Here is a 144,179-nt window from a genome sequence, read left to right as displayed (position 1 = left end):
TGTAATAACAGCTAGTTGGCCATGAAGATGGTTGTTTGACGGGTATTCATACCCATGAGCGCCCATAAGTAAACATGCTGTACATATTCTAGACGTAATTTTTTGGTGGGAAAAGTGTTCTTCAGTAGTGTGAAAAAAGGCTTTCTAGTGAATTTGTACACAACTTCGTGTACTTGAGAAAGAGAATCCCAACCTCACGCAATCAACAAAGCGTAAGAGATGGAGCCCAACAAGAAATTGATAGGGCCATTATTTTAGAGAGTTGCCAATCAAACAAGGGGATGACTGGGTTGGAAAGGACTCCTTGTGTCCATATCTATACACTTGGTGAAAACTTTCATAAATGGAACTGAATTTGTCTACCTTCATGTGATGGAAGGCAAGAGTGATGACCCCTCAAGAACAATGCACGAAAAAAACATATTTTTCAACCAATCAAAATAAGGGCAACTCTTAAATCTACAATTTTGCTTTCAAAATATGTTGGTTTTATAGTTAAAAAAATATGAAAAATCATTCCTTAAAATAAGGGTTTCTTAAAATCTCAGTCAGTTTTTCTTAATTTTGGTTGGTACAAATACACTAGAATGTTGTTTTTTTCGAGCACTACTCAAGAACACTTTTCCCACCAAGTTTCGTTGAAGGAAAACATGAATTTGCATTCCTTTCCATGGTGGTGCATTTGAGGAGAGGCTCTAACTCTTGGTCTCTTTGCATAGGTTGCGAGGGATTAGGGATATAGCTCTTGCTCTTTGCTTGGTTCAGGCCATGGTCTCCTATGATAATGAAGAAAAAAAAGGTTAAGCAAGGTTCTCTTATAAAGAAGAATAAGGCCTTTTTACATTTAGACACTTATTAAAAGCATTTAAAAAAACCTAAAAAGAAACTCATAAAAGATCTTATTGTAAAGCTAGATAACTTCCATTAGACATGGGCTTATCATTGCTTTAAAACTAGATATCTTTCATAGTTTGCAGTTGCAAAAATTAACTTTTAAAACATAGAGTATATAATTGGATTGTCATTTTATCCATTTTTATCCTTGGCACCCCATTCTTGTATGCCAAGATGCATGCCTTTTATGACATATTTTGCTCTTCCACTTAGCATTGCTTCTTGGCATATATTCTTTGTGTGAAGCTTTGGTAAGTATTAAAGATTGTGTCAGAAGGTTGGGATTTTATCTTGATGGGTTATTAACTCATTCCAGAGATCCATCTTGTTTTTGTTTGCTTTCGTGTCATGTTGCTTAGAAATATTTTAGCTTTTACTCCACTCATGGTGGAAATGTGCATCGTACTTGAGTCTAAGTTGGATAAGTTAGGGCTATTGAGAAGTTATAGTTTATACATAGTGATATTTGTGGTTCCATAAGGATACCATTGATGGGGGGGTATCTCTTCTTTGTGAATTTTATTAATGACTACTCTATGCACATGGATGTATCTGTTGAAAGCAAAGTCAGGTTTTTACATGCTTTAGACACTTTGTTTCTATGGTTGAAAATATAAAGTAGACACCCTTCATATAGATTGAGGGGAGAGTATATCAAAGGAGTTTCATGTATATATGGTTGAAAGAGGCATAAAACATCAATGCATAGTACCTTATGCACCTCAGCAAAATGGTGTGGCTAAGAGGAAGAACATCTCTTATGGAGATGGCATGTTGCATGGTTAAAGGTCAAGATTTACCTCATGTTTTTTGGTTAGAGATAGTTATGTGTACCACTTATGTGCTAAACAGATTCTCGATCACTAAGGCCTTGCAGACAATTATAAAACTTGAAATGGGAGGAATCTCTGTGTTTTTTTAATTGTCTTGCTTATGCTCTTGTGCTTGAGAAACAATGTAATAAGTTAGATAGTAAGATGTATTTTGTAGGATACGACTCAGAAAGCAAAGAATATAGACTCTACCACCCAACCATAAAGCGGATTTTAGTGTAAGTAATATATAAAGTGGTCAGCACAATGAACAAGGATTTGTAACTGAAGATGAGGTGCAAGAAATTGTAGAGAATGATATACATGACTTAATGTGGGCTATGCGTCGAACACCTCTAAACAACAAGGTCACCTACCAAGGATACTTAGGTGGCTAGGATAGTAAGTGTAAGAAAAGCATTTAAAACTACGGGTAAGGTGTTTTAGCTCCATCTTTCTATGGTATGAGAGAGTGGTTAGGGGATCGGAGGTATCAATTCATGTGTTCTTACAACAATAGTGTGGATCACACATGGAGAGTATGTAATACTATTTGTCACAATCACCTGCAAGAGACCCAGTTGTATGGCTAGTTGGACGAGATACAAACCTTAAGGTAATGTGGATGAGATTTGAATGTTAGAGACCAAAGGATTTGTGTTGCAAAAGGGATTACACCAAGAAGCAAATGATATAGTCCATCGGTCAACAAAGTATAGAAGTGGCATATCGGATATGGCAAGTAAGAGAATAGATTCAATAATTTTGAATATAGTTACTGTCTTCGAGCATTTTGTCATTAAGGCCAGACAGATGGAAGTGTTTGTAATTGTTAAGACTGAGAAATCACTACTACATAGTGAAAAATACAGGGTGACTATGCGAAAGAATCCATCATGCACATGTCCGGATTTTCAAATTAGGGTTGGGGTTGGTAGATACGCATGCAAGCACCTATATTTCATATATTTACGTATTTTTGGGTTAGATGCGAACCATAATATGTTTATACATCAATCCATCCTAAGAAAGGAGGACATAATCATAATGTTTAGCAGTAGAGCGAACAATCTGAAAAGAAGATCTAAGTTGATAATAACAATATTAATGAGAAGATTATTTTTTGAGAATATATGTTTTCTCATAGATTTACATAAGAAAGACTTGCATAGCATTAAACTCACATAAAATAATACAATATCCTTGATTTTGCTAATATATAATGTCCTTGATATCATGGTTCTAGCAAATCTCTATGCAGATATATATACTTTTCGTTTTTTTATCTTTATTAGGACGATCGATATGGTTGTATTATAATGCTTCAAATAGAAATGATATTTTTTTTTTGTTAATGTCAATGATTGGAATAGTTTTTCTTAAATATAGCATTTATCCATGCAATTACTTTTCTAACTTTAGGAATTATTTATGCAAATCACTTTTTGCATGGATAATTCAATTACTTTTCTAACTTTAGGAATTATCCATGCAAACCACTTTTTGCTTTTAGCATGCTCTATCTATATATATGACTCCTTGGCTCTTACTCTAACCCTTACTCCTATCTCTCATTGTCTCTCTCTCTCTCATTATCATTCTCTTCCTCCTTATTTATCCTTCTTACCTTTTCTTTCTCTCTCACTCATCATTCTCAAAGGGGAGAGAGAGAGAGAGAGAGAGAGAGAGAGAGAGAGAGAGAGAGAGAGAGAGAGAGAGAGAGAGAGAGAGAGAGAGAGAGAGAGGGTGGGAAAGGGAGAAAGAGTGAGAGAGAGGAAAGGAGAGATAATGCATAGGAAGGGTGGGAGAGGGAGAGGGCAAGAAAGGAGAGAGGGAAGAGGAAAGAGGGTGGGAGAGGGAGAGGGAGAGGGAGAGAGATATAGAGAGGTATTTAGAGGGAGAGGGAGAGGGAGAGAGGTATAGAGAGGGAAGAAGGTGGGAGAGAGAGAGAGAGAGAGAGAGAGAGAGAGAGAGAGAGAGAGAAAAGGGAGGAGCAAAGTGGGCTGGGCTGAGAGGTGGTGGTGGAGGTAGTTGGAGGATCATGGTCTGGTTGCCAGTATATGTAATGAAGAGAAATCCGTTTCCTCTGAGGAAGCATAGAAAAATGATAAGGATGTAGGCCATGCAGGATATGACTCAATCCTAATTTTGTAGAACCTTTATAAGCATTCATTTGCTCCACATATGACTACTGGGGGGATTGTAGAAAGATAGAAGTGTATCAAAGATATCTTGTAAGCATACATTTTGTTGTTTTTTTTGGCATAAATCATGGGTTGAATTGAGTTCTCAATAAAGATAACATCTTTACTCTTACAACTGATATATAACAGTTATAACAGTTGTAAAGAAGTTAACATATTTTAGAAGTTATACAAGACCATAGTGTACCTTGGATCATATACATGTGCAACCATTGTTGTCCATTCTTACACACGCATGACATGATTAAAATAAACCCAAGAATTTTTTAAACCATCGTCTCCTGTTTGACGTATACGGTTCATTGAGTCTAAACCTAATGCGGCCCTAGTTGACATTTTAAATACGTACCGACTCATCCAAAGCTTGGCTAGGAAAACGACTACCATGGAAGAACTCAAAAGTGAATTATCTCTTCAAATCTAGAATACTAGACTCTGCACATGCCCTGTATTGTTGATTCTAGAAGCACGTACCATCCTTTTAAATCTACAAGAGAATGGGAAAACTTAACAACTTATTTAAAATCATGTTAAGAAGTGCAATCATGTAATTAAAATGTATATGGAGTTAAACTTATCTTTGACATTGAATCAGGGGATGCATGTATTCCAATAATTATGACAACTCCATGTTGCTAATATTTGATCCATCCTCTTGTCCAAGTATTCTTATCTTTTGTAATGCTTTCCTTGATGTGACTCTTTTTGCACCTCATGCAAATGTTTCCCTTGATGTATCCTTAGCTTACTCATATGTAGGTCATCAAGCATACTATAGTGTCACACCTCATGCAAATGTTTCCCTTGATGTATCATCAGTCTACTCATATGTATCATACTATAGTGTCACACCTCATGCAAATGTTTCCCTTGATGTATCATCAGTGTACTCATATGTAGGTCATCAGGCATACAATAGTACACTATATCGTCACACATGCTTTTGCTTATAGGTTTGGTTCTATAGTAGAAACAAGCTAGAGAGCCATATCCATCCAATGTTAAGCCAAGCGAGGGAAGCTTTTGTGTGAGATTTCCTATTATTTAAAAAAATATCAATGTTTATTGAAATTGAACTAAGGTATAAAGCTTACCAATCCATGATGTTCTATTTAGTGCGTCGTTCATAGTTCTGCTTCCATAAGGTATACGTGCACTCAAACAAACCTTCACAAAAACTCTTTTAGACTACTTCGGGAAATATTACGTGACTCTCCACACAGGTTTCACTCAACAATTTCCATTGTGTGCTTTCTCCATTCCTTGCATTGGTGAGGATGAAGGATCATGTACCTTAGGTAACTCAAAAGCCACATTGCTATTAGAAATTTGTGGAATCTCTTTCATTTTTTCAATAAGTGTGCATGCTAATATCATTTTGCAAAGAACATTTGCATGAGATTCCTTAGATAGTAAGTATTTAACCACACTCTTAGAGTTAGAACAACCTCATGAGTTAAGGGATATATATATCGGTCACACATACTCAGAAGGAGTGTAAAGCTTAATATAATAATATAAGCTTTTAGAGGTTATACGTTTTAAAGCTTATAAGCTTTTATGAACTTTTCTAATAATAAGCTTTTTGAGCTTATAAAGCTTAGACATTAATCTTTTTTAAAAAAACAAGCTTCTTCACAGCTGTACGTGAACCCGTTGTGGTGACGATGGAGAGAAAACCACTGCGTTGCTGAATGATGAAAGGGAGAGGGATAAAAAATCTGCCTGTGCCTATTGCCAAAAGCCGCTTGTTTTTAATAATTAGAAGCAATTGATGACTTAGTGAAAAGAATTTTCTCAATAAATTGAAGGAAATTAGAGAAAAATCTTGAGCCCTTGATTATGGATTTTGAGCAAGTATAGTGCTTAGTAATTGTGAAAATAGACCCTTGATCTCTTCAATGTGTTGATTGCATCCATACAATTGGATTATGATAAGGATTAAGATTCATGAAAGTGGTATTAGGAAGAAGAAGGGTGGTTTTGGGCTTCACAGAAGTGGTTTTTAAGGAAAAGTTGACAATCTCTCTATGCCCTTGATTCCAATCTTGGCTCAAAAATTTCCCATAAGCCTTCCAAGCTTTGTACAAGAGTCCTCAAGATTTTGTCTTCTTTATCCTTAGGATTTTTGTGAGCTTCTCCCTATTCTTTAAGTCCAAGTACCCATAGCTCTGATATTGTCAGGGATCTAAATTTCTAGGGAGATAGAATTCAAATAAATTTGTAAGAATTGATTTAAATTCAAACAATTCATCAAACATCACATGATCATGACCAAAATATTCAAAAACAAATAAAATACTTAGCTCACAAAGATTCGACTCCAAGATTAGGTGAAATCATCCCCCCTCGTGTGTATGGCCTAATTTTCCCCACATAGGAGTATTTACGAGATACTTTATTCCAATTTAGGCCATAGCCTCCAAAAATACAAAAGGGTGCTTTTCTTGCATGACACTTTCTTATCTTCAAAAATAGAGTGCCCATAAATTGAGGCTTGGGTTTAAAAAACATCACGCTTTACCAAATATTAAGGATCAAGTCTATGCTTGATAAACTATGGCTTTTACAAAATAAAAATGTGCACAAGCTAGCACATGTATATACAAAGCTTGTTTACAAAAATGGTGTGCCAAGTAATGAATTTGTGCGACTTCTCTTCAATCCTCGGAATCCTCAATAACCAACAATAAATTGGTGAAATAAATATTCCATAAGCATACAAACCATCATCACACACATGTTTGCTAGGCGTAAGTAACTCGGGAATCACCGCTACATACGAACCAATTGAAACAAACATTGGAGATCCCAAGCATACGCTAATATCCACCAAAGGTATTAATATTTATAATGGTATCACCCATGATATTAACATAATTTGGCATGACGCAAAGATAATCCAAGCGTCTCCAAATTATCTAAGAGGGTAGAATAATATTTTAAAGAGGGCTTAAAATATATTCCCATAACAGACAATGAGACCTCATGAAATTCTTGAAGAATTAATTAAACTCACATATAAATCAAGGTTTAAACCATAGACTTGAATCAAATCATGGGTGCAATCTCCCTCCTCATGCACGTAGCCCCCACTTTCATGATATGAGTATTTTTAGAATTGTAATTAATATATAGCCCAAGGAGCTATTAATAGTTGTGCATACAAAAAAGGCTTACTTTTTCACTTTTACAAAAATAGCTCAAACACTAGAGCTTGTGTACACACTAAGTGTAAATAACCAAAACTCTTCTAACATATGTACTAGAAATATAGCAATGCTACGCACAAGCGTGCATAAATAATTTGTACAATCATTTGGTGCATAGTCAACAAAATAATACGAAATAGTAATATTTCGAGATAATATAGACAAGATACTTCATGTGCGACACGCGTATTGCTCATCACCTATCTCATAAATGTAAACACATTAGTTGTTTCAATTAATTGCCTTCTCTATAGTTATCCCAATATGAAATGTTAATAGGCACAAACATAACATACGCTTACCACTTGTTTCACTACGATGAGAATACCATTATACATATCATCTAGCATGTCGTGAATTGTCACTTGTTACACTTCAATTAGCATAGTACACCACTTGTTACACTTCAATTAGCATGCCACATTAATTGCACAAACCACTTGCTACATTACAACCATGTGTAGTTTCCTAACGTAGTCCACTTGTTTTACTTTGACCATAATACAGTCATTAAGCATGACACTCCTTGTTACACCTCAACAACATACACCCAGTAAGCATGGTCTCAAGCTATACCAATAATATTAGGTAACTAGTATTTAATACGGGGTCACCCATGACACCAATTCACTAGGATGATACACTAGCGTCCTTGCATTCTCGTTCAGCTAAAGAGTGGACATTATGTATCATAGATACTCTTGTATGAGGTCTCTTGGCCATTTCTAGAGTCTGCAGGGTGGTGCCCTACTTTTACATTTTTATCTTCTTACTAAATTAAAAAAAAACGAAAGCTTATAATAATCACTTAGCAGTTTCATTTATGAAGCTAGATAATAGCTAGAGATGGTTTCACTAAAGTGATAGTGTGTAGAGACTAGGGTCAAAACCCAAGGCATACTCTTTACTCCATCTTAGTTTAGATTGAATTTAAACCAACCTTAATGTTACCCTTGTCTTAACTATATAAAAATTTGACTCGTCATCACTCACAACAATATTTCCTCACTACTTGATTAGTTGTTTACATTAAACTTAAATTTTAATTATTTCCAAAATAACATTTTACTCGCTATAACATGTTGACCACTCCTCCAACATTTCCAATGCCAACACACATCCAACATATAGCCTCAAGGCATCTTCATCGACATATTCCGAGGAAGGAATTTTCATTAGGAAGGCAGGTATGTTAACCCTTGTTTAGCGTCGAATCATCTTCACTACTTTTGGGGGCCACAAGTGCCAGAATATGCACAATTCACTTAAAAACTATGTATTGTATATTTTACGTGTGTGCTCATTGCTTGTTTATTAAAGGCACACCATGGCATTTTAGGTAAAGAGTACTATTTGTGGATTAGGTGTTACACAAGATAGAGTGGCCGAATGAGTCCTAGGACCTAATTTTAACCCTGGCCGTCTAAGAGTGTAAACCCTAGTAGCCACACAAGAGGCAAAATGTAACTCTCAAAACTTATTCTTTTATGCTAATAAAAAAGAGTGCTTTTCTTATGCTATTTCTATTGCTTGCTTGTTTGAGCTCTTATGTATGCCTGCTTTCTTGCATAAAAGAGAGTGAGTGAGAGAAATTAAGTGGTGAGAGGAGGGTCGAGCTTCCTTGGAGTGCAACGGCAGTAGCAATGGTGGAGTGGAGATTTCAAGTTTTACATAAGAGTTCTCTATGTCATCCATACAATAGACTAAGAATCTACCAAAACATATATAATTATCTTGAGCAAATACTAGTATCCATGGTTTATGATTTTAATATTGAACATATTAAATAGCCAATACTAATATCCCCCAAAGATAACATAGATATCAATATGTTTATTAGTACCACCAAGCCCCCACAACCACCACCCACATCTGAAGGAGATAGAGAGGGGGATAACTATACTTATCCCATTTATTGCCCTCTTACATCTAAGTTCCTCCTTCACACATGTCTCACCCCTAACAACATTGATGTCCAACCTACTAACTTAGAATCTTCTTCTCTTCACTTTGACTTTCCCTGAAGGAGTCACTGGAGCGAGGCCAAAATTAAGCCCTATCACAGAGGTAGCATCACCCTTACCCATTTCTTTACCAGCACATTATTCTCACAAAGATCTTTTGGAAGATTTACCTCTTGCATACTATGAAGATTTGATAAGGGTTGGAAATCCAATGTAGCACGACTGAAGATGTTTTTCAAATCATCTCTATACAAACGGTAGCTGCCTTGGGTATTGAGGTTGAGAACATGGGACCTCAGATTGAAGCCAAAGCTGCCTTTGTTGGTAAAGAGGTGCAGGTTACCCCGCTCATAGGGAAGTTGCGCATACATATCCAGGGCTACCTTGATAATGAACATTTCTTAGTTGCACCACTAAATGGATGTGATGTATTGTTGGGCAAGCCATGGCATCATAGGCTTGAGTCCTGCAAAGAGTACAAGACCAACATGATTTCTTTTATGCATAAAGGCCGCATGCATTTCATTGATGCTAGCAAAGAAGGGGATTCCATCCCACTTGTATCTCACATCCAAATTAATAAAGCAATGAAAAAAGACCTTCAACCCTACAACCCTAAAACACAAATGTTTCTAGAAGCATACACAACATATCCCCAAAAATATCCCTTAGGTCCAATATGAGCCATGATGCTGGAATGTGAGAGAATGTGGTGGTAAGCACAAAGCTCACTAATCTATAGTCGGGATATGATAGAGATACAAATGGTAACATTTATGATTGCTTATAGCTACAAACGATGGAAAAAGCATCATCCAGTACACACATAAGGGAGGGAGGCTTTTCAAAGATAGAGACAAATGATGGCAACCCTAGGATATAGGAATTTGGCATCCAATCAGAATGGATGAATGAGTTCTCTTAGCTATTCAAGAATGTGGGTAGATCTATAAATGGGCATCAACAACACTCAGAGTGGATTTATTATGCATGCTGATGAAAAGAAAAACTCCGGTAGAGTTTATTGTATAGAACAGGAAAAGGATTCACATGTGTGCTATAACTTTCTTGTATTTGAGCCAGCATGGTTTAGCATCATCTAGTACACAACAAAAGGGGGGGTACTCAAATATAGAGATAGATGATGGTAACCCTAGGATATAGGAATTTGGCATCCAATCGGAATGGAGGAACGAGTTCTTAGCTATTCAGAATGTGGGCAGATCTATGAATGGGTATCAACAACACTAAGAGTGGATCCATTATACATGCTGATGAAAAGAAAAACTCTGGTAGAGTTTATTGTATAGAACAAAAAAAGGATTCACATGTTTGCTATAACTTTCTTGTATTTAAGCTATAATGGTTTAATAATATAGAGAGAGCTAGAGGCAGTATCTCCTACTATGGATAAGAACATGGAGACGCAAGTCCAGTCGTGGTTGCACCTTGTAGATTTATGTAGCTGATCGTGGTTCTCCTCAACTAGAAAAAAGAAATGGTGGAGATAAATCTTTTGTTTTGACGAATAGGGGAACTGACAAGAGGAGTGCATCATGTACTACTATCATCGTCTTCATTGCTTACCGGACATATGCATGTGATATTTGAAGACATAATAGATACATCATTTTGGACCCTAAATACTTATTTCAAAAGGACATTATGTAAGCTGCAATCCGAAAGGAATCATTACAGATTTAAGCTTAGTGAGACTGAGCCTTTAGGCCATGAAAAAGGTAAGAGGATGGAAATTATATCAAGTAGGGGGCGATGTTAACCCATTTTGTGTTATAGTCCATTTCCATTCGAGCTTGAATGAGAGAGAGTTCTTGAAGCGGTAGAAACGGGAAATAACACTGAGCTACCCAATAGAGAAGTGTTTCTAGAGTTACATGAAGTTATCAAACAATGTTCATGACCCATGTGGTACATTGATTCCTAGTGACGTTTGTATGGTTGATGGGAGATGTATTTTGCTTTATCCGTGCACAGTCTATAGGGGATGGATAGTGATGGTTATCCCATTTACATGCATTGAGATGATGGTAGCAATGTGCAAGGTAAAGGGAGTTACAGTGGGACAATAGGTGGATCATGCCATATTCTCCTTTCCATTCCATAAGATACAAGGCTCAAATAAATATTGAAGTGTGCTCCATAATGCCACTATGAACTACCTCTACAAGTATGTGTATAAGGGTCTTGATAGAGCAACGATAAGGATGAATGATCATAATGGTGTAATGGATGAAGTTTGTAAATACTTTGATACACGGTATGTATCAGAGTGTCAAAGGTATGCTAGGGACAATCTATGAATATGATTTGCATGAGGAGAAGCCAGATATCTAGAGATTACAAGTTCATATGTTGTTGCATAATAAAGTGATGTTTCAAGACACTGATTGTTGAGATGTCAAGCTCAACATGAGCTGACACTCATGAGGCACTTGCATGCCCATTTGACATTTATATCACTGGCGGGTTTGATAGCTGGCACCAACATATGTTCGCCAGAGATTCTATAGCTAGACTACACCGATTAGTCACGTCTACCCACTCCTCTTAGCGTGTTCACATTATGGACCGCTTGTATATACTCTATTAAGTGTGTTAGTCACTTTATCTTCTTTGTAGATATCTTTTGTTGTGTGAAGAAGAAGAAGAATTTTCAGTCTCTCACCTTGTGTGCTCTCTTCTAGGGTTTGTGTGAGTGTGTGTGTGCTTACAAGAGCTCAAGCTCTCTTCTCCCCTGCGTCTTTTCATGCTATCAAAGCTTGGTTCATGATAAGGGCTGATCAACAAGCAAGAGAAGCATAGGAAGTGGTACGAGGGTAAGAGCTTCATCTACTCTTCCCCCTTTGTGTTGGCTACTACACCCTTGTCTCGGGAAGCTCTTCGTCGGGAGGCACCGGCAAACGAACTCCAATTGAGGAGCTTTCTTTGCAGGAGGAAAGCTACAAGGAAACTTTAAGGTCCTATTGGACAAAAATTTTCAAGCCGAAAACACATTTCGGGCACGTCTGGACCTTCGTTTTTCAGTTCGCAGCGTTCACAAGCACTGCGGGGTAAGTTTCGATTCTCTGCAGAACTCTATTTTTGGAACTGTAGGAAGGGTGATTGTTTGTGCAGATACTGTGTGTGCTGCAAAAAGGTCTCAAGTTGCCATTGGGTGTATGTATGCAAAGTAAGGTCACTGGTTGTGACAGTTTAGGTGCAGTATAGTACCGCTGCAGAGAGAATATAAGAGTTTGTGCAGGTCAAGCAAGAGTGCTGTTGTTTGCTAGTAAATTTGTGTTGTAGAAAAGATGTCAAATGATGGAATAAACCAGATTATTATCGAGAATCTTGACAAGAACAACTTCCATGCTTGGAGGTTTAGATTGACCAATTTCCTAATGGGAAAAGGTTACTGCCTGGGAATACATTGAAGGTGAACATGAGGAGGCATCGGAGATACTGGAGATTAATCCAATTGCTGCAGATACTGCAGATTAATCCAACTGCTCTACAGATACTTGAGATTAATCCAACTACTGCAGATATAAAAGAGTTCAAGGATTAGAATCAAGGAGCAAGGAAAGTCATGTATTAGCTTTCTATCAGCATACATGACACTATGATAAGGTATATACAGGATGCCAAGTCACCTAAGGATGCATGGAACACCTTAGTGAAGCTGTATGAAACAAACACCAAGGCACAAAAATTCAGTTGAAGAATGAGCTTCATACTATGGAGAAGAAGAATATGTCTATAAATGATTATGCTTTGAACATCAAGGGCATTGTGGAATCCGTTACATCAATTGGTGTTTCTGTTGATGATGATGATAAGGTGGAAGTGTGTCTGCGTGGTCTCGGGCCACAATACAAGGCGTTCAAGACGTCTATTCAGACTTGGGAGAACATTCCCAACTTCATAGATTTGGTGTCAATGCTAATCATTGAAGAGAAGAACTTGGGTAAAGATCAACAGTCTTTACAAAACAGAAACAGTTTAGAGCTGCAGGCCTTTTACACAAGTGTAGGTAGAGGACGAGGTAGAGGTCCTGGACATGGCCAAGGTGGTGGCCAGACAGGTAATCAGAATTATGGTCAGCAAGCATGTAGGATGGTAAAGTGAAGCACCTTGCAGATGTACTTCATGTTCTAAACATTACAAAGAATCTGAATTTTGTTGGCTAGATGATCGATCATGGTTTGCAGATTCGGTTTAACCCTGATGGGGATGCTATGTAGAAGACTTCAAAGATAAGTGCAGGTTGGTTGCAAAAGGCAACAGAGTGGGTAGAATGTTTACATTGAATAAAAATATGCCTGAAGTAAGTGCTGTTATGTTTGCAAATGGTTCATGAGTTGTTGCAGATACAAACATTTGGCATAAGAGAATCGGGCATGTCAATGTGCATAGGATGAAGTCTATGCAGACTAAACAAATTGTGATAGGACTGCTTAAGTTTAAAGTTGAAGGTATGCATAAAGTTTATGAAGCATGTCAATTTGGAAAGCAAACAAAACAGGTATTTCCACATGACAAAAATTTGAGTAGGAATGTGCTAGATGTAGTGCATGCATTCAGATGTATGGGATCCTCGAAGAGACTATGTCAATGGGTGGCTCTAGGTACCACGTAACATTCATTGAATTGTGGGTGTACGTCATGAAGGAGAAGAGTGAAGTGTTCACTCATTTTTAGAATTTCAGAGTTATGGCTGAAAAATAGACAAGAAAGCATATGAAGTGCCTAAGGTCAGATGGAGGGGGAGAATGCTTCTCCAATGAGTTCTCTGAATTCTTGCAAAAGAATGGCATTTATAGACAATTTACATGTAGATACACTCCGCAGCAAAATGGAGTTGAGGGGTTGAGAAGAGAGAAACATTGAGAAATTATAGAAAAGATCAATATTCACTAATTACCTTACAAATATCTTGATTCTTTGTTCACGGTAGAGGCCCCCAACCAATCAATTGGTTAAGTATGTTGATGGAGCCACTAATTGGGATTGAAGAAAGAGGGAAGCTCCAAAAACTAGTGAATTTTTAAATGAATTCACAGTTCTTGGCTTAGGTGGAGTAGAGTAACGATGCATAAACACTATATCTTTTTCAACAAGGGGGAGGCTTCTATTTATAGGAAAAATTGAGCTCCTAACCAAACAAACTGATTCTAGAATTTTCTAAATCAGTTTGGTCAATATTTGACCATTTTTAGGTCAGTTAAGCTAACTTTTTGGAACTAGACTTGAATGAGGAGAGATGAAATATCTCAATTTTTATGAGTTTAAAACTCATTCAAGCATGTGAAATATGCACCTCCTTTAAAGAACTCCTCTTCCTTACATATGTGTCATAATGGAATCATTTTAATATTGCTCATAGTTTTTTTTACTAATAATCCTTGTACATTTTCAACTCTTCATCTTATGTGAAATATGCACCTCCTTTAAAGAATTCCCCTTCCTTACATATGTCATATTTTTAATATTGCTCATAGTTTTTTACTAATAATCCTTGTACATTTTCAACTCTTCATCTTATGTGAAATATGCACCTCCTTTAAAGAATTCCCCTTCCTTACATATGTCATATTTTTAATATTGCTCATAGTTTTTTACTAATAAACCTTGTACATTTTCAACTCTTCATCTTATGTGAAATATGCACCTCCTTTAAAGAACTCCCCTTCCTTACATATGTCATATTTTTAATATTGCTCATAGTTTTTTACTAATAAACCTTGTACATTTTCAACTCTTCATCTTATGTGAGCATTTACTCATTTTTGGGTATCTTCTTTTATAAATTGGATTTATCTCCTCCCTACACATGGATTGATGCTATTGGCCCATAGGAACCTTAATTGGACCATAATCCAAATTTTTTTGAAAATCTAGATCCTTAGACTAAGGTCCTTTATACCCATTTCCAATTAATTCCAATTGCACATTGGAAAGTTCTTTTTGAATTTCTGTTTCAGGGGAACTTATTTTAATAAGATGAGATAATTTTCTATCCAAAAATATTAAAATTTTGAATATTATCTCTCTAGAATATTTTCTCTCTCTAGGTTAAAACAGTTAGAAACAAGTCTTTTATATTTCTGAAGAGGGATTGATTACAGGGGAAGATGCTAGACATCAAAAGGGGTTGGGGGAGGAATCTTACATTCTACCCCACTTAAAAAACGCGAGATGTCCTCATCTCGCAAACTGGGATAATTTCGCAAGATGCACGAATTATGAGACTTAGAGAAAAATTTAAATCAGGATTAACCACCAAGAAAAAGTCTCAAAGAGAGCAAGATTCAAGATAAGAACAAGATTTAAACTTTATTCATTCTCGGAACTTATACAGTAAAGATAGAAGAACTCTTTACACTTTCATAAGCCCGTCCATCATATGATCACAAAAGCAACACTCACAAGCTGCACATGTATAAGGTAACTCATCTATGGGAATAATTCTGTTGGTTATTGTTGCACCTATCTCAGTGGTATGAGGTGATCTAACAAAAGGACCTCTGAGAGGCAAGCCAAAAACGGGGTAAAGGCATATCTTCTCATGAGAAAGAAAACACGCCAGTAAGAAGACCCGCTTAGAAAACCCAAGATGCCTTGATCTCATGACGCAGTGGTATCGGGGACCCAAACCCAAAGCTTCAATAACCATGGCCAAGCGGACATTGTTACGAAAGTGCTGCTGACCCCAGGGTGTTACCCTAGTTATGTCTTGATAGGTCCGCCATTTTGTCTGCGCTACAGAAGTTCCCAAGTGAGGAAAAAGTGAGCGCTCATACTGTTCTATAAAATCTTTCTTCACAGACTCCCTTGCGTCTTGAAGGTGAGAAATCATCATGGATAAAACTAATTCTTGTTGCCAAGCCATGAAGGAGATTAAGAAAGAAAGAAGATCGATGGAAGTAAGATTACTGTGAATGACAAGTAAAAGTTACGACTTATATAAAGGAAGGAGCTAGCGTAACTTAGAAGCCAACGGTAACTTGCCACTGAAGTTTTACCGTCTTTCCATGATTTGGGTTTGGCACATTTTTCTATAGAAGGCATTCAAAACTTTGAGATGAGGAGATAAAAGAAGTTCGTAAGCTAAATCACCTACTTTCTTTGGTCCACAATATCTGGGAGATAACTTCTTATACTTCCCAAGAGATAAAGAACTTCTTTTGGGCCGTACTCGAGACCAAAACCTTGATATCCAAAACATCGATTCTCACTTCTGAATCCTTAAAACAGGTGGGACTCTTGAGAAGTATTCAGGAAAAAGGTTCTTCCTTTTTTAAACAGAATCTTTCTTTTATTTTAGAGAGAGAATAATTATAAGATCAGAAAGGGAGATTCTTACTCCTGTATACCTCTAAGGCTAGGGGAGGAATCTTACATTCTACCCCACTTAAAAGGTGCAAGATGTTCTCATCTCGCAAGTAGAGGACAACTCTTTTGCTTAAGATCCAATTTATTCTGGGGTTCCTTATATTCCGGTCAACCCAACAGAATATGAGGATAAATATCCCTTATATAGAACTCATCATTAAATAACAATTCATTCAGATCATATCATTCATATCTTTAACACGATAATGGTCCATTAGACCGAAAAATTTCCTTCTAAACATTCCTCCACGGAATTTAAGTTAAGCAAGTTCTCAATTTGTCATCCCTTAACTTGATCTACCGTCTCAAGTATTAACAGTAGCAATTTGACAGCACAATCCACTAATCTCATAGTGATTTGCTGAATCATTTTCATCATTTATCATTACAGGGACTCGTCCCAATCATCCACATTGTGGTTTCGCTCAGCTTATTACATTTCAACCCATTTTCAGGGATCATCATTTTTCAATCAGAATCCAAATCAATTCATCAGTTCCCAAACAGAATTAAAAATCATATCAACCACATTCAAAATCATCATCTGGATAGCATTAACGCTTATAATTTCAAGTCTTAGATTTACTCGTATATACTGTCGGTAAAGAGCTGCAGTTATACTCTCGGTATATACGGATAGTCATGATACTCGAAACTATAAGGTAAATACCATCATGTCTAGGTCTCAAGCAAGTCAGGATTCCATACAATTGCGGTACTTCCAATTGAAGACCCAATTACTAATTTACGAATTTCAATTTGAATTAACAATTTGTATGAATTATATCAAACAATTACAACCTTTTTGTGCGTCTTGATAAACTTTTGACATAATTGGCTCCTCAGTTGATCTTATTGGAGATCTATGACTTAAGTCTGATAAATAGATTTTTCTTTATCCGATCGTCCGTAAAAAAAACATTTGTATATTTATATACAAGTTGCAATAATTACATAGAGTGGCTCGGCTCCAAAATTCAAAATCTCCTCGAGAGACGCATAAGACGACGGTACTGGGCCATAGTCATGCCCTGTTACATAAGTTCTCTAACTGCGAAGGGAGTTATTATTTTCTCCTTAGGGATAAATCGACTAAGGAGTCTATAAATTCGACATAAAAGTCTGAAATTTCAAGGTGTCGAATGATATAGAATGACACCACGCACCATTTTCAGCTTTAACAGGATCATAGTCAATGAGAGATTCTGCCACAGCATTGTACGGCGGTTGCAATGGGCGTGGACATATTGCCCTGCAAACCACTTATGTTGTATTCTCTCCGCTGGGGTAGGAAAATATAAATCCGCAAAATGGCGTGTGAGTCTTGCTCGGCTTGTTTGAGTTGAAGCGGAAGAGATGAGATGCTCGAAGGCAAATGCAATCATATCTTGAGACTGGGTGAGGTCGGGAATACCAGATAAATGTGGAACTTCCATCTATAAAAACAATTTCTTTGATTAAAATTTCTTCATTAAAGAAGCTTACGGAATGAAAATACATTATGAAAATGCTGTTTCTGAATTCTTATTACCAATTTCAGATAAGAATTTAATTATCTTTATTAGCTTTCAAAACCTGCTCTGATACCAACTGTGAGATCCCAATCTCCACCATGCAACAGATTCGGGGTACTAGCAGCGGAAGTAGCACATCGTGCGCGGGTAGGGGTCTCACACTCGGGGCCTCGCCCACGGATATCCGGACAAGAGACTAATCCGTCGGTTTGTCCAAAATCGAAACCGGAAAAACTCCCTTTACCCGGAAAGCACGGGCGATTCCACCAGATAACTTTGTACTCTAACGTAGTCAAGATCATTACCGATCACGCTGATCCGACTGCACCTATAAAGATACTCGGTCGGATCAAGGAAGAAACTTGCACTTGGATCATTGGGATCAACGCTTTTTTCCCCATCAAGAGGCACAGCCGTTGATTCCTATCCATAGAACAATTACTATTCGGGATTTACTTTATCTATCGTAATAACAGAAATTAAAATCTCGATTTACGGATCCATCAGTCCAGCCTAACCCCATCCGATCCCATGGGTTAGCCAACCGCCCAACCACTGTAGTGATGGGATCCAATTTGGAATTTGGTTAGGTTTTGTCCCGGGTACCAAGGAAAAGAGTTCCAAAGGCCCCCTAGCCGGAAGTTCATGCAAACATAAAACTAGTCATACCACTTACACACCCAATATGAAATTGCCTTTTCTTAGCATCAACTAGCTTTAAAACAATCCTTTAATAAAACCATTATGTCACTGATGACAATCCTCAAAGTCTCTGGTTGAATCCTTATTTCCAGTCATTCTTTCATCGGTGTACTTATGGCATCATTGGCAACCAGAACGCTCACCACCTGTTCTCTCAGGGGCCTTTTCCATAGTTCCTAGCTCATAGTAACCGGCAATAATATTCATATAATAGAATGGAATCTCCGTGGAAGATCAGCAAGATCAACCCACAGATCCATATAAAAGAGCCATGGACTCATCTGTTGAGGACCAGCAAGGTCAATCAACCAGATCCATGCCCGGTTTCAGAAAACAACTCTTACTCCTTGTTCCAATATCTTCCATGACGCACGTGTGGGTATCTTCGGCGACCCAGAGCCCGAGCACCGTATGGTCAGCACCCTCTAGGATCCTTCGCAGGTGACCTAGCGCTTCACTCATAGGCCGCTTCCTTGGTCCCTCATCCACCGTACCGGAAGCTCACCATTTAAATCGAGCCGAGGCTGGTCAAGACCTCGATCGACCTTGCTACGCGAGACGTCCTCCATTGACTCTCCGTCAGCAGTTGCAACTTTATCAATTCAGTCTTCATGACCTTAATCCTCAAGACGGTCAAAATGCTTCTCCAGCATTCTTGACATAAAACAGTCATTTACAAACAGTCACAAATACAGTTTCTATAACGAACTCTTGTCTTTCCATATTATGCACTCTCGGACCACATTACTTATTCCACATTCCATTCAGTGTGTACTCGTTCTCATCCATTCACTCATATAGACTACATTATCTCACATACATCTTCATATTCATTATTCTACATACATATCCATGTTCGTACGTCCACATCATACATCCAATTTCACATTCATACATACGCATCTACATGCATACATCCACATCTACATTCATACATCCATACCTCCATTTCCACATCCACACATCCACATTCATATTCATACATCCACATTCACATGCATACATCCATTTTCACATCCTCATTCATACATCCACATTCACATACATACATCCACATCCGTATCTACATCCATACATCCACATCCACCTCTTCATTCACAATCACATCCATACATCCACATCTACATACATACATCCATTTTCACATCCTCATTCATACATACACATCCACATACATACATACACATCCGTATCTACATCCATACATCCGCATCCACATCCACATCAACATTCACATTCATACATATACATCTACATGTATACATCCACATCACATTCATACAACCATATTACACCCATTCTCGTCCTAACACATCCCATATACATCTTAACACATCCTAACTCATCTTAACACATTCTATCACATCTCATACACATCTTATCACATCTTTTTACATCTCATACACCTCTTATCACATCCTATCACTTTCCATACGCATCTTATCAAATCTTATCACATCTCATACACATCTTACCACATCTTTTTACATCTCATACACCTCTTATCACATCCTATCACTTTCCATACGCATCTTATCAATTCTTATCACATCTCATACACCTCTTATCACATCCTATTACTTTCCATACGCATCTTATCAATTCTTATCACATCTCATACACCTCTTATCACATCTTATCACATTTCATATCTTTAAAAAAAAAAAAGAGAATTCTTATATTTGATATAAGATTTCTCTACACATTTATTTATACATAAATTCCATTTAAGGAGACTAACACTTTCGAAATTAAAATCAATCTTTTATGCATCTTCTTATGCATAAATTTAATTTGGTAGGAAATTACACTTTTAGAATAAAAGAATTTCTGTTATGCATCTAAGTCAAGCATAAAATCCATTTATGAGGAAAATCACACTTTTAGTATAAAAAGAATATCTTTTATGCATACCTATATGCATGAAATCCAATATGATAAAAGTAACACTCTTACAATAAAATAATCAACTTTTATGCATACCTCTATGCATGAAATTCAATTATGATAAAAGTCACACTTTTATAATAAAATAATCAACTTTTATGCATACCTCTATGTATGAAATCCAATATGATAAAAGTAACACTTTTGATATAAAAAATTTTCCTTTATGCATACTTCTATGCATGAAAATTAAAAATGATAAAAGTAACACTTTTGATATAAAAATTTTCCTTTATGCATACTTCTATGCATGAAAATTAAAAATGATAAAAGTAACACTTTTGATATAAAAAATTTTCCTTTATGCATACTTCTATGCATGAAAATTAAAAATGATAAAAGTAACACTTTTGATATAAAAAATTTTCCTTTATGCATACTTCTATGCATGAAAATTAAAAATGATAAAAGTAACACTTTTGATATAAAAATTTTTCCTTTATGCATACTTCTATGCATAAAAATTAAAAATGATAAAAGTAACACTTTTGATATAAAAAATTTTCCTTTATGCATACTTCTATGCATGAAAATTAAAAATGATAAAAGTAACACTTTTTATATAAAAATTTATCCATTATGCATACTTCTATGCATGAAAATAAAAATGGTAAAAATAACACTTTTTATATAAAAATTTATCCATTATGCATACTTCTATGCATGAAAATAAAAATGGTAAAAATAACACTTTTGATATAAAAATTTATCAATTATGCATACTTCTATGCATGAAAATAAAAATGGTAAACATAATACTTTTTATATAGAAATTTATCCATTATGCATACTTCTATGCATGAAAATAAAAATGGTAAAGATAACACTTTTGATATAAAAATTTATCCATTATGCATACTTCTATGCATGAAAATAAAAATGGTAAACATAATACTTTTTATATAAAAATTTATCCATTATGCATACTTCTATGCATGAAAATAAAAATGGTAAAGATAACACTTTTGATATAAAAATTTATCCATTATGCATACTTCTATGCATGAAAATAAAAATGGTAAAAATAACACTTTTTATATAAAAATTTATCCATTATGCATACTTCTATGCATGAAAATAAAAATGGTAAAAATAACACTTTTGATCTAAAAACTTATCCTTTATGCATGATATTAAAATTTAATTTCTCCATGATTATAATAAAATTTTTTCAATTAATCTAGGATGATAATTCCTAGAATATGGTAGGAAGTCCTCTTTTTATGCTTTGAATGAAATTATTTTATGCATAATTTTTATAAAAATTTTGCCATAGCTCCGCTGCTATGACTGATAAATCTCAATTTTTTCTAAGGGATAATACTTATCATTAAGGAAATAATTAAAATGATCTCTAATTGGATTATTAATCTATAATGGATTGAATCATCAATATACATAAACTAAAAGCATAGAAAATAGCCATTAATTTGGCCTCAAGTATAGCTTAATCTTGGGTTAAGGAAAAGCTTTATGAAAAGCTTGATTTGGATTGAGAATGGGTCATGAGTATGACCATTTCTTGAGTGAGAGAGAGAAATTACATAAAAATCATTACAATTTAAACATAAATGGAAATTAACTTCAATAGCATTTATTAAATTATGTAACTCTTCACTACTATTCACCAATTAACTTCAATAGCATTTAAAAAACCATACCAATTAAGCTTCTCAAGCTTGAGAGGGGTTGAGAAGAGAGAAACATTGAGAAATTATAGAAAAGATCAATATTCACTAATTACCTTACAAATATCTTGATTCTTTGTTCACGGTAGAGGCCCCCAACCAATCAATTGGTTAAGTATGTTGATGGAGCCACTAATTGGGATTGAATAAAGAGGGAAGCTCCAAAAACTAGTGAATTTTTAAATGAATTCACAGTTCTTGGCTTAGGTGGAGTAGAGTAACGATGCATAAACACTATATCTTTTTCAACAAGGGGGAGGCTTCTATTTATAGGAAAAATTGAGCTCCTAACCAAACAAACTGATTCTAGAATTTTCTAAATCAGTTTGGTCAATATTTGACCATTTTTAGGTCAGTTAAGCTAACTTTTTGGAACTAGACTTGAATGAGGAGAGATGAAATATCTCAATTTTTATGAGTTTAAAACTCATTCAAGCATGTGAAATATGCACCTCCTTTAAAGAACTCCTCTTCCTTACATATGTGTCATAATGGAATCATTTTAATATTGCTCATAGTTTTTTTTACTAATAATCCTTGTACATTTTCAACTCTTCATCTTATGTGAAATATGCACCTCCTTTAAAGAATTCCCCTTCCTTACATATGTCATATTTTTAATATTGCTCATAGTTTTTTACTAATAATCCTTGTACATTTTCAACTCTTCATCTTATGTGAAATATGCACCTCCTTTAAAGAATTCCCCTTCCTTACATATGTCATATTTTTAATATTGCTCATAGTTTTTTACTAATAAACCTTGTACATTTTCAACTCTTCATCTTATGTGAAATATGAACCTCCTTTAAAGAACTCCCCTTCCTTACATATGTCATATTTTTAATATTGCTCATAGTTTTTTACTAATAAACCTTGTACATTTTCAACTCTTCATCTTATGTGAGCATTTACTCATTTTTGGGTATCTTTTTTTACAAATTGGATTTATCTCCTCCCTACACATGGATTGATGCTATTGGCCCATAGGAACCTTAATTGGACCATAATCCAAAATTTTTTGAAAATCTAGATCCTTAGACTAAGGTCCTTTATACCCATTTCCAATTAATTCCAATTGCACATTGGAAAGTTCTTTTTGAATTTCTGTTTCAGGGGAACTTATTTTAATAAGATGAGATAATTTTCTATCCAAAAATATTAAAATTTTGAATATTATCTCTCTAGAATATTTTCTCTCTCTAGGTTAAAACAGTTAGAAACAAGTCTTTTATATTTCTGAAGAGGGATTGATTACAGGGGAAGATGCTAGACATCAAAAGGGGTTGGGGGAGGAATCTTACATTCTACCCCACTTAAAAAACGCGAGATGTCCTCATCTCGCAAACTGGGATAATTTCGCAAGATGCACGAATTATGAGACTTAGAGAAAAATTTAAATCAGGATTAACCACCAAGAAAAAGTCTCAAAGAGAGCAAGATTCTAGATAAGAACAAGATTTAAACTTTATTCATTCTCGGAACTTATACAGTAAAGATAGAAGAACTCTTTACACTTCCATAAGCCCGTCCATCATATGATCACAAAAGCAACACTCACAAGCTGCGCATGTATAAGGTAACTCATCTATGGGAATAATTCTGTTGGTTATTGCTGCACCTATCTCAGTGGTATGAGGTGATCTAACAAAAGGACCTCTGAGAGGCAAGCCAAAAACGGGGTAAAGGCATATCTTCTCATGAGGAAGAAAACACGCCAGTAAGAAGACCCGCTCAGAAAACTGAAGATGCCTTGATCTCATGACGCAGTAGTATCGGGAACCCAAACCCAAAGCTTCAATAACCATGGCCAAGCGGACATTGTTACGAAAGTGCTGCTGACCCCAGGGTGTTACCCTAGTTATGTCTTGATAGGTCCGCCATTTTGTCTGCGCTACAGAAGTTCCCAAGTGAGGGAAAAGTGAGCGCTCATACTGTTCTATAAAATCTTTCTTCACAGACTCCCTTGCGTCTTGAAGGTGAGAAATCATCATGGATAAAACTAATTCTTGTTGCCAAGCCATGAAGGAGATTAAGAAAGAAAGAAGATCGATGGAAGTAAGATTACTGTGAATGACAAGTAAAAGTTACGACTTATATAAAGGAAGGAGCTAGCGTAACTTAGAAGCCAACGGTAACTTGCCACTGAAGTTTTACCGTCTTTCCATGATTTGGGTTTGGCACATTTTTCTATAGAAGGCATTCAAAACTTTGAGATGAGGAGATAAAAGAAGTTCGTAAGCTAAATCACCTACTTTCTTTGGTCCACAATATCTGGGAGATAACTTCTTATACTTCCCAAGAGATAAAGAACTTCTTTTGGGCCGTACTCGAGACCAAAACCTTGATATCCAAAACATCGATTCTCACTTCTGAATCCTTAAAACATGTGGGACTCTTGAGAAGTATTCAGGAAAAAGGTTCTTCCTTTTTTAAACAGAATCTTTCTTTTATTTTAGAGAGAGAATAATTATAAGATCAGAAAGGGAGATTCTTACTCCTGTATACCTCTAAGGCTAGGGGAGGAATCTTATATTCATAGTGTCTAAAGATGGGATTTCTCCTCCTGACCCTGCAAAGATCCAAGTAGTCTCGTAGATTGGTCAAAACCCAAGACGATAAAGGAAGTCAGAGGATTCCTAGGATTAACCAAATGGTATAGGATCTTTATACTCAGGTATGCTCAGATAGCATCCACTTTAACTAGAAGAGTACCTATTTCGGTGGACTGCAATGTGTCAGAGTGCCTTCGATAAGCTAAAGACAGCCTTAGTAACCAACCTTGTCCTTAAATTGCTAGATTTTACCAAACCTTTTGAAGTAGTTACTAATTCCAGTGGGTTTGCCTTAGGCGGTGCTCTTATGCAGGAAGGTCATGCAGTGGCCTATGAATCTTGAAAGCTCAGAACACAAGAGAGAAATTATGCCGTCCATGACTTGGAGTTACTCTCAGTAGTTTATGCTCTAAAGTTATGGAGACATTATCTTTTGTGACAGAGGTTCACCTTGATGACATATCATCAAAGTCTGAAGTGGATCTTCACCCAAAGGGATCTCAACATGCATCAAAGGAGATGGATGCAGACCCTGTAGGAATTCAATTTTGAAATCAAGTATCGGCCAAGGAAAGAAAATGTGGTGGCAGATGCACTCTCAGCACAAAAACCTCCTTGCTTGCAATTACAGTGGTGTCAAATCCATTAATCAGTGAAGTAAGAGAGAGAATCATGCAGGATAAAATTTTTACCCCTATTGCTACCCTTCTAATGCAAGAAAGCAAGACTCCTCAGGAAATGAGTCGAGTTATTGGGTACAAATTGGATGAAGGATGCATGTATTATAATAATTGGCTATGCATTCCCAATGATGAGGGAATAAAAGGAAGGATTCTGAGAGAAGCCGATGATAGCCTGATAGCTAGACATCCAGGGTTTATAAAAACCTATATGTCTCTGAAGAAAAGCTTCTTCTGGCCAGGACTCAAAAAGGATGTACTTGATCATGTGCGACAATGCTTAATGTGTCAGAGAATCAAGGCAGAGAGAGTCAAGATGCCAGGGAAATTGCAGCCTCTAGACATTCCACATATGAAGTGGGAATGTATCAGTATGGACTTTGTCACTCGATTACCTTCAGTGCAATCAGGTTACAACTCCATTTTTGTGGTAGTTGACAGACTAACCAAAGTTGCCCATCAGATCTCCAATAAGATCGTTTATCTTGTTTAAGAAATTATTTTTTGAACCTCTTAAGTCTTAGGATCTCGTTGACGAAATCAAAATAAAAATTTAATAATGTATCATTTTTGGCAGAATTATGAGGTGAGGGAACAGAACCATGACCGACAGCCAGATCCTCTCACTGATGAGGAAGAGCTTGACCCCGACGTTTGCAAGGCTCTTCACAGAACTTAGCCAAGACCCTTCAAAGGTGAAGGGGAGAGCTTGGGCGAGGCTGTGGAGAAGTGGGTTGAAGATATTTTGATGTCACCGGATACAATGAGAGGAGCAAAATGGCTCTCGCTAGGCTGAAGATTGTGGAAACAGCCAGGGTGGCATGGAGAAACCATTGCGATACCAACCATCTGGATAGGAATACCCAGTCCTAGAATGATCTCAAAGCCTATCTACGTAAGAGATTTTGTCCTCCCGGATTTTTATAGAAACTAAGATGAATGAATTCTTAGAGCTAAACCAGGGGAGCAAAACTATTGAAGAATATCACCACGCATTTGATCTTCTCCTCAAGTACTCACCACCACTAGATGAAGAGCAGCTTATGGCTAGCTTCATTTGGGGAATGAACAAACCTTCAGCCACCCTGGTCAAGAATGCGAAGCTAGTTTCCATGGCTGAAGCTGTAAAAATGGCAAAGGACTTCGCCAAATCCTTCATCAGTAAAGTCCCGCCAAAGCTAGCTCCCTCATCCTTCAAGAGATTCCTAACATCGAGAAGTTCTTCCAACCTTCCACCCTCTAAAGAGACACCAAGGTCCCAACCAGAATCTAGAGTCAGGAAGTTTCAGGAATGAACGAAGACCTTTTCCTCAAAGCTCTTTCTCAAAAACTCCGGCTCTTTCAAGAATGCAGAGGGAAGAGCTTCGAAGTGAGAACAGGTGCTCCAGATGTCATGGGTTTGGGCACCAGCTCAAGGATTTCCCATCTCCTTCTGTGGGCCAAGGAATCCAGGGTCCCAGAGTTTAGAGACAGACTCCTTTGTATTAGTCCAATCAGGGTCCCCCGCGCCAAAATCAGGGCAACCCTAGAAGAGTGCCAACTCAGCCTACAGCCTCCAATGAAAGAAGTCTCCAAACTCCCTCCCAGAATTGGGGTAACCAAAGAGAGAGAATTCCACCTCTCAGACTGAAACAGCTAGAGCCATCACTATAGTAGCTGAGGAAGTGGAGGAAGAAAAAGGACAGATCTATGCCGCAATTGAGCATCAGGGGAATAATCGTTAATTTTCAGTCCTCCAGACTCTAGCACAGTACCAAGGTAAGCAATTAAAGCTTTTGATTGATTCAGGTAGTACTCATTCTTTTATTTTCCCAGGATGTCTACGTAAGTTAGTCCTAAATCAGAAATCAGGGAAACCTATGCAAGTGGAATTGGCCAGTGGAAAGATTATTTTCACACCTTGAGACAAACCTTATTCAGTTTAGTCTAGATGGGAACGTAATAGAGTGCCAGTTTAAAGTCCTTCCCTTGGGAATCTATGATGGAATCCTTGGAATGGATTGGCTCCATAAGAATCATGCTGACATTCATTGTCACAATGGAACCATCTCTTTCCTTACCTTCACGGGATTAAAGTTCAAGGAACTGGAATTTTTGAAACCCCAGTGCTGCAATTAGTCAAGGCTTATAAATTGTTAAAAGGGCTCAGAAAGAGGCAAGCTATTTATGTCGTGATGAATCTGGTAGACATATAAAATGCAAGGCTAAAGAACCAGAGTGGTTAAGTGAGTAAGGAGATGTGTTCCCTGAAGAGCTGACTGAGATGCCTCCGTCTCGCGAAGTAGATTATGAGATCGAGTTAACCCCTGGAGCTCATCCACCAGTAGCCCAGCGCGTGCATACAAAATGCGAGTCTCCGAAGCGATACACCATCACTTAGTCCCCTCACTGTAGATAAATGACCCGCCCATAATCGTCACTACAATCAAAATATATTCTGATAGACTGAATAATAACATAATGAATAAAATAATGCTTCATCTTCATTAAAGAAATAATGCTTCATCTTCATTAAAGAAATAGATAATAACACAGATAAGAATTAGAGACATGAAAATCAGATAATCTAATCACTGCCATTCATCATCATCCACACCTTCTTCATACAAATTCATGTACAAATAACTTCTCATATCCAAGATAGTTTATGTGACATATCACATGATATGACCTATTCATATCTTTTAACATCCATGATTCACACACCCTTTCATATATTTGACTTAATTACTAATCAAATTAAGGTCTGCCAAGAATGCTTTTAACAATGAATAGAAGCTAAATTTCATAAAAATTAACAATAATCTATAAGATTAACATTTATCATTGTTGTTGGAAATCATTATCTTGCTCAAGAATTGCCAATAATAAATTGCCTAGATCACTTCAAATCACCAACAAGTTGTTTGCAATAATCTTGCACTACTTCCACCAAGATTCTATAATCTTTCTTTCTTGCATAAGTTTCACCAATATTCATAGTTTCTTGAAGTTTGTTATAATTTCCCTTAAAGACATACAATTTCTTGCAAGAAATGATAAATATTAGGAAAGATTTGATCAAGAATCACTCACTGATATTAAGTCTGCTCAGGATTTCATTTCTACACTTAATCTTTATAAACTTTATAATTTGTACCAAGACTTCTGTAGATTCCACTCTGTATAGAAATTCTACATAAATATGTCGTAATATAACTATAAACTACACAAATCATAAATCTAATCAAATCTACAACAATAGAACTATAATCTAGTCAAATCTACAAAATAGAAGTGCAATTTGTACACTTTTTTTGATGAACTTTACACCAAGATTTGCATAGTAACCACCAATATCTTGTAATCTGCCAAGAATCTAAAGAAATTAGGCAAATGTTGAAGAAAACTAGGGTTTATGAATAGATTTGATAAAAGGAATTACTAATCAAGGAAATTGTGTACTAAAATCAAAGCTTAGGATTTTTTTTAAATAGTGATTAGCATGTACTCTAAAATGATTAACACTAATCTCATTGCTAATGAGTTGCTAATGCACACAAATTAAGAAAGAAACAGCATTTTAGAAAGCTGTGTAGAATATAATCTGAAAATGATTAAGCCACATCCCCTAAATAAGGAATCTAAGCATCATTTTTTAGAACTGTGTAGAACATAAATCTGAAAATGATTATGCCCTAATCACTCCCCTAGACAAGGAATATAAGAAAAGCTCTGATACCACCACAAAAAAGGGATCTAGGTGCTGAGAATGATGGTTACACTCATTGGTTCGAGCATACACAACTTTCACTCATTATCATAGAGGTCACACGTGCTGCTCATGGACGTAGCCACCATGAAAGATTGGGCCATAAGCTCTAAGAAAGCTCAAGTGTATAATGATCAAAAGATAAAGTGTAATGGTCAAAAGATATCAAAAGGATACAAAGTATTTAGGCCATGTTCCTTTTATAGTCCCAAGGCTCATATGCCCTATACATCACATATGTAAATGCCCCTAAGCCCTTGCATAATACTAAAAGTCCTTCGTTACACTCACTTTTGGCCCAACAAATTTATATTCTTTATGGACCACTAGACATTGTTGTATCTTATCAACACGCCTTACATAATAGGATAATTTCATAATGGGTTGCTTTTACTTTTGAAATTTGACTTTACAGTCATTGTGAGAAAAGGATTGTGATTTAGCTAATTATATTGTTGGAAATACGGCCATGTCTGCTGGCGGAGTGAGTGAGTGGAAGGAGAGCTAGAGAGATTAAGCCATGGTGTGTGTGGAATCGGACATGGATATGAAAGAGAGAGAGAGAGAGAGAGAGAGAGAGAGAGAGAGAGAGAGAGAGAGAGAGAGAGAGAGAGAGAGAGAGAGAGAGAGAGAGAGAGAGAGAGAGAGATGCAATAGACACAAGGAAGCAAGACCTCCCATACTATGCTATTTTTGTAAAATAAGCAACCAACCTCCAACTCAAATCACAACACTATAGAGAGGAGACCTAGCCATTCAAACCTCGCGTGCCATGCTATTCCCTCAATCAAAGCTCAGATTATTATTTAGTCACCCCTCTTGGCTCTTAATTGGGATAATAATACATCTTTGACTTTTATAGCATCAAGGCATTATAATAACTCTAAAAAACATGCAAAATTTTTAGATTTTGGGGGACAACCAAAGCAGAGAACTCTTGACTCATACATAGATAAGATCTAGAAGTTGAGGAAAAACCCCCCTCGTTGATGCCAGTGAAGATAGGCATCTTTTTCTAGCAATGAATGCTTGGGTCTTCCTTTTAGGCTCATGGGCTAGGGCAAAGCACCCGAAAGTAGATGTGTTTGATGAAGAAGTTACTGTCGATGTAGGCACATATGCCTTGAGACATGCATTAATGTTGAAAGTTCTGATAGCTCCATAAAAAGAAGCATAGGATTTAGACCTTGTGGTGGTCGCACCGTCATAGGTTAAAGCACCTATTGGTGCAACCGATGCCTCCTCCTTGAAAAGAATCATAGGATTTAGACCTTGTGGTGGTCTTAACATCATACGTTAAAGACCTATTGGTTCAACCCATGCATCCTCCTTGTGAAGGAAGGAAAACACTGAAAGAAAGATTGATCTATTGAACATCTTACCGAAGAGTCATCTAACATAGTTAACGCACATGTTAATGAAGTAGATAAAGAAATTGTTGATGGAAAACACATATGTTGCCTTTGTATTGTAGATTAGTGTAGATATCGCTTGTTTATAATGACTTTAGAAGGCATCCATGTGTGAAAAACACATGGATAACGATTATGGTTGTAGGTTTATGTCATCTTGTGTAAGCATGGCAATGTCAATACTTAATGATGAGAAAAACACTGGATCATAGTATGGGAAACTTCATGGGGGAAAGAACACTAATATACGAAAAACAAATGCACAATACGGCTACAAAGTGGCTACATAAGCATGAGAAGGTGGCTACATGGGCTGATATAAACATCTAAGAAGAGGCGGCTATATGGGTCAGAAAACGCAACACATAAGGCGGCTGTATGGGCTACGTGTGAGCATCAATTTTGAAAATACATGGAAATGGGCGTGTGAGCTACTACATGAGGAGGTAAACATAGGTAGTGATGGCTAGTCAGGCAACCAAGAAAGTGCATAGCAAGGGGTGTAATAACATGGCAAGTAGAGAGAAGCTAAAATGCAAGCATGAAGGATAATATATGGCGGGTAATAGGTCCTAAAACACAACATATGTGAAGAGAGTTAAAAACACAACATAGGAAAGGGGTAGCTCATAAAGAGAAAAATGCACAGATGCTCATGAAAGGCTGCTAAAAAAGAAAGACATTAAAGAACAAAAACCTTAAAATGCAAAGGGGGAGAAGGCAAAGATTAGAATGGAGCCTAGCTTTGATACCATGTTGGAAACATGGCCAAGTCCAAGAGGGGTGGAAGGAGAGGTGGAAAGATCAAGCCCCATGGTGTGTGAAAGCATAGATCTATATGGAGAGAGGTGGAAAGATCAAGCCCCATGGTGTGTGAAAGCATAGATCTACATGGAGAGAGAGAGAGAGAGAGAGAGAGAGAGAGAGAGAGAGAGAGAGAGAGAGAGAGAGAGAGAGAGAGAGAGAGAGAGAGGGAAGCAAGATTGGAAGAACTCAAGTGATATTCATTACTTTGGCAAGAATGACATACAACCCAAGAAATTGATTTTATAGGCACTAGGGTGCCCTTATCTTTAATCTCTTAATAATAAGAGATAGTCACACCTAATGTGATCGCACCAAGACTTAATAACCTTTCACACCACTAAGACTGATTATTATAACACATATATCATGGATTCTGAATGGCAAACTTGCCACTGGAATAGATTATGATCTCCCATGTGCATGCTTATTCAAGATTGGCATGGTGCGTGATTAGAGGAAATACCTTAATACCTCGCATATGGTTTTTTGCAGGATCGACCCTTGAATAAAGATAAGATGCAATAGCTCATCAAGCTAGCGGCCCCTTACCAACAACTGATAGTGGGACAATTGTATAAGTTGGGTAAAGATGATTTTTTACAAAGGTGTGTCCAAGTGAACAAATTCTTGAACAGGTTTATACATGTGTTAGAGGATGCACACCTAGGAATTGTATAGAAGGGAATTTTGTTGGGGGAACTGAGAGCATGAAAGGTTCTCCAAGAAGTATTATGGTGGCCGCCAACATTGTTTGGTTATGTAGTAGTATTTATCAAAGATTACAATGAGTGTCAAAGATTACAATGAGTGTCAAAGATTTGTTATACCACATCTAGTAATAGTCTAGAAACCTTATAAGAAATGGGGAATTGATTTCTAGGATCAATGGTCCTATTGCACATAAAACCCAAGCCCGTGCTACATCATAGTAGCCATTAACTATTTTACTAAGTGAGTGGAAGCCAAGGGTACTAGAAAAGATGATGCTCGGGCTACAGCCAAATTCTTATACGAGCAGGTCATTTCTAGTTTTGGATGCCCATTGCTAGAGATGGTTAGTGACCAAGGGTCACACTTTATCAATGAGGTGATTGATTTACTCATCATGAAGGGTTTCATGATTGTACATCAAACATCATGGGCACCAGGCAGAAAGCACAAACAAAATCTTGTGTAACATCTTAACAAAAACCATTCAAGCCAATAGAACATATTGAGAGCATAAACTTATGGTGCACTTTGGGCATACCTTAAAAAGTGGCAATAACACCATTCCGGTTGACCTATGGGGTTGATGCTATAATGTCTATGGAATATTTAGTCCACATCTTAAGAGTTGTAATCAATGAAACGTTGACTAAAAATGGTATGGTTGTAATCAATGAAACGTTGATGACTGAGAACGTTATGGTTGAGCAATTGATTAAACCTTGGAAAATTGGAAGAGACCAGACTTTTGGTAATACATGGGTTAAGGGTAGAAAATCTCTGATAGAAGAAATGGTTTGACCAAAATGTTAGAGATAAAGAGCTTAAGGAGACAAACCTAGTACTTCTGTTTGGAACATGGAGCAAAAAAACTCTAAGGAATGGGACCCTTTAGAATCATAGAAATCACTCCACAAGGATCTGTCAAAATTGAGACCCTTATAGTATAAAGAACAGTGGGAGTAAGCTAAAAATAAATATGAAACCTTGACCCAAGATATGCTTGCTTAAATCCATAGGAAAAAAAGAGGAGAACAAAGAACAAGGCAAAGTGAAAATACTTGTGGCAACGACCAGAATAAAAAAGGCTAAAAATAGCAAAGGAAAATCTCTAACAACCAATATGGCTATGCTATTATCCATGGAGGATGAGGACGTGGATTAAACTCAAGGATCAACATTCAAGTTTCAGTGGATGGAAATCATAACACGAGTATTGCTCTAATTGACATAGAAGCAAGCCCCAGCTTAATTTCCCTTGAAACATGGCAAGCTAGACTAATAGACATTAGCGCCTATAGTGTTCCATGAAAGTGTGGTAAAATTTGAAGGAAGTTTAAAAGCTCAAACATGGGAAGCTAGACTTGGAACTAATAGACATTAGCGCCTATAGCGTTCCATGCAAGTGTGGTAAAATTTGAAGGAAGTTTAATTTCCCTTGAAACATGGGAAGCTAGACTTGGAACTAATAAAAATTAACGCCTATAGTGTTCCATGCAAGTGTGGTAAAATTTGAAGGAAGTTTAAAAGTTCAAATCACTGTCAACAATAACCATGTGAATTGGTGCAATCGATTGCTCCATTCAATGGAAGGAAAGAATAATCCAAAACGCAGACACAAAGGGATGCAAGACAACTGTACCACTTTAGACTCCAAGTATAGAGAAATTCTTATCTCTTACAAATATTCAAAGGGGTTTAAACTCAAAGAATGATCAAAGAGACCATGATGAGGACTACACCAAGAGATGCCCAATCTCTAGCCACTCCCAAAAACCATCATTATTTGAGCTAACAAACTAGAAAGAAATGGGTTCATGTGAACCTCTTGAAGACACATGGATATTATAAAGGGAATAGACAGATTTGGATACCTAAGCCAAAAGTGAAGAAATCCATAGCTCAAGTGCAAAGGAGTTTACAACACTGATAACCAAAATGGAAAATTAAACTGACAAAAAGAAGCCATGGATGCTAGGTACCTAAGGCCATTCTAACAACACATGGGTGTTGAGATATCGAGCTCATCTAGTGAGGCGGTGGACACTAATGACCCGCCTGGGGGATATGCCCCACACTTACACCACTAGCATGGTTGGTGACATCATGGGTGATATGTGGCCAGTGGGATGACGGACTGTGTGTGACAGCCATTCTAGAGACTAGCATAGTTATAGCGCCAGCTCATTTAGTAGGGTTCACACTATAGAGAACCCTAGGATGTATTTGGTTGAGTACCTTTTCATATTGTGTGCTCTTATCTTTGTATATGGTGTGTTGAGTGTTGTGTGAAGAAGAAGAAGATTTTCAGCCTCTCACCTTGTGTGTTCTCTTTTAGGGTTTTTGTGAGTGTGTGTGTGCTTGCAAGAGCTCAAGCTCTCTTCTCCCCTGCATCTTTTCATGGTATCAGAGCCTGGTTCATGCTAAGGGCTGAGCTCAAGCAAGAGAAGCATAGGAAGCGGTACAAGGGTAAGAGCTTCATCTACTCTTCCCTATTTGTGTTGGCAAGACTACACCCTTGTCGGGAGCTCTACGAGAGGCACCGGCAAACGATCTCTGATTGAGGAGCTTTCTTCGCGGAAGTAAAGCTATAGAGCAACTACACTGTCCTTTCGGACAACAATTATTTGGGCCAAAAACGCGTTTCGGGTGCGTTAGGACCTCCATTTTTCAGAAAGCAGGCGATTTTGAGCACTGCGCGAGTAACTCATCGATTCTCTGCAGAACTCTGTTTTAAGAACTGCAGGAAGATAGATTGGTTGTGCAGACATTGTGTGTGCTGCAAGGAGGTCAACAGTTACCATTGGGTGTATGTATGCACATTGAGGTCACTGGTTTTGTGACATTTGAGTGTAGTACAGTACCGCTGCAAAAAATACAGCAGTTTGTGCAGGACAAACCAGAGTGCTGTTTTTAGTAAATTTGTGTGTCTGCCTGGCAAGATGTCAAATGATGGCATAAACCAGATTGTTACTAAGAAGCTTGATAAGAACAACTTCCATGCTTAGAGGTTTAGGTTGACAAATTTCCTGATGGGAAAGGGCTACTGGGACTATATAGAAGGTGAGCGCATGAAGAGGCACCGAAGATACCGGAGATCAATCCGACTGCTGCTACAGATGTGAAAGAGTTTAAGGATTGGAACCAAGGAGCCAGAAAAGTTATGTATTGGCTCTGTATCAGTATACAGGACACCATGATTGGGCACATACAGGATGCCAAGTCCCCCAAGGAGGCGTGGAAGAGAAGAGCTTGGGTGAAGACCAACAGTCTTCACAAAACAAAAACAGTTCAGAGCAACAAGCCTTCTACACAAGTTCAGGAAGAGGACGAGGTAGAGGAGGCCGTGGACACGGCCAACGAGGTGGACGAATAGGTAATGAGAATTATGGCCAGCAGCAACAACAACAACAGTCACAGAATTCACAACAACAACAACACGTAGGTGGAAGAGGCCAATTCAGAGGCAGGGGGAGAACGTGGATACTTTTACTGTGGTAAGCCTAGACATGTGTAGGCAGATTGTCATCATAAGAAGCAGGCTGACATGCAAAATGGGAAATTGCAACACAACAACTATGCATCCTCGAGCAGAAATAATGAGGTCTTGCCTTCAAAGTTGGAATTGACAACAGCTTACCCCCCTTCTTCTGAGCATTCAAAAGAAACTTCTTTACTAGAGCGAATGATCAGGCTCTCACTCACTGGTGGAGTAGTGGTGGGCGAACCACGTCCTTCTCACCACCATGCGGTACATCACCTCATGATGGGCCTTCTCAAGGGCATGTATTGGTCAAGTATAAGAATTGATCTCCAACTTCCTTTGGGCATGCAGTATGACATGGTCCAAGGTGGCAGCATTGGTCACGTAGTACAGCAGTTTAGCTACAATTTCCTTTGGGCAGGCGACAAGCCAGCACAACCCAAGGTGGCATGGAGATTCATCATTTAGCCTTGCCACATAGGCGTTTCAGAATTCTATGCACACAGAACCCTTCTGGGCAAGTTGATCATCAAAGGACTCCTCCCAGGTGGTGAGCCCTGAAAGGACTTTCTCATGGCCCGTATCTCCATGGCACACTCCAATTCTTGGTGGTCCCCAGTCCCAATCTTCACAAAGCTGAGGATCAGTGGCCTTAGCCTAACCTTCACAACGACCAATTTGTAGCCTTCCAAGCCTAGGACCACATTTTTTTTCTCTTCACCACCCTCCCCCAATCCTAGATGAGGAGAGACTCTCACAACCATTGGTTTGGATCCCTTTGATTATGCTTGCTATGGCGGCCTTAGCCCAACCTTCAATGATCGATTTGTAGCCTTCAGAGCTTGGGACCAAATTCATTCTACTCTTCACTAGTCTCCCCAAATCCTAGAGGAGAAGAGACTTTGATAGCTATTGGTTTGTAACCCCTTGATTGTGCTTCCTATGGGTAGGCAATGAATTACACAACCCAAGGTTGTGTGGAGAGTCATTATTCAGCCTCGCCACAAAGGTCGCTAAGCATTATTTGATCCTTCTATGCAGATAGAACCCTTCTCAGCAAGTTGATAGATCCCTTCTCAGCAAGTTGATCAGAGCGAGTTGATCATCAAAGGACTCCTCCTCCCAGGTGGTGAGCCCTAAAAGGACTTTCTCATGTCCTGCATCTCCATGCACACTCCAATTCTTGGTGGTCCCTGGTCCTCCCCAAGCCGCCCTAGAGATGAGGACCCATGGCCTTATCCCTTCAACAACCAATTTGCAACCTTTTGAGCCTAGGACCACATTTGTTTTTCTCTTCTCACCACTCCCCCAATCCTAGAGGAGGAGAGACTTTGACAGCCTGCCCACACCACTGGTTTGGAACCCTCTGATTATGCTTGCTATGGCGGCCTTAGCCCAACCTTCAATGATCGATTTGTAGCCTTCAGAGCTTGGGACCAAATTCATTCTACTCTTCACTAGTCTCCCCAAATCCTAGAGGAGAAGAGACTTTGATAGCTATTGGTTTGTAACCCCTTGATTGTGCTTCCTATGGGTAGGCAATGAATTACACAACCCAAGGTTGTGTGGAGAGTCATTATTCAGCCTCGCCACAAAGGTCGCTAAGCATTATTTGATCCTTCTATGCAGATAGAACCCTTCTCAGCAAGTTGATAGATCCCTTCTCAGCAAGTTGATCAGAGCGAGTTGATCATCAAAGGACTCCTCCTCCCAGGTGGTGAGCCCTAAAAGGACTTTCTCATGTCCTGCATCTCCATGCACACTCCAATTCTCAGCAAGTTGATCAGAGCGAGTTGATCATCAAAGGACTCCTCCTCCCATGTGGTGAGCCCTAAAAGGACTTTCTCATGTCCTGCATCTCCATGCACACTCCAATTCTTGGTGGTCCCTGGTCCTCCCCAAGCCGCCCTAGAGATGAGGACCCATGGCCTTAGCCCTTCAACAACCAATTTGCAACCTTTTGAGCCTAGGACCACATTTGTTTTTCTCTTCTCACCACTCCCCCAATCCTAGAGGGGGAGAGACTTTGACAGCTTGCCCACACCACTGGTTTGGAACCCTCTGATTACGCTTCCTAGTGGCCACATGCTTGGCTCACATCCTCATGTGTCATGGGGAGGGATCAACCTAGTCTCTTGGAGAGTGGCCTCCCACCAGAGGCTTGGAAGAGGAGCCTAGCTAGGATTTGAGGCGGCAGAGACAGACTCACCCTTGACTTCGACTCCTCCATTCCTCCTAAGTGGTGCTGGTCTAGGATCTACCTCCCCTTCAGTGGGTAGTAGGAGTTTTTACTAGCCATGATATCCCGATGGCAGTCCATATGGTGCAAATGGAGACACCCTCATGACTTTCTCTATAGGACCACAGGGTAGATTGAGCCAATCTCCTCCCTCAATAGAGGACCTCAGCTACACTTTACAGAGGTAAAGAGTGATTGGGTTTCATGACCACAGATGGAACATCATCCCACCTCCATCCAAAGTGGCCCCAAAAGGAGATCTTGGAGATTATGGTTATGGGAGGGCCGGCTGATGCATCTATAATGGAATCGTGGGTGAGTGGTGGTATTGGTGGTATTGGCAGTTGGAGGTTTTCCCGCTCTCAGTGGAAACCCTCTAGAGACACAACGACATTGCCTCTGGGATTATCACCAGGCACTAGCTTGCACCATCACGGGGGTGCTAGCCATGGATTTTGAGACAGCATCGCCCCTGAGGAGATGGGATAGGTCTTCTCTCTCATCATCACAGTATTATGATAACCTTGTTATTATGAGAAGCCCTAGTTGGGAGAAGGCCCACATGTCCCTATGAGAGGTGGACAAAAACGAGGCCATAGAGGGCACTACCACAACACCCTCTCCATCTGAAAAGCATATGGATGGACATCATACACACCCTCCATGGCTAGTGGGAGAAGCTTCGAGGTGACTCTAAGCATATGCAAAAATGTTGAGATGCTTTTCTCCATATTTAGAACAACAGTCCCCTTTCCTCACAGGGTCAAAGACAACAAGGTTACTTGGCATTCTAGGCCACCTATATGGCTTTTCCCCCGCGATAACCTTCCTTTGAGAGCGGCACAAGTTCTAGTGCTCACATAACCCTGTTCGTAGTAGTAGTGTAATTTTCCAGGGTGAAATTAAGAAATCCTGGTTGAAATTCGACGTTGCCTTTAATTTTAAGGGTTAAAATTTACACATTTTAGTTATAAATCCCGCCACTTGTACAATTTCTAGTGATATTCAAGTCTAAATGCCGGTTAAGCCTAGGCATTGCCTTTAATTTTAAGGGTTAAAAAAAAACATTTTTTTCGAGCAGTGGGCACAACCGTGAGACGAGGAAGAGCCCCTTGTACCCTGTTGTTTTTCTTATCTCCCAGGATTGAGACTGGGTCATGTACTTAACCGATTCATATTCATTTTTGGTAACTTACGGAAGGATCATGTACTTAACCAATTTAGATACATTTTTGGTAAGTTATGGAGGGATCTCTTCTTGTTAAAAAAAACAAGCATGTCATTAATGGTAAAATATCCCACTAAATCTTTAACGAGGAAAGAATAGCCAACTACCTTTCAAGTTTGGGGCCATGTTTTTTGAAGGTTAGAAAGGTCCTTTAACTAATTTTGAAGTTTAATATAAGTTAGAATTTAAAAGTTGCTTCTCACACATCACCCAAAGGCACATCTAAAAGGGTGTGAAAGGCTAGCTTTTTTTTAAAAACAAAATTGGTGAGAGGGCCAGACAAGTCAACTAGAAAGGCCATAAGCTACACAGAATTAGCCCAACACATGTACCCATTATTTTGTCTATAACTTTGAAGAAACAATGTTTACCCCAGATAGTCATGGGAGGAATGCAGTGCCTAATCCTGGGGAATAATCTCTCATAGGGGCTTATGGAACTATCAATTATCTTGCATCAGATAAGGGGCTATCAACAAGTACAAGGACTTGTGTTGGTGTGTAGTGAAGGCATTAGCTCAAGTTTTGCCACTACCTTCTTATGGAACGACCACTGGCTATGCACATTGTCAAATGTGAAAGCTTTGTCATAGTTACTTCATTCTTCGACATGGTGAGGACACAGCCTCGAGATGTTTGCTTTCACATACCAACAACTCTTGCTTGATTTAGCAATGATGGCAAGGTAAAGTTTTCACATCTCCATGTGCATGGTTGTAGGTGTCTCTTTGACAAAGGACCCTGTCAATGCAAATGACTTTCATCCATCAACAAGATAAGGTGTTAGGATGAAATAACAAGATCAAAACATGCACCATAGGTTGATATAAGTTGGATACTTAGGCTTTCATTTGGATCATGGCTGCATACATATACCACATACCACATGTGCCCATGTGAATCAAAAAATAAATTTCTTATTTCTTAAACTTACATAATTTACTTAAAAGAAGCTCCAAAGTCAAAAGCCATCCTATTCAACTTTTGTGGAGAAGATAGCAAGGCAGACCTTGAACGAGAGGAGCTTGACAATATCAGTGAGGGATGAGACGACGAGTTTGGCAATACATTGCATGATGAAAATAAGCCCCCCCCCTTCCCCCCCCACAACACCCTCCTCCAAAACCACAAATCAACTAGCAACAATCTCTAAGGTGTGGTAGTGTATAGTGGTAGTAGTGATATTTAGTTGTAATGATTTACAAGAAAAATTTAAATTTATATGCAACTAGGGGAATAAGCATCAACTTGAAGAAAGTCAATCTCCTCGTAAGTAGCAAAAACGGGTGAAAACTTAGGCTACAACCAACAAAGTGTTAACCAAAAAAACAAAAGGAGAAACTTGGGCTCCACCCAAGAAACAAGCAGAAACTCGCCCTCCACGCACTTAACAAGTAGGAATCTCATGCTCCAAGCAACAAGTAGACACTCAGGCTCCCCCAAAGAAAGGCATTCAAAATTTCCAATCCAAGCTCATAACGAAAGGCAAGAGTAAGAATTTAACTACTAGAACAAGCAGTGAATTTTGTTCCCTAGCTTATCTCATTTTCTATGAGTGTAGTAGACAATTGTAGTATGTGCAAGATTGAGATTGTGGTCAGTGTTGAGGGGAGGGGAGACATGCTAAGCTTTTGTTTACTTTAGGGAGCTTGAATTGTAGATTTGGTCTAAACAACGAAGCTTTACTTTCTCCTTTCTCTCTAATGGTTTCTAGAGTCCTAATAGGAGGATAGGTGCATGGAGTTACCTCTGCGGGAATAATCACCATGCAGGAGAAGATAAAAATATTTGGGAGATTGTTAATAGGCTAGTAGCTTGTACTTTGCCACCTATGCCGCTGGGAATAGCCATTTGTACGGATGGGATGAACAGATTGGAATGCAAAGTAGAGGTTGGCATAATTCATGGAATCTATGTCAGTAGAATTTCAACTATGTATTCATGAATCCCAAAAAGAGGAGAAACAATATTTTAATTTAAATCATCTTGTTGTTTTTGCATTTTGTAGGCATAAAATCTAGTACTATCCTTCTTTATGAGAGCATCATCGGTATCATCTTGCATATACCCTGAGCTACACTATTGGAAGAATGAAGGTGGAGCAAGGGAGTGGGTAATAGATAGTCATGTAGATGCATATAGAGGTGGGTGTTTCTTTCCTAAATTAGATGAATATTAAGTTTACTTTGGAATCCTGGTGTGACAACTTAATAACTTTACTATCTTGATAAATAGGTGGGTTACAATGTGGAAGAGATTTTTGGAAGAAGCTATTGGAGTACTTGATTGTTTTGGGAGATGTGGTGCTAGACCTCTTTGCTAGGACGACTTGAGACCTCACAAGAGTCACGAGAACTAAAGAGAGACATATTCTATGTAGAACCAGATGAGCATATTTTTGACGAGGTTTTAGTGCCATTGAGAAAATTGTAATAGATATAATGATGGATATATGAAGCTCTTTTTTTAATTACAAAATCTGCTTCTTGCAGTCAACACTTAATGATGGGCATATTTTGAGTTTGACCTCTCTTTTTCTCTTTCTCAATGGCTACTAATATCCTCTTTGTGATTGAATCGCTTGAAGTCTATTTTATATTTGCATGGACGTGTATGTAAATGAAGAGAGACAGAGACGAAGTCACTTTATGTCGACTTAGAGGGTTATACACCCAATCGAGACGGAGAGACTTGAGAGAGAGAGAGAGAGAGAGAGAGAGAGAGAGAGAGAGAGAGAGAGAGAGAGAGAGAGAGGACTTTGAGAGAGCTAGATGGAGATAGACAAAGAGAACAAAGGGGAAGAAAAAGATAAATAGGAGGGGGAGAGAGAGTATGAGAGAGATGACAATGAGAGAGGTAGATGGAGATAGAGAGTGGGAGTGAGAGGGGATAATGAGGGAGGTAGATGGAGACAAAGAGAATAGGAGGCGAAGAGAGAGACAAGGAGAGAGGAATATGAGAGAGAGAGAGAATGGACGTGAGGAGGGGAGGACCAAGCTAGACGAGAGGAGGAGGGGAGGAGTGAGGAGGAGGAAATAAAAGTGATAAAAATAGGGAGGTATGGGTATAGAGAGAGAGAATGGTGGTAAAAAATAATCACATTCGAGAAAGCTTGCTCCTCGAAACACTCCATTGTGTGTGTGTGTGTGTGTGTGTGTGTGTGTGTGTGTGTGTATACACATACAATAATTGTGGGTTTATACATTTATATATTGTATATATGTATAAACACACACCCCATTGTATATATATATATACATATATATATATACATATATACATAGATACATACATATATACATATATACATATATATACATATATATACATATATACACATACATATTTATACACATATATTATTTGTGTGTTTACAAGAATGTATGTGTATGATTTTATTACCTATCAATGGGGAGGAGTGTGCAAGATGCTACATTTTATCAAGTGATTCTGACCTCAGTAATATAGCTTAGAAGTGGCTCTAGGGTCGTATCTCTTGAAGTTAAAGGCATATGGATGATGGTGCTACTCAAATGTTTGTGGCATTGTGGATTTCCACGGCACGGCCTTCCTCAAGCTTGGAGGAGTGAATCAAATTTCCATTTCTAAAATCATATATCAAAGTTCCAAAAACATGTCTTATATGCTCATCAGTACTAAAGTGCTTAAATCAAAGTTCCAAATATGCTTAATACCAAAGTGCTCGATCAAAATCATATATTCTTCCAAAGAAGAACACCTTCCTTGGATCTTGTATTTTATGAAGAGAAGTGTGCTAACTCTCCATCCTCATCAAATTGTAGTTTTAATACTTTATTATTAATTTTGATATAAATATACACACACATATTACTTGTGTGTTTTCAAGAAGGAAAACCATTTCTTAAAAAGTAAAAAGAAAGTGTCTGTGGAATTTGCATTTTGCAAAGCTTTGAAATCAATTCGAAACAAAACAACACATTCAAATTAGAAACTCTTAGATTATGCAAATGGTAGTTGTGTGCACTCACAGCCTTGAGATGGAGGCATTGTTGGAGGTTGCATGGAGCAGTGGGTACAAAGCCTTGGAGGGTGGTAGATGGAAGATGTTGGGCATACACTAGAGACGTGGGAGTAGGCCGACCAGGAGGCTTGGACTTTTTGTGGAGAAGCTCAGAGGGTGGGTGCTACTGGTGGGTGGTTACGTGGAAGGAGATGTACACAAATCACGGGTCATCTCTACACTATTCTTGCCCTTTCCACAACATTCACCCACATGTCACTTTCCGTGTGGCCATCTCATTTTGCCATGTGGCAGGAGTGTACAAGGGGGAATAGACCATCGTGGTAGCTTCAACTAGCCTACATAAAAACTAAACGACCTCAACTTGCGCTAAAACAAGCATGGCATTTAATTGAGGTGCAAAATCTCCCACTACATCTTGACTGTCCCTTTATACCCAACCGCCTTTCAAGTTTGGGGCCATGATTATTGAGCGTCCTTTACTTAATTTTGAAGTTTAATATGAGTTCACACACCAACCAAGGGCACATCTGGAGAGACTGGAAGGGTGTGAAACGCACCCTAATAAATTTGAAGAAAAAAGTTTAACCCAAGTAGTTACGAGAGGGCCAAATCCTGGATCTAGGAGAGAGTTCAACTGGTCTTGCATCAGAGAAGGGGCTGCTGTCCAGCACAAGGTCTTGCGGTGAAGGCATTAGCTCAAGTTTGACACTGCCTTCTTTGACATGACTCGGTGATGAATATAGCCTCGAGGACATTAGATGTGAAAGCAATGTCCATGAGGATGCATGGTGCATGTTTTGATCTTGTTTATTGCATGCTAACACCTTATCTTGTTGATGGATGCAGTCTGGTCTTTAGCTATCATGAGAGTCGTCCACATTGACGGGTTCCTTTGCATGCTTGTAGGTGTCTCTTTGACAAAGGAACCCGTCAATGCGGACGACTCTCATAGAGGTCTAAAGACCAAACTGCATCCATCAACAAGATAAGGTATTAATATGCAATAAACAAGATCAAAACATGTACCATGCATCCTCATGGACATAGGCTGATATAAGTTGGAGACTTAGGCTTTCAGTTCATACATACCACGTATGCCCATATGAATCAGAAAATAAGTTTTCTTACTTGTTAAAGTATGGTGTAACAAAGTGAAGGCCCTACTTTAGCCCTCTCTTGTGCTAAGTATAAGGGGTACATGCTTTTGCTCTTCAATCCATTGATTTGGTAGCCCAAAGCTACATAGCATTCTTGCATGCACAAAAAAATCTGGCATCATAGAACATCCTAGTGCATGTGTATGAGCTAATTTCATTTTTAATGACTCTATTAAAAGTATTCAGCTAGATTAGGCTCTGCGTAGAAATGCCAAGTAATGTCTCCCACTACAAATCACGATACTTTGACACGGAAAATGATGCCCATTGAGAACTCAATACATGTGGAGCACTCTCATATCAAACTTAAACTGGAAGTGAATGTAGACAGCACAAGAGTTCCATTGGTTTATACGTGTATGAGGTGTTTGCAGGTGGATCATGTGCATACTTATCCATAAATTCAATATGGATCCATTCCAAAATTCAACACAGATCAATACTACATGCCATCATGCATAAGCATATATAAGCTTGGTTGTTGTAGTTGAACGGTTGTTAACTTAGCCATGACAAAAAGTATGAGTGCATAGCAGCACAGAGCTCCATTGGTTTATACGTGTATGAGGTGTTCACAGGTGGATCATGTGCATACTTATCCGTAAATTCAATATGGATCCCATTCAAATGTACGTATATGGCAATTCCAAAATTCAACACAGATCAATACTACATGCCATCATGCATAGGCATATATAAGCTCGGTCGTTGTAGTTGAAAGGTTGTTAACTTAGCCATGACAAAAAGTATGAGTGCATATTCATGTTAAAAAATGGTTGTCCCCTTGATTTATGCATACGTGTAGATTTTGTTGTGGAAGTGACACTCTTATTCAAAGAATGTGCATGGCAGCCTAAAATGTGTGCAACATACACAGAATGTATCTACGAGCACAGAAACTAATATATACAATAGTGACACACACAACAAAAATGTCAGTATGCCCCTCATGAAAAGATACATTCTTCATGTGGTGGCTGATTCTTTGTCATCAGCCCTCCAATAGAGACAAGATTGTGGACAGGTCTATAGAGATAGATCCTGTAGTCTCAAGTGGTTGAAGGCTTCTTGGAGAGGCTTCAAAGCAGAGTCACGCGTGGTGTGTAGCCTCTACTGGAGATCTCTTCAGCAAGAAAACCACTGGCCCTCCAATAGAGGCAAGATTGTGGACAGGTCCATAGTGAGGGATCCTGTAGTGTGAAATCTGGATCAACCACTGAAATAATGTCAATCTTTTCCATGTGTTGATGGTGGTTCAAATTTCAATACACTTGCATTGTGGGTGCGCGAAGATGCTGTATGATGCCTGTCCAGACAATTGTGAGAAACAGCGCGGGCCGGATTAACAGGGATCAGCGCTGACAAGCCAGTATTTGAGCCTTGCTCATCATAAAGGCCACTCAATTTCTTCTGTGACATCCTCTTGTCCCCTTTCTTTTCTGTTTTCAAGTTCTTCCCATAGGCACTTCTCAATGCCTCAATGAGCATTCGAGTGTTCAGCGTGACTTCTGAAACCGCAAGAAGGTCAAGGTCGGTTTCAAGTGGCGACTTGCTAGGATTCTTTTCCAAGATGTGGCGATCTTGGGGCAAGATGTTGTCGGCGATGCACTGGAGGAAGGCCTGGATGCGGCGTATCTCGGCACGGACAGCATTTGATGCTTCGACATAAGGTCGCACTGTCTCATTATACGACTCTACAGCTGCGACCTTCAACTTGTGCTCAACAAGTGACGACTGAAGTTTCTCTGCATTTTTTAACTTGACCTCCTCCACCATTCTTTTATGCAGTTCCTTTGCTTTAGCAACTTCCTTTTGATATTCCTCCTCAACCTCTGCACACGCCTCCTTCCACTCTAGCTTCTTTCTCTTCACGAGCTCATCATTCGACTTCACAACCTCCGCTATATGTCTCTTCACTGCCAGCCTCCTCTCCGCTAGCTTAATGTTCTCTTCTTGCACATAAATCTGATCAGCTTCAAAATCTTGCTTAGCTTTCCAATCATCTGCATTGTTTTGCTTATCAATCTGATCACACACCGTCTTCCAGAGTAGTCGTGCTTTTGATTCATTCTCTGAGTTCAATGCGTTGTATGCTTTAACAGTTTCTCCATGCTCCGTTATGTTTTTGCTACATCCAGCTGATGGGCAGCTATGGCTTCTTCTCTTTTCCTTTTGATGTCCTCCAATCTCTGTGCTAATGCCACTTTCTTCCTCGCATTCTCTGTTCTCACTTCTTCACAATGCTTGGCAAAGCTCATTTGTGCCTCTTGGACTGCCCTTGCATTTTGAGCTTTGACCCATTCTAGTTGCTCCTTGTACAACAGATGGGTCCGTGATAGCAGAGCTGCATTCGAAGCTTGAATGGCATTGACTGCTGCCTCGTACTCCTCACGAGCAGCTTTGTTAATAGACAAAACCTTCTCATCAATTTCCTTTTGCCTTCTGGCCACATCTTCGAGTGCATCTTGATGCCTTTTCTTTATCCTATCTACCTCTGCTCTGTATTGCTGTTTGGCTTTCTCCATAGTCAAGGCATTCCGCACCTCCACATCTTTCAAGTCCAAGACAAACCGCCTTTTAGACTCATTCACAAGTTGCTCATTATGCTTCAAAGTCTCATCCATCTCATGTCCCCATTTCAGAAATCTCTCTAACATGAGCTTATTTCTGCTTGTGACTTTCTCAACTTCTTCTTTCCATTTGTCCTTAGCTGTCTGCAGGTTGATGTGGTTTCGTTCCGTTATGTCCGCAATTAAATGTTCGTATGATTCTCTCACTTGCAATGCCTTCTGTATGTTCTCATTCCGGATGGCTTGAACCTGGCTGTAGTGTAGTCTCTCTTTCTCTTCAAGCCTTTGTTTATAAGCTTGCAGACGTGGTGCAAGCCGTGCTGGCTCATATTGTTTTTCCACCCTATTTATGATTTCTTTGATGTCTTCCCATTTACCAGCCTCGGCATTCCTCCTTTGTTCTGCTTCCACCATTGCTTGTGCCCAAAGCATATCCTGCATTTCTTCTGACTGGTCTTCTTGAGGCTTTCGACTTTGTTTGTAGTCAAATTCTATGAAGTGGCCACCAGTAACAGCTGAAAGCCTTTTCAAAAAACGACATTTAGGCTTGCTTGTTCGTAAGGCTATGGTATAGATAGGAGCGCAATGCCCCCCCTGCATTTGGGCTTGCTGTCTTAAGAATTCCAATATCTGCCACAGAAAATTTTTATTAATAACTACATATACACTCACAAATTTACACAAGTAATCACAACTAACCAGATTAAACAAGAATAACAACCCACAATGGTTGATAGGGTCTCCATAAACTTATATGGAGATGATCCACAAGCATACTACTGATGAGGAGCTCCTCCATTTGAATATCAGAGCCGGATGGTTGCTGATGTTTCCTATAATTGTTAGAAATGGTCTTGGTTTCACTAAAATTAGCTACCATTGCATAGATTTGTGCGGCACGTGTTGGGGTGGGGGGGTGTCCCTAGAATCTAAACATATTGCATCTCATAATATACATGGGCTGCCCCTGATTGTCCAAATGTAGTCCCTCATGGAGTCCATTCAGCATAGAGGCCCAAAGAATATGGAAAAGGATTGCATTGCTCGTCTCATATGAGAAGAAAGCTATTTTATCTCACTTGATGCACAGTAGCTTGACTGATGCACACTCATATGAGAAGAAAGCCATTTTATCTCACTTGATGCACAGGAGCTTGACTGATGGAGGTAGGGCCCCAGGTCTTATATGAGGAGATCCTGCCATCTACGCACAGAGGCACCACTTTGTAGACTGTTCCCTTGGATTCAGTCCCCAAGTCACCATACCGACCACATCGTTTTGTAGTGATCTTTTGGCGATCACTCACTGAAGAGCCTTCTTGCATGGCTAGTCTGGACTTTCACAGTTTAGATGGGAGACTTTCATGCATCTTTGGGGAAACAGCCCCTTCTTGACTGACACATTTGAGTATGGTATAGAATAATCACATCCTGCACTAGTTGAGCCAGCTTGTTTGCTACATCCACTTGATAGAAGAATCCTTTTCGCAAAAAAAAAAAAGAGCAAGCATGGACTTTCCCAATTCCATGGCATGCCTATAGTCTCACACTGACCCAACACTTAGACTACAAATAGCAATGACACATATTTTCACCAAATCCCCGAAAATCTTCATTTTCTTCTCATACCCATCATCGTGTAGCATCAGGGTCCAGTGAGGATGGAAAGCAGACAAGGATCAATAATATTTAATGATTATTGATAAAATAATTATAAAGACTTGATCAATGACCAAAACTCCTTTGTTGGGATTGAGAGAAGCTGAAAATTTATTAATTTAGGAGAGTTCTATAAACTTGCATTGCAAGTAGGCCAACACATTGCAATTCACTAACCTAGTGGATATGCTTATCACTGCTTCATTGATAGCAGCCCTCCTGCCAGAGTCAATTGGCTGTCCCCCTTCAGATTATAGGGCACCCGGTGGACTACTCTTTTTTCCAGTGCTTCTTCCAAATGCTCAAAAGAAGAGGGGCTAGCTACTGCTCCGGGAAGATATCAATGCTCACTTGGCATCCAAGATAGCGGACTGGAGTGCCCATCGGGATCCACTCGAAAGCCTCAACTGGATGCCAAGTTGGGGCAGGTGTAGAGCCTACCCAAAAACCACACAACTTGTGCTAGTTGATCTGCGCTCCTGATGCGCAACGAAAGATCTTTATCGCCTATGTGAATCTTTGGAGATTTCCCACATCCCCGAATAAGTATGTTGTTGTGTCATCTGCAAACTGAGTCCAGCAGCTCCTCTTGAGTACAGATGGGGAGACGCAATCCGTGGAGCCCCATTTCCTGAGCTGAGAGAAAATTGCTCATGGCCTTGGCGACAAATAGGAAGAGGTATGTGGTGCCAATGGACAGCCCTGTTGGACTGAGCGAGAGAGGGGAAATCTGTCACCTCGAGCTCCCTAAATGAGAATCTGGCTGTAAGAGGCTGAGTAGAGGCCTGAAACACCGCGGATCCACTCCACTGGGAATCCCATCCAGTACATCATGCCCTCCAAGAAGCCCCAGTTAACTCTATCATAAGCTTTCTCAAAATCCAAAAGGAGCACAATGAGGTCCTGCTGCCACATCCTAGCCAAAGCTGTCGCCTCCTAGAAAGTGAAGATGTTGTCTAGAATGCTCCAATCCTAAACAAAACCTATCTGAGTGTCATGGATCAAGTCACGGAGGAAAGGCTGAAGTCTTCGATTGATGGCCTTGGCCAAAATCTTGTAGGCGGTACCAAGGAGGATGATGGGTCTCCGCTACCAAATCTCCAATTTGTCACCACCCTCCTTAGGAATCAAGTGAATCAGACCCTCCAAGAGACTTTCTGGCATGGTGCCTGTAGTCATAATCTCATTGAATGCTGCTCGAAGGCCGCCTTCCATGAGATCATAGTGGCAAAGAAAAAAGTAAATTGGAAGCCCGTCCGCCCCCGTGCAGTTGCCCCTAGGAAGAGCCGTCAAGGCCTCTGCCAGCTCCTCTGCTATGAAGGGAGTCAATAAGAAGGTCCGGAGAGCAGGGAGAACCACCTCTCTCGTGTGCCACCAGACCTCTCACGCGTCCACCACCTGTGAGGACAATGTGGCACCCGTGAGGAGGGATCTGAAAAAATCCATGGCAATAGCTCCATCCTCGCCTCCCAACCGGTGAATACCATCTCTCCATGTGTGAGGTGGAGACTTGCAATCTCAAAGAAATCCCCAATGACTCTATCTCCGGCCTGGGTCTAGAAGGAAGCTCTGGCATGGTATCTTTACTCCACCCTCCTCTCCTCTATGGATTTGATCTTTCTACAAGCGACAGCCAGGTGACTCTGAATCCACGAGCTATCGGGGAAACTCTCCTGGAGATGCTAGAGAGAAGCAAGACCCCACGAAATGCTCCTCTTTGCTCATGGCATCCCGCCAATCTACTCTGTGTTGCCTCATGCAATAAGATGTTGATCTCGTCGAGGCCGCATCCAAGGTGCGTGCGGCAAAACCTGAGATAAAATCCAGTCTCACATATCTTCTCTATCATGCTGCAGATCTCAAAGTCCTGAATGAGGCTATCCGGAATCCTAGTGCTCAAGTGCCTGTCCTGCCTCCAGGACTCCTCCAAGGACAAAATAACCGGAGCATGACCAGAGAAAGTAGTGCCCGCCAAGATACCGCAAGCCCACTCATCCACATAGAATCTATCAAGTCAAGAGAGATTGGGGCCAGTGCTCCTCCTATCAGACCGCGAGAAGCACAGACTCCCAAGGCTGCGCCCAAACTCTTGCAAGTGCCAAGGGTCCTAACCCCACTTACCATCTTAAACTTTAAGCATAAGATGGTCCAAGCATCAGGTTTGGGCCATTCAGGATTGTTAAGAGAGGGGTTGGGGATCTCTTCTAGCTTGCCAAATAAACCTGGTTTTTTATCTACAAAATATGAGTGAGAAAAGAAAAAGATATTGTTCTGTACAAGATCACTTAGGCTTTGAGATACAAACATTGCCTCTCGAATGGATACATGCATAGCATAGAAAACTCCAGTGAGGCTTTGGAGTGGTTGTTCCTCAACATAATTAGAGGGGAAATTTTCTGCAGATAGACATAAGAAAATGGAGAATCATAAGAAAATTTGAAACAAAAAATCCAATACTAGCATGTTGTTAAAGCTGTGTTTATGTTACACTGACAATTTGAAGGAAACCTTGGTCGTTGGCCTTGAATGTACAGGTCTCCAAGGGTACACACATGTTGCACTATGGCAACCAGTCCTTCCTTCTTAGTATGCTTGAAGCCTTGTAGCCGCCCCTTCCAATGACGTAGCATATTCCCCAATTAACGCACTCGATGTGGTCCCTTAGAGCTTGGCTACATGTAGACCCAAGTCCCAATCCTAAATCTTGTTGGAGCCCAAACTCCATTCTCATCTCTTGTGTTATGCAACACAAGCTCTTCCACCTTCTCCCTAGGTCTTCTCACATTACTGGAAGAGGCCATGGTGGTAAGAAAAGAGAAGAAGGGAAAAGAAAAGCTTGTTTTATAACAGAGAGGAGAGAAAGTTCAGGGTTTTCAGTGCAGCAATGGAAAGCTTAAAAGAGGGTTAGAGTTTGAGAATAGGCTTCCTGAACCTAGAGTAGACTAAAGAGGGATAGAGTTTCTGCAGCAATGAAGAGGGAGGGAGCTTGAGAGAGAGAGAGAGAGAGAGAGAGAGAGGGAGATTGAGAGGGAGGGAGCTTGAGAAGGAGGGAGAGCTTGAGAGGGATGGAGTTTTTGCAGCAATGGAGAGCTTAGAAAAGGAAGAAAGAGGGAGAGGGAGCTTGAGACTGAGGGAGCTTGACAAGGAGGGAGAGCTTGAGAGGTATGGAGTTTCTGCAACAATGGAGAGCTTAGAAGAGGAAGAAAAAGGTTCAAAATGAGCTTTCCAAACCTAGAGTATGTTGGGGGGAAGTTTGAGAGAGAAAACACACTTTTGGGAAAAAAATTAAAAATTTTTTATTTTTTGGGTTTTTAATTTGCGCGATTCTAGGTGAGGGGACCTCTAAGTTTGGGCCCAAGAGGTAGGGGGACGAGAGTAGTAATTAGGCCCCATTAGCAAACCAAAGCCTAGGCCCCCTAGGGTCAAAGAAGTCAAAAATGTGCACCCAACCCTCTTCCTATTGGTCCATTCCTAATCAAAAGTTAATCCAAGAGACCCTCTTTGGGTCCAAAAAATTCCTAATGAGCCATCTCACATGATAATCTCCATGAAAGATCAGAGAGAGCCACTCATGCGGTATAGGTGCATCAATCTGATCAATACGTATGTGAGAGCTGCTAAGATGCTAAATGGATGCAGCTCTCCGATCCATTAGAAGACTCTTGAAGGTCTTCCAAGTAAGAACTCTATATGCACATCTCTCCCATCCTGACCACCGCATGTAACGAGATGCACTAAGTGGCCGACCAACCTCATCGCTAATGAACTTGTTCCACATAATAGGTTGTCGGTCAGCCTCGTCCAAAGACCTAGGACGCCTCTATCGCAAGAAAGGTCTCACATGCTCTAACAATGGCTACAATAAGAGGGGACCCTGATATCTGCCTCCGTGAACAAAAACCATGTGTTGGGCAGCCAATCTCTCCCAACATGGGATGTACATCCGGAAATTTAAGATAAGAAAAAATCCTTCCAAGGCTCAGTGCCTAATAGAAAACCTCTAACCACAAGTTTTCAAAGCAACACCCTACACTGAACATCCAGATCAATAATATTCAGCCCCCCCTCTCGTCTGGGCTGAATAACTATGAGCCAAGCTACCCTGGCATGTGCCATCCAAACCCGACCAAAGAAAATTGCGAATCAACCTCCGCAACTGACAAATGCACGCACGAGAGAAGCACCAACAAGACGCAATAAACCATGCCGAGGCAAGCAATACCTGATTAGCCACCAATGCTCTGGAGGCTAAATCCAATCTCCTGGTGCTCCAATGAAGAAGCTTCTTCCAAATACTCGTAAGTACCGAAGCAAATTGCTATGTTTCCACTTTCCCTTCTTCCGCTGCACATTCTATCATGGTATCAGAGCGCCGGTGATTTTTAGCTCTTCATATCTGCGTTTTTTCCGCCCCTAGACAGACCTGCGTTTTTGCGTTTTCATCAAGGGCAGCAGCACATAGGTTGCAGCGTTTTTCTTGAGGTGGCTGTCTACAGCAATTCTCGGCATTCATACCCCCCCCCCCCTTAGTGCTGGTCGCCTGTTTTGTACAGGCCAGCAAGAGCATGTTTGCTGTTTTTTTTCTTCTACGGGTTTCTGATGCTGATTTGCTGATCTGAGGCTTGGGTGTACCTATTTCTTCAACGTTTCCATATTCAGCCCCTTATACCTCTGCGTTTTCAGATTTGCAGCCATGGTTGCACCCTCAAGGAAGTCCCAATCCACTCGATCATAAGCCTTCACAAAATCCAAAAGCAGAATGGCTAGAGGCTGATTACTCGCTTTGGCCCATTCCACGGCCTCCCAAAACGAGAAAATGTTATCAAAGAGGCTCCTCTCGTGTAAGAATCCATTCTGAGTATCATGAATGACATCCTACAAAATTGGTTGCAATCTAATGCTCACTGCCTTAGCAAGTATCTTATATGCAGTCCCAAGTAAGGTGATAGGTCTCCACTGTCCAATCATGGTCTTCTCCCCACTCTTAGGAATAAGGAAGATAAGCCCCTCAGTGAGAGAAGGCACAGAACCTGTGTCCCACATCTCCTAGAGAGCCAATGTGATCTCTGCCCCAATCTCATCCCAAAAAATAATGACAAAAACAGAAACCTTAAGAGCATGAATGACAGCATAAAGTTCCTTCTCAAGGGTTCGCCAACGAAATTGGGTGTCGTCTAGCTTTTTACTCTCGAAAGCAACAGGTTTACCATCTTGAAATAGAGCAACCATGATTGCATAGTCACTGGCATCAGTTTCAAGAACATAAGGCCGACTAGGATCGGGTAATGCTAAGATAGGTGCTTCCTTGACTTTATCTTTCAAAAGTCTGAAGGCCATATCCAGATCGTTATTCCAAGTGATAGACTGCTTCAACTTACGTCCAACCTTTCAACAAGTCGGTCATCGGTAGTGTGAGCTGAGAGTACTCCCGCACAGATTTAGGAGTGAAGCAAGGTTGCCCGTTATCTCCTTCACTGTTTGGTATGTATGTGGATGAGGCTTCTGACTACATTGAGAGATTGGGGGACAGAGGAGCCCAGCTAGCAGGTACATGGATCCCACTATTGTTATATGCTGATGATATTGTGTTGATCTCTGATTCCCCTGAGGGTATGCAGCGTCATCTGGATGCTTTACATGAGTTTGCACATGATAGTGGATTGTCTGTCAACCTTGGCAAAACCAAGGTTATGGTGTTTAACACCACGCCACAGTGGGTTAGGCGATCAGCTTCCACATTTACATATGGGCAAGAGATTGTGGAGTATACAGATGCATATACATATCTTGGGGTAGTATTCAGTGGGCCAGTGTTTTCGATGAGGAGAGCAGCAGAGACTAGATTGACTAGAGCACATGCAGCCCTGGGTGGTTTGGAGAGGATGTGTTCGCAGGTTCAGTTTCAAGAACCTCGAACGAAACTTTGGCTTTTTGACACTCTAGTGACATCAGCTATGCTTTATGGAGTGCAAATATGGGGACCTTCAGTGGGCCATCACAGCGCAGGCGGGTGGAGAGGTATGGAGAGGCCTTTGGTATCTATGATTGCTAGGATTATTAGAGCCAAGGCCGTGGTACCTCATGAGATTATTCGAGCAGAGCTGGCGGCTGCCCCTCTGGTGATTGAGGCTCTTACGAGATCAGTTTCCTACATACATGGCTTGTGGGATCTCCCCCGAGACAGATATGCACGCCTCGCCCTGGAGTCCTCCCGACAGTTAGCTTTACAGGGAGACACGGCTTGTTGGTATGGACAGATGACATCTTGGTTCCAGGCACATGGTTTTAGCATGGACAGATTGCCTCCCTTCCAGTATTCTCTGGAGGCACCCTCTCTCACTCTCACACGGACAGAGATTACCAGACTCATCCGTCAGGATTTAGTTCAGCTGGACATTAGGAGGACATGGATACAGCCGACTGAGGAGCTGGGCACGAAGATGGCTTTCTACAGAGAGCATTTTCTTCAGCTCACAGCAGATGGTTTTGTGATCAGACCCAGTTACATGGATGTACACTTGTCTCATGCAGTACGATGTGCTATTGGTCAGATTCGCACATCCTCACACCAGCTTGAGATTGAGATTGGCCGATATAGAGGTATACCAGCTGAGGCCAGGATATGCCGAGTATGCCATGGGGAGCCAGAGACAGAGCTGCATTATATATGCCATTGTACTGCATACTATGAGATACGTGGTCGTTTCCACTGTTTATTCAGAGAGGGTTTTGGACCACTTTCCAGAGTCATGGGGTACCAGGACCAGAGGTGTTTGGGATTGTTCTTGCTTGAGCTGCGGAGACATAGAGATAGCCTGCTTAGGCGCACAGAGAGCCAGACTTAGAGGCACATTACAGATTTCTTTAGTCCAGCCATCACTGCGCCAGATGGACCACAGCAGCACAGCAGGACATGGATACCGCCCACACCAGGGGTACACTGATTGATCGTGCGATTGAGCTTGGGTGGTCCAAACGCCCACGACTACGGAGGGGGGCATCCCAGCATAGACGGAGGTTGCAGCGGCAGATTCGGATTATTCTTGCGAGGCATGCGGGACACCCAGTCAGGGTGCTGACCACAGAGGATATTGAGGAGATCCGCCAGTGTCCGATGCGGCACATATTATGAGATGGAGGCACCTCCATAGTGTACCCCTCCGTCCCACATGATATTGTATCCCCTCACTATACTCCACTCACCTCCATAGCGTACCCCCCCCCTCGCTATATTCCAGTTCCAGTTTCATTTTCTAGGTGCCAGTAGTATCATCTTTATTTTTCATTCTCTGGGTTTTTTTATCCAGACATTGTATCAGATCCACCATGATGTAACTTTTGGTCTCATAGGTCATTATGGCCTTTTGAAGACGTTAATATAACATTTCATTTCATTTCTCTCAAACTGTTCATACAGTTGGAAAACACATACAGCCCTTCTTCTTGCAACACAAACAACCCATACAAGACCAAACCTTCATCACGGGTTCCTAAGATGCAAAAGCAACATACTGAATCTGAAAAAACAGCAGTATGAACAGAAAAACAACAAGCTTCTCGAACTCATACCTTTTCTTGGACCTCATCTTCTCTACCTACCGACTTGCTCGTTCTCGAGGCTTGCTCTGATACCACTATCAAATCCCCATAGGATCTCGTAGTAGAACACTCCTCATACAAGACTCGAAACCTGCAAACAAACCAAACAAACGTGAAGGGGGTGCAGGCCTAACTCACCTCCCACCAACCTTGAAAGCCGTGGGCAAGCCCTCTAGTCTTGGCTGTCCCCACCAAGCCACCAGCTGAGCTAACTAGATGGACGTACAGACCAATATCTACCTCGTGACGTCCCATACCACCACGAAGCTACCCTCGCGGGCCTCGAGACTGCTACCAGCCTTGGCTACATAAATCAGGTGCACGTCTGCACTAGATCCAGGCTCCTGACCATAGATAGAGCTCTCACAAAGACACGCGAGACTCTATGAACTAATGACTAACCTTGGCCACCCTTTTATAGGTTCTTGGCCGGTCATCGAGCGTCCACACTTGGGCGCCCGCCCGTCCATATTTGGGTGCCCCCCCCTTAGTCTATCCCTAACTCAGCTCGCCAATCAGCCTGCCTAGCTCCAAGCTTCCCCAAACCTCGAAGCTAGTCTTGTGTGCGTGTAGCACACGGTAGATACACATTGTGCACATGACAAAGGCCTCCTGCCTCTTAGAAAGGGCACACATGTGGAGATCAGAGGCCAAACTTTGTGAGGCCGGCATGAAATCATGAGATCTCCAAAACTCAAGTATCTGACATGATTGCTCTACATGTGAGAACAAATGATCAGGGATGCGTACATGAGGTGTTGATCCATGGCGACTCGAATCTCTAATGCAGAAGACCATTGGACAATGATCCAATTTTGAAGTACCTGCAGCAATAAAAGTATGGCCCCCTCTGTCAAGCACACAATCATCCACATAAAACTAGTCTAACAGTGCATAAATACATCCTGCATCCCTTCTCCTGTTAGACCATGAATAAAGAAGAGTGGATGGTCTCCTCAGAATGTCATCCTCATACCAACAATCTCTGCCATGAATGGAGAGCATAAACCTCTCCCAAGACTCTCTCTCAAGAGGATGCACCAAGCCGTCATGCCCACCTATTTTATCCATTGGCATCTCAACCATGTTAAAATCGCCACCAATAATCCAATGGTCAGCATGAGGCATCAACATAGTGAGAGATTTCCAAAAGAAAATCCTCTCACCTCTATGGTTAGGAGCATAGAGGTTAAGAATACCAATGCATGTAACACTCTGCATAAGAAGGATCCACTACACTCTCGTAGGTAAAATGACACCATGTCCAATGATGCAAGGCAAAACCACAATTGAAACAGAAATACAAACACCACCTTTGGTACCAATGGCTGGCGACCAAAAGGTACGTCCCGAAAGAAGCTTGCTTGATCTCCCACACTGGCTAGCATCCAATTTATGCTCTTGCAAGAGCAATATATCCATAGGTCAACCTGTGGTCCACCTGTAACTGCATTGTGAAGCTGAGTTTTGATAATCTGTTTCCGTCGAGGAGGAAAAAAATCCCCAAGACCTTGATTGTTCCATGAGACAATCCTCGTAAGGACTCCGAGTAGGGATGACGAGATCTCGTGGTCAACGAAGGACCCCCTTTAGAGACGGTGGTACATCTCGTATAGGTAAGGGAGGGAAAATCTGACGATGAAAACCTTACCTCTCATTCCCACTTCGGGGAAAAGCTAGGGCTGGTCCTCAAAACTAGAGAGGTACCATGATAATGCCACTGCGCAGCGTCATACTGTATCTATAATGCTACATCCTCCTGCGAGGGATCCAAATCCTGTGCCTACAGAGTGAAACCGGCCTCCGGTAGAAACCAAAGTGCGGTAGACTAGCAGTCACCCTTCCACTTGTAGTCCAGATATAAAACAAATGTGATTGGAGCTAGAGTGCCCCAAATCTGAAAACAGAACGACACCTGTTGGCCCCAAAGCTTGGCGCCCCTTGCGGTACTTCTTTATTCAATTTCAAAAATATGTAAGGCTGAGTACAACAAAACCAGCCAAGAGAATACACCTGTATGTCCAATCTGGCAGCCCACAATACCTCTTAGCACAGAGGATTCACACACAGATCTGTGTCTCAAAGCAACACTCTGTGCTCCCCTCTGATCAGCCAAGACCATTCAGCAGGACAGCCTTGAGCATACATCTGGCATATCTCATGCACATGATTCAACACCTCAGCACAAACATACATTCACCGTCCAATCTCTGTTTCCACCCTTTTCAATCTGCCATACCCCTCCTCTCACAAGGGGCCAGATAGCACAACTCTGCAGCAGACATAAGCCAATGGAAAGAAAGATAGATGAACAAGTTCAGAGCTTACCAAATCAGCTCGTGGCTTTGCACTCGTGGGACAGTTCGTACCAGTCTGTACGTGACAACGACTGTCTGTACTCTTTCCCCTGCAACCACCTGACTGTTGCACCAAATAAACTCTAATAGAATTCCCACGTGTAGCTGGAGATGCACCGCTTTACTATCCAGAACTGACGGGTCAACGCCAGACTGTACCTGTCCGTACAGCACAGTAGAGTCTGACTGTACCTGTCCGTACAGAGCTGTACGGACTGTACTGCAGTTGCCTAAATCAGCTTGCTGTACCCGACTGTACCTGCTGTACAGTTCAGCGCAGCCTGTACTACCTGTTCTGTCCAGCGCCGCCAGCACCTGCCATGTCCGTACAGCTGCCCGTACAACTGTACCAGTAGCAGAACCTGCAGCAGCAGTTCTGTACCTGTCTTCAGCTACTGTCAGCGCAGCCTATACCAGCAGCAGCAGCAATTCTGTACGAGCAAATTCCACCCCGACTATACGGCCTGCACACGTGGACTGTACGGCCTGCTTTGCACAGAAATCAGCAGCAAAAACCACCAAACAGCAGTCGACCAGCTTCTTTCCTCCTTCTCCACGCTTGAGCTTACACGACTCTCCAAAAGCAAGAGAGAGAGAGAGAGAGGTGAGAGAGGCATGCAACTCCAAAAGTGGAGTTGCCCCCTCTCCAAACTTATCCTAGGGCCCCAACTTTAATAAACATTAAAGTTCCCTAGGGGCCACTAAGGCCTAAAAGCAACCATCAATAAAACATTAAAAACATTAATGTTTTTGTCCCCCTTCACATCTGAAGTGTCCACACATCATTCTCATTTGTCCGGGCACCCCAAATGTGAATCTTTTAATATTTTTGCTCAGCAACCACCATGCCCACTTGTGCTGTTTCATTTTCACAGGGCCACGACATACCCCCCTCTTGAAAAATGGCAAGCGTCCTCGATTGCATTTTGGTGATACAGCAAAATATCCAAAGTGAAATATACAATATGGCAAGACCAGCGTCCCAATCTCTCTAAGCCATGCACATGTATCAACATTCACTGCAAACCAATGGCGTAGTAGTAGTCCAAGTTGTATACCACTGTGAACCATACACAACCACAATATCCCATGTGACTAATACACATATATCATAGAAGTCCCATAAACAGATGTACTGTAAGCCATCAGTACCTTCAGGTGAGATAAAAACTGCACCAAGCGACCTCTAGATGTCATCTGAGCCTGTCTGTATCAAGGGAGTGGAGGTGCTACCCCCCTCTTGAGCATCAGGTAATGCTCCAGACCCATGCTCTGCTGAACCTGAATGAGCCACAACAAGAGTCGGCTCTAACTCAAAGGCATCGAGATAAAGCTGCAAAACCTGAGGTGAATCTGTTAAGTCACCTCCCTCCATCCACTTCGCATCCATCGGTGAATAGTTCTTGAACTTCACAAGATAGCAACGGGAAACTTTACCTCGTACCTTTCTTTCCTTATGTGCCAGTATCTGCTCTGGAATAAGAACCTCATCAAGTTCCTCAACTTCTGGCTGAGCCTCATCTGATACATCCTCAGGCACATCCCCACGGAAAGGTCTAAGGAGACTCACGTGAAAAGCATTGTGAATCTTCCAGTGATCTGGTAGCTTCAAACGATAGGCTACCTCACCAATCTTTTCCAATACCTGAAAAGGCCCATAATAACGCATGCTCAACTTAGGGAATAAGCGCTCTTTACCCTTCATCTTCTTGAGTCTAGCCTTTTCAAAGCGCAAAAGAACCCAATCATCCAATGCAAACTCTAAAGCACGTCTGTGACGGTCTGCGGCTTTCTTTTTCTTCTGCTGAGTTTTCTGGAGTGCCAACTTAACTCTCCGATAAGCTTCATCCATGTTTTCCACATACTGATCAGCCTCAAAAATTTTATCCTTTGTGTGCAAAATGGGTGGTACCTTCTTCCCTCCTTCCACAATCTCAAAAGGCGCCTTGCCTGTCGAGGTATGGACAGTGTTGTTATATGCAAACTCCACCAAAGGAAGATACTTTTCCCATTGTTGCTTGTGCTCTGACACATAACATTTAAGAAGATCCAACACTGTAGAGTTAGCCTCTTCCAACCGACCATCTGTTTGTGGATGAAATGACGATGAAAACTTGAGAGTTGTACCCATGTTGTCAAACAACCCTCTCCAGAACAAACTCGTCATCCGTGGATTACGGTCACTAATGATAGATGTAGGCAAGCCATGATACTTGAAGATGTTCGCCATGAACAACTTCACCATATGATCCACTTTGATCGTCTTATGCACGGGAATGAAGTGAGCCTGCTTAGACCTTTCCGTGGGGATGTGCCTGAGGATGTATCAGATGATAGTCCAAATGCCATCATTGCCCGTTTGTGTCCGTGGAAGATCAAATATAAAACCCATGGCAATGCTCTCCCAAGGTCTATCTGGAATAGGTAAAGGCTGTAGTATTTTGATGGTCAAACTTTACCTTCTGACATACGATGCATTGCCTAACAAAGGCATCAACATCTCTTCTCAAGGTTGGCCAATAAAAGAAAGTCTCCACTGCTTTTACCGTGGCGTAAATACCTCTATGACCTGCATACGGTGGAGCAAGATGCCGAGAAGCATTTACAGGTTTATGAGAAAGAGATGTTGGCTGTAATTCACGCTCTTTCTACATGGAAACACTACTTGCTTGGGGCTGATTTCACTGTGCAGACAGATCATCAGACTTTGCGTTATTTTCTCACACAAACTAATATTCTACTGTCATAGGCTATCACATGTCCCTCTTGCATAAGAACTGCCCCAATGCTACTTCCACATGCATCACATTGGACAACAAAAGCCTTTCGGAGGTCCGGTAACACCAATACTGGATCCGAAGTAAGCTTTTCTTTGAGCTTTTTGAATGCTGTAATTTCCCGATCAGCCCATCTAAACGGAGTTGCCTTCTTTGTTAAGGCATGAAGGGGTGAAGCAATTTCAACAAAATACCGTATGTACCGCCTGTAATAGGAACACAATCCTAGAAAGCTGCATACATCATGCACGGTCCTCAAATCTGGCCAATGAAGAATTGCTTCCACCTTCGCTGGATCCATACGGACTCCATTCTTAGACACAATATGCCCCAAGAAATGTATCTCTTGCAAGAAAAACTCACTCTTCTTGCCATTAACAACCAGCCTATGGTTCCTGTGTTCTGCAAACACAATGGCCAAATGCCGTCTATGCTCTTCCTCAGTTTGTGAATGCACAATCATATCATCAAAGAATGTTCCCACAAACGCTCTATGAGGCCTGAAAATCTTGTCCATCATTCTATTAAATGTGGCAGGTGCATTTGTCAAACCAAAGGGCATAACCAAGAACTCATACAATCCAAACGTGGTTCGGAATGCTGTCTTATGCACATCCTCGGGTCTAATACGTATCTGATGGTACTCGCTTTTCAAGTCAATGCAACTAAAACCTATGGAGCCCTGTAAGCGGTCCAAAATGTCACTGATCCTCGGTATGGGGAATCGATTCTTGATGGTATTCTTGTTCAGCACCCTGTAGTCAATACACATGCACCACGAACCATCCTTCTTTTGCACTAAGAGTACAGGTGAGCAAAAGGGTGATGAGCTAGGCTGTATCAACCCTTTATTCAAAAGCTCCTGCACCTGACTCATAATTTCTTCCTGTTGGGCTGCACTAACACGGTACGACGGTCGATTTGGTGGAGTGCTACCAGGAATTAGATCAATGGCATGATCTTCTGGCCTCTCAGGAGGAAGTTCTCCTGGCAATGACTCGGAAAAACAATCTTGGAACCCACATAAGAAATCAGTCCTGTCCTTATCTAACATAGAAAAATTAGACTTAGACTCGTCATCTTGTGCATCCTTTACATAAATCAAGTACGCAGAAAGATGCTTTTTCATTACTGATGAAATTGCCGAAGCGGATACAATAGGAACACATTCCCCTTTGAGTTTCACATCCAATACATGTTCTTTCCCTCTATGAGTCAGAGTGATTTTCCTATTGTATGTGTCCACCACCGCACGTACTCTGTGGCACCATGGCATACCCAACAAAACATCACAGCCATCAAGTGGCATAATGAAGAACTCTTCGCTGTCCACATAACCCTGCAAATGAAGCCTGAGCTTTCCAATGATAGGAGTAACGGGTTCTCCATACCCTGGACAAGCCATGTTAGCCTCATATAACGGCCCCATCTCCTCTACACGAATCCCCAATCGGCCAGCCAAATCCGGTGAAATAAAGTTGGCTCTAGCACCTGTGTCAAAGAATATCAAGGCATTCTGATCTCTCACTTTGCCCCATGCCCTGCACAACTCTGTCTCTTCACCACCTGGCTGTTCCCCCACAAGATCAGGAACTAACCCTGCAGAAGGTTTTGGTTTCTTTGACTTGGGCTCTCCTTTATTGTCAAAGTCCTTTTGGGACTTTCTCTTGGGACAATTAAATGACATATGTCCCTCTTCAGTACAGTAAAAACATTTCCGAGCATCTCTCAAAGCCTGTCTCTCTTTAGAAGTTCTCTTGGGCATTGGCAACTTCTTATACCGCGTCTCTGAAGACCCTTTAGCATCACGTGACACATGCCCAGATTTTTCAGCTTTCTTGCTCGAGTTCTTACTTCCCTTAAACCCAGATGATCCTCCAGTGAGTAACGCATTAGCTGTCATAGCATTCTCTATCATCTGTGACATGTTCGTTACTCGAGTCTTGATACAATAATCACGCACCTCTTTGGGCAGCCCACAACAATACTTCTCTACCTGCTCAGACAAAGGCACTGCACGGTAAGAAGTCACTGGGAGTAAAGCTTCCCAAAACTTCTTGTTATAATCTTCCAAATTTTCACACTTTGAAGCATCCAACTTGTGCCATGTAGTCATAACATCCACCTCAAATGTAGATGTGAGCCATACGGAAGAGAAAACCTGTTTAAATTGTACCCAAGTAGTGGGTGCTATGCCCTGCAGAAGAAGAGTAGACCACCACTGCAAAGCATTGCCTTTGAGAAAAGTGGTAGCTTTCCTCACTTTAGAGGACTCTGTGTAATTCCCACCAGAAAAAGCAGCATCAAACTGCTGTAAAAAGGTAAGTGCTTTTAATTTATCTTTGGCTCCACTGAATGTATCAAACTTCACAGCAGCTCCCCCTTCCTTATAATCCTTCGCCTTTCCCATAGGCGTTAGATTATCATATGGAAGTGGCTTTGCAAGATTGCTACCCCCAACATTCATGCCCATCATAGGGTCAACATTACCCATTCCCACATCTGGCATGCCATACATTCCAGCCATGTTTCCAAACATACCATTATGCATACCTGGCTGCATACCACCATACATATTTGCTTGCATTCCAGGTTGCATACTCCCAAACATATTTCCTTGCATACCGGACTGCATACCACGATACATATTCCCCTGCATACCAGGCTGAAAATTAGCTCCAAAAGGCCCTGGCATACCCATGCCTCCCTGAGGATAACCCCCAGTCATAGATTGAAACACAGAGCCACCACCAAAATAACCTGGATGCATAGTCTGCTGAGGAATAGATGGCTGTCCAAAGAAGGAACTCTGAGAGTTAGCACCATAAGCATGTCGCATGTTCGGAAACTGTCCAAAAGATGGATCCTGTGGGATGGCACCACTATGACCCTGAGGAAGGTTCTTAGAACGCACCTTCTTCTTCTTCTTTTCGGGCTCTGTACGGGATCTCATAAATTCAGCAACCTTCTCACTTTGTGTGAGCTGCATAAACACATCCATAACACCAGCCAAACGATTTTTAAATTGAGCATCATCTTCCTCTTTACCAAGCACATCTTTTGGCTGTGTTACATCCTCATAATGCTCATCATCTGCAGCCTGTTCTCCTGCAAGAATATCCTCAGATACATTTCTCTCAGGAGAGGTCTCTTGCTCTTCCTCTTCATGATAAAAGTACTCATCTTCTGTATCAGACATGTTTGCTGAATTTTTCAGCGATGACTTTCCTGGAGGCAACCACGAGCTCACCCCCTTAAGAAAGTTGATGATTGGTCCCGGCAACGGAACCTTGAAACCGGCCTCTGGTAGAAACCAAAGTGCAGTAGACTAGCAGTCACCCTTCCACTTGTAGTCCAGATATAAAACAAATGTGATTGGAGCTAGAGTGCCCCAAATCTGAAAACAGAACGACACCTGTTGGCCCCAAAGCTTGGCGCCCCTTGCGGTATTTCTTTATTCAATTTCAAAAATATGTAAGGCTGAGTACAACAAAACCAGCAAAGAGAACATACCGTTCTGTCCAGCGCCGCCAGCACCCGTCCTGTCTAGCGCCGCCAGCACCTGCCCTGTCCAGCGCCGCCAGCACCAGCCCTATCCGTACAACTGTACCAGCAGCAAAACCTACAACAACAGTTCTGTACCTGTCTTCAGCTACTGTCAGCGCAGCCTGTACTAGCAGCAGCAGCAGCAGTTCTGTACAAGCAAATTCCACTTGGACTGTACGGCCTGCACACGTGGACTGTACAGCCTGCACACGTGGACTGTACGGCCTGCACACGTGGACTGTACGGCCTGCACACGTGGACTGTACGGCCTGCTTTGCACAGAAATCAGCAGCAAAAACCACCAAACAGCAGTCGACCAGCTTCTTTCCTCCTCCTCCACGCTTGAGCTTACACGACTCTCCAAAAGCAAGAGAGAGAGAGAGAGGTGAGAGAGGCATGCAACTCCAAAAGTGGAGTTGCCCCCTCTCCAAACTTATCCTAGGGCCCCAACTTTAATAAACATTAAAGTTCCCTAGGGGCCACTAAGGCCTAGGGGCAACCATCAATAAAACATTAAAAACATTAGTGTTTTTGTCCCCCTTCACATCTGAAGTGTCCACACATCATTCTCATTTGTCCGAGCACCCCAAATGTGAATCTTTTAATATTTTTGCTCAGCAACCACCATGCCCACACTTGTGCTGTTTCATTTTCACAAGGCCATGACACAGAGCCTCATCCTCCAAAAAACGATCAACATCCTATGAGGAAAGAACTGCAAAAGGGTTAAGGTGCTCCTCTAAGGGTGCAGGTAAAGGGGCAGGTACGGGGGTCCGAGGGTGCTTGCCATGTCTAACCACAATCCAACGCTCTGTGGTCTACTAGGTCACAGAGACAACTGGAGTTTGGGCAGCTACAAGAGGCATATGCTGGGTAAGACCACGCCGCCTCCTAACGTGGCCTCTCGATCTGGGACAATCTCTAGCAATGTGGCCCTGTCCAACGACAATTCCGACACTGGTTAGGTCTGCCTGCAGTCTCCATCCTCTGATGGAAATGAGAGTCGTCAAGCCTCTGAAGCATGATATGATCGTCACTAATCAATGCATCACGAACAAGTACAAAAACCTGGGGTGCACCATCAAAAGTGGCGGTGACGGCAACGGAAGCTAAGGTGGGAGAGCCCGGAAGGGCCGGTGCCTCTAAAACTTGGCCAAAAGATGCCCTTATGGAAGCTAAGAGAGTCCAATAAGACCGAGGAAGAGCAGGGAACCGCAATGAGACTGGGGTAAGCCGCTAATTCTCCACCACTTGATCAAAGCCCACCTAGTACTAAAAGAAGAAAATCTTCCCAGGGCCAAGAGGAAAGGGGCTGCCAACCAACACCTGAGAAATAGCTTCTGGAGAAAGAAAGTCCACCTGGAAGAAGCCACGACCAACGTCATGTGCACCCTGCACTGGGGTACACAGTGACACACTGGCATGATCATCACTGCAACATTTTACAGAAGTAGTACCTTTTTATAGGAATATTTGTCGTACGTTGTGACCCCATTGTGAGCCCTCAATCCAAGTACAGTCATACACAAGCTACGTAGGTTAGTCTCCGAGCCTTAGAGGTCAGTCAAGAGTCAATCCTCTTAACCCACTTGGAGAATTCATCAGAGGGTGCATGTAGATTCAGCCTTAGCAGTAGGTTTTGCATCACAAGCATGAAGTAGTTAGAAAGAAGCTATGTTGCAGGAGAAGGGGCCAGCCAAAGGCCAGCCCATGGCTGTAAGGCCTAGTCAGCAGCCTTGTGGGGACTGTTTACAGCCCTGGACCACATAGGGGACCAGCTGACAGCAGCATAATCTTAGTAGTAGTAGGCGGCCAGCACCCTAGTTGGATAACAGCAGGTCGGGTGGAAGTGCAGTCGACCAACAGAGATTTTGGCATTAAATGCTGTAGAAAAGGTATTATTTGTCCAATCAGTTCAGGCTGACAACAACCATGCTGACCAACCAGCAGTGTTTGTCCATATATAAAGAGGCACCTAAAATCACCATAAATCATTCCAGGTGACGTACGGTCTTCCTCATCCTTGCGTTAGGCATTCATATCACTTGTTTTCTCAAGTATTGTACAGCATTCGACAAAGAATAATCCTCTTCTCTCTCTCTCTACTCTGTGAATTTAAAGCCGAAGATAGACGTGAAGAAGCAAGAAGAAAAGCAGAAGAGCAAAAAGAACAAAGACGTGCAAAGGACAACGAGATAAGGGAGCCACACGCAAATATGACGAAGACCAGCGCCGTCGAGAAGCCGCCGACCAAGAGTTTCAGCAAAGACTCAACTGGGAGGCTATGCAAATCCAGCATCCGCAGACGATGACACAGATTCTGATTCTGGCATCCCTCCCCAAGACGGCTCCGAATACCTCTATCCATGAATAACTCATTGCCAATGAAGTGGGCAAGAGCTTGCATCAATGGAGACTACACACACACACACTACAAGCATCTTCCTAGATGACATTCTTATCTTCTCAGAGACTACAGACCAGCATGAGCGAGATGTGACACAAGTTTTGCAACTCTTGCATGACAATGAGTTATTTATCAATGCCAAGAAGAGTGAGTTTGGAGTACTTGAAATCCATTACCTGGGATACATCATCAGTTCATCGGGTATTAGCCTCAATCCTGAAAAGGTACAGGCCATTCTCAGTTGGGATGTTCCCACTACAACTCAGAAAATCCACTCATTTGTGGGTTCGTCAGGCCTACGGCGCACACATGGACAAGTTTTCTGACCTTGCAGCACCTCTCACTAACTTGCTCAAGAACGTTAAGACTTGTCATCAAAAAGTGTCCGTCACAAGCAAGGCTCTAAAAACATTCCAAGCAATGAAGAAAGTTGCCTCTGAGTCACCAGTTTTGAAGTTGGCGTCATGGGGGTGATCCTTTCGAGGTGATTATGGATGCTAGTAACCTAGCCATTGGAGCTGTTTTACAACAAGATGGTAGGCCAACGGCCGCTTATTATAGCCACAAGTTGAATAACACCGAAAAGAATTATTCGGTGTATGATAAGGAGCTTTTGGGGGTGATGACCACGCTTAAACATTGGTAGCACTTCCTTTATGGGAGAGACTTCACAGTTAAGACACATCACCAGGCACTTAAATGGTTGCAAACCATGCCTAGTGCCCAATGGAGTGACACGAAGTCTAGATGGAGTCGATTGTTCCAACAATTTGGGGGAATGATTGAATACATCCCTAACAAAAGCGACCCCATTGCCAATGCTATTAGTCAAAAAGGCACCATCCAGACATTGCAGGAGTTCACTGTGCTAGAAATTCAAGGCAAAGACTTGGATAGCATGAAGGCATAGTATCCGGATTCGGAAGAGTTCGGGACTCAGTATCAGTAGGCCCTCAGTTCGGAACCAAGTCACTATAGTATAAAAGATGACTGGTTGTTTTTCAAGAACCGTCTCTGTGTACTAAAAGAAAATCATCAAGTCCTTCTCCACGATGCCCATGATTCTCTTGTTGGAGGTCAAAGGGGTATCAGTATTACCCTGGAGAAGTTAGAAAGGTCATTCTATTGACCTAAGATGCAATAGAATGTCTACCAACATGTCCAATCATGTCAGGTATGTCAAAAGGTGAAAATTCCTCATACGAGACAAGCACGGTTACTTCAGCCTTTGCCTATTCCAGAGGGACCTTTTCACGACATCAATATGGACTTCGTAGGCCCTCTTCCTACCTCAGTTGGATCTAGAACATAGTGATAAGAAACGTTTCAAGGTTTTTTTCATTTCAAGGTTTTTGGGGTTTTGTTTCGAAAGGTTTCATCCCTCAGCTAAGAAACCGTGAGGTTTCAAAAAATCAATAATTTCATAAAGTATAAATACCTAAAGAACTTATAGTAGCCATCTAAAAACATAGTGTAATGATGAAAAAATGGTATCTTCTCACACATCTTGGGCAACCATCCTTATTTTGGTGGCAATTTTGCATGATTAGATGCCACAAATGGTTTAATCAAGGACTCTTAAGCAATTGAAGAAGAGAAGGTAGAAATTGAAAAAGATTTAAGACATTGAAGAAAAAGGGGAAAGTAGAGAGGAGAAGAAGAAAGAAAGAAAGAAAGAAAGTTTCATCCAGGAACACAACAACAAATTTCCCCAAATGTTCACGAAAAAGATCGTTCATCATTTGCTGGAAAGTGGATGGAGCATTGGTTATATTAACGTCTATGGAAGACCCCAAGGGCCTATGAGACAAGTAATACAATGGTACCATGGATATACTGAGCCATGGAAAACTGAAAGAAAAAGTAAAATGAAAACATCTTGCCTTTGATTAATTAGAGACTATGGTTGAGGTTCATGTTAAGTTTATTATGGGCAGTGTTGGGGTAAAGGCCCCAAGTATGTACAAGTGTGTACATGTGTATAAGTGTATGCCCATTATTTGGTCCGTTTCACATTCACTTATTAATAAGTGTGGAGTGCACTCCAAGTCATATGTGTGGAGTGCACTCCAAGTCATTGTAAAGGTCACTCTTCTTATAAAGGGGTTGTGGTGTGCCCCTAACTACAACAAGCCAACTATTCACACCCACCAAACATTGGTGTGCTCTCTCTCCCTCTCTCTCTCTCTTACTCTCCCTCTCTGTGTATGTCTCTCCCATGAAACCCTAAAGCCGCAGGTCCTCCTTGCTCCTTCAACTGGTATCAGAGCCTGGTTCTCTTGCTTAGGGTTTTGGCTGCGGTGCTCTTCTGTTCTCCTCTTATCTCCCTCGACCTTGGGGACTACTTTTGTCGCGAAGAACTCCAATTCTGTAGCGAAGAAAGCTTGGGGACGACTTCTGTCGCGAAGAACTTCAACTCTGTCGCGAAGAACTGCAAGAGCTTGGTCGCCGGTGCTCCCCTCCCTCTTCTCCTCTGCTGGTCGCCCCCCCTTTCTGCTGGTCGCCTCACTTTTGCAGCTGGCCGCCTTCCTTTTGCTGGTCGCCCTGCTGTTGCAGCCAAGAAGGCTGCCCAGGCAGCTCAAGGGGGCTGCCCAGGCTGCCCACGCAGCCCACAGGGCTGCCCAGCCAGCCCACGCAGCCAGCCAACGGGGCTGCCCAGCCAGCCAGCCACCCAGCCCACGTGGCTGCCCAGCAGGCCCACGGGCTCCTGGAGTGCCTCCCTTTATCAGATCTGCAGACACACAGCCAGCAAATTTCAAGAGGTATTTTGCTTCATTTTCTGGGGCTTTTTCTTGTTTTCCATGCAATTGTGCAGATTACGCAGGTAATGGTGGAAAACAATTGGGGCTTTTGTCAATTAAAGCCAATTTGCAGACATTGAAGCCGAAATTTTGGGGCTTTTCATGTATTGGCACCGGACAGTCACAATTGCAGGCATTAAGGTGTTAATTGAAGCATTATTGCATCAATTGAGTCCAATTTTGGGTAATTGACCGTCAATCGAAGCTCATTGCAGTGGCAATTTGGGGCTTCTCATGTAATTGGACAATTGGTGATGCATATGTCTTGTGGTAACACTGTCCATGCATATTTGACAATTTTGGGTCAATTTTGACCAAGTTTGACTGTCAAAATTTGGGGCTTTTGGCAAATGTATGTGGCTGCACTGTTTATGACAGTTTTGGGAGATGTATTTTATGTCATTGTGTCAGTTTGATCATTGACAGTGGGAGTATTCCGCAGTGGGAGATATACCTTGGGAGAACATTTGGGTGCAGTGTTTTGCACAGATTCCGCAGTGGGAGATATACCTTGGGAGAACATTTGGGTGCAGTGTTTTGCACAGATTCCGCAGTGGGAGATATACCTTGGGAGAACATTTGGGTGCAGTGTTTGCACAGGGTTGAGCACTTTGTGTGCATTTGGGTGTAGTGTTTGCACAGGTTTGTAGAGAGTCAAGTATTGACTTTGGTTGTACTTTGCTATGGCAACCACAGGTGAAAGTTCTTCTTTGCTTCACATCAAGAAGCTTGAAGGCTCTCATAATTATGACATTTGGCAAACTCAGTGCTACAATGTGTTGCTCCAGAAGAAGCAGCACAAGCCTATCAAAGAAAAGGGTGTAATGCCTGCTTCTCTTACTGCTGAAGAGTGGGAAGATGTGGATGAGCTTGCGAGATCCACTATCATGTTGTCTGTGTCAGACTCATTACTTTTCAGCATTCGTGAAGAGAAGACTGCTTGGGGAATGTGGCAGAGATTGCAGGACTTGTATGCCCAACAAAGTGCCTCAAGCAAAGTGTATTGGTTGAAGAAACTCATAGGCCTTCAGATGAAGGAAGGGGCTTCTATGACAGCCCATCTCAATGAGTTTAATGGTATTGTCAGCCAGGTTATAAAGTTGGCAATGGACGATGAGTTCAAAGCCACCTTTTTGTTATGCACTTTGCCAGAGAGTTGGGACACATTCAGGACAGCCACTAGCAATTCGCATGCTATGCTGTCATATGCAGATGTTGAGGGTGCTCTTCTTCAAGAAGAGATGAACAGGAAAAACAACTCTGTTGGAAAGTCCAATGCAATGAATGCACGTGGGAGATCCCAGCAAAGGGGGAAAAGCCAAGAAAGGGGAAGGAGCAAGTCTCGCTCCAAAAAGGACTTGGAATGCCATTATTGTGGCAAGAAGGGACACTTCAAAAAGCAATGCTACAAGTGGAAAAATGATCAAAAGGAAAAGGGAAAAGGCAAAGACAAGGATGAAGCAAGTGAAGCCAAAGATGCAAAGCCAAAGGGTAAAAGTGGAGTCAAGATTGAAGAAGTCAATGTGTCACATGCAGGTGACAGTGTGGATGAAGTCCTATTTACGTCTTCACTTGATGCCCATTCACTTCTTACAGGTGGTCATGGTATGCACTCATGGATCATTGATTCAGGTGCCTCCTTTCATGTCACAGGTTGCAGAGACTTGTTTGTCAGGTACACTGCTGGCAATGAAGGAGTTGTTTATTTGGGTGATAACCATGCATGCAAGATACTTGGCAGAGGTGATGTGAGGCTTGTATTTTCAGATGGCTCACAGCTTATGCTCCATGATGTCAGGCATGTGCCTGAGATCAAGAAGAATCTGCTTTCTACTGGACAGCTTGATGATGCTGATTATGTTACCACATTTGGTAGTGGAAAGTGGAAGATTAGTAAGGGCTCACTGGTTGTTGCCAGAGGCTCTAAGGTTGATACTCTATACTTCATGTATGCTGGTGTTTGTCACCATGCCGATGTGAATGCAACCGAGTTGCCGCAAATCTCTTTGTGGCATAACCGGTTGGGACACATGAGTGTCAAAGGAATGGAGCTCTTATCTCGTTATGGTTATTTGCCTTCTCTTAAGTTCTCAGGTTTTCAGTTTTGTGAGCATTGCATCTATGGTAGGCAACTACAGTGCCCTCACAAGAAAGCTCTTGGACAGAAAGATGCTCAGTTAGAGCTTGTGCATACAGATGTATGTGAGATGCCTCAGCTTTCATTGGGTGGGGCAAAGTATTTTGTGTCATTTATTGATGATGCCACACGTAAGGTGTGGGCATATCCTCTTCGTCTGAAGAGTGATACATTTTCAGTGTTTGAGAAGTTTGTTGCTCATGTTGAGAATCAAACTGGCAAAACACTGAAGGCTTTGCGTTCCGATAATGGTGGAGAGTATATGTCCAAACAGTTTCAGGACTTTTGTGATGCTAAAGGCATCAAGAGGGAGCTCACTACTCCTTATGATCCTCCACAAAACGGGACAGCAGAGAGGATGAACAGGACCATTCAGGAGAAGGTCCGTTCTATGTTGTCACATGCTGCATTACCTCATGGTTTTTGGGCTGAAGCTGTTATGACAGCCGTTCACCTTATAAACAGGTCACCTAACACGAGGCTTGGTGGGAAAGTGCCAGAAGAAGTATGGACAGGGAAGCCTCCGTCATACAAGCACTTGAGAGTGTTTGGTTGCGTTGCGTACGTGCACATACGCAGGGAAATGCGCACCAAACTTGATCCTAAGTCTCATAAATGCATATTCCTAGGATATGGTGACAAAGGTGAAATGGGGTATAGACTTTGGGATCCCATGAATAGAAAGATCATACGCAGCAATGATGTCATTTTTGATGAAACATGCATGTATAAGGAGCCTGCAAGGCAACAGGAGCCTGGCAGAGTCATCTTTGATGATGATGGACATCATGGACAACAACAAAGGGCTGTAAATCAGCCATTACAGCAGGAAAACCAGCCCTTAAATGGTGCTGAAAATGGTCCAAATGGACAGCCAGATATGGCAGAAGATATCCCTATGGATATACCACAGTTAGAGGAGATACCGGGCATGATTTTTCAGCCTTATGGCATGGAACAGGAGCCACCGATGGGTGATATGCAGGCTGGACAGCAACCTGCAAATGATGGTCATTGGGTACGGAGGTCCACTAGACCCTCCAGAGTCCCTGACAGGTTTGTTCCAGGGGTTGACTACTTGATGCTCACTGACTGTGGGGAGCCCTCATGTTACAAAGAGGCTTTACAGAGGGCAGATAAGGCTCTATGGGAGCGTGCTATGCAGTCAGAGATGGATTCTTTGCATAAGAATAGCACATGGGATTTGGTGCAGCTACCTACTGGCAAAAAGACATTGCCATGCAAGTGGGTTTACAGGCTCAAAGTTACACCTGGGACTAAGCCAAGGTACAAAGCCAGATTAGTGGCAAAGGGCTTTAAGCAGGAATATGGTGTGGACTTTGATGAGATCTTCTCTCCAGTGGTCAAAATGACTACACTTAGAGCTGTGTTAGCTTTGGTTGCACATGAGGATCTGGAATTGGTTCAGATGGATGTGAAGACAGCCTTTCTTCACGGAGATCTCCATGAGGAGATATATATGAAGCAGCCAGAGGGTTATGCAGTGAAAGGGAAAGAGAAGCTTGTATGCAAGCTGAAAAAGAGTCTTTATGGGCTCAAACAGGCACCAAGGGAATGGTATCATAAATTTGATACATTCATGAAATCCCAAGATTTCAGGAGAAGTGACATAGATCACTGCTTGTACACCAAGAAAGCTTTGGATGGCAGTCTATTGATCCTCATCTTGTATGTTGATGATATGTTGATTGCCGGGAAATCTCGTAAGGAGATGGATGCCTTGAAGCAGAGGCTGCATCAGACCTTTGATATGAAGGATTTGGGTGATGCAAATCACATCTTGGGTATGCGGATTCTTCGGGACAGAAATCAGCATGTGTTGTATTTGTCTCAGAAGGAATACATTGGCAAAGTCTTGCAGAGGTTCAATATGGATGGGGGGAAGAAGACTAGTACTCCGTTGCCTCCATATGTGAAACTCAGTGCTATGGACAGCCCACAGTCAGATAGAGACAGGGCTGATATGGCCAAGATTCCGTATGCCTCAGCTTGTGGCAGTCTCATGTATGCCATGGTTGCTACCAGACCAGACATTGCATTTGCAGTTGGTGTGGTTAGCAGATATATGGCCAACCCTGGCAAGAAGCATTGGGAAGCAGTGAAGGGTATCATGAGATACCTAAAAGGCACACAGGATATGTGCATTTGCTTTGGCAAACAGGATGCATTAGTGCATGGTTACACGGATTCGGATTATGCCGGTCATCCAGATAACCGGAAGTCTACTACCGGTTATGTGTTTACATTCACAGGAGGTGCAGTATCATGGATATCCAGGATGCAGAAGTGCATTGCCTTATCTACTACAGAGGCCGAGTATATTGCAGCCACAGAGGCTTGCAAGGAAGCATTATGGCTATCTCGGTTAGTGGCAGATTTGGGCTATACAGGGGATATTCCATTGTTGCATTGTGACAGTCAGAGTGCCATCCAGTTGGCAAAGAACCCTGTCTTTCATGCAAAGACGAAGCATGTGGATGTGAAGTATCACTTCATCAGAGAGGTGATAGAGGACAAGCTGATTCAGCTTGTCAAGATTCATACGGATGACAACCCAGCGGATCTGTTGACCAAGAGTTTACCTCCAGAGAGGTTTGCTCACTGCAGGCACTTGATGGGCATTGGATGATCAGACATCTGCTGATCTCTCTCCTCTTTTAGGCACACACTGGCCTTTAAGTGGGAGGTTGTTGGGGTAAAGGCCCCAAGTATGTATAAGTGTGTACATGTGTATAAGTGTATGCCCATTATTTGGTCCGTTTCACATTCACTTATTAATAAGTGTGGAGTGCACTCCAAGTCATATGTGTGGAGTGCACTCCAAGTCATTGTAAAGGTCACTCTTCTTATAAAGGGGTTGTGGTGTGCCCCTAACTACAACAAGCCAACTATTCACACCCACCAAACATTGGTGTGCTCTCTCTCCCTCTCTCTCTCTCTTACTCTCCCTCTCTGTGTATGTCTCTCCCATGAAACCCTAAAGCCGCAAGGAGGACGTGTATGCCCATTATTTGGTCCGTTTCACATTCACTTATTAATAAGTGTGGAGTGCACTCCAAGTCATATGTGTGGAGTGCACTCCAAGTCATTGTAAAGGTCACTCTTCTTATAAAGGGGTTGTGGTGTGCCCCTAACTACAACAAGCCAACTATTCACACCCACCAAACATTGGTGTGCTCTCTCTCCCTCTCTCTCTCTCTTACTCTCCCTCTCTGTGTATGTCTCTCCCATGAAACCCTAAAGCCGCAGGTCCTCCTTGCTCCTTCAGGCAGCCGCTACAAGCCAAATGGTGGAGTGAATGTCAGGCCTCTGTGATGGGAGCGTGACATGTCAGCGGAGAACCTCACGAATCCATCTTTGTGTGGTGGAGGGTCCTGATGCTCTGGGTTGGGGACGTCTGGCTCACAAAATGGATCGAGCTCTCTCACTAAGAACCCCTCTGGGGCGTGGAGCTAGAGCGTGGGTGCATGTGGTGGGCTCTGATGTCGTAGTAGAGGACCTGTTGTGGGCAATGGATTCCAATGTGGATGTATGTACCACAAAGAAATCTGTGATGGCTCTCTGTGAGGTGTCCTGTCGGAACCAGGGCTGTCTGTGAGGTGCATGTGGTGGGCTCTGATGTCGTAGTAGAGAACCTGTTGTGGGCAATGGATTCCAATGTGGATGTATGTACCACAAAGAAATCTGTGATGGCTCTCTGTGAGGTGTCCTTTCGGAACCAGGGCTGTCTCTCAGCATGCTGCCTCAACACTACATCCTTGTGTCGTCTGGGCTCCATCAAGTACATGCCCAAGCACCTCTAATCCTCAAACTGTATCACCCATGCGAGTGGTCCGAATCCCTCTCGGAAGAGGCAGTGGAATCTCCCCCGTATCTCATAGTAAGCCGGGCAGCTGAGCATATAATGGGCTATGGAGTCAGCCTTAGCAGTAGGTTTTTCATCAAGCATGAAGTAGTCAGGAAGAACCTATGTTGCAGGAGAAGCATGCCTATGAGGCAGCCGAAGGCCAGCCCATGGCTGTAAGGCCTAATCAACAGCCTTGTGGGGACTGTTTACAACCCTAGACCACATAAGGGACCGCCAACAGAGATTTTGGCATTAAGAGCAGCATTAAATGCTGCAGAAAAGGCATTATTTGTCCAATCAGTTCAGGCCGACAGCAACCATGCTGGCCCACCAGCAGTGTTTGTCCATATATAAAGAGGCGCCTAAAATCACCATAAATCAGTCAGTCATTCAGCAAAGTACAGCAGCAGTTCAGCATCATTACAGGCAAACAGTCGAGATCCTCGTACAGCATTCTCCAAAGAATGATGTAAGCAAATACTCCTGCTTGTGCGAGCGGCCAAAAGGGGGGGGGGGGGTTAGGGGCGGGTGGGTGGGCAGGCTTTCAGTGTGTATTTGGGACCCAATAAGGTGTCGTCTACTTCATTCTCATCCTCTTCTCTCTCTCTACTCTATGAATTTGGATGCTAAAGATTCTCACCACATAAAGGTATAAAGAAGGCCCTGTTGTGTGTTATCACGATCAACCTCAGTGCATGTAACAACCAAGCAGACGTGTATCCTGGAAGTGCACAATCAGCTCCAAAGGGAGAGCTGCCAGAAGTCATTCACGGGCTTGCGAGAGAGAGGTGTGGGAGTCATAAACCCTCGCAATAAGGGTGGTTTGGACCTCAATGTCAATGTCGTGTTGGAGAGAAGTGAGCTCGTCTTGCGAAAAATTGATGATTCTCCCGAATTGTGGGGGTGAGGAAGGATTGGCTGTGGCGGAAGCCATAAGGCTAATCAACAGTGGGTGGCCAACTCGAATCGAATTAGAAACAGCTGCTGAAAGGAAAAGCAGAGGGCAGAGAAGGAGGCGGGGGGGCGGAGGTGCGGGAAGGAGGTGATGGGAGGGGGAGGAGGCAGGGGCAGCAGCACGGGCAGAGGAGGCGGTGGGGGGCAGAAACGAGGGCAGAGGAGGTGGCGGTGGGGTGGGAGCACGGGCAGGAGGCGGTGGGGGATGAGGTGGGGGCAGCAGAGGTGCGGAGCAGAGGCAGAGGTGCGGGGCAGAGGCAGAGGCAGAGGCAGAGGCGGGGGGCAGAGGTGGGGGCAGAGGAGGTGGCGGAGGCAGAGGCAGCAGAAATGAGGTGGGGGCCAGAAGAGGAGGCGGCGGCGGCAGCACGGGCTCAGATCTCTATGCACGCTTTCTTGGAGCTCCTGTTTCAGTTCCAAAATTTGCAATGAAGAGCCTTTTTGCATGGCTAGTCTGGAGATACCAAGGTACAACCAGAACTTTCACAGTTTAGATGGGAGACTTTCATGCAAATAACCCCTTCTTGACTGACACAATTGAGTATGTTATTTAATAATCACATCCTGCACTACTCTCCCAATTCCATGGCATGCCTAGTCTCACACTGACCCAACAGTTGGACTACAAATAGCAATGACACACTTTCACAGTTTAGATGGGAGACTTTCATGCATCTTTGGGGAAATAACCCCTTCTTGACTGACACAATTGAGTATGGTATAGAATAATCACATTCTGTACTAGTTGAGCCAGCTTGTTTGCTACATCCACTTGATAGAAGAATCCTTTTCAAAAAAAAAAAAACAGAGCAAGTATGGACTCTCCCAATTCCATGGCATGCCTAGTCTCACACTGACCCAACACTTGGACTACAAATAGCAATAACACATATTTTCACCAAATCGCCAAAACCTTCATTTTCCTCTCATACCCATCATCGTGTAGCGTCAGGGTCCAGTGAGGATGGAAAGCAGACAAGGATCAATAATATTTAATGATTATTGATAAAATAATCATAAAGACTTGATCAATGATCAAAACACCTTTGTTGGGGATCTTTTTTATTATGAAAAACACACTTTCTTTTGAGGCTATCTAATAAAGGGTTTCCTTGAGAGAAGTTGAAAATTTATTAATTTAGGAGAGTTCTATAAACTTGCATTGCAAGTAGGCCAACACATTGCAATTCACTAACCTAGGGGATATGCTTATCGCTTCTTCATTGATACATGCATAGTGCATGCAGGGTGACTTTAATGATTGAGTCCACTGAGGACTGGAGTGGTGGCAGCTAGGACACCACAGTGACAGGCGTGGAGGGCACTCTTGCAAGGAGCTGATCTTTACCATTAAGGACCAGTCTCGGAGTTTGGCCACACCCCCAGTAGCCTTCTCTTCTCTAGATCTGGGGCCCTGATCCCAACCTGGCCAGGCTGGACTAGTTTTTTGTCGATGAGTAGGCTTTCTCCCATCATCCTCCACGTGGTTGATCTGTAGAGACAGGACCACTCGCATCCCAGATTGCTTTATTGAGGACCCATAGATTTTTCAGAGCGTTGAGAAGGCATGGGATTCTTTTACTTTTCGCCCACTGGCCGCAACCCTTGACTTGTACAGGGCACTCCAGGAGGTCAATCAGATTCTGCAGACGGCTGCCCACAGGACAGACTACAGGCTTTCCGTGACCATGAGAGAGGCCCGAGCCGTAGCCTTCCCTCCCTTCAGGGTATTGAGGAGCCGAGACCCCTTGGACTGTAACATAGTCAGCTGCCCACACATTGCTTAGTGCCCTGGAGAACAGGAGCTTGGAGTACAAATATCATGCTAGAGCCTCCTTCTAAACCACAGAGTCGCAAGTAACTTTGTTTCAGCCACAAGACCTCACCATCAGCAGGATGGCGTGCACAGACTTAGGGGACCAGACGATACGGTCGAGTCGCACACCTGCCTCAGCGGGTTTGGGCCATTGCCTCGGACTTCTACAGTTCGCTGCTCACTGTGGACCCTGACACTCCCCAGTGTGTATGGCAGCACACTAGGCTGGTCATGCTAACAGCCGTGAGCACTTTCTTCTCCTTTCCCCATTTGACGAGCGGGGGGAGGGGGGGGGGGTGGGTTGCTTTTCAGGCTCTTCCCTGTGGGAAGTGTCCATGCTAGGATAGCCTTCCAGTTTACCTCTTCCTGCGGCAATGGAATCTCATGACAGCTGGCAATCGGACACCTTGGAGTCTGGGTCTGCTGAAAGAAAAGTGCCGGTTGAAGTACCAGGAGATCCTATAGTCAATCCAAGCCTTGATTATGAAGTCTTAGGAAGCATCCACTAGATAGGAAACAAGCATTCCATGCATGTCAAATACAGAAAAGGAGATAATCTTCAAGGTTTAGGGCCAAGCAACACAAGTTCAAGCAGGAGAACTCTTTACAAAGCTTCAGGCATCACTATTGGAGCTTTCAGCTCGATGATCGTGCATAGTGTATGGCATACACAGAGTAAATTCTTGTCATCAGATCAACTTACTTTGCTTTTTCTTACTCTTATTGATCCAGGCTTGGATCAACGTGGATCTTAGCACAGCTAAAAGCAACACGTTAATGATGCATTTTTTGTGAGTGGATCATGAGAAGTGCAGCATGGTCGTCCTTGATTCTTGATGGGGTCTTTGTTGGTATCTATAAAATAGACCCATTGTAGGTTGTATGTTGTTATAAGACCAATTAGATTCACATACAAGCTTAATATCCTCCTTTGGTTTATCGAATCTTCTTTTTTTAGAAAAAAGAAAGAGGGCAACTGCTTTCTCTTTAGATATCAAAAGAAACTCACAAGGACTGGCTTGTCTGCCTTTCCTTCACTGAAGAGGTAGATACAATCTGCAAATGTGCGACTGGTTGCTAGATTCAAAGCTTTCCAAAGATTACTTGTCCCTGCAGGACGCCACCTTGTCACCCAATTCAAAGCAGATTCAAGTGCTTCTGGAGTCTTCACTCTCATTGGCTGCAGAGAAGCAAAGGTTTCTGCAGTTAATAAATGATTTGCAAACAAAAGCTCAGTCAATCAGGTGGGAATTCTCAAAGTTTCGTTTTTGCAGAAAGAAAACTTCTATTAAGTATGAATAGACCATACAAAATCACAGCTAGGCACAGGTGCAGTGACTACAAGGTTAAAACTTCGGCAAAGAACACAGGGTAGATCGCGAGAACAACGCAGTTCACAGGCCATCGCCTACAGTCCAACACCATCGCCATAGCCATCGCAAACCAGGAAGGGTTGTTTTTCAAAACCTGCTCAAGAAGAAGAATCGCTTGCGTGGAGATTAAAACGGGATTCAAGTCGACCGCCCACAATCGATTGGCTCTATGGATTCTACCACAGCCAATCTTTCGTCATCCCCATAGGCCGGGAGAATCATTAATTTTTCGCAAGACGAGCTCTCCTCTCTTCAGCACAACATTGACAATGAGGTCCATACCACCCTTGTTGCGAGCGTCTATGGCTCCCACCCCTCTTGTTCGCAAGCCCATGAATGGCTTCTAGCAGCTCTCCCTTTGGAGCTGATTGTGCACTTCCAGGATACTCGTTTTCTTGGTCAAGGCTTCTTCCAAGTGGACTTTCATTCTCCAGAAGCTACTTCTCACGTTTTGGCTGGCAGCCCCTTCCCTCTTGGCCCTAGGAAGATTTTCTTTTTTCAGTACCAAGTGGGCTTTGATCCAATGGCGGAGGATCAACGCCTTACCCCCGTCTCACTGTGGTTCCCTGCTCTTCCTCAATCTTATTGGAAGCTTTTCGCTTCCATATGGGCCAGGTTCTAGAGGTACCGACCCTTGTGGGCTCTCCCGCCTCAGCCTCCATGGCTGTTACCACCCACCACTTCTGATGGTGTACCTCGGGTCCTTGTGCTTGTTACTGATCCATTGATTATTGACGACCATATTATGCTTCAGAGACCTAACGACTCTCATTTCCGCCAGAGGATGGAGATTGCAGGCAGACCTAACTAGTGTCGAATATGTCATCGACAGGGCCACATTGCTAGAGATTGTCCCAGATCGAGGGACCATTCTAGGAGGCGGCGTGGTCCTACCCATCAGATGCCTTCTGCAGTTGCTTAGACTCAAATTGCCCCTATGCCACAGTAGACCACAGAGTGTTGGGTTGTGGTTAGAGATGGCAGGCGCACTCGGACCCCCATACTCCCTTCACCCACACCCCTACTAGAGCACCCCATCCCTTATGCAGCTCTTGCCTCACAGGATGTTGATCCTTCTTTGGAGGATGAGGCTCTGCAGGCATAGGATTTGGATCCCTCACAGAAGCATGTTACATTACAGTTATAGGATGATTGCACCCTCGAGGATGATGTTGCACAGTCGCATTATCATGGTACCTCTTCAGTTTTGGGGACCAGCCCTAGCTTTTTCCCGGAGTGGGAACGAGAGGTAAGGTTTTCATTGTTAGATTTTCCCTTCCTTACCTATGCGAGATGTACCACCGTCTCTAAAGGGGGTCCTTCGTTGACCACGAGATCTCGTCGTCCCTACTCGGAGTCCTTATGAGGATTGTCTCATGTAACATTCAGGGTCTTGGGGATTTTTTCCCGCGTTGGCGGAAACATATTATCAAAACTCAACTTCACAATGCAGTTCCAGGTGGACCTATGGATATATTGCTCTTGCAAGAGCATAAATTGGATGCTAGCCAGTGTGGGAGATCAAGAAAGCTTCTTTTGGGACACACCTTTTGGTCGCCAACCATTGGTACCAACGGTGGTGTTTGTATTTCTGTTTCAACTGTGGTTTTGCCTTGCATCATTGGACGTGGTGTCATTTTACGTGCGAGAGCGCAATGGATCCTTCTTATGCAGGGTGTTACACGCATTGGTATTCTTAACCTCTATGCTCCTAACCATAGAGGTGAGAGGATTTTCTTTTGGAAATCTCTCACTATGTTGATGCCTCGTGCTGACCATTGGATTATTGGTGGCGATTTTAACATGGTTGAGATGCCAATGGATAAAATAGCTCGGCATGACGGCTTGGTGCATCCTCTTAAAAGAGCAACTTGGGAGAGGTTTATACTCTCCATTCATGACAGAGATTGTTGGCATGAGGATGGCATTTCGAGGAGACAATCCACTCTTCTTTGTTCGTGATGGTCTAACATGAGAAGGGATGCAGGATGTATTTATGCACGGTTAGACAGATTTTATGTGGATGATTGGGTGCTCGACAGAGGGGGGCATACTTTTTTTGCTACAGGCGCACCTCTAAATCGGATCATTGCCCAGTGATTTTATGCATTAGAGATCCGAGTCGCCATGGATCGGCACCCCATGTACGCATTCTTGATCATTTGTTTTCAGATGCAAAGCTTTCACATCATATGCTTGATATTTGGAGATCTCGTGATTTCTCACAGGCCTCGCAAAGCCTGACCTCTGCTCTCTGTGATACTAGTGACTTTTATCACACATGTGCCCTTTCTAAGAGGCAAGAGACCTTGGATTTAGAAAGGGCTATTAGACGTAGACTGGCTGCCTTACAGAAAGAGCACGAGAAACATCCTCATCCTCAATGGGTTGAAGATCTTTTATGTACTGTTAGGACAAAACTTCATCACTCTCTTGAGCAACGTGCGGAATACCGTTACCATGCCCAGGAATCCTTTTGGACCCAGATGGGTGGCAGAAGCAACAAACATTTCTTTGCTACTCACGGCCCATCTCATACCAAAGATAGTGTCAAGCAATTGCAAAATTCACATGGCACTCTTCACTCAGATCCTCTTATGGTTAGACAGATTGCCACTGATTTCCCCAGCTTCTTAGTACTAAGCCGCACTCTGATTTGAGACATAGGACACACAGGAAGGTTTGGAATGCATTGCCACATTTGATCACTAAGGAGATGCGTGCTGTTCTGGATGCCCCTTTTTCTATGCAGGAGTTCAGTCATGCTCTTCATGCCTTACCTCATGGTAAGTGTCAAGGGGAGGATGGCCTCTCCCGTGTTTTTTTCATTACTTTTTGGGATGAGATTGGGGCTGAGATCACATCGGCTCTCCAAAAGATGTGGGACACAGGTTCTATGCCTTCTCTCACAAAGCGGCTTATCTATCTTATCCCTAAGAGTGGGGATAAGACATTGATTGGCCAATGGAGACCTATCACCTTACTTGGGACTGCATATAAGATTCTTGCTAAGGCAATGAGCATCAGATTGCAGCCAATTTTGCAAGATGCCATTCATGATACTCGGAATGGATTCTTACACGGAAGAAGCATCTTTGATAACATTTTCTCGTTTTGGGAGGTTGTGGAATGGGCCAAAGCAAGCAATCAGCCCTTAGCCATTCTGCTCTTCAATTTTGAGAAGATCTATGATAGAGTGGATTGGGATTTCCTTGAGGGTACTCTTAGCCATATGGGTTTCTCTCAGAGATGGATCAAGGGAGTTTCATGCATGTATCGTGATGCCCACAATAGTGTGCTCGCTTGCGGTGATAGAGGAGAGCGGTTTCACATTTCTCGTTCAATATGGCAGGGTTGCCCTTTAGCCCCATTATTATATATCATAGTTGCAGAGGCCATGAGCATCTTCCTCCGCTCCACTGCTGGTATTTCTGGATTGAGGTTGCCTCTTCATAGTCAAGAGGAGCTGGTTGACTCTGAGTTAGGTGATGACACAGTCATGTTCTTGGAGGCCTCACACAATGCTTATGTTCCTTCCAGGTAGCATTGGAAGAGTTTTGTTTGGCAGCACGGGCACTCATTAATTGACACAAATCTGTTGGTTTTTGGATTAGTGACTCACCGAGAGTTGCTTGGGGTGCAGAGCTTGGTTTTACTTGGATGAGGATGCACTACTAGATATTTGGGATGCCAAGTTGGGGTTGATATTTTTCTTGCACAACAATTTGCTTCGATACTTATGAGTATCCACAAGAAGCTTCTTCACTGGAGTTCCAGGAGATTAGATTTAGCCTCCAAAGCTTTGGTGGCTAATCAAGTATTGCTTGCCTCAGCTTGGTTTATTGCCTCTTGTTGGTGCTTCTCTCGTGCGTGCATTGGTCAATTGCGGAGATTGATCCGCAATTGACTTCGGTCGGGTTTAGATGGCACCATAGACACTCCTACCAGGGTAGCTTGGGTCACAGTTATTCAGCGCAAACGAGAGGGAGGCTGAATATTATTGATCCGGATATTCAGCGAAGGGTATTGCTCTCTGCACTTGGAAGGATTTTTTCTTGTCTTGAATTTCCGGATGTACACACCCTGTTGGGAGAGATTGGCTACCCAACACACGGTTTTTGTTCACACAAGCTGATATCAGGGCACCATCTTCCCCTCTTATTGCAACCATTGTCAGAGCATGGAGAAGCATGAGACCATTTTTGCGACAAAGGCTTCCTAGGTCTTTGGATGAGGCTGACCGACAACCTATTATGTGGAACGAGTTCATCAAGGATGAGGCCGGTCGGCCACTTGGTGCATCTCGTTACATGCAGTGATCAAGATGGGAGAGATGTGCATACACAGTTCTTGCTTGGAAGACCCTTAAGAGCCTTCTGAAGGATCGGAGAGTTGCATCCATTTAGCATCTTAGGGGCTCTCACATACGTATTGATCATATTGATGTAGCTATTCCACATACGTATTGATCATATTGATGTAGCTATTCCACATGAGTGGCTCTCTGGGACCTTTCATGGAGACTATCATCCGAGTTGTCTGGGAGTCTTTTCGAGGATAGGCATACCTCTGCAAGTCATTGCTCTCCTGGGTCAAGAGGCTATAGATTGCATCGTTTATTCTATCATGCTTGCAGGGAGATTGAGAAGATGTAGCATGGAGGGGAGTATCCCAGATACTAGGCTTAGTCTAGTGAGGAGGATTGTTGGTCGTTCGGGAAAGCATTGGTTCATTGACTCTTCTCCTCAAATAGTGACTCATGGCTCTTGGTGTTTGTGGCTATATGGTGGCAGTCCTATCAGATATCTTCAATGGGATCCAGGAGAGTGGGAGTGGATTGATGCCTTCGATCCATTGAAAAGCCTTCCCTTTTTCAGTTTCATAGTCCGGAATGCCACGCTTCTCCTCACTCGACAGATGCATGATAGGATTCCTACTCTCAGGCCTCATTACGAGAGTTATGATATCTCTTCAGCAATACAGTGCAGATATTAGCATAGGCTTTGGCATTCATACAAAAGGAGTCAGATCTCTCATTTCTTTTGGTTATTTTTACATGGTGGTCTTCCCACCAATCAGTGGAGATCGGTCTTCGGTGTGGCACCTACTTGCCCGAGATGTGCAGCAGATTCTGAGACTGTACAGCATTGTTTATGGGGATGCATCATGGCACAACAGATTTGGGGTTCTATAGCCCAACTTATGGAAAAATTGAGTGGCCGCGCCATGCATGTGACTTGGGGGCCAGTTGCTTAGCTCTCCCAGTCCGGTCTGCAGCTTTTTTACGAGGGTAGTGGTACAGACTCTGCTATTTTCATTCGTAGAGGTATTACCCAGTATGGTTTGTTGCAGGATGTCCCTCACTCTAATCATACATCCTCCAAACAGAGAATTGACACCAGTTGGGAGATTGTTGCCACTATTACAGCATGGCAAATCTGGAGAGCTGGATGCATGGAGGCTATTGAGGGTGTCCAGATCTTTGGGTCTCAGTGCATTAGTACTATATGGGGTGATATCATCCATACTCTCATGGCTACTTGGGCTCGTATTTAGGGATCCTCTCGTTCCGCGCAGGCAAAGCGCGTTATATTTATGCAGGAGTGGGACCATGGCATTTTCTTTTCCTCTAGTCCCACATGGCATCATGATGCTCCTCAGTGGTTAAAATCATTTTACCTATAGGGGTGGTTCTATTCTATTCCGGCTTATAGCTATGATTGTTGTATGCCTTTTTCATACTTAATAGAAGTCTCTTTCTTTTTTTTCTTTTTTTTTAAATCACAGCTAGAAGCCAGAAACAAAAATCCTCATCCCACAATGTAGGGTGATCTCAACCAATATGGGGCACAAAGGTGCCAAGAGAGTCATGTGGGGGTCAATGAGAAAAAGATCCTATGATCCCACTCTCAATTTTGTATCGAATCCAGGACCTCGCCATGGCAGCCCCACACCCTATGCTACCGTGTCTACATATATAAGGTGTTATCAGATACTGATTCCCAGTACTAACCCATGATTGTAGAGTTTAAATCCTCACAGAATAGAGCCTTACACAGTCTTAACGATCTCCATTTATTAAAAATGAAAAGTTCCAGAGCTCAACAAAGCGTACGCACGTGCATGGGTGGTGCTTGCAGTATGTGTGGATGAGATTGGAATGATCACTTGTAGATGCAACTACTCCTCACTGGAGACCAACCACAATCGGAAACAAATGCACAAACTTAGATCACTTCACTTTAACAATTATTGTCCAGCATAACCATCCACTAAATTTGAAAATAACAAAACACAAAACTTGACACCACCACTAGGGCCAAAAAGGGTCAAACCCCCCCTCCCCCCCCTCAATACAATATGTATTTCTTGGAGTATTTGATGATTACAAGTTTCAAGGGCTTATAAGCCAAACTCCTCCATACATGGAGTGAATACAAATGAGCCAAATACTGTAGATGTTATCAGTGACGAATCCATTTATTGACGAAGACCGTGTCTCAGGCAATCTCCCACCTTCACTAGGCTAGGCACCCGCACTACACTGATCTTCCGGGACCGTGCACCAAAAGGCAAGCCCGTACTAGCTCCTCACAGGGTGATTCACCACGGAGGGTTGAATACCTGGTACTCCAAATGAAACTTTGCTCCCAAGTTCCCAGGCCCACTGACCTTCACTAGCTCTCAAGACTTGAGAGCACGGTCAGGGCAAACACAGGGACAATTGGATCTCATAGAATCCCAGAGTGAGAGAGAGAAGAAACATTTGTGAAAGAAATTCTGCAAAACAAAGTAGAGAGATTTGATTTGCACAAAAAAACCTGGATTTTACAGAATGAATTAACCATTTGCCATTTCCACGTGGAGCTAAGCAGTTCCATCAACTTGCTGATTCGAAATCAGGTATAGCTGTCTAGGTACATATAGGGGAGGTACAAAACTAGTACAAGCAAGTATTTACTGTGCAAGCAGTTCAATATTCTGGTTCCAACTGGCGGGTACACGCTGTGTAGAACAATACAAAGCAGGTACCAACAGCAAATAGGGCCTGTATAACAAGTAAGGGGCTGTACAGCTGAAGTACAGAATCAGGTACTGTTGGTAGCCTGCAATTCTATGTGTGAGAGAGATAGCAATCAGGTTTTTGTTGCAGCACCTTCAAAGAGAGAGAGAGAGAGAGAGAGCAGCCGGGTTTTTGCTGCAGCACCTTCGAAGAGAGAGAGAGTAGCCAGTGAAGGTAGCTACCACCTTTCCTCCTCGCCTTCACACATTACGTGGCCCTTCCCCAACCTCCTTGCGTGTAATTCATTTACATGACAAGTACACGACTTTCCTCAAATGAATTTTTGGGCACCCACACTTATTATTGCCCATGGCTAAAAGTTTAATGAATGTGAACACATAGCCTTTATAAATGCAAAGGTTAATATTAGTTATAAATATAACCTTAGAAAATGGGTTAAAAGTATACTTACCACATGTTCACATGCAGCAAAACATGTCAGAAGACAAGGCAAGCTTCACGGCTCACTGGCAGGCGTGACCACTCAGTAAGTGGCACATCATAGCAGGCAAATACACAAATACAAGTCATGCAAAAACAGTTTCAAACATGCAAAGATGGATGCACGTGCACATGTAATGGACAAAATCTCCCTTTCATGAAACTTGTACAAGACATTCTCATCGGGCACGAATCTGGTGTGACAAAATGTGTAAACCCTGGCCTTCCTATGGAATGACAGGCCCATAGGGAAGACGCAGTACAAACCCGGGTCCTTCCATGGAGTGACAGTCCCATGGACAAGACACCGTCCTGGTCATACATGGGTGGCAAGATACAGGCTCCCGTCCATATGGCATGATCCTGGTCACACACAGGTGGCACAAAACTGGTTCCCATCCATGTGACACAAAGTGTCTGGCCCTTTCACATGAGACACCGGCCTAGCCTCATGTGAACATGGCACAAATCTGGCCACTCTATGGAGTGACAGTCCCATAGAAGTGACACCAACAATAGAGATGGACCAAATGGGTGGCCAAATGGTGACATTCTCCCCCGGCTTCTAAACAGTTGACCTCAACTGAAAAGCCTCAAGATATGCCTGCAAAAGTTGCAGGTAATCAGCAAAGTAGTCCTCATCTACCGACTTCGCATCAAGAGGTAAATAATTTTTAAACTTCACAAGGTATCTCCTGGAAGCTTTCCAGCTAGTAGCCTTCTCTCCTTGTGAAATACAATCTACTCTAGATAGAGGATCTCCTCAAGCTCATCAACCTCTAGCGGATCTTCTCTGACAGGCTCATCAGGATCTGGCCACACATACTTCCGCAAAAGACTCACGTGAAAGGCATTGTGAATCTTCCAATGACTGGGTAACACAAGCCTATAAGCCACTTCATTGATCTTCTCAATCACCTTGAAGAGTCCATAATACCGAGTAGAAAGCTTAGGGTATGATCTCTCTCGTCTTGGCCTCTTGCGAAGCCTAGCTTTTTGAAATTTCAGCAATACCCAATCACCTTCCTTGACTTGCATGTCCCTTCTATGCTTGTCGGCAGCCCTCTTACGCTTGTCTTGAGACTATGCAATGGTTGTTCGCACCTGAGCAAAGGCAACATCCAAATCACGCACATACTCATCATCTGCAAAAATCTCATCCTTTGTGTCACGACCCTGTGTTTTTCTCTGGACAATATGCAGGTGTGCACGGGGACATGGTGGACAGTGTGAATGGCATCAGGTTGGAGTCAAAAAGGGAGCCCATGTGTGGACAACCCCATGTGTGAAAGGGGGCAAAGAGATTTTAGCTTAAAAGGTTTAAAAACCTTTAAAATCATTTTTTAAAGCCCTTCATTAAAGAAAGACGTGGCCCTTATGCTATTTTGGGGCCACGTGTGAGCTTTTTGGTAAAAAGAGGGGCTGTCGGGCAGAAAAAGGAGGAGGCGCCTATCTTTTGATGTGGGTGTGCTTTTCCAAGCAAGAGGGCTGCTCATCTAGATATACAGGCGGCCAACGCTGAAGATCTGGGCTTTTGCTGCGTACTGAACTAGTACTGAACTGGCCGTACAGACCTGAAGACTGCAGGCCGTACAGGGCAGGTGGCGGATGTGGTTGCAGGCGCCTACTGTGCAGGTACAGCGTACAGATGCTGATGGTACTGGCGGCGGCTGCTGTGCAGGTTGGCTGGCGACGACTGGTACAGGTGGTAGTTGCAGGCCTGTACGGACAGCAGGAAGGTACTGCTGGCAGGCTGCGCTGCAGGGACTATAGGCGCAGCTGAGTGTCTTCTTGTGCTTGCTTTTTGGGTGAAAGCAGTGGGACTGCACATGCGCCTTGACTCTCTTTTTCCCTCCCTTTCTTGCTATGAAACGCCCAATAGCACTGGTGCTTTTTGGAGGGGGCATGTTTTTGCAGAAGATAAGGGCTGGTTTTTCTTGACACAAAGGTGGACAGGGGGCTGGTTTTTCTTGACACAAAGGTGGACAGGGGGCCTTGCTACTGATAAGACATGGGACAAGGAATCCATGACAGAGATGGATAGTACCCTTGGAAGGTAGAGAGGGTTTGTACAGGTGTGTCGACTGTATGGTATGCTGTGCTGTGATACGAGTTCTCTTTTAAGAGACAGTTTGGGAGTCTGTGTTGTGATGCAGAAGCACTGGATGTGTCAGGGTGTGATGCTGTTCATAGTGTGAGAGGCTATGGATGGTTGTGGCAGCCTTGATCATGGGAGAAAGCTTCTGTATGCAGACTCAATGTGAGAGAGTCTTTCGATGTGAACATTGGCTGGACTTGTTTGTGGATGCCGAGTGGACAAGAAGCCAGATGCAGGTTCTTTGCAGGCTTCAGGGGTTCTACTGTGACGGCTGAGTTCCCAGCCTTATATTGTAATCAAAGCTCTTATATTCAATTAAAGAAATACCGCAAGGGGCGCCACTGCGATTTGGGGCCAATCGGTGTCCGTGTACTGTTTGCAGGAGCACTCTAGCTCCCCCTGTTTGTTTTCCTTTTCTAGGTCCTCAATGGTGTTGAAGTGTTTTATGTGCAAATGTTTGTTTCACCGCCCTTTGCTTTCAGAAGGCCGGTTTACATGGTTCCGTTGCCGGGACACATCATCGACTTTCTCAAGGAAGCGAGTCCGTGGTTGCTTTGGTCGGGACAATCGCCAACTTTCCTAAGGGAGTGAGCTCGTGGTTGTCTCATGAGAGTCACATCAAAAGCGTCAACATGAGGAAAGTGAAAAGGAAGTGCAGGACACAGTACAGGATTTTGTGTCTTTGCCTATATGAGGTGAAGAGCAAGAGCTGAAGATGAAGCTCAGGAGAAAAGACACCAAGGACAAGAAGTAGTCGGCCAGGAACAAGAAGCAGTTGAAGTGTTATGGTGCAGGAGGTGCGTTGAAGGCTATGGCTTTCGACAGTTTGTCACTGGTGGTATCTTCATAGAGGCTTCATGGGTTCAGAAGACAGTTTCTTTCTATGTTTAGTAGTGGTGATCTACTATGCTTCATCGAGGACTTGTGCTTATCACTTGGGTGGAGTGCAAGCAGGTTTTGGGTGCCTGAGGATGTATCAGATGAGGCTCAGATGGAAGTCGAGGAACTTGACGAGGTTCTTATTCCTGAGCATATACTGGCACATAAGGAAAGAAAGGTACAGGGTAAGGTTTCCCGTCGCTATCCTGTGAAGTTCAAGAACTGTTCACTGATGGATACGAAGTGGATGGAGGAGGTTCACTGATGGATGCGAAGTGGATGGAGGAGGGTGACTTAGCAGATTCACCTCAAGATTTGCAGCTTTATCTTGATGCCTTTGAGTTGGAGTCGACTCTTGTTACGGCTCGTTCAGGTTCAGCAGAGCATAGGTCTGGAGCATTGCCTGATGCTCAAGAGGGGGGTAGCACCTCCGCTCCCTTGTTGTTACAGACAGGCTCATTTGTTATCTAGGAGTCGCTTGGTGACATCTTTGTATTCACCCGAAGGTACTGAGGCTGACAGTACATCTGCTTATGGGACGTACTAGTCACATGTGATGGTAAAGTTGGCAGTCGCGCGCACCTGGAACTCTAACTGCAACTATGGATAACTCTATGGAGGACATAAGTCTTGCGAGCAGTCCTAGAGTTGGTTTGGTTCATGGAAATATGGATCGAACTCTATTTGTGCATGTATGCATACACTTTTTGAGGTAGAGGTATTTTTGTATTCTGGTGCCATTGGATCCTGGTACCATTGAGAATACATTGGGAAATACTCTGCATTGTGTTGAGTGCTGCATGTATGTTGGTATGATACATCAAGTGCTTTATTATGTTCATGGGTGTGACTCCTGCGGGATGACCATGAAACATATGTGGGAAAGTACTTACTGGATGTAGTGTTTGGATGCATTGAGTGCTTGCATATGCTCATGTTGTACCATCAGTCGTGGGTCCTGTGGGATGCCCATGGGCGTAAGGCTTGCGAGCAGCCCTTAGACTGTTACTTTGGAGTAGGTAAAGCATTTTGAGGAGCATATTGTTTGCGAATGCATATATGTGTCATTGCATATGTTTGTCATATGTAGAATGATGCATGGTTTTGTTTTTGGCTAACACAGTTAACGTGTTTCCATTTGGTTTTAGACTTTTGCTGTAGGTTCTGAAGGAACAAGCAAGAGGTGTTTGTCACTTTGGTGTGACAGTGTGGCTTATTGTGCAGGATGATTGTTTTATCACCCAGATGCATTGGAAGGCCATTGTTTTTGCCATATGGGGTATCTTTGCTCATGAGATGCTTTACTGTGCCATTGAGTGCAATCGAGGACGCTTGCCATTTTTCAAGAGGGGGGTATGTCACGACCCTGTGTTTTTCTCTGAACAATATGCACGTGTGCACGGGGACATGGTGGACAGTGTGAATGGCATCAGGTTGGAGTCAAAAAGGGAGCCCATGTGTGGACAACCCCATGTGTGAAAGGGGGCAAAGAGATTTTAGCTTAAAAGGTTTAAAAACCTTTAAAATCATTTTTTAAAGCCCTTCATTAAAGAAAGACGTGGCCCTTATGCTATTTTGGGGCCACGTGTGAGCTTTTTGGTAAAAAGAGGGGCTGTCGGGCAGAAAAAGGAGGAGGCGCCTATCTTTTGATGTGGGTGTGCTTTTCCAGTCAAGAGGGCTGCTCATCTGGATATACAGGCGGCCAACGCTGAAGATCTGGGCTTTTGCTGCGTACTGAACTAGTACTGAACTGGCCGTACAGACCTGAAGACTGCAGGCCGTACAGGGCAGGTGGCGGATGTGGTTGCAGGCGCCTACTGTGCAGGTACAGCGTACGGATGCTGATGGTACTGGCGGCGGCTGCTGCAGGTTGGCTGGCGACGACTGGTACAGGTCGTGTTCCACCGCCCTTTGGTTTTCCTGAAGACTGGGTTTCACTTTGTACGAAGGATGGGTGGCAAAATCACTCTGCCATAAATAATCTCAAATGGGGCCTTCCTCCTAGAGGCATGCACCATGTTATCGTAGTAGGCAAACTCTGTAAGTGGAAGGTACTTCTCCCATTCATTCTTTTGATCTGCCACATAACATTTTAACAAATCCAACACAGCAGAATTTGCAACCTCACTCTGACCATCCGTTTGCCGGTGATAGGCGGATGAGAACTCAAGCTTAGTGCCCATGTTGTCAAATAGAGCCCTCCACAAGAGGCTTGTAGTCCTCGGATCTCTATCCCCAACGATGGACTTTGGCATACCATGATGCTTAAATATCTGAGCAAGGAAAAGCTTCACCATACGATTAGCTTTAATGGTTTTCTTGACTGACAAGAAGTGAGCTTGCTTGCTAAACCTGTCCACAATGGTCCAAATAGCAGCATTCCCTTGCAGGGATTAGGCAAGTCCATAATGAAGTCCATAGTAATGCTTTCACATGGCTGCGAGGGAATAGGCAAAGGCTGAAGTAAACTTGGAGGTTTTTGCCTATCAAATTTCACCTTCTGGCAAGTAATACATGCGAGTACATAAGCTTCAATGTCTATACGCATGCTTGGCCAAAAGAAATCTCTCTCTATCATCCGTGTCGTAGGTAAAATACCTCTATGACCAGCATAAGGTGGAGCGTGACATTCCTCCATAACCTTTGGACGCATATCCTTCACCACACATAAGCAGTTATCTTTCATGAGATAACCCTCTTTGATCACAGAAGTGGCATGTGTGTGACCAGCCATCAAATCAGTCCAAATATGGCAAAAATCACATCCAAATGGTATAAATCACGCATGGCAGTCAAGTCCCCATGTGAGGCCACTGATACGACAGCCACATATGGCCTCTTGGACAAAGAATCTGCTACTACATTCTTCTTTCCCGAAGTATGTGCAATCTAAGAATGGAACATAGAAAGAAAATTTACCATTCTCATTTGCTTCTCCGAAAGCTTGGTTTGAGATAAAAAGTACCTCGAACTTTGGTGATCGGTTTCGACTATAAATTCTACCCCAAGAAGATAATGCTTCCATATTTTCAAGGCATGAATTAGAGCCAAGCGCTCTTTTTCATAAATGTCCATATGGGTCCCTACATCATGCAATCTACAGCTTTCATAGGCCACTGCATGACCCTCTTGATTTAGGACAGCCCCTATGCAATTTCCACAAGCATCACATTCCACCGTGAATGGCTTTTGTAAGTCCGGAATAATCAATACAAGCCCACATATGATAGCATCCTTGAGTTGGTAGAAGGCATCTTGCTCATCCTGGGTCCATTTGAAAGTGGCTTTTTTCTTTGTAAGCTCATGTAATGGCGAGGCAATCTTGGCAAAATGCCTTATGAACATCCTGTAATATGAGCATAATCCAAGGAAGCTACGGACCTCATGCACAGTATGTAACTCTGGCCAATTCCGAATGGTTTAAACTTAGCTCGATCCATTCTCACACCCTCTTTGGATACAATGTGCCCCAAATAGTGTATCTCTGAGAGAGAACTCACTTTTATTGGCATTTATGAAGAGTTTATGATTTCGTAACTCTTCAAACACTGTGGCCAAGTGAATCCTATGCTCTTGCTCATTCTTAGAGAAAACCAAGATGTCATCAAAGAATACACCTATGAATTTACGATGGGCTCAAAATATCATGTCTATCATACGGTTAAGAGCTCGGTAATCCACGCACATACGGAATGATCCATCTTTCTTTTATACAAGAAGCACGGGAGAGCAAAAGGGTGAGGAGCTTGGCTAAACCAAACCCTTCTCCAAAAGCTCATTAACCTGCTTCATGATTTTCTCTTGTTGTGCGGCACTCACACGGTATGCGGGTTTGTTAGGTGGGGAACTACTTGGCACAAGATCTATGCCATGATCCTTGGGCCTCTCAGGAGGTAGTTCTCCTGGCAATGCATCGGCAAAACAATCTCTATATGCATTAAGAAAATTCAGCCTATCTTGAGTCAATACATCCACATTCACATTACTTTGTTCAATCTTATCACGAACAAAAACCAAGTACGCGGAAAGACTCTTTTTCATTGCCTTATTAATCTAGATGTGTGATACAACTGGGATGGAATCCCCTTCTTTGCCAGCATCAATGACATGCATGCGGCCTTTATGCATAAAAGTGATCCTGTTTGTTTTGTACTCTTTGCGAGGCTCAAGTCTATAATGCCAAGGCTTACCAAGCAATACATCACATCCATTAAGTGGAGCAATCAAGAAGTGCTCATGATCCACATAACCCTGTATATGTATGCGCAACTTCCCAATAAGAGGAGTAATCTGCACCTCTCTTCCAACAAAGGCGGCGTCTGCCTCAATCCGGGGTCCCATGTCCCCAACCTCTATGCCCAGGGTGGTTGCCATCTATGTAGAGATGAAGTTATCCATCGCACAATCATCAAACATAAACAAGGCAGGCTGATCCTTGATTTGTCCCCAAGCTTTGCCTATGGGACACAGACCAGGCCACTGACAGAGATACACATGGCAGTATGGAACTGTAATGGATCACCATGGGTGCAGCCTGGACGACTGGAGCATGTTATGGTGGGGAGAGACATCATACTTCTGACAGAGACACATCAGAGCCCAGAGAGAGGGCTACCTCGAGTAGAGGGATTCCAGTGGGAGTCAGCATACATACAGGAGGACCACACGCCAGGGTACCTCGAGAGGGTCGGGGGGAGTAGCCACATGGCTCATCTTACTACTGCCAGAATATGGAGGTAACAGGCCTTTTACTGCAATTTCTAGTGTGCGATCAGAATGGACATCTTGCTAGACATTGTGCCGGGTGGACCAAGTGCACACGCAAATGGCTGGAAGCCCAGCCACAGAAACCCAAGTCTCCACATCTCCCTGCTGCACCTGAGTGTAGGAGGAAGGCATTGCTCCATAGGGTGTGGATGCCAAAAGTCAGGGAGAGATCTCACACTCCACACTCAGATAGTCGTTTACCATCTCTTGGTAACTAATTTACTCATGGGGGTGACTTTTTAACATGATAGTGCTTCCATAGGACCACAGTGGTGGCAACACAGACTCCATAGTTGATGGGGCAGAGTGTGCCATGTTGGAGAAGCTACTTTTTTCTATTCAAAGCAAGGATTCTTGGCACTTGCCAGAGTTGGTTGCTCCCCCCACAATTCTCCAGATTGGATCCATTTCCAGGCTCCTAACCTAGCCTACCTTGACCATTCTTTTTTGGGATGAGTGGTCGTGTAACAGGACGGTGTGGTGGGCATCCTTGCCAGGTACCACCTTCTCGGATCATGTTCCAGTTAAGTGGGAAGAGGGACAATGAGACAATCACCATGTACTCTGGGGAGATGTCACCCACCCTCGCTGCAACATGTTGTTCATATATGTCTCAACTTTCTCTTGTCCGAATAGTAAATACCGTTGACCCTTGAGACCCAAGAAGGTCCAAATCCCAAGGAGAGAGCATAAGCAACACAAGGGAAAAAATAAATCCAAAGAAGGTGCTATTAAATCCATAGTGGGGGAGTGTCAACGTTATAGATAAGGACGATTCTGATTCTAGCGAAGTATCAAAGTCATGCCTTAGAAAGATTTCCAGTAGCAGGGCAATGTTTCAAGTGTGACTCTACCAAGCTCATTGGTCTGACAAATACAAGGAAGAGGCTACTTCGTAACCAGAGGAAAATCTTAGAGGAGATGCACGTGCGAGTATGTTGCTCTTTTCAATTTTGGAGTTAGCCAAACACTAGAGTGCATGATTGTATCATGCTGATGTGTGGTACATTGTTGTCAAAGCCGAGCCGGGTTAGCAATCCACAAATTAACTGCCCTATACACACATTCTGAAGCTGCTAGGATTGCATATAGGGAAACTTCCAGACAACCATGGAATCAAGGCAGCTTTTCTCTTGCTTGAATCAGCCTAATATGATTTGAGATGATGTCATCAGCCCCAAATGCGCCTCCCAGCACTAATTCTATGACCACACAGCATGTTTGGAGCACCAGCTTTTACTCTGGTGTCATGGCCACACCCCCACCACTACATCGCTCACGATATGACAGGACAAATTTTTTTGGGATTCTGAAGGTGCCCATGGAACAGCTGCCACCCTCGCAATGTTACCCTCTTCCTCTGACCGGATGTCTACGATGGCCTTGACTACCATCAATTATTCATTTGCAGGGAATGCGAACACAGATGGAATCTCAGTGCCACTGTGTTTGGGACTAGTCAGCTGCTCAGCAGATGTGGTATATCACGTGCCAAAAGATCCTGTGGGACACCTCCACCCATCAAAATTCTCAATGGAAGATGAGTAGCAGCCTTAGAGCTTGCAAGCCTACTGCAAGGACTCCACAGTTTTCACTTCCTAAACGAGACGGTCAATGCCTTTAGGATTGATCTCATGCACACACTCTTAAGGCCGCTAAAAGGGTATATAGGTCACTTCTGCACAGCCATGGAGGCAAGGCAGCTTACACAAACATACATCTACTAAAGAGCACCTGAAAACTCTGCATATAAAGTTTAGATTTGATCAAGATCCCTATGAATAAACAAAGTTTTAGAACAGAAAGGACCATTTCTTTCAAGCATGAAGCACAGTTAGATTCCTTTACCTCAAAATATGATTCAAATTTAGCAAGATTAAAACATCACCTCTAAATTCCTTGAGTATCTTGATCCTGATGCTTGTTTGTAGATATAGGAGTTCTCTATGTCTCCGTAGCTCCAGGCATCAAATGAATACATAATAATGTCAAAGTGGGTTGCTGCAGCTTCAATCTAACATTTAAATCACACCAGATAGTTATGCAACTATGAACTAAGTTGTTTCAAAACTAGATTAGGGGTTTAACCATTACAACTTGTTATTGATTGTACGAATGATCTCTATCTATATCTAGATTCAACAGCACAAGGCTTCACAAATGGAGAAGCTTGTTGTTACATAAGACAAATTCAAAACTCTTTTGTTTTTGGACAAAACGGGTTGTGCAAGTACAAAAGTTTTCATTCAGTCATAGAAAAATTAAGATTTATTGCTTACAGCAAGTTCAACTTTTAACATAAGGAGCAAACCAAGCTGAGGTCTCTACCTCAAGCACAACAATGCGCACCCCCACACCCTACAACCCCCCACCCGCCCACCATCCAGTAGCCTCCCCCAGCCGCTGCTGGAGGCCACCCTTTCAGCCCATTTGTCGGCCCATTGCATCTGTTTTCCTGTGCTTGCAAGACCTGCAGCACCCAAAGGGCCTTCTGCCCCCTCCTTTGCACGATGGGCAATGTAGCATACGCCAAGCTAGGACCATGTGAAACAACGAGGCCTTGTTTATATCCGAGTTTAGTGAGTCTTTAGCAATCCTTTAAACAGCATACATGAACTGAAAGAGTAGCCGAGACAACACCAGATGGGGTCCCAATTACCCATTGAAGTGCCCCCCCTGCAGGTGTATTTGCTTTATTTCTTCTAGAGAACTGAATACAAGCTGAACTGTGTCCAGAAGACTAAGCGGACAAATTGACTGACTGACCGCCAAATGCAAGGACAAAGTGAGCAAACGCTGGGCCAAACTGTGCATAAGCTGTAGGCGACTGGTAAGCTATCTTTGAACAGAATACACCGGCCCGAGACTGAGAGTTGGTGTGCTAAGAACTCTGGGAAGAGACTGAACTTCAGATACCTTGGGCTGGAAAGCACAAAGGATGCTGAAAGTTTGCAAAGGCAAGCTGCCTAGGCACACATGCTTGACTGATATATGTCAAAGGAGAGCTAGTCGGCTGGCATTAAAGCTGTCGGCCTGGTTTTATTTGCCACGACAGGGTTAAATAGCATTAAATGTTGGTTTTGGTCATGGAGTTTTCTGGCTACTGGCCGATTCACCTCACACCTGGCCGACTGTTGCCCAGGCCACCTCATTAAATGTTGGTTTTGGTCATGGAGTTTTTTGGCTACTGGCCGACTCACCTCACACCTGGCCGACTGCTGCCCAGGCCGACTCAAAGGCTGCCGACTAGGTCTTATTGTTGGCTGAGGGTGTTTATGTCCTCATTAAGGACAACACCCTCATGCAAAAAGCCCCATCAATGTAGTCTCTCCCATGCTCAATTTAATCCTCCAAAATTAAATGGTACTAATCACTGTATTAGACACTAATCATGTAATTAACATGCAATTAGCAATAATTGGGTGCAATTGGAAATACAATTGAGCAATTAGGGTTGCATTTAGTGTATTTACACATCAAAAGCACTAACTTTGCATTGGGGCTATCCTCATGAAGCTCTAGCAGCAAAAATTGAAAATTGGAAGCACACGCATTACTTGCATTTCATCTTGTTTAAAGCACCCACATCTGCCAAGTTGTATGAGAATAGACACTGCCAATTGAAGCATCATAAGCTCATTGGTAAGACCTTCTCATTATGGCAACATTAACAAGCATCACTTTGCATGTAGAGAAGTTTAATGAGGAAGGGTTTCACACCTGGGCTACACAGATGAAGTACCTTCTAATACATAAGAAATTGTGGAAAATCATTAAGAAAAATGTGCCAAATGAACCAAGTGAAGAGTGGGTTGAAAAAGATGAGCAATCATTGTCACTTATTGGTTTTTACATCTGGACCCTAGTCTTATTCATCACATTGACTCTAAGGAACACGCAAAGGATGCATGTGATACATTGAATCTCGTGTTTGGAGCTAAGGCAAAGAACCGGGAAATTCACTTAAAGATTGACTTCTATGGTCTACAAATGAACTTCAACGAGTCTTTGGCTCAATTTGTCAATAAAATGAAAAGCATCATGACCCAGTTAGATGGCATAGATACTAGGATGGGAGATAAAGATGCAGTTGCAATAATCTTAAAAAGCATGCCAAAGGAATATAATGCACTTGTCACAATCTTGAAGAGCCAACGTTTGATGGATGTGTCTCCTCCCTTTTGGAGGAGGAGAGAATTAAAAGAAAGCAATCCCAGCACCGTTGAGCATGCATTGTTCAACAAAAGCAATGTGAAGTGCCACAATTGTGGTACAAAATGACACTTTCAAAATGAATGCAGATTCAAAGACAAGCTAAAGTGTAATCATTGCAACAAGTTCAGGCACAAAGAAAAAGATTGCAGATTGAAGAAAAGCAAAGACAACTTTATGGGGACTACTTCGACCACCAAGTATAAAGAGATCCCTAGTGATCAGCTCTTCCAAAGAGCAAGGAGACAAACACCACCACTACCCTAGCCATCTATCGTAAAAGAGGGATCACCATATGAGTAGACACCCATCTTATCATTTCATCTTGTTTGTTGTGTGTATCTACCTAACCACCTGAGAGTAGCCAGTTGAGCACCCAGGGGGTTAATGTTTGTTGTAACTCAAATCCGACCACCTTGAGTAGCCCAAAGATATGGCACCAAGGGGGGGGTGTTGATAAGTATGGTACCATAGAGCACATGTAGAGGCAAGAAAATTTAAGTCTATTGTACACACACATCATCATGGGTGTAATTAGACACCATCCACCTTAGCTTAGTGTAATCATTCATCATTAGCATGTGATTAGCTTAATCTACTTGCATTAGTGAAGATACCTGGATTTCAACACGAATTCCGTCGGAACCTATCACGTAGCCCAGGTACTGGACTTCTTGAACTTCAAATATACTCTTCTTCACATTGATGTAGAGTTCATTATCTCGCAAAATTTGCAAGACCTTCTGCACATCCTTCTCGGGTTGTTCTGCATTGGCAGAAAAAATAAGAATGTCATCCAAAAAAATGAATAGATATTTACCGACGAGTACAGTGAAGACTCGAGACATCATCTTGTTGAAGGTAGCCGGTGCATTGGTTAAGCCAAAAGGCATGACCACGAACTTGTAATGACCTCGTTCTGTTTGAAAGGCCGTCTTCAAGACATCGGCTTCAAAGATTCTGACTTGATGATAGCAATTTTTGAGGTCGATCTTTGAGAAGTACTTAGCACCATTGAGTCTTTCGAGAATGTACTCTATCCTTGGCATGGGGAACTTGTTCTTGATTGTTAACTTATTCAAGGCTCGGTAATCCACACAGAGATATGCGGTCTTATCTTTCTTCTGCACAAAAAGAATCAGTGCAACAAATGGAGAGAATGAAGGCTTGATGAAACCAAACCTAAGCAACTGCGCAAGTTGCGTCTCCAACTCAGCTTCCGACGCCTTAGACAAACAATATGGAAACTTACGGGGTGGCTCAGCTCTAGGCACCAAATCGATACCATGGTCTTCACAACGAGAGAGTGGGGATCTGGGTGAGAGATCATCCTGCAACATGATGTCATGAAACTACTAGAGGAGACCTATCATCTGTGACTCTCATGGAGTCGCGGTCGATGTCGATATCTGTTGTGGTCGGACATACATCATCGCACACTCTGCTCTCTTTCTGATAGCTCTACTAGCCTGGAGATGGGAACAAGAGTCTACTGTTGCTGGGATTTGGGGTGACTGGAGCACTTTTGGGCTTGCCTCCATTGAGCATCATCTCATGGTTATGCGCAAGAGTCAAAGCCCTGTCATAACTCTGGGGTTCGAAGTTTCGAACGGGGAACCGAATGTTTGTATCCAATCCCTGAATGAACTGCTTTAGCTTCTCCTCAGACTTCCCCAACTGCTGAGCTGATGTGATCACTTTGTTGGAGTAGGTGAGCAGCACAGGGAAACTGTTTTGGGTGAGTTTGTAGAACTCGTCTTCGAGATTGGTCATGTACTGCGGAGGTAGAAACCTTGTCTTCAAATCGGACATGAAGGTGTCCCAATCGTAGTCCGGTAAGCCAGTGTAGGGATCTGTGTGCAAACGGGACCAATGTTGCCACCAAGTGACTGCATCGCCTGTGAGATGTGGAGCCACCCTATGGACTTTATCTTGGGGATCTGTGATCTTGGAGAGTGGAAAATGGACAACAAACTGGTGGATGAATTGAGTCACAACCGAATGGTCACACTTGCCATCGTACTTGGTGAAGTTCAGTGACTCGTGAGGCATGGATCATGGATGACAGTTGTAGAGGTTGTGGCTGGGGTTGTGGAGGAGGACTGAGAAGGGATAAAAGAAGTTACCAGAGTCCGCAGTGTTTGTTGGAACTGGTCCCTCAAGTCTTCTCGGGCCTTTTGCTCGTGGTTCACCCTTGCTTCAAGCTCTGCCCACAGTCACTCCTCTTTGGCCTTGCGTTTGGCTTTCTTTGCCAGCTATTTGACCAATCTTGCTTCACGGTCTCGCTCGTCTTTTTCGGTCATCCATCGACACCACTGTTCCATTGAGGAACTTTGCTCTTTAGGTGTCTCTTGTTGGGCCAAGATTGCTTGTAATTATACCAGTTTTTTCCCATTTGGACTCTTTCGAGTTGAATCTAGAGTTGCCTTATCTGCTCCTTTAACTTCTAGTTGTCTTCGTCTTCTTTGTGTGGAAGCGTTCCTTTGAATGGTTCTTCTTCTTTTGGAATGTCTTCGGAGCTTGATGCCATGGTGGATGGGCGAGTGGTTTTTCCCGATCTCAGCTTTACCATCCAGAGGATGCTCTCACCCTAGGTTGCCGGTTTGAATCACGTCCCAAGCTCTGATACCAATGTAGCATACGCCAAGCTAGGACCGTGAGGAACAACGAGGCCTTCTATATACCTGAGTTTAGTGAGTCTTTAGCAATCCTTTAAATAGCATACATAAACTGAAAGAGTAGTCGAGACGACACCAGATGGGGTTCCAATTACCCTATTTGCTTTATTTCTCTAGTGAACTGAATACAAGTTGAATTGTGTCCCTTGGAGATTGGGTTGCACACACGCAGTTACCTCAGGAGGAGCACGAGATAGGCCTAACAGGGATCCGGGGTAGAGACATGCTCAACATCGACATTGACTCAGCTATTCCTCTAGAGTGGCTGACTCCTATTCCAGACCCGACCCCCCCGATATGACTAGGCGTGTTCACCAGACACGATATTCTCGTGGCGGTCTATGGAGCAGATGAGGACAGTTGTCTGCTCACTTTTTCTATTGGATTACATGGCAGATTAGAGAGATCAGAGCACCCCTTGGAGGATTTCAGAGGCTGCACCTTGCAAAGGGTGAGGGTGATTGGTTTTCGGGCACGTGCATGGCACATAGATCCAGCACCGGCCAAAGTGGCCAGGGAGAGATTTTGGCGGTTATTGATTTGGGAGTGCTGACCTCTCACGCAGTTGCAGTGGGACCCTGGGGAGTGGACGTGGCATGATCCCAAAGATCAGGTGGAGACTCTGGATGCCCCTTTCTTTGCATATACAGCGAGGCTCGGCCACAGGATCCAGATGTCGGAGATAGATGGCACATCGGCAACAGCAGCACACTGGCAATTGATAGAACGTGCAGCGGAAGAAGGGAAAGTGGAAACACAGGGGAGAGAGAGTGAGAGAGAAAGATAGAGAGGAAACACAGGTGAGAACCTGCTCTCAATATCATCACCAAAAGGAATACATGTCCGGAGCAAGAGGGGAGAACCTCGTAAGTGAGGGACTGCAGCTAGACAAGCTAGGCAAGCAATGAAATATGAGGGAGGCATGCCGGCTATATATACCTCTACATGAAGGCAGCCGACTGGTGATAAATATCTCCACGACTGGGAAAAATACCCAGGACCATAAATGAGGAATAAATATGGGTAAAATACATGTGAGGGGTGACCAGCCCCTCAGACTAACATGGTCAGCCCTAGAGGCTAAAATAGGACACCAAATAGGAAGCCAGCAAGTAGGGGATGATATCTAACACCCCCTCTCAGCACTGGATGCTGAGCAAACTCCAAGAAGCTAGAGACGCCGTCCTCAATCAAAGATGAAAGACTGCAGAAACAGGTACCAAGAAAGCTCCACAAGCAATCTCCTCAGCAAATCAGCTACAAAAGCAACAGAACAAGCTGCCAGGTACACTGCTCCTCTGGAAGAAAACAACCATGTAGGTTGCGACGTGCTACTCCAAATAATGGTTCCAAACCCAAGTGTAAGAACACTCCCCAAAGTCAAATGTCGTGTATCCAGCCTGGAGAAGGTATGAAAAACCTCATAACCAACCAAGATCAGATCCTGTAGATCATCAATCTTGGGAGAAGCAAACTGCTCCTCACTCGAACCCTCAAAAGAAATAGAGTCAATCTGCTCCAACTCTGTACCAAGAGTAGCCAAATGCTATATAAAAGCATCCTCTGAAAAGGTCGGCATCACAAGATGTAAAGAATCTGTAGAAAAGATGGGGTCCATCTGCTCAAACTCCATAACATGAGTTGCCCAATGCTGTACATAAGTACACGCCACTGAGGTGACAAGATGAAAGGACTCCACATCCCCCTCTGAAAAAAGATATCGTCGGACTGATATAAGTCCAACCTGATTATGATCCAAATCCAAAAAACTCTGGAAGTACCATTGTGCCCAAGGCACGGTTAGCAACCACAGATCCAAAGCATCCCACCGGGTCCAAAAAACCATCCTCCAAAACAACAAGCCAGCAGAACTGGCAGGGGGAGGGGCATCCTCAGAAGCATCACAAAGAGAGGAAGAGATAGACTCCTCACAATGAGGAAGGGAAGCAGGAATATAGACTACAGTGGTAACAAAGTCCTCAAAAGCATCACAGATAGCAGAAGACTGTTCCAGAAGTAGAACCAAATCCCAAGAATTAGCAACAAATAAAGGATCCATGTGAAAGGATCACACCGCAAAAGGGAAAAACACCCTCCTTGTTCTGCAAATACTACAAAGAACACAAGCTCGGACAAAATAAACTCTGCTCAAGATCTCTAAAAAGATCACTGCTCTCCTCCAAATAACTGTAAACTCCTGTCAAAGAAAGTCTCCACAGATACAACACAGCTCCCGAAACTGATCCTCAAGTGAAGTAGCTGGAGAAAGGCCCCCTTTGAGTGTAGAAAACTCCTGTGGGAAGCAAAACTGCAGCCAAAACACTGCTATCGAGCAAAAAATAGCACTCCACCACCAACAGAAGGCAAGGAACATGTAGAAACCGAGAAACCGTGTAGGCCAGGAACAAAACACAGGTATAGATGCTCCAAAATCAGCAAAACGCTAACTGAAAACGAGAAACCGTGTAGGCCAGGAACAAAACACAGGTATAGATGCTCCAAAATCAGCAAAACACTAACTGAAAACTGAAATTCAGAATCCTCCTCAAGTACCAAACTGCCTCCAAAGCCACAATCCAATCAAGAAATCCCCTCTGCAAGTGATCTGTGTCCACTGGAGAAAAAAATGCAGCCAAACAAGGGCTACAAACCTGAAAATTCAGGCCAACAGTGTCCACACCTCCTATGAGGAAAAATGCTGAAGAGAAGGTACCTTCGGGTCCAACAGATGAAGCCCAAGTGAAGGTAGAGCTGCCAGCAAAATCGGTTCAGAAAAACGCAGCAACCATGGCTGCAAATCTGAAAACGCAGAGGTATAAAGGGCTAAATATGGAAACGTTGAAGCCTCAGATCAAGAACTGCTGCAGAGAACAATCAAGGGGTGGGAGGGATGGCACAAGGTAACCAGTAAGGATGGGCAAAAGGGAGCCCGGAGAGCTCCAAGATCAGGGGCTGGGAAAGCAAGCCCAAACAGGCAAAAAACACAGCCTGTTTGGGACAGCTATGTTGCTGTCCAGACCTGAGCGCCCTGAAGAGAGGAAACTGCAGCCTACTGAATGGGTATCAATCTTGAAGAAACGCAAGCTTCAACGCATGAACACAAAAACGCAGATCTATCCATGGGCGGAAAAACACAGATATGAAGAGGTATAGGAGGGAGCATCCAACGCTGAAAATCACCAGTGCTCTGATACCATGATAGAATGTGCAGCGGAAGAAGGGAAAGTGGAAACACACGAGAGAGAGTGAGAAATGAAATGAAATGAAATGATATATTAACGTCTTCAGAAGGCCAAAATGACCTATGAGACCAAAAAGGTTACAACAATTGGTGGATCTGATACAATGTCTGTGTAAGAAAAACTAAAAACAACTAAACAACTAACTGAAACTAAAACAACTATGAGGAAAAGTACGGTACTAGGAGCTCCTAATGGATAACATCTGGGAGGAAAACTCCAGCAACAAAGGTAAGCATCATACACATCACTATCCAAAGATGTCTCTCATCGGTCGATGGCAGATATCCTCAATGTCCTCCATGGTGAGTACTCTGACTGGACGTCTCCCATGCCGTGCTAGTATGGTCCTGATCCTCTGTTGTAGTCTCCACCGGTGTCGAGATGGGCCTCTCATCTTGGGGCGCCTGGACCGCCCCAGCTCTATAGCCCGATCAATCAGTGTACCTTTGGTGCGGCTATACTCTGGGGCTAGCTGCAATGCCTGCTGGCTTGACTGCTCAATCTCTGGTCGAAAGAAGTCTGTAATCTGCCTCTGTAGGTGTCTCTCCTTCTCTGATCCCCTCCCTCTCAAGAGACCCTCTCTATGTCTACGAAGCTCCACCAAGTATAATCCGAGGCATCTCTGATCCTGGTATCTCATGACTCTAGAAAGTGGTCCGAAACCCTCTCTAAACAGGCAGTGAAAACAGCCTCGTATCTCATAATATACTGGACAGTGACATATGTAATGTAACTCTGTCTTTGGCTCCTTCAAAGTGAACCTGCTCTCAATATCATCACCAAAAGGAATACATGTCCCGAGCAAGAGGGGAGAACCTCGTAAGTGAGGGACTGCAGCTAGACAAGCCAGGCAAGCAATGAAATATGAGGGAGGCGTGCCGACTATATATACCTCTACATGAAGGCAGCTGACTGGTGATAAATATCTCCACGACTGGGAAAAATACCCAGGACCATAAATGGGGAATAAATATGGGTAAAATACATGTGAGGGGTGACCAGCCCCTCAGACTAACATGGTCAATCCTAGAGGCTAAAATAGGACACCAAATAGGAAGCCAGCAAGTAGGGGATGATATCTAATAGCAGTCTCAAGGCCTATCACAGCGCTTCCTTTCAAATTTCTGGAAGAGGCTTTGGGACAGCTTTCGGCCGAGGAAGATCACTCTCTTCCTCTAGTTGACGGCACACAGGAGTCTGGCAGTGAGTACTTCGCTGGCAGTAGGAGGGCGGCCAACAGCTTGCCCGAGGTGCGACCACCCCCAGGAGTCTTAGCAACATTGCCTTTGGACTTGGGATACTGTTGCTTGGGCCACCGAGGCTAGAGTGGTCAGGACTTATGAGGAAGATGGGGGAGGCCATGCCCTCCAGGTCTCCCACCATCGTATTGCAATAGTACAAGTCACAGCCCCACCTGCATGTGTTTGGCATCCAGGCTCATGCCAGCGCTGGGAGATTTGCAGTAGCATAGCAGCCTGGCACATCTAGCGTGCTAGATGTAGCAAGGCCATCGAGGGTACCCACACTCCACCGGCTGAGACCATCAGGAGCATATGGCTCGACATCATTCACACCCTCCGCGGTCAGTGGGGGAAGCTGCAGGGAGGTTTTGACCGCATGCGGAAGCGGCGAGAAGCCTTCTTAAGACTTTGGAGGCCTAGCCCTTTCCTCACTGATAGAGGCGGTGACCCAATTTGGCACTACAGACCACCTGTGTGGTTGTCCCCTCCCCCTTTATGAGATAGTCTTCTCCTCATAGAGCGGCCAGCCGGAGGAGAAGCATCTCTCCCCCTTATGATCAATTGTTTCCCGTCCTTATATGAGGCAAGTTTGTATTTAGCCCTTTGTGGCTGTTTTCTCTTTAACTATATGAAGGATCTTTTTCTCGGAAAAAAAAAAAAAGTTGAACAATGTCCACAAGACTGAGCGGATAAACTGACTGACCGACTGCCAAACGCAAGAACAAAGTGACCAAACGCTGGGCATAACTATGCATAAGCTGTAGGCGACTGTGAAGCTATCTTCGAAGAGAATACATTGCCCAGTTTGTGTGCTAAGAGACTAAGCTTCGGATGCCTTGGGCTTGAAATCACAAAGGATGCTGAAAGTATGCAAAGGCAGGCTGCCTAAGCACACATGCTTGATTGATATCTGAGAACTTGAGTTTTTATCTGATGATTTTGGTCTATGGTAGGCTCACCCTTATATATATCCAAGGAGAGCTGGTCGGCTGGCAGTAAAGCTGTCGTCCTGTTTTTATTTGCCACGACAAGGTTAAATAGCATTAAATGTTCGTTTTGGTCGTGGGGTTTTCTGGCTGCTGGCTGACTCACCTCAGCCCTGCTCGACTGTTGCCCAGGCCACATCACTGGCTTCCAACTGCTACCCAGGCCACCTCAAAGGCTGCCAACTGGGTCTTATTGTTGGCTGAGGGTGCTGACCACCCATCGCAAGGCTGTCCCCTCCTTGGGTTGGCCTTGGGGCTGGCCCCTACTACATGGCTGCAACTATCATGCCCATTATAATGCATTCTAACCTAAGGCTCACATTTACATGTACCTACATGAGAATACTTGCTGAATTCTCATGTACCTACATGAGAACTACTTGCTGAATTCTCCAAAGTGGGAAAGGACTGACATGAAATTGACCTGACAGACCTCTATGGCTGGGAGACTGACCTACGTAGCTCATGCCTGACATGTCCCAGTCTGGGGCTCACAAAAGGGGTCACGGCATACGACAAAATATCCTATCAAGGTACTACTTCTGTACATGTATCTTGCATTGTTGATGAGCCAGTGTCACCGTGTACCACAATGCATGGGTGCATGTGACAATGGGCAGGCCCCTACCTTCCCACCCACCACCTCCCCCAAGCCTTGTTTCATAGTTGTTGTGAAAACGGCCAAAACTCCGGGGTTTTGGACCATTTCAGACATTTCAAGGATCCCCCTTGATGTGGCATTTCCCCATTTCGTCCCCATAAAAATTCCATTTCCGTTTTTGTTCCCGAAACTATGCCCTATTTTACCCAACTAGTTACCCCCCCCCCAACCCAATTTTTTTTATTTGAACCCATTTTCTTCCCGTGTTGCACCAGCCTCTGCTCTTGCGTCTCTTTCTCCAACTTTCTAAGAGGCCGCCCCCATAACCCTCTACATTTGGAGGTGTAGGGGGGGCTCAACCTGCTATTGCAGGTTAAAGGGAAAATAGAGAGTGTAGAGGGGGGTTTCAAAACCCTCTACACTAGCTAGATGAGTACTCAGCAGGTAAAAGCTGACAAATTGCCAGCTTCTCAACCAGCTGCCCCCTTCACATCCTCCTCGAATGTAGAGGGTTATGGGGGTGGCCTCTAATTGATCTCATCCTTTATCTTTTCCACATTCAATTCCCTCAGATTTTTCACCTTTGTTTTCCCCTCCACTGACCTTTTTCTTCTCTTCTATTGCTATGTCAGTTTTTGCCTGTACTTTTTAGCATTTGCTTGCCTTTGATACAAAAAGACTCCATGGCAGATGCTCCAACATCTTTGACCAAGGAAAGTGCACTCTTTCAGAAAGAGACTTTCTACCTCCATAGCTAGTCTTTAGTATATTATTCTAGCTGGCCAGAATTCTGGAAGCCAACCAGCCAGTGGCCATCTCAGAGCCGCCCTTATTTACAAGGACACATTACACATATTCAACTTCTTGGCTGGGGCTATTTCCATATTGAATTTGATCCAAGGTAATGGAGAGTAGTGTCTGTAGACAAGCCCACTCACATTGTGCAATATATAGCACGTTTTACAAGATGGCCCCTTAGGTTCTTCATCATGATGGTCTATTTCCCTGGCCTACCAAGGGATACCACAAGTCCTCTCAGCAACCAGCCATAGCGTGGGACAGTTTCTTGAGTCCTTGGTACTTACCTCTACCATAGCATGCATGGCAGGGATCCCTTCCCACAAACTCATTGTCCCCAATCTCTTCTCACAGATTTTCCAACTACCAAAGCAATGCTTGCAGAGTCGGGGCTCTCCATGCGCCCTCGCTAGTGAACAGCCCTGGCATCCCCTCTTCAGCCTCCTCCTCTGTCCTCTCCCTCCAATCCACTTGTGGCAGAGCTTCCTCTACCCCCCACCTCACACTATGAGATAGTATAGAACAATTTGCAAGATAGCCTATGTGAAAATACCTAAATTGGTATTATTTCTAGCCCAAAAAGGTTTTTTATTTAGCCGTTTTTAAGGTCTTGCTGCTGGCCGACTTCTTTCCCTGGCTGACCAGCAGTCCAAACCTCGTACAAAGAGGCACATCATAAATCTGCAAAGCACACAACACAAAAGTGACTTCATCAGCTTGCGCATATACTCTGTTGCTGCTGGCGCTTAATTCACATCAAAACCTGCAGCACAGCATCCTGTTGGTAGCGCCCAAATCAATCACATCACATACAACCTTCTGCTGCTGCTGCGGGCATCTGCTCCTTTACCTCGACACATCAGGGCAGCAGCCTGTTAGCAGTCATCTCCTCTCTGTACACTATGTCAGGGCCTCTGTTGTGGGTGAGCCCGCCCGTTTTAGTGTCTTCCCATTTTTCCTCACTCTCCGTGTATTTTTCCTATTTTTCTGGAGGTGCGTTTGGGCTGCCTTCAGGTGCTGCCCGACTGCTCTCGTGCTACCCGACCTGTCCCTCAGTGCTGGCCGACTGACATTTTTGCTGGTCGTGAGCAGTCAGGCTGCTGTCGGCTGTTTATGGGCTGGCCGACCAGCAGCATGGGACCATATAAAATGGCCCCTTGCCCCCACACTCCACATTGTATATTTCCGGGATTTTCTGTGGTGTATATAGCAGAGTTACACAGCTTCTCTCTCTCTTTCATCTGTGTCTTGCTCTCTACAGCAGTTGTCTTCATTTCCGTTGTGCATTCTGACATGGTATCGAAGCCCCACGTGGCTTGAAGCTCGGAGACAATGGGACGTCGAGGGTTTGCTGATTTGAGGTGCTGATTGGAGACTGTTTGGGCTGTACGGGACTTGGAGATCAGGTAGAAGGCGGCCATCACCGTTGGACAGCCACCTTGCATTTTATTTGCAGCCTCTTCTTCTTCTTTTTTCCCACCCGCCCTCCCTTCACAAGACCTTGTGAACCCTTGAGATGGCAGATTTTCTTGCAATGGCTTAGAAGCACGTGAAGATCCCAACACTCCACACGTTCCCGGTGGACCAACAGTTGGACGAAAACAGCTACAACATATGGAAGGTAATTCTCTGTACAACAGGGTATCACCCATGAAGAGGATCTCCTTGGAAGTTCAGATGCGAGTGATGAATCCTACAAAGTCGTCGACGATGCGAGAGCACGTCAAGAAGTTGCAGGCTCTTCAGCAGGAGGTTCTCCAGGCAGGGAAAGAGATATCGTCAGAGGATATGGCCATCACGTTGTTGTCCCATTTGCCCTCTCATTACTCAACATTTTACTCCTCTTTGATCACCAGTGGCAAGCTCAGCACCATCACATAGGAGGAGCTTGTGTCAATGGTCTTGGACCAGGAAGAGCGATTTACGAATCCTCCATAGGGCAGAGGTTCTAAGGCCTTGACTGGCCAGCGGCCGAAAGGCCATAACAACAACAACAACGGCAAAGAGAAGTCTTCTGAGAAGAAGCCCGATTCAGACCGTGAAAAACTGAAGGCCGAGAGGACCTGTAACGATTGTGGCGAGAAAGGCCACTATTGGAGGAAGTATCCCAAGCGGACTCGGAAGAGTGCTGATTCTTCAGCTTCAGCTGGAAAGACTCCAGCCTTTGTGCACTTGGAGATGTTGGAAACCAATGCTTCATCTTCTTCGAGCGAGGAGGCAGTTGGCTTCACTGCCAAGGATACTCGGGACTGGATTCTTGATAGTGGTGCTTCTAGGCACATGACCCCTTCCCGTGACTTCTTTCAGGATCTTAAACGGCAGTCAGGTCACATTTTCATTGGCGACAATTCCACCATACCGATTCACAGTGAGGACCGGATGGAGATCATTCCCGATGGCAAAGAGGGAAAGCATTCCTTTCGTGTTCTTTACGTCCCCGCACTTGGTTTTCATCTGTTGTCAATGCATGAGGTTTGCAAGACTGGCTTCAGGGTGGAGTTTGAGGAGCATTCTATTGCCCTATGGGACCGAGAGACTGGCCAGATTGTTTGGGAAGGCGGAGTGGAGAATCGTATATACAAACTCTCAGCACTCTCCTCATTGACAGGCTCTCAGATTGGTGACTTGTGGCACTTCCAGTTTGGCCACTTGAATGTGGATGCGCTGCGGCGAGATTTCCGAGACCAGATTACTGCTTGATGATTGTAGCAGATTCACTTGGGTTTATTTTCTTTCTCAGAAGGACCAAGCTTTTGCTCGGTTCAAGGAGTGGCATGTGATGGTGGAGAAAGAGTCTGGCTTGCAGATAAAGAGAGTTTTCTTCCAATGCATTTGTGCCGTTCTGTGCGGAACATGGCATCAAGCGGGAGCTGGCCAATACAGGTTCGCCTTCAAAGAATGGAGTAGTTGAGCATAAGAACAAGACTGTGGTGGAGATGGTGATGACGATGCTAGAGCACCGTGATCTTCCTCGTCCACTTTGGGGAGAGGCTAGGGAGAGGCTGTGGCTACGGCTGTCCATATCCTCAACCGTTCTCCAACGACTTCAGTACCGAACATGACCCCTTTGAGGAGGCGTATTTTGGCAGGAAACCAGATGTCTCCCATTTCCGTGTGTTTGGGAGTGATACATATGTTCACATTCCAAAGAAGCATAGGGGAAAGCTTGACTCAAAGTCCCAAAGCTTGTTTTTGTGGGATATAACAAGGGATACAGGTTGTATGATCCAGAGAGGAACGAGGTCATCGTCAACAGAGATGTGGTTTTTGATGAGCATGTTCCAGTTTCCACTGTTGATGAGCCGCCACTTCTTAGAGACCTAGATGATTCCCAGTCAATTGTTCCAGCTAGACAGCCTCAGTCAATTGAGGAGGTTGAGCCCGCGGCTAGAGATGAGCCCCCGCAGCAACAGGAGGCTCCGCGTTCTGTTCAAGTACCCAGGTGGTTGTTAGACAACCTTCAGGAGTCAAGTGTTACGGAGCTTCCCTCCGAACGGACCACAGAGGACGGACCTCGAAGATCGCATAGAGTTCGAGACAAAAGTCATTTAGCGGAGCTCTTACAGGTAAACTATGCTTTGATGTCTCGTATCATGCGGAACAAAGAGCCCACTTCCGTCAACGAAGCCCTTGCACAGGATACTTGGAGGAAAGCCATGCAGGTGGAACTGGATGCCATAGAGAAGAATAAAACTTGGGAGTTGGTTCCAAGGCCGTCGAAACGGTCTGTCATTGGTATCAAGTGGGTCTTTAAGACCAAGTATACGTCAGATGGGTCGGTGGACAAACACAAAGCCAAACTTGTGGCTAAGGGTTATGCTCAACAGCCTAGCATCGACTATGAGGATACCTTTGCACCGACAGCGAGGATGACCACGATTCGGACCGTTCTTGCCCTTGCTTCTTCTCAGTGGTGGCCCGTATTTCAGATGGATGTGAAATCTACGTTCCTTAATGGTGACCTGCAAGAGGTGTATGTTGAGCAGCCTCCAGGCTTTGAAGTTCCAGGATCAAAGGGGATGGTTTACAGGTTGCGGAAGGCCTTGTATGGTCTTAAGTAGGCTCCCACGGGTTGGAATCAGAAGATTGATTCCTTCTTTCTACGGACTGGATTTCAGAGATTAGTTCAAGATCCTAACTTCTCTCTTTCGGGAACACGGCATGATTACGTTGATCATCCTTTATGTGGATGACCTCATTCTCACTAGCGGTCATGTGGAGCACATTGCAGTGACGAGGACTGCCTTGTCAAAGGAGTTTGAGATGACCGATTTAGGCTTACTCCACTTCTTCTTGGGATTGGAGATCTGGCAGTCCCAAAGGAGGTTCTTTGTCTCTCACAAGCGGTATGTCCATGAGTTGCTTGAGGCCTTTGGGATGGAGAACTCCACGCCTATTACATCACCGATGGACCCGAACACAAAACTTACAGTTAATGATCCTTGTGAGCCGGTTGATGCCTCTCTGTACCGGAAACTAGTAGGTTCATTGATCTAGTTGCTGAACACCAGATTGGACTTGAGCTTTCCTGTGGGATTGTTGAGCTCGTTTATGCAAACGTCGTTGAAGTCTCATTGGGACGCAAGATTGCGGATCTTGCGGTATCTGCAGGGTACGAAGGATCTTGGACTCTTCTATGCCACTGGAGGTGAAATGAAGGACCGAGTTCAACTCCAAGGTTGGAGTGACTCAGATTGGGGAGGAGATCCAGACACAAGGAGATCTACATCAAGCTACAGTTTTACCCTTGGCTCAGGAGCAGTTTCATGAAGCAGCAAGAGGCAACCAACTATTGCCTTGTCTACAAAGACAGAGTACCGGGCTGCTTATGGTGCTGTTTGCGAGGTTGTGTGGCTGCGGAGGTTGCTTGGCAAGATTGGGTTTCCACCAGGGTTGTTACAAGGCGCGCACCTATCCGAGTGAGGCGTTCGATCCGTACAGACGGCTGATCGAGGCGTACGGATCAGTGATTATTATTTTTCGCTGACTACATCGTTTTTGCCCGTTTGGGAAAGTTTGGGATTATGCCCATTTATTCCCGTTTCTGTCCGTTTGGGTCGACTTGGTCTGGTGACTTGTCTTAGACGGGGGCGGGGCTATTTGATACAGCCGGCAGCACTCTCTCCCCCCCTCTCGACTCTCATACCCACAGCCAAGGCCCAAGGCCCAACACAGCCCCTCTCTCTCTCTCTCTCTCTCTCTCTCTCTCTCTCTCTCTCTCTCTCTCTCTCTCTCTCTCTCTCTCTCACACACACACACACACACTCCGGACCTACCTCGCCCAAGAGGAGTTACCTTGGACCGAGCCTCTGCACTCCAGCGTGCCCGACGCCCTCGACGGCCACGATCACCTCATCAGCTCCAGATCCAGGACATGCTCCACCACCATCGAGCTACCTTTCCACATGACATAGTTGAGGGAGACCTCTCGGCCATACTCATTAGCCCCATGCTTGACATTTTGGAGAGTGGTATACCATCTACTTAGAGCTAATGTTGCTCTCATGTTTCTATGTTCTTAGTATTCCATGATGAGTTTCCATGGACAGTTTTGTATCACCCCAGTGAGATAGCTATGTTTATGTTTTCTTTCTGTTTTATTTTCCATTCCATGATGAGATATGCCATGGACATTATTGTATCACTTTGGTCTCATAGGTCATTTTGGCCTTTTGAAGATGTTAATATATCATTTCATTTCTCTCTCCCCTTCTCTCACACACACCCTCTCTCTTCCTCCCTCAAGGCCTCTCTCTCTCTCCCTCACACACCCTCTCTCTTCATTGTTCACGGTGGTGGGGACGGGGTAGACATCTCAGGTACCACAGCCCACATTATGCTATATGCAGATGATATTATTTTGGTCTCTAAGTCGCGGATGGGACTACAGCATCATCTCCATGCACTCGATGACTTCTGCACACAGAGGGGACTTACAGTGAACCTTGGGAAAACCAAGGTCATGATTTTCCACACCTCAGGGCCAGTTCAACAACAGGCCATCTTCACACTAGCAGGAGGACAAGTAGAGGTGGTAGACTCATATGTGTACTTGGGGATTACATTTGCGACTCCGCCAGAAAGATTTACTATGGCACAGGCAGCCAAGGATAGACTCACACGAGGGTATGCAGCTCTGGCCATGCTAGAGAGACAATGTCACCAGGCACACTTCCAGGAGCCCGGCACGAAGGGGTGGTTGTTTGACACACTAGTCACCCCTGCTTTGATGTATGCTGCAACAGTATGGGCACCTGGGCTCACCACCTCCACATGGTCTCAGATAGAGAGGCCTCAGATTCTCATGCTCTCACGGGTAATCCATAGCAAACCCTCTATCCCACATGACATTGTCCGAGCCAAGTTTGTTGCACCTCCTATGCTAGTAGAGGCCCTCTTCCAGACGATCTGCTTCATACAGAGGATCAGAGATATGCCATCAGATCGACTCTCACATAGAGCATGCTCACAGAGAGTGGAGATAGGAGATCATGGTATTCACAGATGATACAGTGGCTCACTCAGCATGGTCTCAACATAGATCACCTGCCACCTTTCCAGTATGAAATACATGCACCACACATCCAGCTCTCTCACAGTGAGAGGAGTAGAGTCCTTCGGCAGGATTTATGGCAGCGATACACTCAAGAGACTTGGATTACACCCAGTCAGCCTCTACCACCGAAGATGCTATACTACAGAGATCAGTTTATGCGTATCTCGGCGGATGGATTCATTCAGCGACCCGGATATATGGATGTGTACATGCCTCACAGTGCCCGAGTGGCAATTGGCCAGCTCAGAGTGTCATCACACCAGCTTGAGATTGAGGCAGGTAGGGCAGCACGAATCCCCAGACCAGAGAGAAGATGCAGACTATGCTAGGAGGAGGTTGAGAGTGAGGAGCATTATGTATGCAGATGCAGAGCATATAGTGACATTAGAGAGAGATACACTACCATCTTTAGTGGACATCCCTCACTCCGCCAGATCATGGAATCCGCAGACCAGCGCAGATTTGGCCAGTTCTTGCTAGAGACACAGCGCCACAGAGGCACTGCTACGGACTCATACCACAGGGAGAGGTGGGCGACAGCTCCAGCTCACTAGGACATGCTGATGTAAAACCGCAGACAGAAGGGAGAGTAGAGAGAGAGAGAGAGAGAGAGAGAGCTGGAAATTCAGTATATTAATATGGTACAAAAAGGTACCCAGTTCTACAGCCATAGGCTACTCTAATCCTAGTCTAGACCCACACCCAAAGGGGGAGTGAATGACTAAATCAATGAGCAAACTTGCCTTTTATAGGCTGGAGAATCTCCCATGGACTGGCCAACTGCTGGTCGGCCAGCTCCAAGACAAATAATTCACATATTGATGCAGCCAACAGGGAATACTCCACAGAAAATGCTCCTAAAATCTGGTTCTATTCTGATCATCCCTTCTTTATCTTGTTGCCTCCTTAGGGTTAGCCCCTGTGAGAAACATGTACATGTGTGTGCACATGACATGAGTGTCTCTTCCTCGAGCTCTTGTTGTCGAAAAGGTGGGCTTGACCTTGTGTATCTGCTTGCAAATGAGAGTTCTCCCTAATCACCTCATCGGCAATGGCTTGCGGAATGGATTGACATCCGGAGATTCCATCTCCTCCCAACTTTGCCATATGACGAAGCACTCGGGTGATGGTGCTATTCCCTTTGAAGCTGCAATACCGGCATTTCCAACGCTTCCCTCCCGAACCGGCGGTGGAGGGTCAAAGCACTATGGTGAAACGATCTCATGCGGGATTGGCAGGCTTAGGCATGATGGATTATGAGGGAGAGAATGTGTGTGTATGAGAGAGGGAGAGAGAGAGCGTGTGTGTGTGTCTAGAGAGAGGCCTTGAGGGAGGAAGAGAGAGTGTGTGTGTGTGTGTGTGTGTGTGTGTGTGTGTGAGTGTGTGAGAGAGAGAGAGAGAGAGAAAGAAAGCTGTATTAATGTCTACTAGAGGTGTGACATGTAGGAGGTTAAGACCGTAGTAATCACAACCTTAGTCTAACTAAACTGCACTTAATGATGTTTAAGAGATAGACAAATATGTGTCAATGCAATGCAGCTATATTAGATGATGAATGCGGTTACAATGAGATCCAAATGGATCTATACTGCTGAATATGCTGCCTATATGCTGAATATGCTGAATGAACTGCTGTCCACTATCTTTCCCTTGTCTCCTGGAAAGGAAACGCTGAATGAACTGCTGAATGCGGTTACAATGAGATCCAAATGGATCTATACTGCTGAATATGCTGCCTATATGCTGAATATGCTGAATGAACTGCTGTCCACTATCTTTCCCTTGTCTCCTGGAAAGGAAACGCTGAAGGGATGCTTTGGAACAGATGCTATGCTGACCTAATGATGAAACGCAGATGCTCTCCAACACGGGAAGGAGGATGCTCCATGCGTTTGCAGATCTGATGGCTGGACTGAACTGAATGACTGATGCGTTTGCTGAAGATGATGTTGATGATGATGCGTTGGCTGGATATGCTGCTCCCAAAGCTTCCTGGAGGAGATGCGTTGGAGAACACCCTGCTAAATGCTGCTATGATGGACTGGTTACTGCATGCTGAGATGATAGGCTGAAAACGCATGATGATCCAGATGAGGATGTGCTTTAATGGCTGAATGGAGAGACGCCTATATATATATGGGTGAGGGGGCTGGTCGGCCAGCTTGGCTGCAGTCGGCCAGTACTTGAAATGCTCATAAATACCATAAATACCATAAATGGTATATAATGCCAGTCGGCTGAAGTAATCATGTTGTCAGCTGCCTCCACCATGTCCCAATGCTTGCCTAGATGACTAATGTGATACTGAATCCAACTCATACCATGTGGTACATGCTGAAAACATTCATTTAAATGCCTGAATAATGCCTGATAAATCCTAATGATGCTTATGATGCTAAAATGATGCCATGTCACTGTACACCTGGATGGTGTGCACGTGACATTCCTCGCTGCTAAACTGTTGCTGGGTGGTAAACCTGGCAACCTTCGACTCCTCTGTGATCCTTCTCCTCCGAACCACTGCCCCCTTCTGTCTTCTGCTGCCGGGACTGAGGCCGTCTGCAGGAGTGAAATCCTTTGAGCCAAGACTCTATGTACTGCGGGAACTGAACGGCAAATGCTGCTAAAACTGCCTGGAAATACCTGAGTCACCCCTGACCTGCCTTTGGAAACCTTTCACCTACCATCTCCGTCGTTCCTGAAGCTCTGAACCTCCTGAGGCAATGTTGGAGCAAACTTCCGTCTTCTGTGGAAGAGAAACCTCCTGCCAGTTGAAGCCCAAAACTTATGTCCTCCTTTGATGATGGATGTCATTCTTTCCCAGAGAGTTCATGGGCAACATGTATGCCTTGCAGATGCAAGACTAACTGCTAAGATGACTACTATGCAAGCCATGTGCAACCCTATATGCTGTGCAAGAATGCAGATGGATGGGTTACTGATGCAGACCTAAGGGAAAATCCCTAAGGGTGGCTTGCAAAATTTTGAGAACTGGGTTTAACTGTGCGGAAGCGATAAAAATGATGTCTGACTGAATGACTGATGAACTGAACATGCTCTAAGGCTGGTTACCCTGTAACGCTCTGATACCAATGTGACATGTAGGAGGTTAAGACCGTAGTAATCACAACCTTAGTCTAACTAAACTGCACTTAATGATGTTTAAGAGATAGACAAATATGTGTCAATGCAATGCAGCTATATTAGATGATGAATGCGGTTACAATGAGATCCAAATGGATCTATACTGCTGAATATGCTGCCTATATGCTGAATATGCTGAATGAACTGCTGTCCACTATCTTTCCCTTGTCTCCTGGAAAGGAAACGCTGAAGGGATGCTTTGGAACAGATGCTATGCTGACCTGATGATGAAACGCAGATGCTCTCCAACACGGGAAGGTGGATGCTCCATGCGTTTGCAGATCTGATGGCTGGACTGAACTGAATGACTGATGCGTTTGCTGAAGATGATGCTGATGATGATGCGTTGGCTGGATATGCTGCTCCCAAAGCTTCCTGGAGGAGATGCGTTGGAGAACACCCTGCTGAATGCTGCTATGATGGACTGGTTACTGCATGCTGAGATGATAGGCTGAAAACGCATGATGATCCAGATGAGGATGTGCTTTAATGGCTGAATGGAGAGACGCCTATATATATATGGGTGAGGGGGCTGGTCGGCCAGCTTGGCTGCAGTCGGCCAGTACTTGAAATGCTCATAAATACCATAAATACCATAAATGGTATATAATGCCAGTCGGCTGAAGTAATCATGCTGTCGGCTGCCTCCACCATGTCCCAATGCTTGCCTAGATGACTAATGTGATACTGAATCCAACTCATACCATGTGGTACATGCTGAAAACATTCATTTAAATGCCTGAATAATGCCTGATAAATCCTGATGATGCTTATGATGCTAAAATGATGCCATGTCACTGTACACCTGAATGGTGTGCACGTGACAAGAGGCCGAACTCGACCTATGAGACAAATCAATGTACAACTGTCAATGTCCTATGGGTGTCCAGAAAAAAAAAAGGACAAAATGAACAGGAAATAAACTATGGTGCTCTTGGTCTCTGTCTAGCTCGGAAGTCCGCAGCGCGCTGAAGTGTACCCCCCTCCTGTGTTAGGGTAGGCACTGGGATAGATCTATGGAAGAAATCAGTAAGTGGTGTTTAGGGCTGAAAGAAGACTCCCAGAGCTTCCGCATGTTACATTGGTATCAGAGCATTAGGCTCAGCAAGGCTAAACGTTGTTTCAATCCCATATGATGGTGTACAGGTCCAAGGTACAGGAAAGTGCACGGGTACGAAGCCCAAGGCAAGGAACACAAGATCGAGAAGAGCTCCCAGGAGGTTTGTTGGTGGTGTTCCACAAAGCTAGAAGGGATGGCAGTCTTGTGAGCCAGATAGGTTCTCGGGCAATGGTCCCAAGGGAGGATTATCCTCCAAGGGATGGAGTGAGAGTGCCAGACTCCTTTCTCAGGAATGAAGACCAAGACAGTGTTCAGAGTCAGGGCAGGAATGGATTGGGAACTGGATGGAACAAATGCATAGATTTTATTCAGAGTCAAAGTGGTTTTGGAGACCGGGCCGGGCATTCAGTGAAAAGGTTGCCAGAGTAGAAAGGATGACAGAGGGACTCCGGGAATAGTATGGGATGATGACAGTCATCCAAGAATCAGATTGGAATCCCGTCATCAAGTTTAGCAGAGGGGGGTGTCATGTGCACACACATGTACATGTTTCTCACAGGGGCTAACCCTAAGGAGGCAACAAGATAAAGAAGGGATGATTAGAATAGAACCAGATTTTAGGAGCATTTTCTGTGGAGTATTCCCTGTTGGCTGCATTAATATGTGAATTATTTGTCTTGGAGCTGGCCGACCAGCAATCGGCCAGTCCATGGGAGATTCTCCAGCTTATAAAAGGCAAGTTTGCTCATTGATTTAGTCATTCACTCCCCCTTTGGGTGTGGGTCTAGACTAGGATTAGAGTAGGGTATTTCACTACCTTTTCAAGGCAACCTATGGCTGTAGAACTGGGCACCTTTTTGTACCATATTAATATACTGAATTTCCAGCTCTCTCTCTCTCTACTCTCCCTTTTGTCTGTGTTTTTGCATCAGCATGTTCTAAGTGGTGTTTAGGGCTGAAAGAAGACTCCCAGAGCTTCCGCGTGTTACAACTCATGCCCTCTTCAACATCCAGAAGCACGACTGTCAATATTGGGGAAGGATCGGGGTCAAGCTCCCAATCAAAGCGACCATAACATCCCTCCGATGATGCCGGTGCTAGAGGGCTTGTACAACCCACTTTACAAGCCACTCAAAACACGAAGGCCTATGTCAAAGAGCGGCAACGAGTGGCGGAAATCGAGATTACACGCACCATCATTGAGTGCAATCTCTCTTTTCATGTTCTTCAAGCCCCGCAATGGAAGAGGATGGTCAAGGCCATTGCCGCCGTCAGTCCATGCGATGGATGGACGGGAGTGAGCTACGCCGACATGAGGACAAAGAAGCTCACCAAGAAGAAGGAGAGGATTGGTAGATCACTTGAGCCTATTCGTTTGGGATGGGCCAAGTATGGATGTAGCATCCTCTCCAATAGATGGAGTGATCGGAAGAGGAGAAGCATCATCAACATCCTCGTGTCTTGCCCTCTTGGCACGTATTTCCTACGGGCAGTGGATGCCGGGAAAGCCGGTAGAAAGACAAGTGGGAGTTTCATGCTCCAACACATCCGCAAAGCAATCATCGAGGTAAATTATTCATTGTACATACTATAAGTCTACATGTTCATGTAACATAGTACATGTCACATAGTGCTAATTACATGAGCACTTTGGGTTGTAGGTTGGCCATGCAAATGTGGTGCAAGTCATCACCGACAATGCATCCAATTGTTGTGCAATGGGTCGCATGGTGGAGAAGGAGTTTCCGACAATTGTTTGGACTCCATTCGCATCCCATTGCATTGACTTTCTCATGGAAGATATTGGCAAGTTGGCTTGGGTCAAGGACATTTTGGCCCAAGCAACCACCATTGTGACCTTCTTCACTAAGAAGGTGAAACCCTTGGCCATCTTCCGTGTTCATTCGCGATTGAAGCTCGTGAAGCCCTCCAAAACAAGGTTTGCCTACATGTGGATTGTTTTGGAGAGACTACATGCCGTTCGTAGCGAGCTTCAACGCACGGTGGTGTCCCAAGAGTGGGAAGAATGGGATGATCATCTAAGCCCCGAGGTTTATGCGGTGCACACAAGTGCTTAGATCCTTCCTTTTGGGATGATGCACGGGCCGCCGTAGTTGAGATGACTCCATTGTACCGAGTACTTCGCATGTCGGACATGGAGGGATCCACTTTGGGCCTTCTCACACACTTCATAAGAAATGCAATTGAGGAGCTCCAAGCTTGCACGACACTTGATGCAAGAAGATTAGTAAGTTATTTTAATTCATGTACTCTTGTGTACATAGTACTTGTAACTTGTAAGCTTGATTTTAATTTTTGCTATGTATAATGTGACATGTGCTTTAATAGGCTTGATGAGATCAAGACCATTGTGAAGAGGAGGTGGCAATGGATGCACCCCATCTCTACAAGCTTTTGCCAGAGGATCCTTGCCCAAGTGACGGTCATTTGCCATTGCCTCTTCTAATTCTTTATTCTATTTAGTCTCTTCAGGTGCATGCGAGAGGAATTGGAGTGCATTCTCCCTCGTGCACACGAAGATTAGAAACAAGCTTAGCACATCCCAGTTAGAGCGCCTCGTATGTTGCCGCGCTAACTTGCGGATGGTGCGCAATCTTCACTTGCGGATGGTGCGAAATCTTCAAGAGCTTCACATCCTGAGGCAAGTAGGCATCTCGATTCTCTAAGAATCAAAATTTGTAATTTTAATGATTTCTATTTAGTCTCGACTCTTTTGTAACCTAGAAGTTACAACTTACAAGTTATTATTCTGTCAACTTGAATGTAAGTAAATCCCGATGACATCCAACTCACTGCAGAGAACCTTAGGAGCATTCAACCGAGGCAAGAGACACCAGAAGATGCCATCTATGCTGAGCTCCATAGAGAGCTAGAGGAGATAGATATGCGCGTCACCCGTACTCGAGGTCGTGAGCGTCTTGCTGCTAGTGGTTCTCAATCCACCACCACGAGCAGAGGAGGCATTAGTGTGGCGAGTCGAGGCTACCAAATTAGACAGCGAGGAGCTCGACCACCCATCCAAACATATCGGCAACAGGGCTCTGCTAGCTCTTCTACTTATACTGCAGATGAGGATGCATCACTTGGTTAGGATGGAGCCCTTGAGGATGTAGATACTCAGAGCCCTGAGTATGATGGTGATGGCAATCTCATCTCAGATGGGGCTTTTCATTTAGAATCGAGCGAGGAGCCTTCTCCTAGTAGTCATGAGTCTGATGACTCGAGTGAGGCTGCTAGTAGTAGATCCAACAGTTCAGACTATGGAGTCTGAGTGAATCTTTATGATGATGATGGCATGTAATTTTTGATGTATGAATCATGAATCTATTATCTTTTGAGTGTTCAATCATTCTTAATTTTTGTAAAATTAAATGGTGACATCATCTACAGTCTAGACTCTACCGTCTAAGGTCTTGAAAGTTGACTGGCTCGCTTCAGAGCACACCCAGGCATGTTCTTCAGGGAGCTGTGGACACCCCCTTCACTGATGTATACCATTTTATACCCCCAGTATGGTACAGGATGGAGCTAGCTAGGTTGCATATCATGATTGTATACTCCATGCATATAGCTTTGCATTCTCCTAGTAGTAGAGCTCCATCCCCTGCACACCCAGATTCAGCTTTTTTTGTTCAGTACTTTTTCATTTTCTTGGGATGACAGAGGATACCCCATACAGGTACTCCGATTTGTCTCATAGGCCGAGTTCGGTCTTTTGGAAGACGTTAATAAAATCTTTCTTTCTTTCTTTCTTTTCTCTCTCATAATCTATCTATCTATCACTATCTATATGATATATATATATATATATATATATGTGTGTGTGTGTGTGTGTGTGTGTGTGTGTGTGTGTGTGTGTGTGTATACATACATATATATATGTATATATACATACATGTATACATGTATGTATACATACATACATATATATATGTATATATACATACATGTATACATGTATATATACATACATACATATATATATATACATACATACATATATATATATATATATATATATATGTATGTATACATATATATATGTATGTATACATACATATATATATATATATATATGTATATATGTATATATATATATATATATATATGTATATGTATATAGACATATATATATATATATCACTATCTATATATATATATATATATATATAATATGTATATATACATATATATATATATCACTATCTATATATATATATATCATGATTCATTATGTATGTATGTATGTATGTCGCCTCTAACACACCTCTAACGTCTCTAAAAAATACGAGTCTTTCGAGGCACGTATCATACCAGTCTCGTACCAAACGCATCTAACAACTATGGTTTCCACAGAAGGAGCCCACGGTCATCCAGTGCGATAACCAGAGTTGTATCGCTATTGCTTGGAACCCGGTGTTCCATACCCGGACCAAGCACATAGAGATACAATATCACTTGTTCGTGAGAAGATCTTGGCTGCTGACATCTTGCTTCTTTATTGTTCGATGGAGGACAATGCGGCGGACCTCTTCACGAAGTCTCTAGCTCAGGCTATGCTCCAACGGCACTCCAGCTCACTGGGGTTGGTTCCACATCCAAGAGCTGAGAGGGAGTGTTAGCAGTCATCTCCTGTCTGTACACTATGTCAAGGCCTCTGTTGTGGGTGTGCCCACCCGTTTTAGTGTCTTCCCATTTTTCCTCACTCTCTGTGTATTTTTCCTATTTTCTGGAGGTGTGTTTGGGCTGCCTTCAGGTGCTACCCGACTACTCTAGTGCTACCCGACCTGTCCCTCAGTGCTGGCCGACTGGATGTATCCTGGACGACTAACATTTTTGCTGTCATGAGCAGTCAGGCTGCTATCGGCTGTTTATGGGCTAGCCGACCAGCAGCCTAGGGCCATATAAAATGGCCCCTTGCCTCCACACTCCACATTGTATATTTCCGGGATTATATGTGGTGTATATAGCTGAGTTACACAGCTTCTCTCTCTCTCTTTCATCTATGTCTTGCTCTCTTCAGCAGTTGTCTTCATTTCCGCTCTGCATTCTGACGCAGCCCACTCTGCTCCTTTACCTCGACATCGGGACGGCAGCCCTCTCTACTCATTACTTCGGGACAGCAGCCCTCTCTGCTCCTTCATTTCTATGTTGCCCTATTAGAGTCTCACACCGAGCTCTTGTACTGGATTTCGTTCATCATCATATATACACACTCGCTCATTTCATGCTATGGTGATTTACTCTAATCTCTCGCACTTTTGGTTCTTTCATCCTTTTGCCCTCACATGGTATCAGAGCTATCGTGAGCAAAGGGACTGAAGACCTTGAGACATAGTCACAGGGGATGCCCATCCAAGGCCTTTGGGATGGGGGAACGCCGTCCCGGTCTCCCTTTCACAGAGGGATGAATCCCTCTCCACGGGGACGTCCCATGTCCCGTCCCTCACCAAGAGATGGCAACCCCTGTCAGGGGACGTGTTAATCTTGTGGGACGGCTTGCAGCTCTGTTTGGGAACAGGAAGGAAAAAAAAACGGGATATTTTGTCTTCGCCTCGTTTTATGCTTTTTTGTTTAAAAAAAGGCCTGTCGTGCGAGCGATCTCTGCTCTCCTCCGTCTCTGCTGTCGTGCGATCGATCTCTATTGAGTGCTCTCCAAACTCCTCTGTCTCTACTATGACCTGTCACCTATGCAGTGTGCACACTCGCTCTCCTCCGTCTCTCCTCTCCTCCATCTGTGCTGTTGTGCGAGAAATCTCTGCTGAGTGCTTTCCTCCGTCTCTGTTGTCACCTATGCACACTTGCTCTCACCCTCTCCTCCGTCTCTGCTCCTCCATCTCTGCTCTGCAGTGTATAGTGACTGCACAGCAGCACAAGTTCTTGAATATGAATCATAAATTGTGTCATCTTGTGTGCTTTCTTCCAGAGTACTCAAATGTAATATAAATGCTCAACATTTGATGGATATATTGATGCATTTTTTGTGTAATGTCCCACCCCGCGTCCCCATCCCCATTCCCGTCCCCCGACCCATGTGACTATGCCTTGAGAGCACACAGCATGGATCACCCACGATTCCAGAGGACCAGCCTTTCTTACCAGATGTTTTTTTTTTTTCCGAGAAAAGATCCTTTCATTAGTTATGTAAAAAAAAACGCCCGTAGGGCTACAAAAGAGATCTCTCCTGCTCCTAACAGAGAGAAGAGCAGTGAATACATCATGGCAGCCCGGGAGACTCTCCCTAGGTGCTGCAAAATACAAACATCAGTCTAAAGGACTGAGCGGCTAAATCATACAATGGGGGGGGGAAAGAGCCAAACAGGTGGCCTGTAGTGCCAACGGGGGGATCCCGTGTGTAGGGTGTAGAACGGGCCGCAGCGCCAAGTGGTATGAAAGGCCTGGCGCCGTAAGATCGCCTCATCCGAGTCTCCCCGGATGCGGTCGTACTGTCCTCGCAGGGTGTGGATCAACTCCTGCCAAATCCCCCGAACAGTCTCTGCTGGTGGCTCCAATCTCCCCTCAAAGGCCGTGAAGCACCGGGCCCTCCAGGTGAACCAGATGGTGAGGCTGCTGAGGAGCTCCCATCGTAAATCCCTCTCCTGTGTCCAGCTGGCGGACGAGTAATCCGGTGCCGGAACCAGGCGAGGCTGGCCCCTAATAAATCTGATGGCCTGACTGCCCTGCTCCATCTCATAGCCCATAGCAGGCCCTGACGAAGTCGACCAAGCAGCGGCACCCCACGTAAACATACCCTCTGGAGAGAGGGGGGCCTTTCTTACCAGATGTTTATTCTCCTTATTCAGATATAGACCACACGGAGGATGGGACTTCTTACTCACTGGAGAGCCCCGTTCGAGGTCTTTCATTGGGAGACAACCAGCCCATTTACACCTACTCACCCTCTACACCCTTGGCATCTTGTCTTTCTTCTCCGAGCTTATCAGACTTCACTTCCAGAGGGGGATACATGCCTACAGCCAGTGTGCCAGTACTGGACCCAAGTATCCAACCTCATCTAGAGAGCCCTGCTACTGAGTCTAGCTAACAGCTTGGACTTTAGTATGGAATTTTTTCTCAAGAAGGACGGGTACCACCTCGGTCGTTCAGAGATCCATTGTCATCAACTCTGCCGGAGACCGCACCAACTTTGTATATACCTTTAAGTACTTATGTTCCTAATTCTACCTAGGTGTCTTCTTCTGCAGCATAGGTTCAACATATGGTACCATCAACTACCCTCGATCCCTAGAATTATGTGAACCCAAATAGAGGAGGGTCTAGGAGCACAGTTCGCTCCCAAATTACTGGTGTTCAAGGAGGTAACACTGTTTTCTCTTCTAGTTCACCTTCTGTTCCTACTCCTAATGTGTTTTGGAATACTGCACAACCACAAGCACAAAACCCTCCCACCCAACCCATGTCTCCTCCTGCTGGTGTTGGCATGTAGCCATTACCGGCCGCACCCCCACACAAGGATCTATCAGCACTATGCCTCCTGGCACTGTGTTGCCACCCAACATTCCAGGGTATCAGGTTGTTTACCAACCCATCTCAGGCACTACTCCTTTTCATGCTCAAGGGTTTGTGCCTCAGCCAGGTATTTCACATGTGTCGAGTGCCCAACCTTATATCCCATCTTATGGAGTACCCTCGCCAGATCCTACACCTGTGCCGGGTATTAGTGGATATTCTAGAGTTCCTCCTAACTCTCTACACTCCGGATATGGGTACCAGCCATCCTAGACCCCCCCACCTCCTTCCTTTCACGTCTCTATGTCGCGAAATGCTTTCACAAAAAAGACTCGTTTTAATGGGTCTAATTACACCACCTGGGCTAATCTTATGGAACAAGTTTTCACTTCCCAAGGTTCTTGGAACCTAGTGAAGGGATTTGAACCAAAACCCCACCCCTCACTAGCAACTCCTGAAATCATCCTGTGACATGTGAGGGGTTAGAACCGTAGTAATCACAACCTTAGTCTACACTTACTGCACTTAATGATGTTTAAGAGACAAACAGATATACAAAGAGATAGACAAGTATGGTGTCAATGCAATGCAGCTATATTAGATGAATGAATGATGTTACAATGATGATCCAAATGGATCTGTAAAGCTGAATATGCTGCCTATATGCTGAATATGCGGGCTGAACTGCTGTCCACTCTTTCCCTTGTCTCCTGGAAGGAAACGCTGAAGGGAACTTTGGGAACAGAGGCTGAATACTGATGAATGATAAAAACGCAGACCTGAATGGCTGAACTGGCTGCGTTTTGCTGATGCTGATGCTGAACTGATGTTGCGTTAACTGAATGCTGATGGAGATGCGTTAACTGAATGCTGATGGAGATGCGTTACACTTCTCAGCCTTCCTGGAGCAGAAACGCTGAGGGACTGAGTGCTGAATGCTTCAATGATGAACTTGCTGCTGTATGCTGATGATGACAGGCTGAAACGCTTGATGATCCAGACTAGGATGCGCTTCCCTGATGAGCCTGCTGATGACTGAATGGATGATGTGCTGAATGGATATGCTCTTCTATTTATATGCATAAGGGCTGCTGGTCGGCCAGCCTGAATACAGTCGGCCAGCCTACTGAATGTCCACGACTGCATAAATAATGCCACTAATAGCATAAATGCTAGTCGGCTGATATAAAATGCCCATAAAATGCCTGAATAAATCATGATTAAAAGCCTGATGATTCCTGATGATGCTAATGATGCTAGAATGAAGCCATGTCACTGTACACCTGACTGGTGTGCACGTGACATTCCCCGCTGCTAAACTGTTGCTGGGTGTATACCTGGCAACCTTCGACTCGTCTGCGATCCTTCTCCTCCGAACCACTGCCCCCTTCTGTCTTCTGCTGGGACTGAGGCCGTCTGCAGGAGTGAAATCCTTGAGCCAAGACGCTATGTACTGCGGGAACTAAATGGCCAATACCTGAGTCACCCCTGACCTATTCCTGGAAACCTTTCACCTACCATCTCTGTCGTACCTGAAGCTCTGAACCTCCTGAGGCGATGTTGGAGCAAACTTCCGTCTTCTGTGGAAGAGAAACCCCCTGCTGCCAGTTGAAGCCAAAACTTATGTGCTCCTTTGATGATGAATGTCATTCTTCCCTGAGAGTTCATGGGCAACATGTATGAAAGACTGACTGCTAGGATGACTGCTAAGATGACTGCTATGCAAACCATGTGCAACCCTATATGCTGTGCAAGAATGCAGATGGATGGGTTACTGATGCAGACCTAAGGGAAAATCCCTAAGGGTGGCTTGCAAGATTTTGAGAACTGGGTTTAACTGTGCGGAAGCGATAAAACTGATGACTGACTGAATGACTGATGGAATCATGCTCTAAGGCTGGTTACCCTGTAACGCTCTGATACCAATGTGACATGTGAGGGGTTAGAACCGTAGTAATCACAACCTTAGTCTACACTTACTGCACTTAATGATGTTTAAGAGACAAACAGATATACAAAGAGATAGACAAGTATGGTGTCAATGCAATGCAGCTATATTAGATGAATGAATGATGTTACAATGATGATCCAAATGGATCTGTAAAGCTGAATATGCTGCCTATATGCTGAATATGCGGGCTGAACTGCTGTCCACTCTTTCCCTTGTCTCCTGGAAGGAAACGCTGAAGGGAACTTTGGGAACAGAGGCTGAATACTGATGAATGATAAAAACGCAGACCTGAATGGCTGAACTGGCTGCGTTTTGCTGATGCTGATGCTGAACTGATGTTGCGTTAACTGAATGCTGATGGAGATGCGTTAACTGAATGCTGATGGAGATGCGTTACACTTCTCAGCCTTCCTGGAGCAGAAACGCTGAGGGACTGAGTGCTGAATGCTTCAATGATGAACTTGCTGCTGTATGCTGATGATGACAGGCTGAAACGCTTGATGATCCAGACTAGGATGCGCTTCCCTGATGAGCCTGCTGATGACTGAATGGATGATGTTCTGAATGGATATGCTCTTCTATTTATATGCATAAGGGCTGCTGGTCGGCCAGCCTGAATACAGTCGGCCAGCCTACTGAATGTCCACGACTGCATAAATAATGCCACTAATAGCATAAATGCTAGTCGGCTGATATAAAATGCCCATAAAATGCCTGAATAAATCATGATTAAAAGCCTGATGATTCCTGATGATGCTAATGATGCTAGAATGAAGCCATGTCACTGTACACCTGACTGGTGTGCACGTGACACATCCGCTATTGGGAGGCTAGAAATGCCACTGCCATAGTGGAGCTCATGCAAGGCCTTCTGTCGGAGTTTCATTCACAACTCCAACAGTTCCCCTATGTCTCTGACACATGGGCACACCTTGCAGAGAGAGATGCAGCACATGATCGCACGCGTCACATTGATCTCGAGCATCAAATCCAAATTTTCTCTATAAAAGAGGGGGATGACCTGAAAGTCAAGGTCGCTGAATACTGGCGCCTTAACGTGGAGTATGCCACCCCACTGGCTCCGCCAAGTCTCAAGAAGACCAGGTTATTACTTTATTGAACAAGTTGCCACCTAGTTTCTTTACTTTTGTCACACAGACCATTAGTTTAGAACCTATGCCTAACCTATATGAGTGTGAGTGCCAACTCCTGCACTTCACTTGGTTGCATGACCAGTTTCATCCCAACTCAAGAGGGGGCCCTTGTGTCCAATACCACCTCTACTCAAAAAGGGCAACAAGGGAAGGGGAACAGCAACTCAAGAAATCAAGGTAAACCTCAAGGCAACATTACTGATCCCAAAAACCTTGCCTCAACACCCACTGCCTACTGGCAAAATATTCCCAACAAGAAAAGATTCTGCATTCATTGCCAAATGCCTTTACATGTTGTTGAAATATGGAAGCAAGACCTAGAAACTAGAAGACTAGAAGTAAAATAAGAACAAGATAGAAGGACAAAGAGTTACCTTGAGATGAGTGTAGACAAGACACAAGCTAGATAGATTGCAATGATGTGACCCATGAATATATGGGCCAAAGTACAAGACATAGAGCAAGAGTGCTTATGGGATAATTGTAGAGGTGCCACATGGCACACACTCAAGACACAAAGACTCAACTGAGACTAGACAAATGTAGACTAGGGAAATAGTACACCTAGTGTGCACTTATCTCCAACACATGTTGAGTGTGGCATTAAAGCCAAGGACAATAGAGGTAACAATCCCAACACCACTAACTCAAATCGCCAAAACAATCAAGGTGGCAGATGCCCCTAATTGGCGGTCAAGAGGGGGTAATAATCCAACACCTACTCTGCAGGGTTCCCCACCAAGGAACCAGCAACAAGGCAACGGTACGAATTGGCCTAGATCCTCTAAATGGCGACCCACTAGTCAAGTCGGCCCCCCACCCGCGGTCAATTTCCTTTGCCACCCCGGAAGAGATGTTTGATTGGTCATCTCTTACACCACATCCCGGCCCCTCGGCCAATGTCGCTCGGGTCACATTTGAGGTTGATTTTGGCCACTCTTCCGAAAGGACGAAGAAACAACGGCCTAGATGAGGCAGTCAACGTGTGGAAGCGTCGGCCCTCGTTCCAGATCTGTCAATTACCTAATGACCCTCCTGTGCCCATCATCGAAGCCCACTCAACTCTTCCTTGTGGCCATCCGATCACTTGGGTAGTTGACAGTGGAGCTACGCACCATATGGCACGCAATGCTGACATTTTCATCTCTTAGCATCCTGCTAAGGGTGATGTTCAATGTGGCAACAACACACTGATGCCCATTAAATCTGTTGGCACTGTTTTATTTGACACCAACACAGGCCCCAACCAGGCAACATTGGACAATGTCTATCTTGTTCCTAACTTGGGCCTCGATTTACTTTCTGTATCCCAGCTGACCCAACTTGATCGTGGAGTTTACTTCAACAAGCGAGTTGTAGAGGTGATTGATGAGACTACCGGTCTCGTTGTTGTCCGGGTCAAGCACAAAAGGATGGCTTATACCAGATGTCTACTTTTTTTATCTGAGCCATCTTCCGAGGGTTCTGAATTTCATCAGGTTCGTGCCTATATGACCAGAGCTCCTTCAGACAAAAAAATACTATGGCACTATCGCTATGGTCATCTACCCTATGACACTCTATGAGTTGTCTAGAGACTAGTTGGTTGAAGGCATACCCAACCTCAAACTGAATAAGGATGTCTGCCAGCCATGTCAAATGGGTAAGCAGCATCGTTTACCATTCCCACATCATGCTACTCATCGTGCTCATGGTATCCTCAAGTTGATTCACTTCGACTTACACCCGCGACAACCAACCTCTTCACCCACTTACCATCCTTCTCATCTTCTCTCATGGCCCCCCCTTTTTGGCTTGAGAGGGGGTGCGTGAAAATACCTAAATTGGTATTATTTCCAACCCAAAAAGGTTTTTTATTTAGCCATTTTTCAGGTCTTGCTGCTGACCGACTTCTTTCCCTGGCTAGCCAGCAGCCCAAACCTCATATAAATAGACGCATCATAAATCTGCAAAGCACACAACACAAAACCGACTTCATCTGCTGGCACATATACTCTGCTGCTGCTGGCGCTTAATTCACATCAAAACCTGCAGCACAGCATCCTGTTGGCAGCACCCAGATCAATCACATCACATACGACCTTCTGCTGCTACTGCCGGCATCTGCTCCTTTACCTCAACATCGAGACGGCAGCCCTCTCTGCTCGTTACTTTGGGACAGCACCCTACCATCTGCTTTGGATCGCGGCCCTCTCCGCCCTCAGCATCAGCATGGAACAACAGCCCTCTCTGCTCCTTCATTTCTGTGTTGCTCTATCAGAGTCTCACACCAAGCTCCTGTACTGGATTTCGTTCATCATATATATACACACTCACTCATTTCATGCTGTGGTGATTTACTCTGATCTCTCGTATTTTTGGTCCTTTCATCCTTCTGCCCTCACAGCCCCTTGGCTTTTTGCCCAATATTCAGCCTAACCTGCCTGACATTAGAATCCCCATGTGGTATATTTCCACAGCCTACTCATGTGCAAGGTACACACACAGCCCAAGGGCGCAGAAGCACATGCAAGGCTCTCTCTCTCTCTCTCTCTCTCTCTCTCTCTCTCTCTCTCTCGTTACCTCATTTATCACTTTAGTTCTATCATTGTACCCAGATGTACCCTTTTACATTCAGTTCATTTCATTATTGTACTATCTAGGATGAGATATATCATGGAAACATCGTGACACTTCAGTCTCATAGGCCAATTTGGCCTATTGTAGACATTTAAAATAACTCTCTCTCTCTCTCATGCTGAGCACCTGCTGAGATGACATGAGCGCCTCTGCCCGCCTCTCTGCTCTATGCGCACCCACCTGCGTGCCTCTGCCCACCGCTCTGCTCTGCTCTGCTCATTGCATGCCCAGCTGCGCACCTCTCTGCTCTACTCTGTGCGTAGGCAGTCGCCATGTTCTGTTCTGTGCGCGGCATTCCCACTTGCATAAAGGATCCTTTTTTCATCTCATTGGGTCTTTGGAGGAGAGATTGTCAGACAACTATGTGACTGCTATGATCTTTGATGGAGGTTATACCTCCTTATCTCAGGGGAAAGTTTTGTGATCAAGTTTTTTTTAATGTTCTCTAGTTGGGTTTTGGAGGTGCCCTAGTTCTCTACTCATCATGTATTATTTTTAGTCTCATGGGCCAGTTTAGCTTTCCTAAATCATCAAACAAAACCTTCTACCTCCTATCTTGTTTCCCCTTGTTGAGTCTATCTACACGAGCATATTTGTAGCATGGTGACATTGCATTTAATAATTGTGTTCAAGTCTGATTCTTTTGAAGATAACTAACAGGGCTATCCAACTATAAGACATGGAGAGTCACCTGGCCTCCTGGACTGAACATTTCTCGAAGACATTTTTGTACAGCTTCCATACGCTCTCCTCCCATTGCAGCACCACAGTCGATCAAAAAAACAGGGCGTTGTCCAGAAAGCCATCCTAATGGATGTGGTGCCTTTGGTTCTTTCCAAGGTGGAAGTCTGGGAGATGGGAGTGGCACATAAACAGGCTCTTCTTTCAATTCAGGGGGTTGAAATGATGGTAATGGCTCCTTAGGAGGTGGCTCAAAGGATGGTTCAGGTATTATTGGTAGACCACAAGCATGGCTTTTGGAAGCTATCTCAGCAAGGAAGCGGCCAGAATCTTCAATCTGAAAACCTATTGGAGAAAGCAGTTGAACATCTTTGATATCAAGGCTGACGGCTTCAGCTCCAGGAAATGGTGCAGGGGGGAGAGCTAACAGTGGAGGCGGCTTGGCAAAGCATGGTTCCCTCCTCTGTTGTCCTGGTACGAAGTGATGCTTGTGTCCATGCTTGCTACAAAGACCATCGCAGACTCCTCTTTCGTCCTTCCCAAGCTCATAATAGGACTTTTCACAAGGCCTTGGGTCCATCAAAGGCATTCTAAATGAAGGAATGGGCTCCAAAACAGGTGGAGGGATTAATTCCGGTACCAAATACCTGGGCTCTTGAGGATATTCAGCCAAATGAGGCTCTAACCATACAGGCAGAGGGTCCTGGTGTGGAAATACAAAAACAGGAAGCAGTTCCTCTTTATAAGAGCCATAGTCGATACTCGATTCATCCTCTGCAAGGGCAGCCATTACAGGCAGCTTCAGAGGAGGGACCTTAAGAGGCTCAGGCAAAAGTAGAAGTGGGTGCTTTTTTGGAATGGACGGTTTGAAGACGGGTGCTTCCAAGTCACTTGGTATGCATTCATCCTGCTCAGAGGGGACAGGAGCAAGCCCCTCTATAGGGTATAATTGTGGCATTGAGGGGAGTGGTGGTATGTCCAAGTCTGGAGCCGCTTCTAGATGGGGTGAGCTCCAGACAGGCAACTCCTGCATGACATGCCAGTGATGGAATCAGAAAACTCTCGGGGAATTTTAATGATGATGTGTGGCAAATGATTAAAACATGGTGAGACTGCTGCTGCTCCATGGAGGTGGTCTTGCCTGATAATGAGTAGGAAGAATCTGGCTTCGAAGTTTGCTCAGGAGTAGGCGCAGCTCTGATACCAATAAGTGCAAATGTACATAGAATTGTCCATGAACATGTTGGTTGCCTGAAAGAAGAAAGTGGCCAAACTCATTCTCACAGTACTTTGCATGGACGTGCTTTTCCATCTGCACAGGAATAAAAACTGCTGTGAATTGGCAGGACATAGTCCAACAAAGGTGGGTTCACTTTTTCCTAGGGCCGATTCCATTATCCACTTCAAGTTGATGGGAGAAGGAAAGATGCCTCCTCGGGATTTTTCAAAAATAGTCATAACTGCGTAAATGTATGAAGTGAATGCTTGTTCAAAATTACCATTTCCTCTTCAACCCATGGTGACAAGGGTTCATGTAAGGTTCACTTGAAAATGTTTTCCGACCCGAAAAACATACTATCACTTGAAAATGTTTTCCGACCCGAAAAACATACTAGTGCTTATTCTGAAGCTCTACTTATTCGGGGTTTCAGGCAGCTTACCACATCCACATTCCCATGGGAATGCTCAAAATAAGTCCAGTTTTGCAGTAAAATGTCCATCAAGCTCTCAGCTGCTTTGATAGTAGTGCTCTGCTGCCGTTTCTTGGCACGGATCTGATTCGTCATGCAAATTCAATAACCATGATGATAGCTTGGAGCAAGGCAGGGGCAAAAACACTGAAAACTTCCAGCAGTATACGATCAAATCTGATGTGCTATCATACTTATGGCAAGATAGGGCCAACATTTCGGGTAGGGTGACCATATCTAATGTGATATCATAATGTAAAGATATATATACGTGTATGTATGTATGCATGTATGTGCGTGGTCTGTGCGTAGGGGAAATTTTTGATTCTAGGAGCGAAATTAAGGATACTAGTCTCAATGTACCTTCTTAATTTCCAACTCTGGGTCTAGGAGAACTCTTTTGCAATCGAAATTTTTCAATGAATCGAGGGGTATTTGGGTACCCCAGATTGCTTTGACCAGCTCTGGTGCAAGCTCACCTTTTCTAGGCTTGTGCGATTTTTCCTCTTTGAATTTGATGGAGAGGCAGCTCCAGCCTTTCCTGCTCTTGCTGACCAGGCGCACGTTGGTGCCATTGCGGCCATACGATCTGGGGCTGGAGGCGGGGAGGGAATCTCTGAGGCGTTTTGCAGCGTTCCTGGCCGTGGATGTGCGGAGGGAATCCCCGGCGAGTTTGGCGAGGTCCGGTTTGGAGAGGGGGAAACGGGCGCCCGCCCAGCCCAAGGGGGGCTCATCGTCGTCCAAAAGAGTGGGCTGCGGGGGGGACATGCTGGGCAAGCTCGCCCTAATTCTTCAACAGCAGCTGCAGAGAAACAAGAGGGTCAGATGCTGGGGGGCACTGCCAAGCAACTACCCCCATTTCACAGCGGCCGGACATCCGAACGCCTCCTTAAATCTGGCACATTTATGGTGTGGAACCATCACATAAATGGTTTAAATTTCTTTCTTTCTGCTTCTCGTGTGCGCGTGTGCTTTTTTTTGGGAGGGGGAGGGATCTTTGTGCTCGTGTGCGTGTGTGCTTTTGGTGTACCTGGGCAGCATAACTAGACTTTTCAAACGAAATTCCAAGTCCACCAAAAACAAGTGGAAATTCTTCCTGCCAAATTCCAATTAGACTGAGTTTGTGTGTGCGTGCGCGCATGCATGAGCCAAAGATTGTCAAATCCATGAGGGGTTTTCAAAATTTTAAAATTAAATCCAACTAGATTTAGAGAGAGAGAGAGAGAGAGAGAGAGAGAGAGAGAGAGAGAGAGAGAGAGAGAGAGAGAGAAAGTGTGTGTGTGTGTGTGTGTGTGTGTGTGTCAAATCCATAAGGGGGCTTTAAAAAGTGAAATTTTTAAATCAATCATACTAAAGCAAATTGAAAGAGCCTTTAAAAATAAAATAAAATTCATAATATCAGGAAGACTCACGAGAGTGGTACGGAGAGAAAAGTCTCTTCATCTTGGTATTTTACATCTCTTACATAAATGTGTGACATACCACATATCATGAGAATGCAAACCCCAAGAGAAATGAAAACGAAATCCAACCACAAATCCCAATTATCATCACTCTTCCTAGAAGAACCCCGAGGCTTTAAATATTCAATCATAGTTTTCCTTGAGAGTTCCCCTAGGGAAATTGCAAAATCGGCCTTTGGCATGCCAAAAAGAAAGATTTTGGAACTCTCATGCAAAATGAGTTTTTTCTCAAGAAGAACTGAGCAACACAGTTGGTGACAAACATAAAAGATTCTGGCATCCTAATCCTATTTTAAGTACACACATGTCAATGTGTATGTCAATGCTAAAATAGAAAGCTTTGTAAGCATATAAATTTTCTCAAACTTAATTTGTATCACCATAAATGGCTAACAAAATAGATTGCCCATACTTTAGACTTGACATGTACCTAGTTAATATATAAAACCCAAAAGAACTTTGGATTTACAAAGATAAAGAGCTCTACAATCATACAATCACGATATTTAACCAACCTTGGTCAATAGATGTCGCATCTTCCTCATTACAACCATGCCCCATAGGCTCCCAATTTATAGGCTTTTGGTTAGTCGAAAGAACACCTAGTTAATATATAAAACCCAAAAGAACTTTGGATTTACAAAGATAAAGAGCTCTACAATCATACAATCACGATATTTAACCAACCTTGGTCAATAGATGTCGCATCTTCCTCATTACAACCATGCCCCATAGGCTCCCAATTTATAGGCTTTTGGTTAGTCGAAAGAACACCTAGAATCTTAGGGCCTGCAACCCCATCAAGCTCTACCATATAATATGAAAGAAAAACTCTCACTCAAGGTTGGCAAGGATCGCACCCAAAAGTCTCAAAATAAACATAGATACATCAAGAATGTACATATTACAACAACATAGATACATCAAGAATGTACATATTACAACAACATTCTCTTATCCTCATGCATGTACTAGAGAACACTCTCTCCTTCACAAAGAATAATCAATAAAAAAAGGTTGGAATATTAACCCACATAAAATTTCCATGTCCAAGAGCTCAACCAATAACTGAGTAGGGATCGACACTCTCCATAGAAAGGGATTTGCATAATTTCTTAGGTAAAGGACTTTAGTGTTTTTTTTGAAAGACACATAAGCAACACTCTTAGTACTTTTACAATTGTATACCTTCCACCCTAGCAGAGGAGTCAGCGAGAAACACAAAACAACTTCTCATTCTAATTCTATATAAAGCACACATGCATCAATGTCTATGTAAAGCCAAAAAAATCCCCAAAAAATGTAAGCATAGAAGAAATGCCAAAATTAATCTCACACAAACAGCTAAGAAAATGACCTAAAAATTTATCTTTCAAAGCTTTAAAAAAAACTTACCAAATTCCCTCTACATCCATCTTGAAAGACCTCCTTGAAACCATATTCATGGTGCAGACAATGCTAGAAGTACTCACATCAATTTTAGACATAGGGTTAGCATTCAATGATCTCACTCATGAGAAAGCCACATATAATTGTCCATGGCTGAATGCAGGTGTCATCAAGTATAACCCTAGCACTGATAGTGTTTGTCCCAATGATTTATTAATGGTCATGGCAAATGCAAGCTTCACAGGAAACTGCACTTAGTATGAAAGTTATTATATGGATGAAAACCTTGCCCATAATATTTGAACATGTAAGTATTTTTGCTTTTCTATAACCTTAGAATGGAAATGCTTATGTATTAAGCTCGTCCCGTTGCACAATCCTTTTTGAGGATCCAATTCGGTAAAAAAAAAATAGGAGCATTTTCCTTCAAAACCAATTGAGCACATGTTGCATACAAAAAGTTGCCCTCACTAGCACCGAACGTAGAATCTACACTCAAGCATTCCTTGTTATATGTGTAGGCATTGCACTAATAACAATGTCGTTAACAGCATCAACCTTAACATTTTGAGGTGCAAGGGTATCACACTCTTTAAAAAAACTTGCATAGTCTCCAGCATTGCCATGTATACACCCATTCAATGAGTTGTTGCATAGACCATGTCTAAAGAAGAATTCTTGTAGGTACAACACCTTCTTATATTTCATCATGTACAATCTCACTACAAATTTCTACGATCCACTATGCAAATTCTCACTCCAACGAGTTACTTACATTCAAAAGAAAATTGTTGACCTTTATATTGCAAGTGCTAGTGGCATTTAGGTTTAATGGTACCGTGAATTGAGAGTGAGCTATACATCCATTAGTCAATAGCAAGGCATCTATACTAGATGAAGCAGATGCAAGAGCAACATGATCATCTCCACGTACTCGAAAAAGCAACCAATCATTGAGGAAGATCTTTCCAAATCGTCCCCAAGACTATCAAGAAAGAAAGCATCACCAACATTCCTATTGCATCAAAGACAGTCCCATTTAGAGAGTCATTTGCATTTGATTGGCCATTTTTTCTTATTGCATAGGATTAAACAATGTCTCTTCTTGTAACAACGCATTTACAACTCTCGCCGTAGCCAATCTATCAATCGAAGTAATTCCCTTAACACTAGTCTTGTTTAAAGAAAGTCACTTTTTTGGCTTTTTGAAGGTTTTAAAAAAAATCAAATCTCTTAAGTTGCTGAGTTTCAAACAAAATCCTCCTAGGAAACTCTTCTTAAGGCATATACGGAATTGAAAAAAAATAGAGCCACAAAGTACTATTTTTCAATAGTCATAAACTACGTGGAAGCTGCCAAGTAGTGCTAAATGCTCGCTAAATGTTTGTATATCTTATTAAAACCCAATCAAACATTTTTACACATGCCAAAAATCGCATGAAAAATGTATCAACATGTACACAATGTATGTATTCATATGATGATAGAATCAAAGCTGGCAACATTTTTGGCCCTCTAATTAGAGCGTGTTGCTAAATATTTCAGTCACTTTTGTGGCTTTTTACTATTTATAGTAAAGTCTTAGTTTTAAAATTTCACTTTTTTCGGTATAACAAAATTCTCATATGATGCACTTTGTTAGGGGAGCTTATCTATGTGCTACTTGCTAAGTTTCAATATGGTTACCTATTCCTACTTTTAATTACCTAAATGAGACCCTAAGCCACTTTTGTGGCTATAGCCACTTTTGTGGCTCAATTACAAGACTAGTGTTAAACTTGGATTACCTTCACCCATGCTATTGAAGAATTCACTACTTGCAACAACAAAGCCTCGTATTTTTTTCACAGCTTGACAAACATTAACATTTGCATTGTACCTTATAAATCATGGAAGATATCCTCCGAAAGATCTAATGAGAACGTTTCCCACACAAATGCTCGAAAAGACTAAAATTGTTGCAAATAATTGTCTCAATTGTCCAACACTATGATGAAATACAACCTCGTGTCCATACATGTAAACCACTCTCATCACTTTCCAATAGACCTCTAGCTAATTAGGCAGCCTTGAAAATCATATAAATTTGACCGTCAATAGTACACAAGTCATCAAAGTACTTGTAACCTCTACAAATAGTAAGCTAAATACATTAAAAAACTACTTGCCAATAGACATAGAGAAACATTGTACATGATGCAGCCAATGGTATTACCTTGGTGATATGCTTCAATAGTTCTACTCTCCTCCTGGGTTAACTTTAAGAATTCGTTAATCTTTGTTTCTAAAAAGCCGGGAGGATAGAACCTCGGCCTTAGGTAAATTTTGAGATCAGTCCAAGTTTGGGTATTTCGGTCGAGACGGTTTGTCTCGCAATGATTCCTCCACGCAACCCTCGTCGTTTCCACAATCTTAAACCTGGCGAGAGCCATCTTGCTTCTCTCATTATAGCCAGTTACATCAAAGTATTCGTCCATGGCCTCAATCCACTTTTCTACAACTTCACCTAACTGTTCCCCTTCACCCTTGAAGGGACCAGGCTGTGAACTATGAAGAGTTTTACGAACATCCCAGGTCGAGCTCTTCTTCATCAAGTTGGGGGTTAACATTTCTACCACAACGACCTCAATCCATGTTCCTATCAATACAAAAATTCTTGTTAAGTTTCTTACTTGAGAAGCTTAATTGGTATGGTTTTTTAAATGCTATTGAAGTTAATTGGTGAATAGTAGTGAAGAGTTACATAATTTAATAAATGCTATTGAAGTTAATTTCCATTTATGTTTAAATTGTAATGATTTTTATGTAATTTCTCTCTCTCACTCAAGAAATGGTCATACTCATGACCCATTCTCAATCCAAATCAAGCTTTTCATAAAGCTTTTCCTTAACCCAAGATTAAGCTATACTTGAGGCCAAATTAATGGCTATTTTCTATGCTTTTAGTTTATGTATATTGATGATTCAATCCATTATAGATTAATAATCCAATTAGAGATCATTTTAATTATTTCCTTAATGATAAGTATTATCCCTTAGAAAAAATTGAGATTTATCAGTCATAGCAGCGGAGCTATGGCAAAATTTTTATAAAAATTATGCATAAAATAATTTCATTCAAAGCATAAAAAGAGGACTTCCTACCATATTCTAGGAATTATCATCCTAGATTAATTGAAAAAATTTCATTATAATCATGGAGAAATTAAATTTTAATATCATGCATAAAGGATAAGTTTTTATATCAAAAGTGTTATTTTTACCATTTTTATTTTCATGCATAGAAGTATGCATAATGGATAAATTTTTATATAAAAAGTGTTATTTTTACCATTTTTATTTTCATGCATAGAAGTATGCATAATGGATAAATTTTTATATCAAAAGTGTTATCTTTACCATTTTTATTTTCATGCATAGAAGTATGCATAATGGATAAATTTTTATATAAAAAGTATTATGTTTACCATTTTTATTTTCATGCATAGAAGTATGCATAATGGATAAATTTTTATATCAAAAGTGTTATCTTTACCATTTTTATTTTCATGCATAGAAGTATGCATAATGGATAAATTTTTATATAAAAAGTGTTATGTTTACCATTTTTATTTTCATGCATAGAAGTATGCATAATGGATAAATTTTTATATCAAAAGTGTTATTTTTACCATTTTTATTTTCATGCATAGAAGTATGCATAATGGATAAATTTTTATATAAAAAGTGTTATTTTTACCATTTTTATTTTCATGCATAGAAGTATGCATAATGGATAAATTTTTATATAAAAAGTGTTACTTTTATCATTTTTAATTTTCATGCATAGAAGTATGCATAAAGGAAAATTTTTTATATCAAAAGTGTTACTTTTATCATTTTTAATTTTTATGCATAGAAGTATGCATAAAGGAAAATTTTTTATATCAAAAGTGTTACTTTTATCATTTTTAATTTTCATGCATAGAAGTATGCATAAAGGAAAATTTTTTATATCAAAAGTGTTACTTTTATCATTTTTAATTTTCATGCATAGAAGTATGCATAAAGGAAAATTTTTATATCAAAAGTGTTACTTTTATCATTTTTAATTTTCATGCATAGAAGTATGCATAAAGGAAAATTTTTTATATCAAAAGTGTTACTTTTATCATATTGGATTTCATACATAGAGGTATGCATAAAAGTTGATTATTTTATTATAAAAGTGTGACTTTTATCATAATTGAATTTCATGCATAGAGGTATGCATAAAAGTTGATTATTTTATTGTAAGAGTGTTACTTTTATCATATTGGATTTCATGCATATAGGTATGCATAAAAGATATTCTTTTTATACTAAAAGTGTGATTTTCCTCATAAATGGATTTTATGCTTGACTTAGATGCATAAGAGAAATTCTTTTATTCTAAAAGTGTAATTTCCTACCAAATTAAATTTATGCATAAGAAGATGCATAAAAGATTGATTTTAATTTCGAAAGTGTTAGTCTCCTTAAATGGAATTTATGTATAAATAAATGTGTAGAGAAATCTTATATCAAATATAAGAATTCTCTTTTTTTTTTAAAAAGATATGAAATGTGATAAGATGTGATAAGAGGTGTATGAGATGTGATAAGAATTGATAAGATGCGTATGGAAAGTAATAGGATGTGATAAGAGGTGTATGAGATGTGATAAGAATTGATAAGATGCGTATGGAAAGTGATAGGATGTGATAAGAGGTGTATGAGATGTAAAAAGATGTGGTAAGATGTGTATGAGATGTGATAAGATTTGATAAGATGCGTATGGAAAGTGATAGGATGTGATAAGAGGTGTATGAGATGTAAAAAGATGTGATAAGATGTGTATGAGATGTGATAGAATGTGTTAAGATGAGTTAGGATGTGTTAAGATGTATATGGGATGTGTTAGAACGAGAATGGGTGTAATATGGTTGTATGAATGTGATGTGGATGTATACATGTAGATGTATATGTATGAATGTGAATGTTGATGTGGATGCGGATGCATGGATGTAGATACGGATGTGTATGTATGTATGTGGATGTGTATGTATGAATGAGGATGTGAAAATGGATGTATGTATGTAGATGTGGATGTATGGATGTGATTGTGAATGAAGAGGTGGATGTGGATGTATGGATGTAGATACGGATGTGGATGTATGTATGTGAATGTGGATGTATGAATGAGGATGTGAAAATGGATGTATGCATGTGAATGTGGATGTATGAATATGAATGTGGATGTGTGGATGTGGAAATGGAGGTATGGATGTATGAATGTAGATGTGGATGTATGCATGTAGATGCGTATGTATGAATGTGAAATTGGATGTATGATGTGGACGTACGAACATGGATATGTATGTAGAATAATGAATATGAAGATGTATGTGAGATAATGTAGTCTATATGAGTGAATGGATGAGAACGAGTACACACTGAATGGAATGTGGAATAAGTAATGTGGTCCGAGAGTGCATAATATGGAAAGACAAGAGTTCGTTATAGAAACTGTATTTGTGACTGTTTGTAAATGACTGTTTTATGTCAAGAATGCTGGAGAAGCATTTTGACCGTCTTGAGGATTAAGGTCATGAAGACTGAATTGATAAAGTTGCAACTGCTGACGGAGAGTCAATGGAGGACGTCTCACGTAGCAAGGTCGATCGAGGTCTTGACCAGCCTCGGCTCGATTTAAATGGTGAGCTTCCGGTACGGTGGATGAGGGACCAAGGAAGCG

The 144,179-nt window shown here is 43.1% G+C and overlaps 1 pseudogene across 1 annotated transcript; it reads right to left on the bottom strand.

Annotated features, from left to right (window-relative positions):
• Positions 1–45,164: 45,164 nt before the first annotated feature.
• On the bottom strand, positions 45,165–136,439 carry LOC147610195 (uncharacterized; annotated as a pseudogene). The gene is made up of 7 exons (XR_015264015.1): positions 135,936–136,439; positions 135,543–135,656; positions 135,023–135,193; positions 133,892–134,908; positions 97,356–97,481; positions 79,856–80,026; positions 45,165–47,558 (listed from the first exon to the last, which is right to left on the bottom strand). The product of XR_015264015.1 is annotated as an uncharacterized LOC147610195 (transcript).
• Between the last annotated feature and the right edge of the window lie 7,740 nt (positions 136,440–144,179).

The sequence above is a fragment of the Cibotium barometz genome, chromosome 49 (assembly GCF_041138505.1).
Source record: "Cibotium barometz isolate CiBa-2024 chromosome 49, ASM4113850v1, whole genome shotgun sequence".
Taxonomy (NCBI): Eukaryota; Viridiplantae; Streptophyta; class Polypodiopsida; order Cyatheales; family Cibotiaceae; genus Cibotium; species Cibotium barometz.
The sequence above is the reverse complement of the archived record's forward strand: the minus strand, read 5'-3'. Positions and strand labels throughout refer to the sequence as shown.